The following is a 144179-nucleotide window of genomic DNA, read 5'->3' as shown; positions in this document are numbered from 1 at the left end:
TGATTTTATGATTCTTAAACAACCTCTCTTTCCAAGACCCAGCCAGCCAGGAGGTTTGCCCACCCTCCACCTGCTGCATTTTCATGGGGATATTTAAATGAAAAAGCAAAGATGATGATATTATAACTTGCTGTTTACTGAAAGGGATGGTCCCAATCCTGACACTGCCTCCCCTTTTCTTCTGGTTTCATGGTCCTGCATGTCTTCTTCCTTCCACTAAATCCTCACTGAATGGATTTAATTGTTAAGCCAGGAAAATATAGCCCAAGAAGAAGCATGGGTAGCTCTTTCTCTTTGAAGTGTGGGGCCTTGAACTTTAGTGCCAATACATCTGAAGAGAAGGCAGGCTGTAGCAGAGAGGTGGAAAGCAGTGGCCGTAGGGAGGGGGAAAAGGGAATTTGTTACAGCTTCATGGCTGCTAGTGCTTTTCTGTCATGAAGCTACAGTAAAACATGGATATAAATGGGTATAGATAATGGCGAGCTTTTCTTCCATAGTGGGACATTAAAAAAAAAAGACAAAATGTTTCACAAATGAAAAATATGTGAATCAGTTCTGTCTTGATTTGTGATGCTCAACAGCTAGGATTATGTTATAAGATGTTCTGAAATAAAAATCACCAAAAATAGTGCATAAAATATGAATTATGCAGGAGAAGAAATAATGGGAATTTTCCATTTATTAATATCAATATTAAAGCAAAGCGTATACATGTATGTATGTATACACAATGCAAAACTGTAGGCATGAAAATCTGTCTGTATATCTTTAAGGATGCAAAAGGAGACAGCATTAAAAAGTGTACATATATATTTATATGTATACATTCAGAACGATTTTGACTGAAGAGATACGTTTAATCCATAATTTCTACATAATCAAAATGAGAAAACAGAAATTATTTTTAAAGACTCTTTTCTACTGAAAGATGTTGAAAAATGAATTTGATATAGTGTCATATTTTGTTTTCATTCGTCAAGATCATTAGCTATGAAGGGAAAGTGATTCTGCCGAAAATGTTGCTATGCTTTTCATATTTATAACTAATCCAGCCTCACTCAAACTTCCAAGGTCTCACTTTTACACCATGATTTCCCGATGAATGTTCTTTTTATTGCTTATTTGCATCACAGCAATAATGTGTCTCTTGTGCTCCATGGCTAGTGTGTGAGATGGCAGTTAGCTTGGCTGATGATCTGAGAAGCTTATAGGGCTTATAGGGTCAGGGACCGAAGGCAGAGGCCACCACCACGTGTCGCAAGCTGAGAGGAGTTGGAACCTGGTGGGACCTTGTCCTCCAGGTGTCTCCTTTAATGCACACCTCCCTGTTGGCGACATAGCTCTGTGGCTTCTCCCCAGTCAGATGATCTCCTGCCTTCCTCTCCCTGCACTTTACCTGGTTCAGGTTCTTCAAACCCTGAGAGAGAAGAAATTTCAGAGGTATGCCTGAGGGTCTAAAGCAGGAAGCCACGTCAGACAGAGCAAGCTGTCTGACCTAGCTCTAATGTTGTGGATTGCTGCCTGCAGGATGCCTGTAGCGTGTCTACAGGTGTCCACATGGTTCTGCTAGCTCTCTGCACCTGAAATACGGTTTAGACCTAGTTAGTGGGAGCAGCACAAGAAGTGGACTGATTCAGAGAGCTGCTTTAGGGAGGCAACACATCACTTCGAAACTCTCTCTGAAGAGGCTTCACTTGACTCCCTGCTTGCCCCTCTGTCCTCATGATATTGATGGTTAACAGCTGTTTCCCAAAATACATTTCACTCCTAAAAAGAAGAAAAAGGGAAAAATAATTATTTTGCTTTAAACAATTTTCCTTGATAATTCTGTTCTCCTCAAAGAAAAAGCTTGTTTTCTAAGCAAAATTTCAAAATAAGTTTTGAAATTGTCATCAAAGCTTGTTCCAGAAAACAGGGTATTGGCTTTTCCCCAACACTCTGGATTGCTTCTCCTTCTAAGGGGTCATATATATTTACATTTTGGGAGGACTGAAATTAACCTAGCATATGTCGGTACACATGATATTCCTAACAGCACCTAGAAAATGAAGGAACTGAGAAACATAAAAGAAAGGGAAGACTTATTGTGACACTTATATGGTGCTTATATAGAGCTTAAAATACATTTCAGCTTGTGTACTTTCTACTTCTTAGTATTTAAGGACTTACTGATGGCACAAAGTCAGGCAGTGCTAAAAATGACAGAACTGGCTGGAATTTAACTCACTGAAACAAGTCTTAAAATCCTTGCATACAGTACAAAAAGGTAATGTACCGTTCTGCCCCAACACTGTTCCTCTGCCCCCCAAAACAGACCATGGATTCCTTTCGTGATTCATCTTTTCTTATGGAAAGAAACTAGCCCTTGACAGCCAGATACATCAGTCACGTCTCCTTCAGCAGAGATGAATGGCAGCTTGTTGCTGAAAGAAATTTTCACAATCCTTCCCTTACAATCTAAACACATTGTCACTGTGTGACTTGAGTAGAACAGGTTGTTTCTATGGATCTTCCTTTCTATTGCAACAACTGATGTGCTTGAGACATTTCTGTTTCTTTAAATTTTATTCTGTTAATCTCTATAGCATTCTGTGTATTATTCACTGTAGCAGAAACATTGAAAAAGTTAAGTCAGAAAGATGTGTGCTTATTTTTTCATTTAAAGTGGCTATTAAATATTGATACACTCTTGTGATACACTTCTGTATTTTTGAATCAATTTTTTTCTGGTATCAAATTATTCACATTTTCAAGTCTCTCTTCCTACACTACACAAGGAAAAGGCTGTGATCCTAGAGAAGGAAAACTAAACCCTCATAAACCACGTCAGCTCTCCCATTCAGACCCTAGATTTGTGTTCACTCTGTGTATAATAAATGTAATATTAAGCCCTGTCACCTATAGCCTGCTCTTTCAGTGATCCTAGCTGGAGGTTAACTCTCTTACTTACAGATGGTGGAAAGGACTGTGTGAATACTCCTCACCTGCTTCAGCGCAATGTAAGTTGTCCTCCGTATAAATAATGACAACACTTTTTAGCTCATTTGACTGACTTTGCTGTGACAGAGATTAGGATATATTGACATACTACCTTCCAACAGCAGGTCGGGGGGGGGGGGGGGGGGTCATGAATCTCCAGGTGATGGCAATAAACAACTGAAGAAACTAATGTCTTCGATGGGTATAGCTTAGATTGCTATACCAGCAAGCAGAGTTGGTGAGATAGGAGTAAGAGGTGGTAAGAGATCATTCCAGTCATCCAGACTGCACAATTTTATTGCCTTATCAAAAAAAATAGAATGACAAAATTATATCCAGTTTCAAGGATATTAATAGTTTTTTGTTCTCAATTTTTCTGATCAGGGTGTGAGCTAAAAGCCAAAGGGGATTCCTCTGTCTTTCTCAAAGGTTCATCAGTCCTCATTTTTCCACCTTTTTTGTTGACCTCAACCTTTGTTTTTATATAATTTTTGCTTCTATATTGAATATCATTACACAAATTGACAACTTTTAATTTTCCTTGTCATGGAAGAACACAAACTAAATTCGTTTCTGGCTACTGCTTGTCTATGATGCTTTGCCTTTCTTTTGTCACAATAAGTCTTCCCTTTCTTTTAAGTTTTTTCATAACTGTTTGCTCACAGTATCCCCAAATCAATAATCAACAGCCTGATTGCCTTTACATCATTGTATTGATCTGGGTCAAAAAACAAGAGAGAAAGTTACGTATGTTACCTGTTTAAGTCAAGTTAGATCTAAATATATATGAAATTGAGTTTTTCTGTCTATATTCAAGCCTAAATAAATATGTGTTCCCTTGCAAGAACTTCAGGAAATTCCATTTGTCCATGCCCTTTGCACATTAAGTGGTGTTTTGGCTGTACTGCACATAAAATACTGACCTTCTGCCACCTCACCCTTCACCACTCCTACCTGGACATCCTGGGCTTGTTTGGGTGCAGATTTAGACCACAAATATGCCATTTGTTTCAGTTAAATTGTTTATGTTATAAGACTATCATGTCTCTGTAAGAAATTTAAGGGCTGACCCAAATTTATCAAATCAATGGGAATTTCACTGACATCCTGAGTAATCAAGCCAGATTCTGAATTTACTGTTACAGCAGCGGCAGATACAGATACATCAGTTATGACTTGGTGAGTAACCAAACACTGTCAGCACTTGTGAACAGAACTGAAACTTGATGGCTCATACAAGATCTGTTAGCGCAGAACATGCTTTTGGCCAGGACCAAGTGGCATTGAGCAGAAAAATTTCCAAGAGTGCTGGGGTTTATAATGGATGAAGAGCTGTTCCCAGTTTAAAGCCAGTCACATTTTTTTATTTCAGTAGCAGGGACAGGGCCGGACCATACTGGGCACTCCTAGGGCCACAGAATGCTACTTCTATTAGAATAGATGTAGATTTATCAAAATAGATGTAGCTATATTCACCAAAATTAACAGTGGCAATTATTGACGGTACATTGAATGCCCAGACAAAGGAAACAAACTTTCTAACACAAGTTAGGCTGCACAACTGAGGTGGGTTTGGATTTTAGTCTTCCTTTTCCTCTTTTTTCTCTCCTTTCTCTCATTCCTTTTTTCATAAATAATTAGTTAACCTATGGCAAGGGGAATAACCTAAAGTTCATTTTCTATTCTTAAATAAAACATTAGCTGGTTTGGCATTTTCAGATTTCAAAAGCTTTTTTCAAGAGGTAAAAGAGAGTTCTTAGATATTAAAGACTAAAGCCAGTGATAATTGCCACTGGGTTAATTGGGAATGAGAGAAAGCAAGCTTGGAACCCACTCAAATTAGTTATAGATTAATGAAGCCAAGGAAAATAATAAGTTAGCATTGTAATTGATAAAGCTATATCAAAGGCTGTATGTTTTGCTTGGGTTTTTTCACTAGTTATGTGTACCCAGAATTCTCTGCTGATGCTTTCTCAGTTCACCACTGAGCAATTAATAGTTGAAAACCTCATGCTCTGCAAATCCAGAATAACTTCACTTCTCTCTTCCACGAGGGCAGGATTTCATCATGCAGACAGTCATTGCTGCTGCATGGGGAGAAAGATCATATAACATATCCTTAATCCTCTCAGAGAAATCTGTATTTCTCTGCTAGGCTAGAGGCAGTGCAGTGCATCTCATTTAGCTCTCAGGAACTATAATATGATTCTCTGAGATAACAGCTAATTTCTAGGGTTTCTCAGGAGGAAAGGGCAAAGAATTAAGGATTGTCTTTTGCCCAGGACAAGCATTTAAGTGGGAGAATAGCCCTACCTATTAATATTCTAACACACATGGATACAGATTAGTTAATCAGACATTTGCTATCTAAAAGTTAAGTTTCTTGTCAGAGGGATGAGCATTATCAGAAAAGAATTTGTCTCACCTTGATGTAGGTAAAATGAACTGCTTGTCTCACGTCTTTGGTTGGCCTAGGGGTGATATTAAATGTTTAGGTTAGATACTAAGTTAGGTATTTAACTTCCAAATGGGAAAGAATCCATGTTGTCCCACATATATATAAATTAGAACCTAAGTATTGGGAAGTTAGTAGTCACTGGATCTTGATAAATGGCTAGTAACTCAGCTGGACAGGGTTGTTTCTACCTAGGGCTTTTTTAAGAGTCCAACAAACTGCTAGAGCTGCAGATCTTGGATGACTGAAAGACACAGACAGCAAACTCTTACGTGATAGCTGGGAGAGTTCTACATTTGCAGATGAGTTCTGCAAAGGCTTTGGCTCCAAGGAAGAAATTTGTAATTCACTGTTATAAGAAGAAATGCTGCCAGGCTGAAGGTCTGTAAGGGTATCACAGTGGAGGTCCACCTCTCTTCAGTACATCTTACAGAGTAGACAGCTACATCTGACCCCATTACCTTAGGATCCCTTGATAGATAGACAGGCAGACAGAAAGTGAGCAAGCAGGACAAAGGAAGATAAATCTCTTAGGGATTGCTTATTCTGAGGTTATTTTTTCTTTTCTGCTTATACTCAGAATTTAGGGTCAATAGATCAGCTATAAATGTATAAGTTGTAGACATTTAAGCGGGTCAGACAAATGTTACTGTGTACCCTGTAAGGGCACACCCTTAGAGATATCCTGTCTTCATACATGATAATTTCCTTTAGATGGAATTTCAGGACCAAGGCCATTCATTAGAGGTTTCCACCCATCTGTTTTGCATTGAGCCTGGCTGAAATAGGTCTTTTGCTTTAATGATGCACTGGGCTTCCTGTCCATATACTCCACAGAAGTCAGTACATGTTCAAGGCATCTTCTTTCCCTTTCAGCGTACTGGACTGACTCAATACAGCACAGTAAACCAGTCATTTTTCTGGAAATCACAGAGAAAAATATGACAGTCTTATTTCAGTGGCCAGGAACACACATTTCCCAGGAGCACAAACAAAACTAAAATAACTCCCTGCTTGGAAGCCCAGATAATCCTCCTAAATAGGTGTAGGAACCCAGCTGTCAGGAACTGCATGGTGACTGCAGAAATCCTGGATGAAAGAAGGATATAAAACTGAGAACATCTCTCAGGTATGGGATCTGGATTGCATTTCTCCTAAAGTCTTCCTTGTACTTCCTGCTACTAAATGAAGCTGCTCCTGAAAAGGAGTGATAGGTAAGAGCCTGTCTTCTAGCCATACAGGACCAGTTAAGGTAGGGTACCTCTGCACCTCCAAAGCTCACTGAAAGGAGGGATATTGGCATTTCACTGGTGTGGAGACCATTGAACGTCATGTCTTCAACAGTCTTCCTTTACCAATTTCAAATATCCTGCCCTTTGCAGTATATTGCACTGAAGATAATGTATTGATGGCACTTTTTGTGAGGTACTACAGGTCCTGGTTGTTTTTTCTTGAATGACATACTTATACTAACTGAAAATTTCACTAAAACTGTCTATACTTCTACAGTGTTTGTAGTAAAATCAGGTTCTGGCACCTGGGCTTGCTCTGAGTAATAGCGGGGGGAGGTTTATCTGTAAGTAGGTTATTTGCAGAGCAGTCACCAATCACCAACATAAGCCCGGATGGCAGAATCTGACCCTGAAACAACACAATATAGTTGAACAGTTGACAACATTTAAAGACTATTGAAATCCTATTAATGGGGCTTCTGTTTAATTTGCACTTTCAAAGAAGACTGTAGTCTTGGAAAAATTATTATCCATCAAAAACTACCTTATTGAGACATCACAATGAATATTAGTCTGGGGTAATATGTAAATCTGGATGTCATTTGCATGACAATGCACTCTAACCCACCCCATGCTTCCAACTGACAACCCAGTAGCAACACGTAAACTGTAAACAATAAAATGGGACAGAATGCCTCAGCAGGGGTCCTGCAACATGCAATGTCAAGAGGAACAAAACATCTCCTGCAGACACAAAGCCGTATCCGTTAGTTTAATAGGAGTGAAACCAATTCAGGAGCTTTCTGGTCAAAGATCTGACACAATTTCCAAGCTAATCCTCAACACTCCTGTCATGATCTACTGTAACTTATATTTTGGTAAGACCCAAAGAAGTTTAATCAAGCAAAATTGCTGAAATAGAAATCTTTACTGGATCACTAAGAGCTGCTTTTTAAAGACTTGCCTTCTTTTTACTGGGAACTAACATTGCATGCTTCAAAAAGTACTCTCTTCAAAACAGTTTTGATAGAGGGATTAGGAACAGGACAGTAGAAACACATAAGCCTTTAATCAATAGGTCACCCGTTAAAATTTGGCTTACAATGGCAGTGCTTGCAAGCGACTGACATCTGTGAGCAGCTTGTGTAAACTGTCAAGGCTTCATTGGTATCAGAGAAACTAAGATAATTTACCGCAGTTTAATATCAGACCCCTGAAATCTGTCCCTTAGTCACTGAGGGGGAAGAAAATTCTCTGTATGATTCGTAATCCGTAAGTGGATGCATCCAAAAACTGTGACTGTATTTTGGCTCTACAGAATACTGATCTCACATGCCCTTCAAATCTAAAGAATGAAAGGGCTGATATACTCTCTTGTCCATTCTCTCATCTTCCAAATCCTTTCTCTAGCCTCACTTCTTCAAAGAGGCTTTAAACTCCTACAATGCAATGTAAATGAGGAGAGGAACTCTACTGAAGTTTCCAGCACCACAGAATATGAGCAGCATTGCTGGAGAAATAGCTTCACTGCCCTAAAGGTACCCACCAGGAAAAGCAATGCACTTTGAACCCACATTGAGGTTAAATTTGAGTCACACAACCAATCTGATGGAGTTTCCTCTATTACTACAGGTAGTGCAAGCAGAAGAGTCAGCAGCTGAAGGCACCTGGAGAATGGCTAGGTCCAGTATAGCACGGACACTTGCCTTGTTGGTACTGAGTGTGCATCACACTCCATAACTGTGTCCTAAATGCTAAAGTTCCCTGTATATCAAATAGGGAAGATTGTGCACCTCAGGAATGAAAACCTAAATATAAATATAATCTCTTGGTGATGAGCTGGTTGGCTGTGCAGGGGTATCTCTGAGATCCTGCTGGCCTGAAGAGCTTGGACAGAGCTGGAGTCAAGCATGTTTTTTTACAGCGCACAGCCTTCTCCAGACAGTTTCCTTTTTTCAGTGTCTCTTTGTTTTTAACTTGTAGAGATGCTTTCACCCACTTTTTGTACCGTGACCTATGATGTAGTCTTCCTATCAAAGTAGGAATCTTGGATTTTCTTCCCATCTTGGCTTGAGGTCAGTCATGCAGCTTACTAGTCTCCAATGAGAGGTCACTAAGAGATATTGATGTTTACATCAAACATGATTGCTAAAGTCATCATGTGAAATAAAAAATGAGCCCAGGCAGCAGCAGCTTGGACCCACCAGATGCTATGTCTTTTCTGACTGAAGGGCAGATGAATTCATGTCCTTGAGAAGGAAGATGGCTGTCTTTCCCACACATGTCTGTGCTCTAACTGTTGGATTATAACATGAAAGATGGATAATGTCGATCTTTTCAATAGAAAGTGTCTGTATCTCTACTTAATGAAGTGTGTGTCTGAACTGGTAAACTGGTAATCTGAAAACATCTGCCAGTTCAACCACCTCAGGGGGTTTTGCTGTGAGAGTCATATCAAAGCAGTCAAGTAGGAACATCTCCGAGCATGCACAAAAGTGGAACCCAAGGAACTTCAGAAATGTTTAAATAATCTGAGAAATACCATAATTATCTTCCAAAACTTGACAGCTGCTCACCTGAATATACAGGGTTTGAGTCTGAAGTCCCATTTTATACATCCAGAGTATAGATGTGAAGAACTTTATTAAGTTTTAGAAGCATTTCTCTAGCCTAACACTGAGAAAAGTGCCCATGACCTTCACAGCCACACTTTACCTCTGGAGAATTTCAGCCTAATGTATAGTTTCATCACTTTCTGGGGAAAAAAAAAATATTTTTTTATTGTGTGAGAAATTCTGAGATTCTGAAATTTGATGGTTTTTGAAACAAAACATATTTTTAAATATTTTGTTTAAAGAACTCAGCTTCTCATGCTGATCTTGTTGTTTGGCATTTATATTGCATTTTGTCTAAGTATATTTGCATGATATAACCTGCAATATGGGAAAAATAAGCAAAGGACCCTGTCTTTTTTTTTTTTTTTTCATGAAACCAGACATTCAAATAACTTTCCCTTGAAAATTTTGACAAAATTGTCATGTTCTTCAAGAAAGTTTCATTCTGTCCAGTCAGCATTCTCCCACGTTCTTTTGGAACACTTTTTTACCAGTTCTAACTAAATTCACATGAGGAAGGTAAAGGCAGCAATATGGCAAACAACGCCTATGATATTTCAGAGAACAACTGCTTGACATTTATATTAGATTTCTGGCCGACTATTACAATATCTTTGATGAGTGAGATCTTGATTTAACTCCACATGGAGGTACGAATGCACCTCCCAGAGCCTGTGAAGATACAGTGCCAAGGAGAAAGAGCAGATGGTGTTTGCCTTGTCCCTGCCCCCTGTGTATTACCCAAAGGGATGACAGCTTTACGCTGCACCTTGGCTCCACGGAAACCTGATGAGGGAAGATCCCATGTGGTTGAACTGAATGAACCCATCTCCTGCTGCTCCTTCCATAAAGGTGTAGAAAAAAGTCTGGGAGAGATCTCAAGAGGCCATGTAATCCGTTCCCTGCCCCCAGTCAGCGTCAGCAGGTTCATGGTTGACGCAACGTAGTTTTGGGGGCTATGTCAGCTGAGTGTGGTTTCGTGTGGAGTGAGCTGTGGGTTAAGGATTGAGAATCTTTGCAAGAGGGTGGGATGTTTGTAGCTTGCTTTCCCAAATTAGAGACTAAGCATTCTGGTAGACAATATAAAGAGTTTGAGAGCCACTGAGCCTTATAAAAGGCAAGTAATTGCCGAGCGACTGAGAAGTAGCACCACGACTGTAGGACAGGAGCTCCTCATGGCTTTGATCTAGGGAAGAAGTAGGACCCATTGCTTCATGAAGTTGTTTCAGCTCCTGGTTCTTAGAAGTGTATCTGGATACATGACTTTCAGATAGTTTCTACTTATGTGCACGCTTTGGCGAGCAGAAAAGCATTTATTCTTACAGGATAGGCAGGTGCCAAACACACTGTAGCCCCCAAACCAGTACTGTGGCTGCAGGTAAGGCAGCTTCTCTGTGCTTTGTCAGCTACTGACAGTCTTCCAAATAGATGAGTAAATTCTAAAGAGCAACGACTGTAGCAGTAGCCTCTATCATGAAGTCACCTGCTTGGAGGAAAGAATTTAAAGCCTCGCTGAAGAGGCGTCTTGCCAGAGAAAAATATTTGTTCTCCTATTTGTGCCCTGGACCTTCATTTGTGCCAACAAATGACAGTGCAAAGTTAAAATTAAATCAGTCCACTGCAGGTAGACCCTTCCTTTACCAGTGAATGCACAAATTGTTGGAAAACAATGATGCAGTTCTTAAAACCAGAGTATTTTCCTCTTAATACATCTGGAATGTCAGGAAAAAACATGCTGAAGTACTGTTTTCTTGATGCTTTTCTCATTCTCTACAGAGCAAATGAATGCAACTGTGCATAAGAAAATATATGAGGAAATCATAATCCACAAAAAATACAATCAACACAATAAATCTAATATTTTCTCTCATATTAAAAAAAAAGTTGTGTATGTAATATTTTAAGCATCCTCTTAAGATGTCTTTATCTTTTTCTTTCCTCTGCCTACTTGCTGATCAACTGACATAGGTTTCAAGGAGCTGAGGCTTTAGATTGTGAATGTGAGCCACTACCTAAGGCAGAGCCTATATCTCTATACAGGCAGGCAGGTAAGCTGATCCATGGTCCTGGCTGAGGATCATACTGCCACCTTTGTTGGTTCATAGGGTGATGAGTGCCTGATGTTGTTCACAGTATCTGCATTTCTTAAAAAATATATAGTCACTATCATGTCTAATACGTATTCATATGTATGTATATAAATTTTCTGGAAGTGGGAATAAACTTAAAATTGTTACAATAATCAGTATGGGCTATACCGTGCCTTAAGGCACTGCCCTAAGCAAGGGCTGGTGCATAAACTAAAAAGAACAGGTTGGATTTGATTTCCATCCCTTCATTTCCCCTCCCTCCTAGCAAAAACGGGGAAAAAAACTTAATTGTAAAATTCTCCAGCCCTTTCCAAGTGTTATCGTAGCTCTGAACAGAAGTAATGAGACATTTTGGCAACACTGGGCTCTCTTTCTCCCTAGTCACAAATCCTTTCTGGTCCCCAAGGGTTCCCAGGCTTCTCACCTCTTTCTAGCTCCCTCAGGTCACTTCCTTCTGCTGCTGCTTCAAATTGCTGTAGACATCTGGGTTCTCTTTCTGGGCAAGTGCAGCCTGACAAGTCCTTGGCATATTTGCCTATATATGTCACATCTTTATTACCTCAACCCTGTTGCAGCTCTTTGGGCCTCTCCACCTCATTGTTGTTGTTTTTTTCCTACCTTGTTTGGATTGGTATTTATACCTCTCTCCAAACTGCCATGAAATGGGGGACAGGTTGAAGTGTGAACTCTCCTGGCTCAGCCCGTTTGTTCATGGGACATCTGTGAGCTGAGGATTAAAGCCCCCAGTTATCGCCCATCAGTTTCTGCAAATTAAGATCTTACAATTATTTTTTGGCTGCCCAAGCACCACACAGGGAATTCACTTCACTTCTATTCCTTTGCTGTGGCATTTGGTATTTTTAGGCATGGGACTGAGGGATCTACGTTACAAGCCTGCTGACTCTGAGCTCCCCAAATAATCAGTGGAGAAAGAGAGACAAGTGCAGTGGAGGGAAATGTGTGTCTTGGGGGCGATGACTTACCCTCTGGAGTTGCCTGTATCTCCCTGTAGGGAGATGCTGGGAGAATAGACTCTTTTTGCCTCCAGTTACATGTTGTGGATGTGGGTACTTGTTTCAGACAACAAACTGACAGGCATGTTACATTGATTTGTTTACTCTTTTTTATGATAAAAATGATCGTGTATCATGAATCATTCAAAGTTACATGAATCGCTTTGCTGTTCTCACTGGCTGACCTTTTTCATTTGATCATTGTTGATTCTTCCATTTACAAGAAGGAATCAAAAAGTCATGCTAAGGTCAAATACAGTTTATTTTAAAATTTAAGATCTCATACTAAAGGAAGAAAAAAGTTCAACTATTCATCCGCCTTTGAGTACACTCAGCAGGTCACACTATTCCTACATCAAACTGAAATATTTTTATTATTATTAAAAAAATAAAAAGGAAAAAAAATATTAAGCCTGGAGACTTAGTTATTGCTGGTTCCCTAGTCACATCAGTCAGCAACATGGGATTTAAGGTGTCAGAATGACAAAGAACAGTTCAATTTGTTCTAACATTGCACCTATACTCATGTACATATTAGACAGCCATAAAATCTCAAAGAGGCACCATTTGAAACAATCTGTGTTAAAAGGGGGCAATTAGTGGGCAAGATGAAATGAAGGTACAGTTGTAATTATTTCATATCTTGAAACAAAAAGGAATGGCTAAGATGTAATTTCAGTGTTAAGGAAACGCAAGGCTTTTAGAGAGAAAAAAAAATTAGAAACTTTTTAGAACTAATTGCTTGGCTCTAATTAGAGAATGTAACCTTTGGAGGAATAGTGGCTGTTGAAACTCCAATTTTATTTGCATATATTAATATGTACATGACAATTACACCCCCAGAGAAAGTACAGCCTGTGCCCCAAAAGCCTAGTTTTAAATTTAGAAGCAAGGAAGAAATTCTAAACAACTTAAGTAGACTTAGGTTCCATTTTATGAAAACTTTGGAGTGCTGAAATGAAAAATCTAGTTCTCATTTTAGATGATGTGGAGGTCTACATGTTTATGATTAAATGTTTGTACACAACTAGCCATATTAAAAATTTATATACATATACCTAAATGTACCGGTACACATGAAAGTTCTCAATATTTATTCTGTATTTGCAGTAGATGTTGATAAAGGGATTTTCCCATCATACGCAGCAGTAATAGAGGGATGTGGAAAACAATGATTTTTACTACCAAATAGTTTATAAATGTGGGTCAGCATGAGAGAATTTAGGGAACTCGGTGTTGTGGCTGGGGCAATGCAGACATTAAAATGTCACTACAGCTTTGTCGAAATGCCTGCTAACGGTCTAGAATGTAACCTGGTAACTAAATTATTACCATTGAAACCTTGAGTACCTAGGTAGTGAGCATAATAGATTCAATTGTCTATAAAGGGAGGACCAGGTGTGTTGCAGGTAATCATACAGGATCCAAACACCACATTGATGACAAAGTCTTTCTGCTGTTTCTTACTCCTATTTTCCCTATAAAAGGTCACAGAAAAGATAGGAAACAGTGTGAATGACTCATGAAGAAGGCAAAAAAAAAATCAGGGTCATCACTGTCTTGCTTAATAGAGAGTAAGAACTGTAGAAAAGGAAGTATTTGTGAAACCTCTACTGGGGTGTAATTGGCAACTCCATTTGGATGGAACTCTAGAAAATTCATTGCATGGAACAATTCTGAGGTGACAAAGTAATGAACAGCGGTTTTCCCAATATATCGGCAAATTCTTTGATAATTTTATATTCTTACGTCCTTATGGCATTTCAAACTTTTTGACATATCTTCCTCTTTTTTTGGTTAAGTATTCTGGCTGCTATGGTGGAGAGGTGGGGCAGTTATTACTTCCAATAATCAGAGGTGGTGGTGCAGTTCACTAAGCATCTAGTCATACATACACAATAGGTTAGGAATATTCTTGTGTGTGTGTGTGGTTTACAAACCAAAATATATAAAACAACATATCAGAAAAATTCACAAGATTTTCAAAGAAGGAAACCTCAGAAAAGAATAATGATGGCAACAAACACTTCATATTCACAAATACTGACAAATCTGCAATTTCAAGTAAGTTTTATGTAATTGACAATCTATTATTTTGAAATATTGCTATTACATCAAATCATGTTATGGCATTGAAATAAAAAGCTGCAGAACAAAAGCAAACAAAATCCTTCACTATTTTTTCTGTAATTTTTGCCGTCTCAAGCATTAGATAAAAATTATTATTTATTTGCTGTAAAACAAAAGTCTATCTAAAAATCTGGACGGTTCTTGATTCAAAATTCAGCAGTTTCTGATGCAGATATTTTGAAAAGGCAGGAAGAAAGAAAGAAAAAAACCCACCAAATATAGTTGATTTAACTTAGGATAAATGTGTAAATTAACCTTCCAGAACAAAAACTCAGTTATGCCAAACTGTAAGTTTTCAGCAGAAACAGGCTAGATAAACTTCTTGAAGTATTTAATAACATTTTAGTTTTAAAAAATCTGTCATGTGTAGTTTACACATCTGTTATATTTTTTATCTTCAGGGTCAAAGATTCTAAACTCAAGATCTGCGATACCTGAGAAAAAATACTTTCGAGATCCTTAAGAAACCTCTATTTTTGAAAATCGGGGTGCTTTTTTCAATGCATGAAAGTGAAACCAAAATTTGGGCAACTGCATCCAAGAATTCTTTTAAGTGTTTTTAATTAATAAGGGCAAAATTCATTGACAAGCATTAAGACACCAAAGCAGTGGGCAGTCTGCATCTACACAGGACTTCAGAAGTATAATCAGGACACACATGCTACATCTATCTTAGAACATTAAATAATCCCCGAGCCATTGGCAGAGACACTGGAAACGAGTTTTCAGCTGCCAGCATGGTCCACAGCAAACTGGGCAAGCTCTCTTCCCTTTCGTGAAATGGTTTAGGAATTAAGACAACCCAGGGGTTAGTCCCAGCTTGGATATTGTGACCTTCCTTTGGGATGTAAAATTCATTAAGAGTTTAACTATGGGTAGATGATAGCTGTTCATCTCAGGGCTAGGGAACAGACTTGCACTCTTTAGCCAGAGTCTTAAATGGGCTTCACACTGGGAATTTCATCTTGAATCAGTGTGAAGGGCTTTAAAAATTCCTTTCCTAATGATATGGATTAATGGCAGGTATTTCTTTCATAATCTAGATGCCAAGCTTAGCACTGAAACATTTTATCTGGGTGTTGCTTTACAGCAGAAAGGAAAAGTTGTTTTCCATATGAGTGGGACACATGTTTCCAATGGCAGAATGCAGACAAGAAGAGGCAGACCAAAGTGTAGATTTCTAAGATGAAAAATAACATCCACAGTTTACATTCAAATAAATAGCTGCTTTTAGTGACAGCAAAGGCAGTTCAGCACATTTCAGGAGACATTTAGCACCACATCGATTCTCAGTTACACTGATGCCACAGAAAACATCTTAACTTAAGTTTCTATACCGGCCAAACTGACCGTTGCTAATTTTATTTGCACTGCACACCACTGAAGATCACAGCAAGCCATTGGTAATGCTCTTTTTTTTTGCCAGAATCTTGAGGCTTTCTACTGAATAACTTCTTTTCCTTAGGGGAAAAATAAAAATATGAATAAAACAACAAGTGAAATTTATGACAGTGCTGTTTCTGGGACATGAGTAATGTGTCTTCCTATGGAAGTGAATGCTTATTCATTTAGTAGTGTAAATGATAGCAAGATGTCAGAGTCAGTGGATGGCACAGGGATCATTCACATCTTGTTACAACCAGTGATTACAGATGAGTCATTTTGTAGTTCAACAGCATTATTGAGGCTTATTCTCTGTAACAAATGATATCTTTTATTTTATTTTGTGATTATCCAACAGATCACTGAACCATGAAGTGCTGCTGCTCCCAGCTAACAGAAAGAAATACCAGGGCCATATGTCTCTCATGGAACTGTTACTGTTCTGTATATAATTATCATTTTTCTATCTGCCACTCACAGTGTGCAGGTCAGGCTCCAGTTACTTCTGATATTTTTGAGACTCTGACAGAAACGGTGGGAGATGAAATTTTTGTAATAATAGATGTAATGACTAATCATTATTCTTTTCCCCAAGTCACTGTGAAAGATTGCTTTAAAATTCAATTAAAAATTTCTGCCTGACATCTGCTTGATTAGACCCATTTAGTATAACATCTGACTTGCATAAATACGAATAATATTATCTTTATAATAGCAATTTCTATTTTTTTATTCCATACTAAAAACAGTAAGATCAATGATCTTTATACTCAGCGACCATCTCAGGCAAGATGTCATATGGATTTTGAACCACAAAACAATTTTCATGTATATATATATATATTTACTATTATGACACATTATGCATTTGATTATACTCTTACTTCTTTCACCTTACAAAATTTATACTATCTAATCTGAAATTAGTCCTGTTGTTTGAGAACTACCCTGTAAACACTCTCCTAAGTAGCATGCTTAGAGGAAATATTCATTCATGTATGTTTCCACATTAACACATAAAAAAAAAAAATACAGCCGAGATAAAAGTGCACATACCAGTCATCCTTTTCCTTCTAGCATTTCCAAAGACAGAACAAGAGAAATTCTGGAGTTATTTTATTAACTATAGCATTTTGGATCATACCCACTGCAAAAACATCTGAATCACACAAACAATATAAATATTTCCTGTTTAGCTAGAAATACTTAAAAAAACTTCTGAAAAGCAACCCACAAAATGAAATTAAATTTCTGAATTAAGGAATAAGAAGTCATCTGAAATAGGAAGCCAGATTCAGCTAAAGTGATCTTCTCAGCCCCATACTAAGGTAGATTGCTCAAAAGGCTGCAGCGCAGACTATTCTGAATAGGAACTAAATGCACAATTTTTTGAGGAATCAGTGTATACAGCCTGTTGAAGGACCGGAAATCTTTAGGATATCTTTAGGCCAATGGTTTTGAGGACCATATGCTGGAATGCGTATAAAAGAACTGCTCACAGCTCTGAGCTATAGGAGACTGGCAATAGAAAGAAGATCTGAAATATTTGCGATACTTTAATTTGAAAGGAAGAGACACAGCAGACCTTATGATATAACCTGGGATAATTTATGAGGCATGTGTTTTTCAGGAGACCATGCTCAGAGCTCCCAAAGAACTGAGAGCAAGCTCAAACCAGAAGCACCTGCAGTCAAGAAGCATGTTTTAGCCTGGGAGAAAAAAGATAAAAACAAACCTACTTGGTTTTGCTATTCTTGAATATGTCCTAGGAGCAATTTGCTTCAGTTTGTCCAGAGGAGTAAAATCATAAGGCAGCAAGCCAGCTGGAGGGACAGCTTGAATGAAAATAGACATGACACACTGGAGATAAGTTGGAGGAAAAATCTGAAACATTTGAATAAAACAACATACAAAGATAAAATTCAATGTCTGAAAACTGGGGTACAGGAGAATTCCCTACTGCTCATTCTTGCTGCTCTGGTCATTAGACAGCTTCTTTTGTTTCTCAGCCTGTGTTTATAGTCATCACAATAAACAATGTCCATTAGCTTAACTAGGTTTTTCTCCCTGATGTATTTGCAGACAGAAGTCACCCCTGCATTACCTTCATTGCAAACAAGTCAAACTTTTCTGGGGAACTATTCCCCATACCTAATATTAACCATTTAATTAAAATTACTACGTTAGGAAGTTGTCCTGCTGTAGTCTCTATAACTAGATCTATACTAGCAAAGAGGGCCAGGGTATGACCAAGACAATGACTGTTAAGCTCATCGCTGACATGATTCTGCTTTAGCCAAACCCAAGGAGGATCGATTTACCAGTACAGGCTTAGCCAATATGGTCAATGGAGAAAACCCTGATTTTTCTGAATCATAGAACCACTTAGGTTGGAAAAGACCTTTGAGACCATCAAGTCCAACCACTAACCCAGGACTGCCAAGTCTATCACTAAACCATGTCACTAAAGGTGATTCAAGTAAATATAAACTAAATGCTTTGACTGTGGTCTGAGGGATCCTATCTCTTCTCACTGGCTAGTGACAACAGTAGCATAAAGATAAGGTGTGTGTATTTTCCAGTTAGATGCCTAAAGTCAGTGTGTGGAGGGAAGTCCTGCAGAGGCAGGATCTCATTCAAGCCCAAGACAGTTCACAATGTAAAGAACAAGTCCAAGAGAACTTTATTCTTTAAATGTTTCTTTTATTGTGAAAGAAGATAAGCATTTCAGATTTTTAAAAATGTCAGTCATCTAAAGGCTTAGTTAAATACAAATAGGAGGCAAAGTTTGAATCTTCAGATCATATAATTTATGATTATATTAGCTAAGCCACACTAATTCTAATGTTCAATTGACATTATCATCTTTGGCTAATAACGTGGCAAGCTGTGTTTGGAATGGCACCCTCCACAACTTGATTTAACAGAGTTCTGTTTGTAAAGGAAATAAAAGATCGCTCTGTAAATGCTACTGTTTACCTGAAAGTAACCCAAATAACAGGGAATGTGTCCCATAATTAAATTTGTTGCTATAATAATTAATTACAACACAAAACTTCTGATGCAGTAAAGGCTGTATATCTAGTAATCAAACTATAGATGATGCTTAAAGCTAACAGAATGTGTCCTGCAAATCAGACTTCCTGAAAAGTGCCTTAAAGTAGGAACAAAACCATGATACAGTGTTGGGGCTAAAAAGGTGAATCAAGTCTTTAGAGGAATAAACAGACCAGTTGTGAGCAGAGAAGGAATTTGCCTCCCAGACATGGTGTTGGTGTCGTCCACAGAGAAATATCCTTACCAGTTCTGGTGTCCATGTTTGAAAAAAGAGGGTTAAAAGTTGACAAGGATACGGTTAAGAACCATGGAAATTATATGAAGTCCTGAATAATGTTTTAAAGCATAGGTTGCTGATTTATCAGAAAGAACAGTATGATCACAGGAGAGGAAAGCATCAGATTATGAAGGGTTATCTTGTCTGGCAAGAGGAGGCATGGCATGAAATCATGTCTGGAGTTTGAAATAAAGAACTCCCAAATTTGCAATAAAGCCTAATTTTAATTTATTTATTTATTTTTACAGCATAGGTGCAGAAACCTTCCAAGAAACTGCCATGAGAATTTCTGTGCTCACTTGCTCCAAAGATCTTAACACAAAGACTATCCCTTGGGAAAGTTAGCCAAACACAATCTGTTATCAGTAGGTTTGGTAGTTAAATGAAATTCTGTACAGGTTTTGGAATGGAGAACAACTTGACCTCTTCAGTCTTAAGCTTTACCAAGAAAATAATATTTCAACTAGAGCACAGAATGTAGGTTTAAGGATCTTTGCTATGAAGCAAGAATTAATCTAGGCTTTACTATAAACTCCTGCTACAGATATGTCTAATCAGTCAATCAATCAACAGGGATTTCATCTTTCCAGTTGGGGAACCACAGGTGGCTGATGTGCTTGGCTTGAGATGGAAAGTCAAGTGCATGACTTTTGGGACAGACCTAGGAGTAGATTATTTAACAAATCCTGTGAAGGTTTCTCTAAATCAACAGGCAAATATGCTACATTTGTCACAGCATGACATATGCTACAAATGTCACAGCAGAAAAGTGCTTGCAGCATGTGGCTTACATTCCTGTTGCTGATGAATAAGCTACTAGACTTTCAACTTCAGAGAAAAGCCACTCTCTTAAATTGTTGAGCAGATGACCTGAGGAACCTGAACAAACATGTCTATGGGACCTGGTGAGATGCATGCCAAAGTCCTGAGGGAACTGACTGATGTAGCTGCCAAGCCACTCTCCATGATATTTGAAAAGTCGTGGCAGTCAGGTGATGTTCCTGGTGACTAGAAAAAGGGAAAGATTGCACTCATTTGAAAAAAAAGGTAGAAAGGAGGGCCCTGGGAACTACCAACCTGTCAGCCTCACCTCTGTGCCTGGGAAGATCATGGAACAGATCATCTTAGAAGCTATGCTAAGGCGCATGGAGGACAAGGAGTGATTCAACACAGCCAGCATGGATTCACCAAGGGCAAGTCCTGCCTGACCAAAGTAGTGGCCTTTTATGACTACAGCAGTGGACAAGGGAAGAACTACAGGTGTCACCTACCTAGAATTCTGTAAGGCCTTTGACATGGTCCCCTCAGCAATTTCTCTCTAAATTGGAGAGTGATGGATTTGATGAGTGGACAATTCAGTGGATGTGGAATCGGTTGGATTGTCACATCCAGAGGGTAGTGGTCAATGGCTCAATGTCCAGAAGGAGATCAGTGACAAGATGTGTCCCTCAGGGGTCTGTATTGGGACCAGTACTATTTAATATCTTCACAGTGACGTAGAGGGATTGAGTCCAGCCTCAGCAAGTTTGCAGATGACACCAAGCTGAATGGTGTGGCTGATGTGCCTGAGGGACAGGGTGCCATACAGAGGGACTTGGAGAAGCTTGAGGAGTGGGCCCATGTGAACTTGATGAGGTTCAACAAGACCAAGTGCAAGGTCCTTCACCTGGGTCAGGGCAACCCCTAATATCAGTACAGGCTGGGGAATGAAGGGATTGAGCGCAGCTGTGCTGAGAAGGATTTGGAGGTACTGGTGGATGAAAAGCTGGACATGAGCTGACAAAGTGTGCTTGCATCCCAAAAAGGCAACCAAATCCTGGGCTGGATCAAAAGCAGTGTGGCCAGCAGGTTGAGGGAGTTGATCCCCGTCCTCCACTCCACTCTGGTGAAACCCCCCCTGCAGTGCTGCATCCAGCTCTGGGGTCTTCAGCACAAGGAAGACATGGACTTGTTGGAGCAGGTCCAGAGGAGGGCCACAAAACTGATAAGTGGGATAGAACACGTCTGCTATGAAGAAAGGTTGGGAGAGTTGGAGTCATTCAGCCTGGAGAAGAGAAGGATCTGGGGACACCTTATTGTGGCCTTTCAGTACTTAAAGGGAGCTTATAAGAAAGATATAGACAGACATTTTAGGAAGCCCTGTAGCAATAGGACAAGGGGCAATGGTTTTAAATTAAAAGTGTAGATTCATACTTTATATAAGGAAGAAATTCTTTACTGTGAGAGTGATAAAACAGTGGAACAGGTTGCCCAGAGAGGTTATAGATGCCCCATCCCTAGAAATATTCAAGACCAGGCTGGACAGGGACTCTAAGCAACCTAAGCTATTAGAAGATGTCCCTGCTCATTGCAGGAGGGTTGGAATAGGTGACCTTTAAAGGTCCCTTCCAACCTTAACCATTCTATAATTCTATGACACTGTCTTCAGGAGACCAAGAGCAGTGGAACTTCCTTATCTCCTTATAATAAAGATGTGAAGTCTTTATTTCACTGAAGTTACACAAAGGCAATTTTCTGAACTGCCTTGGCAATCAATTAGGGGAGAAAAAAAACATTTTTAGAGGACAAATAATCTTGCTTAATCATAGAATCATAAAATGACCTATCTTTCAAAATACCGAGATTCCTTTATATCTTATCCTACAGTTTTAATTTGGTTCTGAAAATGGAAAAGATAAAAGACCAGTTTCTTGTGCTGATTTATATCCTGTGATGCTGCAGGGTTTGCAAATCAGAAAAAAAAATCTTGGGTCTAAATCCTTCAGGGTCAAATCGGCAGCCTTTTCTTTACCCTGCAAGCTGATACTTGAAAGAATAGTCTCTCAGCTCCACTATAGCAGGCAATACATAGTGGTTTTTTTCTGTTTAGCTGTGGAAATGTGTTTAAATTAATCTCTGGTGTGCCTCATTCATTCCTGTGGAGCTAAATCAGGCATACAATTGGCTCAAGGGACCATATTCTCAGCTTCTGTGGAATGACTTCTCTGGTTTTAGTGAATCTACAGATTTACACAACTTTTTTAGCCACTGCAGAGCTGCTGAGTATTTCCAGAATAGTTTAAGTGAATAACAGAATAACAGAACTCTTCTGAAGTCTTCCACAGTTAGGTGTTTCTGCTCCTATTAAACATCTACTTCATAGCTGAAATAAAGGCCAGTGCCAAATGTAACATCATAACAGATGAGGAATGGAAAGAATTATGCAGTCTACTGCAAAAATAGAGCCTGAAAAAACAATTGACTGAGAATCCATGTTACTAGTGCTGAAAACAGCATAGTAGCATATGAAAATCAAAATACTGAAAAGAAATTGCAGAAAAAAACAGATTTCTTCATCTGCAGTTCTGTCATCTGCCTTTATAATCTGGTTTAATTTGGTCTGCTAATGGGGAGTGAATTGGTTTCCTGAAAGAGGTAATGCAGTAGGTATGGGTTGTCAGAATGAGTAACAATTGCCCTTCCTTAGCATCAGATGTAGACATTGCAAATAGGTACCACGGAGTACGGATGTACCCTTTGAGGGTAAACTAAATGCAGTTTGTGAGACTTTCAGAAATGCTCCAAGGTGATTTAGCTCAATTCCTGCTAAAGTTAATCCCACCGTCAACAGTTACACTGGGACCAGAATAAAAGCATCTGAAAGGACTGCAATGCCAAAACTGTAATCATAAAGACCATTAATGGATTCCAATCCTGAGAAGAGAGTCAGTGATGTGTGCCTCAGTCAAATCATTCCTTTCCTCAACTGTATTTGAATGGAGAAAAATCTTCTGACTTGTTTTTTTATCTTTTTTTTTCTCTGAATGTTTTCTTGCAAAGTAGTTTACTTAGAAACTGATACCATTATTTTTGTGAGTAGCTGAGCATCCATGAAGGAGATCCGTTTTCTGCTTCTACAGTTTTTATACTTGCTTGATCACCACAATATGACCCTGATATTCAGGATGCAAACACAGCATAAAAACTAGAGATTTTGGGTCAAGTGCTTCCCAAGATGATGAAGACTGCCAGGTTTTGGCCTCAAAGTACTTTGTCTCATCAAGTCAGCAACTCTACTTTGATATAACTAGCAGCCTGCCTAGGAAGATGTCCAGAACTCACCTAGAAGATGACCTGAACAACAGCTGGCCCTTGGACTGCTGCTGTCTTTGTTCTGATTTTCTGTCCCTGGTGCAGAAATAGCAATTAAAACCAAGCCAGGGTATGTCAAGGCTGTTCTGCTGCTGCTCACCAGACAAGCAGAAGCATAACAGAAACCAGGGCATCCATGCGTAACAAAGGTTATTCTTTTATTTTTAAAATCATGTATAACCAACTAGTACTTGGATGCTCTCTTTCAGAGCATGCACTTCCTCCACTGGATATAAAAATGGAATATTATTAGCTATTTCTTCTTGAGAAATCATTTATATGTATAAATTACAGTAACACATGGACCAAACAACACCATTCAGTAAAAAAAATAAAAGCATATGCCAGAACATCCCACTATTATCAGTGCATTTAGCTCTCCCCTAATACTTTGAGTGTTGTCATTAAAACTGAAGCTACAGCAATATTTTAGCCATCTCTGTACCAAGAAGATTTCTCTATTACTTTGTCCATGAACGTTTTCCTTGCATGATTGGTTGACAATATCTAAAGGATAATTTTAGGTCCTGAAGAATTAAACACAGGTCTATTTTTATGAGGTGGGACAGATTGGAAACAGTTTTTTCCCCTTGTTCCAATGAAATTGGAAATGAAAAGAATGTGTGTCATATGAGGGACAAGTGTCATGAAGCCCATCTGAATTATACTTCATACCCCACTTTATAGCCTAATGTTCAACTATATCCATTTTTTCTGGCAGTATTTTGCCCATCAAAAACAAGTTATTGACACTTATGTCTAGGATATAAATCAGATCCGGCAGTAAAAGTAAAGAAGGTGGTTTCAGAGAGAGTCGATGATGGGGTAGAATAATGTATTTGGTTTTTTTCCTCTAGGATATCACTTTAATATCACCCAGAAACAATGGCAGAAAATCATTCCAATTAAATGGTCTTAAAAAATAAGATATAAAGCAAGTTCAGGTGTGCTTATTCTGTCGCATGTGTCAGAGTAGACACCACAAAACTGAACAGAAATAGTTTAAATTTAGCTGTCTTAGCATATGTGTACAAGGACTGAGAATGTGGAAATTGGATTTGCTTCACTGGAGTCAATTAAGAAGGACTCTCAACAAGGTAGGGTTGAAGTGCATTGACAGGGCACTGGGAATACTTCTGGTATTGATTGGCACTGGCTTGGGTACAAATAAAGCAAGGCATTCTGGTTTCTGACATTCATTTTCTATAACAGAGTAATTACACTAATGGATAAAATGATAATGAAAAAGGGAATGCAGAGAATAGGAGTTCTCCATGGAGAGATATTCCCTTCACATGTTAAGCTGTAGCTATGCCCTCATTATAAAAGATTTTGCTGCCTAATATACAGCTCCTAGGTGTGTTTTTTTTCCTCCTGTTACACTGACCTGTGCTCATTGCTCTGTCTCCTTAACCTCTCAGAAGTTCCTTGCTTATGAGGGCAGAGCTTAATGAGGTCAGCGGTTCCTGTCACTCTATGGAAAGGCAGCACCTCAAAGCTCTACCTTCTCCTGGTAGTCAGTGTCTTTGATGCTACTTAACAAGGGCAAAGGCTCATTCATGTCTGTTTTCCAGTTGGAGAGGATGAAACAGTTCTGCTTCCCATTAGATCACCCTTTTCCCTCTGAAGCGTGTGTGGAGATAGGAAGGACTAACAGCTACTCCTTTCCCATCCTCAAGAGTATTAGGTTGGAAAACAATGCAAATGCCTTCTTTTTTTCTGATCTCTTTGACATTTATTAGAAGTTGTTTGATGATACTAGTATTATCAGTGTGCATCTTATATTTCAGTTTTGGCCAACACAATGCACAATTTCTTCCATTAGGATTTTCCTTTAATGGTGCAACCAGTGAACCCAAGTGTTCATCTCCCTGCCTTTATGTGCAGGCAAATGTGTTACGAAGGAGGCTGTTGCAAGAAGCAAAATCAGAAGAATTTTCCCCAAAAATAATTTATCGTCTAACTTCATTAACTGTGGTGGTCTTATGTGCTGTAGCATGCCCTTTTCTATATGTCTTTCCCAGTCTTCTAATTAAAATCTTTACTACCATAATTATAAATGTGTTTTTTATTTGTCATGAAGTATTTATTTATGTAAGTGTCCAATCTATTAAAAAACATTTTGCATGATGCCCTCTGATCCCAAGTTCCAAAGACTAATAATTTTTTTTCCTTTTAACAGATTCATCCTTTTTTATACTGGGACATTTCATAACTTTTTACCCTATCTTATACATCCGTTATCTCTTGCTGTGAAAAGTCTTCCAGCATGCCCGTCATTCCTGTCACCAATCACTTAAAACCCTTCTTGCACTGAGAACCACAGCCTTTTCTCGCTCATATCAACTTTCGCACAGAAACGCTATTTGCTTCAGTGCCCTGGCTCTCTCTGTTCACCCCTGGAAACAGAAAGGCTCAGAGTGACTTTTGTGACTGCACATTCCCATGAATGACAATAGGATACGATGCCCTGAACAGAACACAAACTATCGTTTTCCAGAAGTAGTGGAGGGAAGGAGCAGGTGCAAAACTAAACCCGTGATAAGATCAAGTCTGCCGATTTTATATGACATGATTGAATTAATTAGCAGCAAATGAGATTTGATGAATTTGCCACTACTATGTCTGCCATCACTAATCTGCCACAGTGCTTGACAGATACCTCACAATTGTTTGTAGTTTTTTCTTAAAGCATGTGTCTAAGGTAAGGTGCTTTAGATATTCTTTAAATACTGCCAATTCCTGTTTTGAATTGAGGATCTGAGGGACATGTGCAGACTATCTGCTCAAAACATCCAGCTTGGCAATGGCAAGCTGTATTGACAAAACATGTGAGTACCTCCAGCAGCCCATGCCTGACTATCTATTCTGTTGCTCCAGATACTGACCTGACCCATAGGTTTCGCTTTCTGTCTTGATCTTGGACCTGCTTTGTTACCATGGCCTTGACTGGTTATTTGGACTCGGCTGAACCTGGTTATCACCATCACACATGTCTGCCCAGCTTACTCAAGTGCTGTGTGACTGTCACTTTTATTGGTAAGGCCACTTTCTCTGCCAGCCTTGCTGTCACCCTGGCTCCTCTTCCCTTAAGAAGCAATGCCTCCCTTGTTTTTCTCTGATATTTAAGCACCAAAGGAGTTACTTGCCCCAACATAGGCGCACTAGTTCATTTCAGGTGTTCCTAGGACTGAAAGGCCAAGAGCATGCATCTTTTACTGAGCCCCAGGCAGTACAAAATCTACTCTAATTGATATTTAGGAAGAAATAGAGTCTGATCTGGACCAAACATCACACAAGGCTTTGGAAGCTCCAAGACTGCCCTCCTCATTTCCCAAATCCAAGGTTAATGTCTGAATTGCTGGGGTGGCCTTTCCACCTGGTTACAGCAGCTTCAAAGAGTGATCAGTTTCTTAGTTTCCTCACCTGCTATTCTTCATGTACTTGCAGACATACAGAAGATGGTTAGATATTTGCAGTATTGAAGTATAAAGGTGAATGATACAATTAGGGAGAATGTTAAATCGCGCAAGTCATCTCTAAAGTATTAATTTGGATTGTTTTAAGGATATGGGTATTAATGGCTTACTGTCTTTGAAAGAATGATTTTCTTTCATCAAGCACAGGTGGGTCAACTATCTTTGATCAAGGAGTAATGACTTGTAAAAAGCCAAGCCCAACCTCTTGTCCAGGTATTTAATAATAGTTTGGATATTCACTGAGCTTTAAGATTGGAACTAATTATTTGAATTTATTTTCTTAGCTGTTTAATGGTTCAAGTTAGATTTTCAACAGAAGTCAGTACTGAGCTCTTTGAAGGAGTTAGCCAAGGTTAAAGTTATAAAAGTTAACCAACATTAAAGTTATAAAACCAATGAGTTAGAAAGCCAGTGATGCTGAAAGATCAAGTTTCAGCTCCAACACCTAAGGCATATCCAAAAGTTGTAAGATGATGGAAAGACATTTACTGACTGACTTAAGTGAGCTTCAGATCATGCACCAGCTAAAGACTATCCCATTTATTTCTGCAATTATTTTCTCTGCACACTGTGCAGTTGTGGAACACTTTCTTTCTGTTAGCATCTCCTACAAACATTCTTCTTATCAGCCTAATACCTGCCATCTTCTAGGCACAAGGAAAACAGACTTGTTTCCCTATATCCTCTTCTCAGTGCATTCCTACATTTGTCATGGTTAACCTTTTTCACAATTTTCCAAAGCATGGTAGTCAGGTATGTGAGCTGAAGAGCTCCTTTTGCATAGAGGCTTTATACTGGCCTTGCTGCTGGGCTTGAGCTGAAGCCAGTTGAAGTCAACACTCCAATGACACCAAGGAGTTTCAGATCAAAACCTGGAAAACAAGAATAAACAAACATCAGTGAGAATGCAACGGTGAAGGTGATAAGGCTGTGAATAAACAGTGGTATCTCTTTTCTTTTGTGTGTATTGTGGGAATAGCAAGAGATTGACCAGTTGGATACAGAGAAAATGAAAAGACAGTGAGGGTGGAGCAAGGGAGGACAGAAGTAAAAAGAAGGAGGGAAGAAAAACAGATATGGAAAGTAAGATAATAGCATGAGAATAGAATCTGGAAACTGAAAGAGCAGGAAAAGACTGGGGAAGGCCAAAGCAAAAAGATAATGATAGCTGGAGTACTAAAAATACCTTTATGTGACATAGTGGGTGGCTTCATCCGACCACTGTCACAGGTAGCATACATTTGAGGTACCAATACAGATTTCTTTTACAGAAAAAGAGACCAAAAAAAAATCTCCTTGATGTGATTTATTTCATGCTGGAGTAGGGATCTTCTATAGGTCAGGCATTTATGTCCTTTTCCAGTGGCTGTAAAGTGGCTTTGAGTTAGCCTTAAGGAGGACATTCATGCCACAAATCCCTAAAGTTAGGTGTCATATTGTTCATTTATCTACTTGTATTATTTATATTAAGCTTTTGAAATGTTGGAAACACAGGTAAAATATCAAGGATATTTTAATACCTTTTAATTTAATTTAATTAAAATAATTTTTTTTATTTATTTATTTATTTATTTATTTATTTATTTAATGATACCGGTAGCACCATCCTATGTGTTTTGAGCTGTGTAGATTTCTCTTCTCACTTTGGTCTAGGGGTGCTGTGTATGAAGTCCAGAGGCTCCAGTGATCACTGTGCTCAAGCAATCACACTGGAATGAAGAATCCTCATGGGTTTGGCTTTGGCTTGTGGATAAAGCAGGACGGGTGGCCAGAGGATAGATTTAAGGTCCCACTGCACCCCACATGAGCTACTGTGTGCTTTTCCCGCTCATCTATGAATACAGCAGGATGTGTACACCAGAGAAAGAAAATTACTATTCACATCAAAGAGCAGTTTTGGCCCAAGAACAATCGGGTGTAGAATGCCCATGAGTATATTTATCACAGAAATTTGAAGTAGGCTAAAAAAACATCAGAAGAGGAAGGTTTTGAACAGCCCTGCAGTACAAGTACTGGGAGCAGAAAAACACTCGCAAAGCCTAATTATTTTTCAGATGGAACTTGGTATATGTATTATAGGGATCATAACATGTTTCTGCAATAAATGGGGAAGAAGCTTGGAGAACCAGGATATGTCTTCCAGTTCGGTATTAGATTCATACCTATCTGTCTTTGGAGAGAAAGGTAAGACCTCTTTGGTTTCCAAGGGAGGCAGTGTAACTTCCAGGAGCAGGATGAGACCAATTGTGTGAATGTTATTTGCAATAATTTTTCCTCTCCTGTTTCCCCAGTGGAGATGTCTGCATTTCAGATCCCAGGGAAAAAAAAGGAAAAAAAAATAAAAAAGAAAAAAACACCCCTGTCTCTACCCAATGGGGAGCTCCCTCATTCTCTCTTCTGATGTTTGGTTGCTAATTTGCACTTTTCATACACCCAGAAGCAAATGCCTGTCTGACACAAAATAAAACAAGATGCTTCAAGTGCTCTTTGGTTCTTTAGGAAGAAAATAATTTCTGTAAATAAAATGTACTCACCAAACAACCCACCAATGCCCACTGACATTCTCCATGGTGTGTCTGACAGAGGCAAAATGTAGCACAATGCAGAACAAAGAGAAATTTTATATGCCTATCAGAAATTCTTAAAAGTCTTTTTTCTTTTCTTTTTTTTCTGGGAAATTATCATAGCTCTAATTTAAAAAAAAAAAAACAAAAAAACATGCAAATGCTGAACAACTATTAATTGTAAAGGCGGAGAAATGAAGGGCTGAAAATAAAATACCTTTTTCCCTTGTATTTCTTGAAATAAATAAAAATAGGTTTTCCTTTTGAATTAATTTGCGTTCTTACTCTTCATTCTTTCTTCCCAGTTACAGAATTATTCTTCATTTGACAGATAGTAGCCTGAGATAATATTGGATGTTGTTTTGGGGATTTTTTTAATAGCAGTTTGGAATCTTTGTTTTCAGAGAAGAGGCCCACTAGGCACAATTTGGGACTTGTTATTAAAGACAAACTAACATCCCCCAAAGATTTTCAAGCACTTCATGCCAGAATGTGATATTTTAAAGCATTTCCCATTTCACATAATTGGATGCACGTGGCTTAGCAAGAGAAAGACAGTTTCAGCAAATACAAGAATTAATGCAATTTATTCGAGATGGTCTCACAGGAGAAATATAGATTTTATGCATAAATCTGAGGAAGATAAAAAATGTTGAAATCAGTTAGGACTTCTGCATATTGCTTCAAGACCACTGACCTAAGCTAAGGTGGTTATTATAGACAAGGATGGAATTTAGAAAAAGTTGTCAAATTAGTATTCATCTTGGATCCCAAAATGAGCACAATTATCATCACTGGGAATATGAGTTCCATCCTTATACTTTCTTGGGATGCTTATTCAAATAATTAGTAAAACTATTTCTAATGTTTGCATAATAATGAAAAAATATTCATATTCCAGGGGAAAAAAAACCCACAACTGAAATGTCAAAATTCAGCCCTATAAAATAAATTACATCCATTTAAGGCATGTTATTGTGCTATTTGTTATATTCATTTCATATTTAAAACCTCTGTCTCACAACTATTTGACACATATGTTGAGGCCTCTAGAAAAAGAAAAGGAAGTTGCTTAGACGTGTAATAGTCATTCTCTGTATTTATACATCCCAATCACTACATCGAAGGAGCATTTCCTGCGTATTTTCTGTTCTCTCCCTTGAAAAATTCTGCAGGACAAAGAAGTAGGATTATCTTCTTTTTTAAACAGGGGAAAACAGAAGCATGAATTATATAGATATAGAATGCTGTTGTTAATGCCAGTAACAGTTTCACTATTTATTTCAAGAGAACCAGCACGCCTTTCTTTTTTACAATCAATTATAAAAGTCCAAGGATATACTAGCATTTTGACATTTTGAGTAAAAAGCAAGTATTTCAGCCACACAAACATTTCTCTTTTGATGCTGTGAGATATGGTTAGCCTATATTACATGACGGCCGTACCAGCTGAAAAGAATTAGGTTATTTCTTTTTCAAATATTGAACCTATTTCAAAAAGGGTTAATTGCCTATGAAAAACTATGCCTTCTATTGAGCTGTGTACAAAACTCTGAGGCACTGATGTGGACACGTTGTGGTGGTTTAAAACCTGACATTTTAACTCACTTCCAACTACAGGTTAGATAACAGAAGATTTTGTGATTTATTTTATATCTGTCATCATTTCCCTTAAGTTCTTTGGCTAATAAGATAGTGGTAACAAGGGATTTCTCACTAGTCCAGAGATAGTTTTAAACACTTTCTCCTGAGAGCTTTTTCTGTTCCTTGTGGCATATTTCTCATCTGGATTTTAATCCAAGTTACATGATTTTCAATCTACAGGGCTTGAATTTAGTCTTGTTCATTGTAAGGGGGAAGAGAGAAGCCATTCACTGAGGAAATTCAGAAAAGGAGAGGACCTCAGACAGTGAAGCAGAAGAGACACTGTTTTCATGTGGGTCTCCTAAGGATGTGCAGAACTGCAAACCAGAATCACTGAATAAACGTTTCTAATGTCTCCCCAACTCACATAAAGAGATATATTCCTCTTGTTTTGCATTTGAGGGGGGAGGATACCTGGAGTCTTTAGGTGTTATCAGGTTATATCTATACCAGCGTAAGCAAAAAGTTTTGTCAATGAAAAAGATCTCGAGAAAATAGCATACTTCCAGCAGACAGCTGTAACAAAATGCCCCAATAACATAGGAGCAAGAAAAACTGTTTCTACATACATACAAATATACATATAAAAATTTTAATGTATATCCCAGCACACTGTAAACTGTAAAAATGTACACACTGTAAAAGATCCTGTTCTCCTTCGACTCCTTCTCCCTACCATTTCTTCAGTTCCATGCTTGTTCCTCTCCTGCTCCCTCCCCAAAAAAACCCCGCCACCCTCCTCTGGCTGGCAATTACTGGGGTAGGTAAAAGGCAGCACATGCAATGATATTTTCCATTTCCAGTTAAAAGCATGCTAGCTGGGCAGGAACGAGTCTAAGCAGACTAGATAGCTGCTGAACTCCCATTAAAATGTTCTCTGTAAATGGACTGTTCATTTAGGTGTTTCTCCTTCAGCAAACAGCCAGTTTTCATGACATTTGTAATGACCATACATTTTTGAGAAGGATATGTTTCTGCCCTTCTGGTCAAAATTGGCTAATGAACTCAAACTATTGGGCAGAGAGAGGGGTTCAAGTGGGAGTGAGGTTTGGATAGGCAGACAAATAGGAAAGCGTGATCCTCTCAAACTCTTCTCTTTATAAAACACATAAAACCCGAAGATACCGTAAGAATCATAACATTAACAAAAAAAATAAGGAAAATTGGGATACTGCTTAACAAAATGGCTTTACAGTAATACAAAGATAATCTAATACAAATAATAATACAAATAATACAAAGTAATCTAAAAAGAGTACAACACATAACACTTGGTATTTTCATGTCTTTGTTTATGCTGGCAGGACTTTCAGATTTTGAAGTGTTCACTCAGCAGCCATATTTTTAATGTTTACTTATTATATACATATACAGAAACATACAGTTTCTTAATGTTCGCTTTTCTCCAACACAGACACAAATGTATTAAAAAGTACAGATAAAAAAAAAAAAATCACATTCATGTTTATTATGTAGAAACCTGCATGGACATGAATCCTCAGTCATTTCATAGCATTCCTGACACTTGACTCCCTACTTGGATTATGAGATTCTTCAGTAGACAGAAATAAATAACTGGTCTCTTTTAAGAACAAAGGGTGAAGTGAATATATTTAAAAGCTGCACTGTGTTTTGATGTTATTATAGCAATCAAAGTCAGAAAATCACAGTAACCAAGTAATAAAGAATGACTTCAAAGCCTAAACAGTCTAATGATGATATGACAACTGCAGCAGTTCATCTGTATTTATGCAATTTATATTATATACACATATATATTATACACAAAAATGTATAATCCATGGCTGTGTGATTAAAAATCAGAAGAAGACATCAAGACATAAACACTAACCTACATTTGGTGTTATGCTACATGAAAGATATGTGTGTGAGTGTATATAGAGACATATATATGTAATTATAGATCTGTAGGTCTATAATATCAGTGTGTTGTTGGGAATAGATCTTCTTCCCTCATCACGCCCCTTACTCTTCTGAGTTTTTATAGCCATGAGTCATTTCTTAGCCTTGCAATCTGCTACTGAAGGCCCTGGAAGTCCAGTCGGAATCTCATTCAAACATTGGCAAGATGTTTGAGATTTGTGCTGGGCTGGAAAAACAGGGATTCTGGAATCTTTAGCAGCTGGTTGCCAGCTTCACCTTCTTTGTAACTGACGGGATAAACCTCCTCAGCATTTCAGCTTTAAGATAAGCATGTATCACTTCAGTGTATTTGTTGACCTGCAGCCATAAAGCCTGACATTGGTAGTAGATTCATCCAATGTTAATATTACTGCTACCAAATGATTTCCCGTGGATAATGAATGATTATTTTATTTTTCTTTATTGTGAAAGACTGTGAATATTTATGAGTTTACATGAATTTACAACAATAAAAGGAAAATTTCCAAAACCTGGAAAGCAATAGAGTCTCTGTCATTAAAAGTGTTCCCTGATTACTGACGTCTCATTTCTGAATTGTGCCGTTTCCTGCAACCAGTTTCATTCCAGGATGCCGAGCCTTGAATTAGTTGGAAGATTTGCAGGTCACAATGACCCCAAAGGCAGAAGATGGATCATACATTGGCTCCATCAGCAAAGCCAGGTGGTGCTGTTCTCCCAGTGCATACCTACATCATAATCACTCATGCAGTTGTTCTTATCCAGAAGCTTGTGAGATTGCTCAGCAAACTTACCAATATCCATCTGATAAAACTGAGATACCAGCTTGAACTAATGTAAAGGTTAGGGTAGATGAAGTGGAGGAATGAATTGATGGACATGGTTTAAAAAGACTTGCATATCAAAGGGTCAAAATAATGTTTCTCAACACATCTGTGTCCCTCAGACTGAGATTCACATAACAAGACAAACCGTCTTTCTATCAGATATTCCACATAGAAAAGTTAAAAGCAATAAGAACTGTGCGAGAGTGTTCTCCTAGCAGACTGTACAAAAGTGGGGATGGCAGACCCGTGCTTTTTCCCAAGATGACATGTGACAGTGCAAGACAGGCATGGGGAAATGCAGAGTAAAATTGCCCCTGTATAAAAACCTGGTTTGATTGCTGATGTGTCACTCCAGATGTATTACTAATTTATTTTCCTATTAATTGAAGGCAAAGCACTGACAGCTTTTCACTATTAGTTCAATCATTGTTTTATTAAATTAATAGTAATTAAGTACTTTCCAGCTTCCTGATGACTGTTAGACCCAGATATCTCTGACAGGTCATTAGTTGTAGAGAAATATGGTCAGGCACTAATATTAAGCAATAAGATTGCTTATTCATACACTGCAGAGGTTAAAATTAATAATCATGCTAAATTGAATCTCATGAATCATTCATAGAGAAAAATCCAAAAAATTTTGCTATGGTTACCAGAAAAGATGTATTTTTAAGAAACAAGGGCCAAATTACCCTTTGCTTCACCTGGGTGTAATCATCAGGAGTAGCGCTATTTGCTGGCAGGCAGAAGCAGAGGCTTGGGAAAAAGTGAATGCTGAAAGAAATCTGGGATGAGAGTAAGCAGGAAAATTGTTACAGGTTTGCCATGTGCTAGAGCAGAAAATAAATAAATAGCGTAGACCAGTGTGATTTTGGGAGGCATTAAATCAAAGAGCCAGAGGAGATTAGTATGCTGCTATTAAGTACTCACAAGAACACACCTGAGACACCTGCTTGAGGCCTGCACTACTTAGAAAAAAAAAATAGCAAAGCCAAGAAAAATGAGAGTAGAAAGGATTATTAGGAACTGGAGAAAAAGCAGTTATTTGGAGATCATGTAATTATGGAGTAATGCAGAAGACAGAGGCATTTTTAAAGAGGTGTTATTTTCCTGAATAAAATCAGTTCTTGGTTTATCAGTACTGTCTACAACAGTGCGCACGTGGGCTGCACGTTGCCTCAGCTGTCTGCAAGGGAAGATGAGCCCTTAGAGAAAAGGAAAAGAAATAGCAGCATGGCACCACATCTACACAAAGAAGTTGCAATTCTATTCCAAAATCTTACTGGTGACTCCCTGAGCTTCTCTCTGCCGTATTTTTCCTCTATGTAAATTAGGCATAGTTGTAGTTTTCTTTCTACAGCATCCTGGGAGCTGTGGCCTAAACACAGCAACTGGGCTTGTGAACTGGATCAGTGGAGGCCAACCTGTTTTTCAGGTATCACTTCACTGCATCTATGGCATCCGACCATTCCTGGGCTCATGGTGGCACAAAGGCTGCCGACTCACATATTCCTTCCCCATGGAAGAAGGTGATCAAACAAGAATTATTGAAAGCCTCGTTGGGCCAGAGATTGCTCAGCCCAGCCCTGTTCTGCAACAGTGCTATGGCACTCTGGGGAATTCATCACCATCTCCTGCTTGCGAGGTCTCTCTTCCCATCTTATTGAGAAATTCTAGCTCTGAGCTGTACAAAGGTGTTGGTGGAAGGCTCTGAAGTTCAAAATACTGATGAATGGCTGAGTTAGGTGGAAACATGAATAAAATAACTACATACAATATTTAAGGGCCATCAGAAGAAAGGATATTTAGGAGGGAGAGGAAAAACAGATGACTAGGTTACCAAAGAAAATTTAAACATGGGTGAGTCATTTGGTGGAAAGTGCTTGGCTTAATAAAAAATTGATGCATTTTTAATTGGGGGGGGGGGGGGGCAGGGAACTTTTGAAAACACAACTGTCAGGGATTCCTTGTATTTTCAGTGGTACTAAGAAGAAAAATCTCACTTTGTCTTCTAGAAGAGCTCAGAAGTCAGACAGCTGTAGTCCTGCACCGGTGTCTACATGAAGCACCTGATGTTAAGGAGGTGACCTGAGCATTGCCTTGCCTTTCATGGGCAAGAAGGCTGATGCATGCTGTTCAGTATTTCAGAGACGGGCAATACCAGCCTATGCTTCTTTGTCCCCAGTGAAACCAATTGCAACACTTCCCCATTCAGAAACAAATGGCACAACACCTGGGTGGGTTGCAAAAGCATTTTCTAAATACTGCTGTCACATGCCTTCACTATTCATTTGTGTATTAAGCTCCTAATTTTGAGTGCTAGCAAGAGGTTTCTCAAAGTTCACATAGTGTAATTGTTACCTAAGGCTGGGAGATTCTGCTCTGCTTTCTAGGTTATTTAGTTGCAGATAATTTATGAGACTGCTGAGGAGGTTGAAAAATTATTTCACCTCTCAGTTGTTCAAGCTTGCACTGGTTTTACAACAGATGGAAGAGAATTTAGCAGTTACGAGTGTCTGCTTCATGCCGGCTGGCTGCCTCCCATCACTCAGTGAAGACAAAAGCCAGAAGGCTGGAGAGGAGCTTCGATGGTTTTTACAGTGTCAGAGCTGATTTGACAGATAGATGTATCAATAGTTTTAAAGCATAAAAGTGGTTCTTTGTTTCAGTGCTTTGTCGGCTTTTCTTATTAATATCAGGTAGCATTAGTGAAGCTGCATGGGGTATCACAGGTTTACAGAGACCTACAGTAAATGAGCTAAACAGGAAACATGTTTTTGGAGCTAACTGTGTAAGACAAATTGACATCAGTTCCTAGATGTGCCAGAGACTCCTTATCTCATTTTGGATATTTTTTCTTAGCACCTACCATTTTAATGGTGTAGGAATTCCAAGTAGATGGCCCATGAACAGGACTGCACAGAAGTACATACACTGTCATTAGAGAGTGTTGGGGGTCATAGCTGTAAGTCATAGTCAACTGGATCTGGGTTTTAGCCCCTTCTCTGGTGAATAACTTCTGACACCGGGCAAGTCACCTAGGACCCAACATGCTTTGGTCTACATTTCTGTGTGTTTGTCTCAAATCGATCCTCACTGTCCTTATGCACCACATGAATCATGATATGAATATGACTATGGTATGAAATCAAAGGGTTTCATGCTATAGCTGAACCCACCTAACAACTGATCCTGCTAAAGGGGGAGATCTGCCCTCAGCCTCCTGTTGCTGTCAGCCACATAGTTGTGCCATTTCTTTGTGTCATTTCTGGCATTTATCTGAGCCCTCATTCAATGTGAATACAATGATTACTGTTAGATTTTGGAATTTGGAGAGAGCTTCTTTTATTTTTTGTTAGGGTTAATTTTCTAAGCTTTAGCTTCTAGAGGTGATTCATGGAGGGAAGGAAGGGTATCAGGAGAGTGGCACACACAATGCAAGGGAAGCATTTAGCCAGAGGCAGGAGTTAAAGGAAGGAGAAGATGTGATTGGCACTATTGATATAACTGTCTTACCTACATGAAAACTCTCAATTATCTGATTCAGGATCTTAGTCAGCAAAATGAGGACATACCAGCACCTTCCGAAGAGGTGATCTGGATCTCAGATAGGCAAGATCTTCTTTTCCTCACTGACTTGAAGTCAGCCTGCTTGTTTAGCCAAGATTATTAGCTTCTGGAAAACTAAAATAAAATGAGTTGAACCCTAAACCGAGCACTTCATTTGAAAGCCTGAAATTTGGTAGGATCTGGGCTCTTGCCACCAATGGAAACTCACAAGGAGAGTGGAAGCTGATAACAAAAAGGCATTATTGTCTGCCTCCAGGAATTTTTGTGAAAGCAGTTGCATTATGAGTAGACAGTAAAACCTATTTTTGGAGTGAGACTCGTGTCTGTATCCTCAGTGATTATACACTAAACTGCTGATAAGATAAAAATTCCGCTTTACCTTGTGAGAGAAAAAAAAAATTAAAATAAAAGCTTAATTGACTCTAAGGAGCCTTTCAGGTAAGCTAGGCTAGGGAACACATTGGGAAGGCACTGGGTTTAGATATAATTAGGGTTTCTAATCGCTTGGTGGCATCAGACCCTAGGGAATGTTGTGCCAACACACATATTTAAAGGACTTCAGGCATCTTTAGAGCAAGGACAAAATTGGACAGGGCTCATGTAAATGTCAATAACATCAGAATATTGAATACAAGAGATTATAGAGGCACTTGAGTGTTCAAATTCCTTTTTGGAACTAACTTTTAGCCTTTCCGTGCCAGAGTTCACCATCTGCAAAATGGCTAAATGTTGTCTTCCCATGATGAAAGAGAGCTGAATACCACAATGACAGTAAATTCCAGACCCTTCTGTAATAAGGAGTGGGAGAGGAAGAAATGAAAAGCTTTTATCTACCAATTTACCTGTCTAACAGCTGCATTTTCATAAGTGGTCAGAATCTGCTCTTTCCTTTATGATATCTAAGAATCCCCTCTCTGTTGAGCTCTTGCAAAAGCTGTCTCCTTAATGTTTCCATATCCTATTCCCCCATTTGTAAAATACAGACTGTAAAACTTATTTTGTCTGGCTGAGCTGATCAGCTGGAAAGCACTTCAGGGCAGGGACCATCTTTTACCATAGAAAAGTATTGTATATGAAAGGTAATAAAAAAGTATCCATCCAAATTGTTTTTAACTGAAAATTGTGTTTTCAACAGAGGAGATGGGAATACAAATAAATTACTAGACATTGATAATGTAAAACTTGCCCAACATCCCCTTGAGGCTCAGTTCTATGGTTACTTGATGTGAGATAGGTTAAGTTATGTATTGTCGTTTCTGCTACTCAGTTTCTCCGTTGCATTTAACGAGTATGTAAAAAGCCTCCTCTTGGTGCCATTGTGAAGCTTCATTCCTGTATGCAAACCACCTTGAGCTCCTCTAAGAGTGGCTGAAAAACTTGATTATTCTGACATGCAAGCAATAAAAAGTTGGGGAGTAGGAATCTCCATCTCTCCCTTTAAACACATTTGACTTACAAGCTCTATAACTTTCAAACAAGATTAGCATTATCAATAAATCACTGGGTTCACAGATGAGAAGCACGACAGAATGCCTTGTTGCCGAGGCATGTATAATGACAATAGGTGCCTTAGCAACAGTTATAACTGCGCTGCAACAGATTGTGCCCTAGAGCAGAAAATATCCTGCACACAAGAGGTTATTCAGGTACAGAAAAAAATTAAAAACTTTAGTTATCACTGTTAACGTTTTCAGGGTAGAGAGATAAAGGGAGCAGGAGTGGGAAGGGTGGGACTGGGGGAAGGGGAAAAGGAGTGGGGAGAAATTGCAAAACTCTCAAGTTTTAAGACAGCTCAACCAGCTGTCGGGTAGCCAGGCAGAACAAAGAAGAGCACGTTTTGGGAGAAAAGTATCTCTGTTCATAACCACAAGGGTATCTGTGGGTTCAGTGCTCTCACACACCGCAGAGTCCTGATGACACGTATCTTGTCCTACGAGTCCCGAGCTCAATTTTCTGACAGCTCGCTCTCCTTTCCTCACACATCCTCCCTGTGTCCCAGGGCATACCTGGTTCTCTGGCTTGCCTCATCCAAAATCAGTAAGAACCTCATCATCTGTGTGCCAGGCATGCTCTGAAAGGCTGATTTGCCACCAGTTTTCCTGGTGTGGCTCCAGGGAGCGATACAGGAGGAAAAGAGGAGAGAAAAAGAGAAGAAAACGAAAACTTCAGAAACACTCAGGTAATTATTCATATATAACACTACCAGCTCACAAATAGACCTCAGAAGGTAGACAGACTCTTGAGAAACATTTAATAAAGGGAGATTAACATGTATCAACAAAAGATGATGGCATTTCAGTTCAAATTAGGAGCTGGTACCAGTGAATGGCCAGGGCTGGAATCAGTGGCCAGGGCTTCAGGAGGCTCTGGAGGATGAAGGAGGGCAACACAACATGGGCTGTGGGATGTCACAGAATCACAGAATCATCTAGGTTGGAAAAGACCTTTCAGACCAAGTCCAACCATTAACCTAGCACAGCCAAGTCCACCACTAAGCCATGTCCCTAAGGGCCACATCTACACATCTGTTAAATATCTGCAGGGATGGTGTCTCGATGACTTCCCAGCTGTCCTTTCTAGTTCGGCTGCCCAATTCACTTTTAAGGTAATTATGGTGCAGTAGGATGATAATTAGTACCTGTACATTCGAAGCAGATCTTCCTTCCCAGTCCTGTAGGTGTTCACTGGGTTCAGAGCTGGATCTCAAGTGACTTCTGTCTTATGGATCTCAAGTGACTTCTGTCTTAAGGACCATTTTCTTTCTATGTTTTGATGGAACCCAGACAACATACTTTTATACCCCTGTTAAAGCAGAATTAACAGCAGTTGCAGAAGGGTAAATCTCCTTGAAATGCATTGTTACTGTGTTCTAGCACATTGGGGTGGTGGGGGGGGGGGGGTGGGGGGGGGGGGTGTTTTTTTTCTTTTCCAGGAGAGGAAATAGAGCTATCTCTAATTAGCTACAAGGCATAGTTTGTCCAAGACTTTGCTTTACCTGAGATTTCTAGAGGTATCTACCTAGATACCAAACAAGAAACAAGGGGTTGCTTTGCACGGCCTAAATGTTGGGGTGCCCCACTGCTTGAATTACTGACCCACATGAGCTCAGCTTCTATGAATCAGGGCCCCATTCCTTGGTTTCTCCTTTTTTTACAGAAAGTTGCTTCACATGGATTATTCCTAGGCTTGTTCATCTGTTTCCTGCCTCTGTGACTTCAGTGAATATAATGTTCAAGCTCAGCATCAGTTTTGCAGACTATCATCAGGTTTATGTTTCATACTTTTTTCAGGGATTTAGCACCAAAATGGGGCAGGAGGAGATTGTCCCTACCTCAATTTAAGCCTGAGAAGAGGGAAAATGGTTCAAACAACCTCATCTTCTAAAATGTTTCTGGGGTGGTGCAATGGCACATGTCCTTCCTGTGTTTGCAGTTGTCTGTGAAGAGCCAAGTCCCAGCTTGCTGCTCCAGCCAGGCAGCATCACTGCTCAGGGATGAATTTCTTTTGTGAGGTGATGATACAGATCTGGGTATCATTGGCATCATAACAATAATAATAGCCTCCACCAGACTGCTGTATTAATTCTTCAAGTGGCATCACACAAATAAAGAGCAAAGCTAACACAGATAACTCCTCTGGGACACTGGACCCTCAGGGCAGATGAGAAATTGCCCTCATCTCTGCTTCGGCATCCTACGTGTCCTGCTGTCCGCAGCTCTGAACTGTTTCAAGCTGTTTTCTTATTACACGTCACAGCAGGAAGAGCAGCTGGAGTTGATGGAGATGGCTGAATGTACCAGGAGAGAATCAACCCAAATATGAGGTCTGTAGCTTGGTTTTGGATTGCAGCTTTTCCTGACTAATGCCTGGAACAGAAAGCAAATCCCAAAATACTGTCAGCACAAACGGTAACTGCTCCGCAAGCCATATCAGCCTTCAAAACCAGAATTGCTGCACTGCTCTTGTGGTGAATCGATGTGGTATTTTTCAAAGCCGGAGCAAATTGTGGGCAGCTTCCCTTAGGACTGCTATTACAAGTATTTTCATTTGGGAACAGGTTTTGGAGAAAACACTTCAAACTTGGAAACAGTCTTTCTCTTCATCCCCTCCAGCTAGCCCGAGCAGGGGCCACAGCTGGCCCCTTTGCCACCCTCTATCCCCCAGCCGCAGCTGCAGTGGGTTAAAGACCTACTGCAGAGCCCAGTGAAGACAACAGGTCTGCCACAGACCTTCATGGCTTTTAGAGCAGACTGAAGGCCCTGAATCACTCTTTAAAATAATTGGTAACATGTTGCATGGGCACCTTTTAAATGAGAAGAGTCTTTAGCTTGATCACATAAGAGAAGCCACGGGGACACTGCAGAAGTTGTAGGTCAGTATTTGCATGCACAGGTGGAGCAGGTACTTATTCTATACTGTGCAATGGGTACAAGACAAATACCCTGTTTTACTCCATCAACAAAGTGGCATTATGCGCGTTTGAGTAATATTTCTTTTCATCATGGAGGTATTTTCCAAAGATAAAGGCTTTCATCCGTCAAAAGGCTTTCCTACTAACAAGGATCAAAAGTTCCTACCTTAAGTAATTATGTGTATTTCTAGAGCAATAACACATCAAAAATTGTTCCAAAGCATTTTCAAACAGTTTTAAACAAAGTGACTGTGAAAAAATAAATTATTAGGTCAGTATTAACAGTCAAAGCTGTAACATTTAATTGAATAGCTGTACAGCGAAGATGGCTGGGGGCTAAAAGGGTGAAGCCCATTTGGAAATTGTCCCCACTGAAAAGACTTTTGGTTTTAGAATGAAAGCTGGCTTTAGATTTGACTGAGTTATAGCTTTAAAATAAGCAGAGAGGGTCAGATTCTGAATTTGCCTTGTTTTCCTCTAGTTATTTGCATTAAAAGTTCCACTTGCTTCCACCTGCTCATTTCACTGCCTTTTCATCAAGCTGAAATAGGAGCTCATAGACCCCTAATTACATGTAATAGTATCATAAGATTTTCATTTATATTTTTTTGTTGTTGTTGTTATTTGGTTCTTCGAGCTGTAAATCATTACCAAGTTAAACCAGCATCTGTTCCATTTACTGCTTTAAAAATAGACTATTTTTAAATTAGCAACATCTAAGTTTGCCTTTCTGGGAAGAATTATTTTTTTGTTTATTTGTTTGTAGGAAACCAAGATTCTTAAGTAATCACCTGATTTCAAGAGCTGAGTCTTTAAGGAAAAATATCAGCATTGTAAATTAATGGTAATACTAAGGCAATCGATTACCTTTGCTAAAAACAGCAATCTGAATCAAAACGTAAGGATAGGTGCATACAGAAAAATATAGACTGCAGACTCTGCTTATTTTTTTACACTTTTGGGCAACACCTGGCCATTGGACTAGCCCTGTAGACTACTCTAAAAGCAAAACACTAACCACTGAAAAGATGGGTTGATTAGGACATACAAGAAGAGCACTAGGTAGACTCTTCCCCAGGAAACTGGTGTTTATAAAATCCCAAAGTCCTTCTTTTTTCAGGCCAGATTATGCTCCTCTTGGATTATTTTTTTTTCTCCTGGTTTTAATAGTCCTACAGGAATTTACTGAGTTGACTGTTCTGAAGGGTTGTTGGTTGGTTTTTTTTCCCAGAAAACTTATAACTTAATCAAATCAAAACACATTTTCATTTGGTCCTTTAAAAAGGTTTCTTCAATGTATTTTCCATGCCAAATTCAGCCTCTAGCCACTTCTCTCTAGAACTGTTTAATTAAGCATTTCAGGGTTGGTGGTTTTGGGTGGTTTTTTAATTACATGAAAAAGTTTTTCTCTTCTATTTTTCTCTTCTATTTTTTTCCCTGAATCTACTCCACACCAAACCAGTAGAATATTTTCACAGTAAACTCTCCCGAAATTGGGCACATAGCAAGCAAAGTCACTGTCAGTTTACATCAACAGAGATTTATTTTTCCCTCCAAGAGGGAAACAGTGTTTAGTTATGAGGTTCTGCAAAATAAATTACTTAACAGTGATCCAGGTTATCCATTTGCGTAATCTGGCAGTACTCTATTAGCAGTGTGAAGCTGTGCCAATTTATAGTAATTAGTGAGTTAGACAGTATGGCATTGCATTAAGAAAAGTTACACAGTTCTCGGTAAGGTGCAGTAAAAATGCATCCCATAGAATAGTTGTTTACCATTTGATGTTTTCATCAGCTACTAGTGCTCTGAATTTCAAACTAGACCTGAAAAGAGTAACTTGAGTTGTTGTTTGTTATGTATTCATTTTCACTTCCCTAAGTTTAGACTTAAATATTAATGAAGGAAAGATTAAAAAAAATAAAAGCAAATCCCATAAACCCCCTCCAGCCATGCTGTGGGAATCCATCATTTTCTAGCTAGTGGCAATACAAATAATGTAATGTCTTTTTCCTCCTCATTCTTAAGGATAGTTAGAGATACCTGAACTACCTGGAAAATAAGTAAATAAAAACAATGCAATATTCAGCTGCTTGTGTATTCCTGGCACACGGATGGAACACATTTCCTCCTGATTAGAACAGCCAGGGTTGTCTGTCATCTCTGCCAAGCTCCAGCTCCAGTGCTCAGCTTCCCTTTTGATGCTTCTTTGGCCATAACTCAATCTTTCTAGTAGCAACAAGAGCTGGATAAAGGAATGTTTTTCAGTTTGCTGCTGAAATAACAAGCCTGAGGAAAAGTATTAGGCTGTGTTGAAGTGAAAAAGAAATTTCGCGTTGGATTTAAAATGATGATTTAACCCAAGTCTATTTTGGTTAGCTAGTTTTGTTTCTATCTTTCTTTTAGACTTAGTTTTCTTTTGTAGGTGGATGTTTTCAATGAAATACTGCTTCAATTTTATTTTGAAAATACTGAAGCATCTTTCTGCTTTTCCAAAATGAAGCATATCATTAAAAAGTCCATTGAATACTTCTCTTATATTTAGCATTCATCTCAATTTGTGGGGCAGGAGGTGGTCTTTTTTTATCTGTGTGTTAGATTTTGTCCCAAAATACACACTCAGTGGATGCTGAATTTGAAAACCTGATTCAGTCACAAACCAAGTCACAATTTTTATTGAATACACTCACAGTCTTGGCAGATAAATGTAGGGCTCAGGGCTGCAATTCAGCAGGTTTTAAAAGCAGCCATTAGAAAGTGTCAGAGGGCCTGGTTTCAGCTGCGATAAATTAATATGGGTAGCATGCCGGTTGAGATTAACTAATAACAGAGGTTGCTGAATAAATCCCAGCATATGGTTTAAAGGAAACAAAGAAAGAGAAGCACTTCCAAGGAAGACTTATCCCACCCTCAATAGCTGGGTTTGAATACTGTTTTGGTTGTCTTAGAATTTGACTTATCTTCACTGCCTGCGCTTAGGACAAATGAAGGAATTTAAGAACCTGCAGTGGTCTGGGAAAAAAACCCAGAAGGATGAAAGTCTGAAGCCTGGTGATTCCATATTACAAACCCCAGCTAAAACAGGTTATGACCAGACTTACTTCTGCTGAGTTTCTGGGTATGTGAAGGAAGTAAAAACAAAAACAGGTCAAAAAGCCCTGGGTTAGCCTATGGATCCCTTTCGATTAGCCATTTCATGTTGTTCTGGCTTTAATTCATCTTGCCTTTCAGATTAGATGAAGCTGCAGCAGGGCTCAGCTCTTTCAGACTGCAATGGATGAGCTGAGTACTGCAGCTGATGCCAGATTTATGGTCGCTAACAATGTTATTTCTTATCCAAAGTGGTCTCCATTTCACCTCTGTTAAGCCCTTTAAAGCTAAAAGCTAGATTAAACACTAAAGTGAGTACCTATTCTGCAGACACCAGGAGGAGGTCATCTCATGGTCATCTCATGATTCCCCCTGTTGTAAACTATGTGTTCACAAGTGGTGGGATGAATTACTCTGGAAATGTTTGTCTCTCTTCACTGACTATGGAGATTGCTTAGAAAGCTTGTACAGATTAACTTTGAGATAAGCAGCACTGAGTAAAATGACTCCCATCATGCTTTCTTCCTCATGCTAACTGGAATTTGAGGTACCCTGACACAAGAAAAAAAAGAACTCAGGCATGTTAGAAATTCATGAATTTGCTTCACATACCATTTCAGAAATCCTGAAGGGTTTTATTGTTTTTAAAGAGCAAATAGACTCATCCTTGAAAATTTGTCATATTTCCTATTTCATATCATTTAAAAATAAACACAACTTGTAAAAGACTACTGACAGTACTGTGGTTTAGTGTAAATACAACCCGTGATAAAAATGTTGAAGAACCTGAAAAGGTTTCACTGGATTACAGAAAATGTCTTTAATACTGCCAGTTTTTCAAGAAAAGTTTCATTTTTAAGAAAAGTCAATTTCTGATGCAGAAAAGTATTCATCAGCCAGGTTTATTTATAAAAAAACTTCATGAATAATTGATTTCTGAGTTTAGTGTTCAAATCTGAAAAAAAAAGAAAGATTGCTTCAGGAAAAACCTCAGCTGACAAAATTTAAGGTTTTCTGATGGAACTTTCAACTGTATATAACCTTTAATTATTATTCTATAATAAAATAACTTTAATAAAAACACATGTATTTTTAACAATTTTTTGACTTCTTGAAATATCTTTCCCACATTGAAGTCATACACTAAATTCAGTTTAAGCTGAAAAATACGTTGAGGCTGCAAAGATACATTTTGCACTAAGCAAAATATTTTGAGGAAGAAGCTCACATGATTTTACCTGCACCTAATAATTACAAAACCACTATGAGAAACACCATGACCTTAATAACATCTGTCTGGTCAGGTAAATGTTATTACCTTTAGATGTTATTAGCTTCCTAAGATAATAATTAAGGGTGAGAATCATTGGCAGAAGACAAGCTGACCACATCCATAACATAGCTCAGGTGTGGACTTCTGGTGTGTGATGTAAACCAGTTGTCTAAGATCTCTCTATACTAAATGAAAGAAAACAAAAAGTTCCTGAGATAATTTATTCTTTCCCAAGGTCTGTGAGACAGATATCCTCTGGAGATGCCTCTTTGTTTCAAATAATATTAAGGAGAATCATAACAGCTAGCTTAATTTAAGCACCATCTTTAGGCAGCTCAGTTGAAGTGATACAAATCCCACTTTTAGCATGGCCCACATATAGGAAAAAAAAAGGAAAAAAAACAAAAAAAACCCAACCTGTCTTAGAATAAAGCTTTCCTTGCATTTTCTTCTAATGAGCTCTTATTCGTCACGCCTTTTGGTATAGAATCATAGAATCATTTAGGTTGAAAAAAACCTTTAAGATCATTTAGCGCAACTGTTAACCCAGCACTGCCAAACCCACCACTAAATCATGTCCCTAAGTGCCACATCTACACATCTAAAGTACCTCCAGGATGGTGACTTCACCACTTCCCTGGGCAGCCTGTTCCAATGCTGGACAACCCTTTCAGTGAAGAAATTCTTCCTAACGTACAATCTAAACCTCCCCTGGCACAACATGAGGCTGTTTCCTCTTGTCCTAAATAACGCTTTCACTTTTATTTGGCTTTTTTTTCTCATTCCACCTTAATGATTTTATGTAGTCCATCCATACAAATAGATCTTTATTAGGTAATTGAGTTATGGGTTCATTTAAAAGTTTTCAAATAGTAAGAAAGAGAGAGGAGGGGAGAAAATTAGTACAATACAGAAGATCTATGCGAGGCAGAAGAGAAATTAATTGGTTGCTATACTTGGTTTAATCTATATGGGGATAAAATGGATAAACCCTGCATGTAAGAGGGCACCAGCAAGATTAAACACTTAATCATGGTGATTCTGACTTACATTGCCGAGGTTAAATTCAGGGTGAGAAATTTTCTACCACAACACACTGGTAGGGGAAATTTTCACCGTTTTTGGAAATAAAAGCCAAAGATCAGACATTAATGTCATGACAGTCCTGTCCCTCTTCTACAACTGTGGACTATCAGCTCTGTGTCACACTGCAAATTTTAATCAGCTGTGTTAAGAACCCTGATTTTCAAAGCAGCGTGTGAGAATGTACACAGAATTGCACCTATTGGGTTATTTTTCCTAACACATTTTACTTTAGTGTCTCTGTTCGTAAAACCACAGATTCATTTTGTCACTGAAGGGGGCTGTTGGAGGCAGTGTTTGATTTTAAAAGGCTTTGTGCTATCTTCACAACTTGTTCACTATCTCAGGCAATAAAGACAAGGGAGGGAAAGCATCCCCAGTGAATGGAAATTCAAGCACCAAGGAGCATCACCTGATGTCCTTTCCCAAGTCCATCCATCCCATCAGACTGCATCTATTTACATGAGCATTTATTCTTGTTTATCTTTACCTGTATATATGTTTACCTTCCTTTTTTTTATCAATTGTATCAGTCTTCTCGGAGAATGCCAGCTTGCAGCTCCTGTGTCGCAGCTACTTCTGTGTTATTTGCAAAATGCTGGGTGATAATTACTTTAATATTCTGTTCACATAGACAATACTATGACTTTTACATTAAAATAGATGCATGCATTAAGTGTACATATAAATACATATTTACACAAAGTCCCTAGGTGGCTTGGCTCCTATGAGAAAATCTAGATAGTTAGGAACTTTCTTAATCTCTTTTGTCTCAAGGAATGATACATGGTGATGGATAGAAAGAGGCAATAGACTGTGATTCAGTAGTAGTAGTGCTTATTTTCTCCAGTTCTTAAAATCACTGACCATCTGCAATAGATGTTCTTGCAGCAAAGAGATGTGCCTCTGAACTGCATGTGCTTCATTGCCTGTACAGGCTGAATTCAGCCACGCCACTGCAAACGGCACTTCATCTCTTGAAAGATGTGACTGTGGGGGAAGGATGGAATAATTTGCACCCAGATCACAAGGTGAGATTGTTAATTCCCTCTTTGACAGGAAATAAAGGCTTTTCCAACTCACTGCTGGACCTATGAAGGCCATAAGTTGTCAGATGTGTTCAGTTTCTGAGACTGCCAACTATGAAGCTCATGTGTAGTCCTCTATGGGTAAAGGCAGACCTCCTGTATATACTAAGTCCCTGTCCTAGTCCCCCCTGCTGTGATGAGAAGGCACCTTCCCTGGCTCTCCAGGACACTGTCCACATACTAAGTAGCAGCAGAACAAACTGTACTATACCAACAACCTCACATGCTGGACATGCCAGCTAGTGCTTTACTGGCTTCAAGCAGAGAAGACACTTTGTGCAGATGAGATTTAGGTTCAGTGTTGAGTAGAAGCACCATTCAATGGCCACATCTTCTCACAAGGTGTGATAGGAAGAAAAAGAGAACAGGGGAGTGGGTTAGAAGAAAAAAAAAAGTACAGATATGGGTAAAGCTGGGAGAGATCTGCCAGAACAGTAAAATCCAGGACACTGTGACCTCCTGCCTCCCACCTTGTAGCTAAAGGGATTCAGGGAAAGGATCATAACTCTCTCCATCACAGTCCCTTCCTTGGGCTGCTCCCAGGGAAGCATAATTACATGCCACCCCTTACTCAGGACTCAGCCTAAGGGCGCAACGTTGTCCACAGACACCAGCAATGGAAAAGACCTATTGGGTCCATTTAGCCAATTCCCCAGACACTGCAGGAGTCCAGCCTTGCTAGCCTTGGGCATGAAGCTGTCATATAGCTTATGGGTTTGCCACTTCACAGGCTTACATGTTGCTGGGACTTCTGACACTGGACTTCAGCAATTTCTCAGATGTATAAAATAGATGATGTTTATGTGATTGCAAAGTCCCCATGACCCTTGGCAAGTCGGTGTGGGTAACAGCACAGTCTTTAATGTTCTGTTCAGTTGATACTATGGCACCTGTAGCAGATCAGAATCAAAATAGTGTTTGTGAACAGAAGAGTTATCTGGTACAACCTGGCAGATGCACAGGAATGGTACAGAAGTCATTTTACTGGGTAAAGTGGTGGAAAATGGACAGCATCTGTGATAGGTGGGTGGCTATACTGCATAGCAGTAGCTGAAGGAGTTATTTAACTTCTGCAATGCTCTCTGAGGGTGTCTTCCCCATGTAAAGACACAAAGAGCATAGAAACTAGAGTTTGTGCTGACTCAGGTCTTCAAAGTCCTTATGCCACTTTGTCACAGGAGGCTCTTTGACCTCAAAACAAAAAAAGTGCTCAGCCTTTTCCATATCCTGAGCAATCAAGTCTACCTTTTCCTTCTGAAGAGGGCTCATGTTTTCCCTAGTCTTCCTTTTACCACCAAGGCACCTATAGAAGCCTTTCTTGTTGCCCTTGACATTCCTGGCCAGATATAATTCTATCAGGGCTTTAGCTTTCCTAACCTGATCCCTGGCTGCTCAGAAATTTTTTCTATATTCTTCCCATGCTACTTGTCCTTGCTTCCACTCTCTGTAGGCCTCTTTTTTGTGTTTGAGTTTGTCCAGGAGCTCCTTATTCATCCATACAGGCCTCCTGGTGTTTTTTTGCCTGACTTCTTATTACTGGGACACATTGTTCCTGAGCTTGGAGGAGGTCATCCTTGAATATTAACCAGCTTTCTTGGACGCCTCTTCCCTCCAGAACTTTACACCATGGATCCTTGAAGAGGCCAAAAGCTACTCTCTTGAAGTCCAGGGTAGTGATCTTGGTGTGCACCCTTCTTACTGCCCTAAGGATCTTGAACTTCACCATTTCATGGTCACTGCAGCCAAGGCTTCCCTTGAGCTTCATGTTCCACACCAGCACCTCCTTACTGATGACAAGGTCCAGCATAGCACATCTCTCCTCATTGGCTCCTCTAGCACTTTGGAAGTTATCATCACTGCTTATGTTGTGCTCTGTTGTCTCTCCAACAGGTGTCAAGGTGGTTGAAGTCCCCCATGAGAACCAGAGCTTGTGAACATGAGGCGGCTCCTCTCTGTCTATAGAGGGCCTCACCTGGTCAGTCTTTCTGGTCAGACAGCATGGAGAAGACTCCCAGTATAATGTCACCTGTCCCTGCCCCTGCCCCTGACCTACCTTTAATCTTGACCCATAACCTCTCTGGGGCTCCTCACACATCCCCAGGCAGAGCTCCATGCACTCCAACTGGTCATTGACAGAGGGCGACACCCCCTCCTTGTCTCCCCTGCCTGTCCTTCCTAAAGAGCCTGTATCCTTCCATTCCAACACACCAGTCATAACAGTCATCCCACACATCTCCATGATGCCTGTAAGATTATAGCACTGCAGGCGTATGCACGTCTTTAACTCCTCTTGTTTATTCCCCACGTTACGAGCAAATGTTTTTTATATAAAGGTGTTTAAATTGGGCCCCAATGAAGCTGGATGGAGCTGCTGGAATTCCCTTGTGATGCTCTTCAGATGCTCTCCTGCTGCCCTGCTGTCCCTCTCCGGGCTCTGGATGTCTGTTGCTGGCACTGGCATCAAACTGGTAGGAGTGGGATGGATTTGGCCTCCCTTCCCTTTCTTTTCTTTTAAAGAAAAATAAACCAAATTAAATAGGGAAAAAATATTTTTTTAAAACATGGGTGGGGGAGAGAGAGAGATCTGCAGAAGGAACAGCTAGCAATTTTGTGCTTTCTTAAGGATTTAAAGGCTGTAACCAAGATAAGCTGAAGCGCTGAGAAAAGTGGCACTTTTTAAAATTATTCTCCTCTGAGATCTAAGACACTAGATTTTTGCTGTAAGAAATTTAAGAATTCACACTGCTTAACTTTTTTCAGGATTCAGGTAGCCAGTGGTGCAGTATTAAGACCAATATCTAGGTTTAATGGGATTAATCAAACATTCTGTTAGTGGAGGACAGAGATGGAACCTAGACAGCATAGCGAGAAGCCAAATTGTTTAGATGGGTAAATATAGGTGGGGAGAATCCCATTTCTCAGTCCTGCCTCTCTCCTTCTTTAGAGTGCCTGAGTCCTTCCCTGCATGGATCTGAGAATGAACCACTTCCAACCTCACTTCCCCAGCATGAAAACAGAAAGAGTAGCTTCTCTTACCTTGGAGGGTTAGGGAGGCGATAAATTTCAAAAAGTTATACCTGCATAAACATGAGCACCAGGGCTCAATAAATATCTTTAAAAGTTACCATTGGGGTCTTTAAAAGATTGTCAAGCGTTTGCAAAGTTTCCTTGTATGCTCTTTTCCCTCACTGCTGTGAACTTGTCAGTTCCCGATTGTGGGCTACTTTTGGTGTGTGAGCTGTGCCTGCCCTCATGCCCTGCACTCTGGTTTTTACAGGCTCCAAACCCAATGAGGCCAGCACTTCAGTAGTGGTTAAAGACAACACATCTTAGAAGCCACGAAGTCTCTTCTCTGGAAGTCTTCCTTTCTCAGAACCTCACTTCATACTTCATCTTGGACCTGCCTGCTTTCAAAGATGAAGCACGGCTTCTCACAAATGGCTTTTGCATCCCACAGGTCTTACTTCTCCCTGCCTCAGAAATTTTCCATCACAGTGTCATGGCCTTCCTCTGCTGTGTAAGCCAGTGAATGAGGTACAGTTGGGTGGCCTCATTTGGCCCACCAAGGAGCCATGCCCGACTCAGTGTTACGGAGCAGGAGAAAGCATGTAGTGTGAATAAGCAGCTGAGGCAGAGACTTCCAGCTGGTGCCCATCCTTGAAGGAGGTCCAGAGGAAGCATATTTAACATGATTACTGTATGCCCCGATTTGCCTGAGATGATTATAAAATATAGGCATTATCCCAGGTTCCAACAAACACATTTAGAGCACTATATTATCTTAGGCTTTGGTCTGGGACACAGAACTCCCTTTATTTCATTTTCTTAAATTCTGGCTCAGCTGACTTATTGTTCCCAATACCCTATATGATGAATAGTACACGGGAGCCTGTGCTTTGGACTGTGTGACCCAGTGGTGAGCACAGGGAGTGGGATTATCCTCCATTGTCTGATCTGGTGGTGGACACCCATCCTCAGCCCTAACACTTTATACTTTATCCACAATGTGACCAGAAACATCAAATGCTTTCCTCTTATTACATGACCTGATGAAGTGTCAACCATATAAGAAGTTCTAGGACATCTCCTTGTCGTGCAAGAACATAGGAATATAGGGCTGGGTCATTGAGTCAACTGGGCTTTATCCCAGGGATTACCCCATCTTTATTCCATTAAATTATTGTGTGCCATCAATTGTCACTGTTTAGTTTCATCAATTTTCTCAAACTTTTTGAGGTTCAACTTCAAAACACTGGGATGCTTTTGCCCCCCCACTATCTTGTGTTTTCCCTTGGTGTCCCAAGGTATTGGTAGAAACAAGCCCTTTGTTCCAGAAAGCTAAAGGAGTCTTTTCCACTTGGTTTTACGTTGAAGACTCCTCATTCTGTGTTTGGGATCTACCCTTCCTTGATTAATTACCATTTAAATAATCTCTGTTGGAAGATGAGCAACTAAATTTTACAAATATTTACAACAGAGTCTCATCTGTATTTACAAAATCACCAGTATTTCTGTCTGGAAACTTTTCTCTTGTAGTCCCTGGGTACTACACCTGTCCTTTGTTCACAGTTGCATTATGATACTGGATCCTGGGTATCCTGTAAATAAATTTCATTCACAGGTCCTTTTCCTCCTTCCTGTCATGACTTTTCCCAAAAGTATAATCTTACATTTTGACTTTGTGGATGGAAACACACAGGCTACGTTGTGGAATGTGGTACAGTGAAGAGATTTTTGTGCTAGTACAAATCTGAAAGCATATAATAGCTAAAACCCCTTTAATTAGGTGCCATAACTTGCTGAGGCAGCTATGTAGTTATTAAAAGCTGCTGTCTTGGCCCAGTGCAGTGCAGACCCCCCAGCCAGTTCTGTCCCACTTTGAGATTCCCTGCCTTGCGCTATGCTGTATGTTGTTGCCTATGTGGAAGTCTTTGGGTGAAGGAAATCAGAAAATATGGTTTTCTTCGCTATGAAAAAAAAATCATAAATATTGAGGATGAGAATTAAACGACATGCACTTTTGAGGATGAGAGTTAAACCTCATTTTAGCAATACTGGGGTTTTGTTGTTGCCTGGACAGTTGTACCTGGAGTTGAAAAGTAAGCCAGGACTGATGAGGTTACAGGAGAGACATGCTCTCTCAGATAATCTAAGTGCTCATCTTCGGCAGTGCATGCCATTTTATTCACACGTAGCCATTTAACAATCAGACATTTCATGTAACTGCTGTTTGGACTTCCCCTGGGGGAAGCAGGTAGACAGGGAGGGATACCTCCAAATAGCAAGAGATCCACTCCACATAGTTTTCTAGGATAAAGGGATTAAATACCCTCTGGAGTTGCCCAGTTTCTTTAGGGGTTAGGTTAGACTTTAGATGATCAGTTTAGGCTAAACTAGGTGCTTCAGGACTTGTCTTAGAGCCAGCAAGTAAGCTTAAGTCTTAGCTTAACCTCCTGCTTAGTTGTTAGCCTTTTCCCCAATATTTTTTGTCCTGTCCCCACTGGAATTCTCTAGATCTTTGTTTGGAGAGTGGCAAACCTCGTGGATTTTTTCTAATATGGACAAAAATGGATCAGGTTGGCTCCTTTGAATTTACATAGCCCTCCAACACTATCCCAGCAGTATTTACAAATTCACAGGCCTCAATGTGCCCTCATGATAAAACACAGAGCACATAGCACATCTTCAGCTTCATGTTATGAATGCACCCCTTGGGGGGCTGCAACAGAATTGTCTCATAATTTAGGAATATTTTATTTTAAACACACACATGCACTTCTAAACATGTCTTACAATCACAGGGCACCACAGCAGACAAGGAAGAAATTCAAATCTAGGTGCCAGGCAAAGTGAACATGGCTTGTGTATACCACTTGGCTTAGAAGCCATTGAGTTGTCTCTATCTCTGTTTTATTTAGCAATTAAAACCGCAGAGTAATTTAGGTTGGAAGCAAATGCTGGGACTCATCTGGTCTAATCCCTTGCTTAAAGTGTGTTAGTTTCAAATTGGGTATATAGATGTAGCCCAGTTTTTTGAAGGCTAAATTAAGTGAGAGGTATGCTGCTCCTAAATATTAGCAGGAACTGCACACACCTTTTCTGGGCCACACTCATTCTGGTGTTTGTAATATAAATCCAGCTGTTCAATGCAAGAGAAAAACAGAATCACGTCTTCTGAATGCTTCCTGACTTACCTTCAGGACATGGTGAATACTTCTCTATTAAAAAGCAGGAGTCAGAGATGTTTCCCATTGCTGGAACTCATCTTTCTCTACCATTACGTTATTAAAAAAGCCCCCACACATGCTTTTGGGTCGACAACAATAGGGCTTCTCCTAAACGGTCCCCAGCATGGTTTGGAAAATAGTACAGGGATCTTTCCCAGTACTTAACTTAGATACAGGTATTTTAATTTAAGGGGAAGAAAGTTTAATTGTGTAGGTGCAGGCCATTCCATGTTGTTTAACCTCAATGACTTCCAGCCACATTTAATTCACTTGAACAGACACAGCCAGTCTCTCTCCCTTAGAACTAACATTTTTATTTCTTTTTTTCCATATGGTCTAAATGATCCTCTCCAAGGACAAGTGTCATCTCAACTCCCTTTCTATAGTGATAAAATCAAAATGCCTCATAGGCCATGTATGGTACTGGAAAGGTTTATCATGAGGTAGCAATCCAAGTTCTTTAGAAGAGGTTTTACCATATTCCTCTTGCAGCACTAAGTAAAACAGTACTTATGGTCATTCTGTCTTGCTATGCCACACTGCTTAATTACATTACGCAGTGCTTTCATTTGCTCTAATTCTTCTTCAGTTTGAAGGGTTTTTTTTCTCTGAGTAGAACATTTGCAATCTGCCTTTTTACTGTGCATGCAAAAAGTAGCATGTTTTTAACTTCTGAAAACTCATTCAAGGAGACAGCATCATTTTTGTACATGGTGTTCTCTGAGAGTGCTGCACATCCTGCATGCTTGGTTGGTAGCAGCTTAATGCTGTCACGGTCCTCCAGGGGCTTGTCCCATGTGGTTATAATTAACTTTTAATGTCTGCCTTCAGGGCAAAACACTTAAGGGGTTAACCAGTTTTCTCCAAAAGAATGAATAGTTAAATGCTAACATACGTTTATCAATATATTCCACAATGTGGAGAAAAATACCTAGATATCTTTTCTTATGCTTGTATCATATTTGTCTAATTCAGAGCCACTTGCCAACTTAAGAGTAGAGATTATCCTTTCAAGTCTTATAATATAAATGTGCTTGCTACATGCTTAACACAATCTTACTTAGTAGCTGAGTCAGTGTGAAGCTTTGTTGGACCAGATCTTGTTGCCATTTAACTATTGCAAGCACTTGTAGTCTTTCTTTCTCCCATAAGTACATGTTGCATCAGGCTGAGACCTAGGAGAGTGTCTTAGTACAAGGACATGTATGATTTTGCAAATAAACCAGACAGACTTTACCCATAATGTTGCCAGAGAGATGGGGAAAGTTATCATATAAGATTATAATTACTTCATCAGCTGGCTCTGTATTTTTAGACTGAGATTCAGCTCCTAAACGCAGTAGTATAATGTCACCTGAGACACCCCAGGGTATACAAGGCACCTATTCAGTGCTTAAAATGACACTAGACATCTATATTTGGACTCGATCCCACCTTAAATTTCAATGTTCATGAAGGACATAATGAGCAAGATCTGGCTCCTCAAACATAGATGTCTCGTGCCTTTTTAGGCACTATGGGCTATCCTGCCAATTCAGAAGAGTTTAGGGCTCCTGTAAATCCTTTAATACCTAGATGCATCTCCCATGACACCAGATCACTGTGTTCAGGAAACAAAATTCTTCTTATTGAATTGAAACGGTACAATCAGGCATCTTCCTGTGGATACCTGACTGATCTCCAAATGGACTGTTGCATATGCAGGTTGCAGTTTAGCACAAAAGCATCTGCCCCTGAAGCAAGAAGCTTAGCAGGAGAGTTGCATGGCTTCTTATTCCATAGCCAGCATGTATGCAGCGTGCCCTCAGCACTGCATGGTGTGGAGACACCTCAAAGGTCTGTTCTGAGGCTGAAGCTGGTGAAAGAAATGGCAGGGCTCTCCAAGCATGCTGAGTGAGGCCACAAAAGGAGAGTGAACTTGTCCAGAAGCTGAAAGATTGGAAAAAAAAATACATATTTACCCTGCTTTGCTCCTGTATGCTTGGCTGTGATTTTTTTTTTATTGATGTACAGTCCAGAAATCTTGAGAAAGACTTAAGGGAGCATAATATGGCATAAGATTATTTCCTCTGATGTCATGTCATTTCCTCTTCATGTCCTGAAGATCTTCAAACTAATTCATTGTGTTCTTAGAGAAGTTACAATAGATTGAATGGCTTTCATGACAGACACTACAGTGGGGATATACTTGGATAAAGCATTTATATTCTGTGGGAATTAATCTCCAGATTTTCTGAGGTATACTAAAATCAGGATATAGTAATCTGGGGATGTTCCATCCTCAACTACCTCATCCTCTCGTATGTCATTGGCTGTGGACCATCACATGTTTCAAGCCTCAGATTCAGCATCTCTGGTGAGTACAGCAACCTGCTGGTCCACTGTCACGCTCTTCATCAGGAGCTGCAGCAGCGAAAGCCCAGCCTTTCAGCTGTGATTTCTCCCAGCCTCAGCCTCACTGCTCATCAGTGCCTGAAGCTAATACCCGTCTCTGTGACCTACTGAGCCTGAAGAGTGGGCACATTTTGTCTTGCCTGCTATGGAAGTAAAAACCTTCAGCCATGAAAAGAAGAGGATCATCAGGTTGACAACAGTTCAAGCAACACAACTAAAATCCTCAAGAACTGGATAAAAGCTGTAGATAGAATTAAAAAATATGTGGCTTAGCCACTTCACATCCATGTGTCTATACAACAATAAACCCCAGGATGATGATCATCCCACTTTTAGAGATGGATGTGGATGAGGCACAAAGAAATAAACTGTTGGCCCTTTTATTGCTTGGCAAATTAGTAACGCGTGTAAGGTAAGAGCTGGGATTTTGTGAGTGATAGCCTTTCAGCTGACCACACTTTCAAGGCTGTACAATGTTGTAAAGCAACATTTCCTGGCTTCAGGCTGTTAATTCTCTGCATTGTCAGCCCATTCTATGGAGACACAACTGAGCAACATTAACTTTTATACACAGTCATTTCCTTATTGTTGACTTGATCTGATCTCAGTGGAGAGCTGCTGTCAGTATTCCTCAAAGAAAATGGGCTACATTAAACACCTTCAACTGGTGCTCAAGCAAAAGCTTGCAAGTTAAACATAACTGCCTTTGCAAAAGGGAAAAAGTGAAAAGGAAGAGCCTGATACATAGCCTATTAGGGATTTCAGAAAACACTTAATGCACTTGTATGTGTGTTCTCTGTGACTACAGAATAAGCCTTTGACTTTCAGTTTATAAAGTCTGATTTATTACCCAATTCTTCTGCATGTCAAAGAGCGCAACTATGAGGTAAAGCCTCATAAAACATATTGCAGTGTTTTCTTCAGTGTTTTTAAGGCTCATATATATATTTATGAGCAAAGAGTCAGCCTTAAACAGCAAATTTCATTGATGTTAGGAGGCATCTGGGGTAGCTCTCTGGCAATCACTCCAATGACAGGTGGTATACACGATTACACAGTATAGCTCTTGGTAACTTCCAGTTAAATCATCCACTTTTAAAGAACATCTCAACATTATGAAATCAAAAGAAAGTAATACACATCTTTTCCACATTCCTCTCCTCTCAGTATTGCAAGAAACTAAACCCATCTGTGTCAGCCTAGACAGTATGTTCTTCTAAATCAGTCTCCTTTTCCAATAGCATTGGAATAGGTGGACACTGTCAGAGTAAGGTCCCAGTCCACAGACAGAAATAACATTTTTTTTTCTTTTGAGTCAGTTATGTTCTTTTATAAGTCTGCAGCTATTAAACCTTTTTCATGCAAACATGTAATTCTTCAAACTCTTCCATAATAGATAAAAAGTTAGTGTTTTATGAAACTCGACATATGATAACAGATTGGAAGTTTTCTATATTGCTGGTAATAATTTACATTAATTATAATTAGCACACTTTTTTGAAAGTAGGCTTTGCTGAAACTATGTATATATAACTGAAACTGAATCAAAACTTTTTTTCCTAAAGGAACTGCTTGGAGTTGAAAAGAAGAAATGGGACCTTTTGATTATTTGATGTTGCTCAAATTACCATAGAATTGAAAACCTCAATTTTGCATCCAGTCAGATAGCACTCTTCCAAATCATTCACAAACTGAGTGTAAAGCAGAAACAATCCCAAATGAGAAAATTTATGTAGAAACTCTGATTTACATTGGAGGTAGGGAGGGGTGTAGCTAGTTTCACAGTATGGATATGACCAGACCTTCCCATAAGGCTTGAGAATGGACTTGGTACTGGTGTAAATGAAGAATATGTTCACAGGTGGATTGAAGTGGTCAAATACGGCTAACTACATCGTAGACGTATCTAGCTCAGCTAATGGTCTACAATGCCTTTTAGAGACAGGGGAGAAAAAATGACACGCCTCAGCCTTTCCTACCCCTTATGCTTTTCTTTGATCCTAATTTAGAGACAACTCTTCAATCCCTGAAATTGTTAGATGCAATTGAAACAGGATTCGTCTCTGGCACACCAACATCTTACCCAATATCAGCTGTACAGAAGATAAGAATTTAGTCTGAGCTAACCACCTATGGGGCTGATTTTCAGTGGAGAAAGAAGTGTTTCCACAGAACTGTGGAAAGCCAGTGCAAGACCAGTGCACTGAATGGCCTCCTTGTGATTATTCTCTCTCCTTCCTGTGTATAGAAAAACCACCGACAACTGGTTAATTAGACTTATACCTTCAGATGGTTGCTTTTAGGTGAGATGAATTTTTCCTCTCTGACATCCACATGGCACCCAGCCACCTCTGAAAATTCCAGAGTCAGGTGAGGCATATTACAAGTCAGATTACTGGGCTGAAATATCCAGTGATTTATAATAAATTTAAAAGGCTGATGAAAGCTTCACTGGTTCCCCACCAAAACACAAAAAAGAAAAAACTTCTTTAACTTCTGCTAATAAAACATGCTCATTTCTCACTGCCTCTCTTTAGCTATATTAACAACTCACCTGAATATGGGTCGATCTGAAGTAATAAAATCTTTTTTTGCACATTGTAATGGACTTTGAGTGGGTCCATAAAAAGAATGCTCCAAAATGTATTTTAAATAGGTCTATAATTTTAGACATATCTGCAGCTTCCCTAAATTATCATACTGTCCCAGAAATCAATCGTATTCTGTATTTCAACTAAATGAGGTGTTATCTCTTTATTTTTTCCATTTTAGGGAATATGAGAGCTTTTCTCTTTTTAATTTTAATATTATTTTTTGTTTTCAATCTTTTCACCGATCTGAACATCTGAGCTTAGTAAAATAGACACAAGAAACAGACTCATCAGTGAATGCTAATATGTCAGAATATAATGGTATCCAAAATATTATGGTTTTAGTTTCAAAATTGTTTATCTTCTTTTCTCTCCTTGGAAACATGGTATTAACTGCTAATTATTGTGCACACTCTTCAACATTTTTGTATCTTTTCTTCGGGGAATACCCAGGGGAAAAAAATAATGCAGAGTTTAAAAGATGTTTCAACTTTTAGTAATTAAGCTCTGGTGAGTGTTGCAGGAATATTTAATGCTCTGCTGCTATATCTGAAGAGGATCTGGAGACTTACAATGAATTACAAGAACATGATTTACAAAACATAAAGCTCACATTGTCAAAGCACCCTCTGAAATGCTTTCAGATGAGAAAGTTTTTCCAGCATTTCATAAAAAAAAAAAAAAAAAAAAAAAAAAAACAGGCAGCAGAGAAAGTCTCATGGCATTAAGGCATTTTTGTTTTGTGTTGTTTTGTTTTTCACTCCCATACTTAGGGGTAACTTGTTGGTTTTTTTCCACCTCGTGCTCGCTCTCGCAGACGAGCATTAGAGAGAATTTGGAAATGGAAGGTCTTTCCGTCTGCAGCTAGCAGGGTCAATTCAGTGTGGCAGCTGCGAGCGGGTGACATAGACTTATATTGACACAACCCACTTTTTCCTGCAGAATCACAAAGCGAAAGCACCCGGGGCTCTTCTGCCTTTTTCAATAAGATACGAATTTTTGTCTTCCTTGTATTAAGCAGAGATCTGTCATCTTGACTTGTACACTAAATGGTCCATTCTGACTGCCTTGTTTGTGTCCAATCCCAGCCAGGATCCAGAAACATGTGTTAACATTCGGCATGTTTGGGGGCGAGCGGGAAGGGCCTGAGGCTAGACTCCCTGATGTCTGCTGGAGGGTAGTCAATAATCATTAGCCCTTCAAGTGGTAGATGCCCAACATAAACTGTATTAATTTATTTAAAAAATCTTTACTTTAAGCCACAGGGAAAGGCATTTTAGAGAACGTGGCTCCCCTGAAGTAATGAAGCGGTAATAAAGATGTAGTGCTACGTAAGAGAAAACCTGGCTTATTGGGGGGGGGGGGGGGGGGACGACGGACACACAGTTTTTTAGCACCGTGTCATCAGCCAGAGCAATGGGAAACTATTAAAAATAATTAGCCCATGCATGTCTGTCACTTAAGTTTATCCCTGTGGTGATGAAGAAGCGTGATTTGCCCCAAGTCTTTTCTGCTTGCCAATGTCTCAGCATTAGCCACAGAGATAAACCTGCAGCAACAGGGGAAGTTCTAATGTTCATTACAGTCAACACAAGGTAAATGAAGCTGAGCTTTCTAATTTTGTTTTTGATGGAGTTCAAAGAAACCAAGTTTGTACTAATTAAATATTCAAAGAAACTGTGAAGCTTCTCATCTAACTGTGACTGTTTATGTGTGGATAGGTGTCAGTGGCAGGCCAAACATTGCTGTCATTTATATTTCCACCCATCTTGGCGTGAGTGGAGTGGAATGGTGTTGATGGAGAGACTTATTTAGCATACATATTTCTATTTTGACGGTTTTCTGCTGCACAAACATATCAGAAATATAAAGTGATAGAAAAAAAATTCCAGTAGAAGGAAGAGAACATGTAAGATCATGGCAAGTGCACCCAACATTTGAAGCCCAAAAGTGGGCGATTAGTCTTGCCCCTTGTAGATGATGTAAAGACTCTGGTACCTCCAGAGGGCAATTCAATACATCCTAAAGTAAATGGAATAGCTTGTCCCCTTGAGGTATCTACTGATGTCCTTTGGCTATACAGAGATCTTTGATCTCCATCTGAGATCAGTTACTCTATTTCACATAGCTGAAATCATGTGAGAAGAATCCCAGTGGAAAAATTGAAGGACTTCTATACTGGTCTATACTGATCAGGTCCAAATTAAATCATCAGCCAAATCAGCTTATCACCAGTATCAACTCTTCCAGAGAAAAAGAGCTCCAACAATAGGAATTAGGGATTCTTCTGTTTGTATTTTAACATTATTAACATTTATTATGTTTGCATTATTGACATTTAACCAGTGAAATACCTCGAAGGAATTAAGAGGTGTTCCTCTAAGAAGGTGGCACAGCCAACAGACCAGCTGATAGGCTTCCACACCAATGCACACAGCGCGGGCAACAAACAGGAGGAGTTGGAAGCCACCATTCTTCTAGAAAGCTATGACCTAGTTGTCATTACCAAGAATCGGTGGGATGAATCCCATGACTGGATTGCAGCTGTCAATGGCTATAGGCTCTTCAGCAGGGGTAGGTAAGGAAGGAGAGGCAGAGGCGTTGCCCTCTACAGCAAGGAAAGTATGAAGAGCTGTCTCTGAAGAATAGCCATGAGCAGGTTGAAAGCTTATGGGTAAGAATCAGAAACTGAGTCAACCAAGGGAATCTTGTAGCTGGTGCCTACTACAGGCTGCCCCGTCAAAGGGGATCTATCGATGAAGCCTTCTTCCTCCAGCTACAAGAGGCACTGTGCTTGCAGGCTCTTGTCTACAGGGGGACTCCAACCACCCCAGCATCTGCTGAAAGCAGCATGGTGAGCTGTAGGCAATCCAGGAGAACCCTGGAACGCATCGAGGATAGCTTCTTAAGCCAGGTAATAGACAGCCCTACCAGAGGCAATGCAATACTGGACCTGTTGGTCACCAATGCAAGTGAACTAATTGGTGACGACAAGATTGGAGGCATCCTGAGCTGCAGTGACCATGCACTGGTGGACTTCACAGTCCTGAGGGATATGGGTCAGGTGAAGCATAAAGTCAGGACCTTGAATTTTAGGAAAGCAAACTTCCAGCTCTTCAAGGAGTTAGTCAATAGGATCCCCTGGGAAACTGCCCTCAGGTACAAAGGAGCAGAACAGAGCTGGCAGATCTTTAAGGATGTTTCTGTAGAGCACAAGAGCTGTTGATCCCCAGGTCTAAGAAACGGGGAAAGGAAGGCAAGAGACTGGCGTGGGTGAGTCTTGACCTGCTGGTCAAACTAAAGGCAAAAAGGAAATGCACAGGCAGTGGAAGCAGGGACAGGTATCATGGGAAGAGTACAGGGACACTGCCCTGTTGTTGTGTAGGGATGAGGTCAGGAAGGCCAAGGTGCAGCTGGAGCTGAACTTGGCAAGGGATGTAAAGAATAATAAGATGGGCTTCTACAGGTCTGTCAGCTGGTAAAGAAAGGTCATAGAAAGCGTACCGCCCTGATGAGCAAGACTGGCAAACTGATTACAAAAGATGAGAAGGGTCTTCACTGGCAGACTCTCTTCCCCCATCACTTGAGGGGATGGATCACAAGATGGGGACTGTAGAAGCAATGTTTCTCCCACTGTAAGAGAAGATCAGGTTCATGATGGCCTGAGGAACCTGAACAAACATGTCGATGGGACCTGATAAGATGCAAGCCAAAGTCCTGAGGGAACTGGCTGACGTAGCTGCCAAGCTACCCTCCATGACATTTGAAAAGTCGTGGCAGTCAGGTGAAGTCCCTGGTAACTAGAAAAAGGGAAACATTGCACCCATTTTTAAAAAGGGTAGAAAGGAGGGCCCTGGGAACTACCAACCTGTCAGCCTCACCTCTGTGCCTGGGAAGATCATGGAACAGTTCATCCTAGAAGCTATGCTAAGGCACATGGAGGACAGGGAGGTGATTTGAAACAGCCAGCATGGCTTTATCAAGGGCAAGTCCTGCCTGACCAAAGTAGGACCTGTTGCAATAGGACAAGAGGTTATGGTTTTAAACTAAAAGAGGGTAGATTTAAGCTAGATATAAGGAAGAAATTTTTTACAATGAAGGTGGTGAAACACTGGGACAGGTTACTTAGAGAGGTGGGAGATGCCCCATCCCTGGCAACATTCAAGGTCAGCTTGGACAGGGCTCTGAGCAACCTGATCTATTGGAAGATGTCCCTGCTTATTGCAGGGGGTTGTACTACATGACCTTTGAAGGGCTATTCCAACCCAAACTATTCTATGTTTCTACGATTATGATATTCTCTACCAATATTTAGAGCTTTAAACTTTGAGTTGTCAAAGCCAGCAATCTTTTCAAATTTCTTGGACTTGTTTGCATGGCATCTGTGATGTGAATTCATCATTTTTAAGGTCCTGTTTCAGCATTATATTTAGTCCAACAAGCATGTCTGTAAATGTGTCTCCGTGAAGCCACAGGGATTATTCACATGCCCAGGGTATTTGCTGAACTGGGACATTAATCTTTAATATTATTGCTTTGGCTGTCCAGCTGGATGAACTGTCTGCAATTAGTTACCCTAAAATAACTGCATACGTACTGACAGATTCAATATCTTCTCTAACAAATTGGAAAGATAGGTCCTAGGTTGAGACCTACCAAGAAGCCACTGGTAAAATGACCTAGGAAAGGAAGGCAGGCGTATCTGACACAGTAGCTTTCATTATACCCTCACTTTAATGCCATAGCTCTTCTGAACAAGTCTCATGTTTAACAAGACTTTGTGTGTAGTGTAGCATTTTTTTCATTCATGGCAGATGGGCATTGACACATGTAGACCTGTGCATATATAGAGATGACAGATCTAATTTAGCTTTTAGTTGTATTGGAAGGACCAACTTTTAAATTGTCCTAAATATTTCCCAGCTTTCCATCTCACACTACACAGGTACAAGCTACACAGACAAGTTATTGTTAAACTGCTCATATTAATTCTTTAAAAAAATTAAAGCATCTGCCATGACCTAATTAAAAATGCTTTCCTTCATCTGTTTTGCAGTACAGTTTATTGAGGTGGTGCCTTGAGGAAAAGCATTGGAAAAAATGCTTGCTTTCCTCTAGGATTTTCCACCTAAATAGCCATTTTTTCAAACTGTGAGACAAAACATGGGAAGATCAAAATTATGCCTCCACTGGAACCTGAAAGGGAATTTATAGAGAGAAAAATAAAACCACTTCTCACTCTAACTCCATAGATGAGGTGCAATGGGCACCAGCTATGGCTTACAGGACTCGGGTCTGTGCCAGTGTGTCCAGTCCTGCACTGATACTCACACCTGGTGCTTTAAACCTCATTCACCTCTCTGCTCAGTCCTTTGAACTGCAGGGGATACACATTGTAAGAGTGTGAATCTGCTATTCTAACCTTAAAGTACTGGAACTTTAATGTCCATTCCAAGTTCAGCATTAAGGTTACCTCCACAGTCAAACACAAAAGTTACCTATGTTTAGAAGGTGACACAATGTATCCTAGAAAGGTCCTTCATACAGATAAGAGAGATCCAGAATAAATAATAATCACTTTAGAGTGCCATTATGTACCTATCTGGTTTTGTTTCCCATGGCCTTTTTTTATTGTTTCCCAATTATTTTGGTTTAGTTGGCTGGGTTTCCTTTAATAAATAGGTTAATATTAGTCTCCCTTTCCAAAACTTTAACAGTTTAATTATTTTCATTGCATAAAATAGTTTTCTTATTACTTTGGCCTAGTGTTTCTCCCTCCTGTTCACAGAGAAAAAAATCCATTCTTTCACAGACTTACGGCTCCAGCTGATCATGATTCTGCAACATTCTCTCTATCCCTCTCCTATTTTTTTCATTGATCCACTCTTACTAAGTAATTACTGTTACATTTCAAATTCATCCCGTTGTCAGTTCACTTCTTACATTATTCTGAATGCCTCCATCTCTGCCTTTCCTTACAAAAAAACATCTTAGACTGTCACATCCAACATTAGTTTTCTCTCTCTCTCTCTTTTTTTTTTCTTTTTTTTTTCCTGGCCTATTGGAATTCTTTCAGGAAAATCTAATGATGCTGATTATGCCATGATGAGATTTTCCCCCCTTCTTATTGTTCTTGTCCAGAACCAACCGTGCATTTCACCTACACCTAACTTCCATGTCACCTGGGAGGAAAGCTAACCACTTACAGAGACACCTCAAGAGCAGAAATATCATCTTACACATGTACTTGAAGACAGGATGCATTGCCTCTGAAAGTTTCTTTTTCCATGGACTGTAGATGAAACCTAGAGAATTCCCATACATATCTAAGTTTTAGATGGTTTAGATGAGCTGAATCTCATCTATGTTTACTTCTTTTATCTGGTCTGCAGACAATGGGATGTAAGAATAACTGGAAAAGAAAGGCGTGAAAGTCCTTGGGAACTTAACCACTAGAGAATGTCTGAAATGGATTTCAGCTACAAGGGAATTTGGATTTCTTTTCATTTATTGATTTAAGTTTTTTAATGTGTGACTTCCTATTTATGCTCAGTCAGTTGGGTTCCTTTCACCTGTCTGATGCAAAGAAGGAGGCTTTGTTTATTGATTAAGTGTTTTTGAAATTATTATTCTGAATTACTTCATTGTGACCAAGCTAATCCTCCATTGCATCATAACTGTTCTTGTCAGCCTTATCGGTGTCAGGCAAGGGGAGTAGTGAACATACTTTTTGCAAAACGTAACAGCGGCCACCTTTCAGAAAGTCCAGAATACTTATCTGCAGCAAGTTGGGTATTGCCAAAGTTGTTCAAAGTAACTCCTTGAACCACTAATAAGTTTTGAAAATGTGATTATAAATTTGAGTTAGCTTGAGTTAATTTGGATAATATCAGTGCAACTTTTAAATTTGTCTTTCAGGTATTCCCTTAACTGTCACTTTCATTTCATTGGAAAATACCTAGATAGACCAAAAGATAGATAGATGGACAGATTGACTAACCACATCCTCAGATGACCTATAAGGTTTCTAAACAGTACGTTATAGGACTTTAGGCAGGAATCAGCTGTTTCACTTCCACAACCTGCAAAAATTTAAATAGTATTTTTTCATCTAAGAAGCATGGGTTCTGACTATTCTACTTTGGCAAGTAATTTCAATAAATGCAGTAAAACTAATAGAAAAGAATGTAATTCAAAAATACAAATAAATTCAATTTTATTGAGCAGTCTTTCCTTTAAGTTGCTTAGGAATTGTATTTTGTGCATTTCCAGGGTGAAAGCAAAGCCTGACAAATGCTAATTTCCTAAGCAGGGTGCAGCTCAGAGGTCTCAGTCAGAAAGAAGCAAGAGCTCTGGAAATCACCAGATGTTGCCAAGGTTTGAATAATCTTGTTTGCTACATCCATTCAGTTTCCTACCCAGAGAATCCCTCCCTGTTTTCTAGCTATCCCCTCTGAACCCCTGAAGCAGATTCTGCTTTAAAGCTATCGGGATTAATTATAAGCAGCTAATACCAACTTTCTATTTACCCACACAGTTTCACAAAGGTTTATAGCACACCTAAACCAATCCCCAAATGTGAGCACATTTATTATTTAGGCACTCTTCCTCAAATTATAATTTTAGTTTTCCTACTCGCTTTACAAATGTCTGCAAAAAGTAAGGGGTGGGGGTGTAAGAAGACATGAGAAACATCCTAGAAGAAAAGTCCCACTGGCTCTAGGGCAGACTGAAAAAAAATCCTACTAGTACTTATTTTAAAATTTGGGGGGCAAAACTGTTTCTTATTCTTCTTGGTTTCATGGATTTTTATTTTATTTTTAATAAGACATCCTAAACTCCTGAATTTGTTAATTCAGTGTATTGAGTTTGAGTTTTTTTCAGAGCAATGGTCTAGGAGAAAAAAGAGAGCTGATCTTTATGAAAAACCTTTTTTTTTTTTCATGTAGAAAACAAGAAAAAGATCCATCTACTTTTTTTCTGCCTTGTGCTTCTCCTTTCCTGATTAACTAATTGTCCATTCTACATTTCCTGGCTCTCTACCAGGTTCTGTTTCTCAGCCATACCTCCCAGGGTGTGCTGCTACCAGCCTGAAGGCATCCCACAGGATCTAGGCTGGTGAGAGATGTGGTGGAAGACCAAGGGTCATCTGATGCCTGCTATCCCTTTAAAGAGAGAAGTAAGCATTTCCAAGGAGTAAGTTACCAGTGCTAAAGTCTAAACCAGATCAGATGTAGTGTGCAATTCAGGTCAGCTTCTCTGCTGATGAATCTGATCAGCATCTTCTCTGATGAAGAGAGGTGAGCAGCTAAGACATCTATAAGTCCATTTAGATGGCTAAACACAGGTGCTGGCTTGTTCCCAACTGCTCTCTGTGCTAAAGGATGACATGACAGGGTGTGTGACCCCATATTCAACTGCTTCTTCTAGAAAATTGGGCAACTGGAAATAGAGGTTGCATGTCACCAGTGCAACATCTGCCAAGGTCATCCACGAGACACACTGTTGTTTCATGGTGAATACAAAGCATTCTTGCCTTCAAAGTGGTCTGGCTGGCCCAGCACGTTTTCTGATCTGCCAGAACTGCTGCATCACATTCTGCTGGAAAACTGATTGATCCAGAAGCCATTCCAGAGCACAAATCACAGAATAACCTTTTTGAGAGGTAAACTTTATTACCAGCTCTTCCAGGAATTATGTTTTGGGGCAGGAGACTTTGTAATTTTTACTCACTGTTAGTTAAGACTTGTTATAGAAAAGATGATCATAGACCTTTCATAACAAATTTAAGACTACATTACTGTATTTATGTGTGAATCCATGTGACTGTGCCTTGAAAACTGGGATCATTTTATTGAACCCCTGAGTTACAACTAATTTATTCAAAAATAACCAGAAAACAACACACTTTTACTTTGGTTAGTGTAGAACAGACAATCCAATTACTTGATAATATAAGACAAACAAACTATATGTCAAGCATCAGAGGCCATAATCCACCTCCTTTTATAGCCTGAGTTTCTCTCCTACAGCAATAGTTGAATGTGAATTCACCCAGTGTAATTTTCCAGCCAAACTGTGGTTACATCCATATTATCGCATGCTGCCTATGCTCACATGCCCCCAGCTTTTCTGTTCTTCTTCCTAAATGCTTTGCCCTTGTACTTAAACAACTTAACAAGCCTGTATTTTCAGTTGATTCTGCACTGCAATAAAGGCTATACATTCAAGCTGTTCTAGCTGCTTTCTACTGTAAATGCATTCTTCCCCTTTATCTGTGTTATCTGTTCATTAAATATGTATCTTTCTACTGGAGTTTTTAATCACCACAGGGATCTATTCCATTTCCATGTGAATGATTTGTTCTTTTTTTGTGCAAAGAGGAAAACACACTTTTAATGTAGAGAGTACACTACATGTTGTACGACTGATTACATCTTTCCCCTATCTCACCCTCTTTGTACATAAATGTACTCACGTCACACATTTCAACTCCTGAAAGGACAAAAAGTTCAAAACAGCTAGGAGAAGACATGCTTAACAGATGCTTTTCCAGTATCTCAACCCTTGCTTCCCTCTCTACCATGAATTAAAATATTAATCATAGCAAGCTCTTTAAATCTGAGTGTCTGCATTTAAAAAGAAGTTAATTTTGCATACAAGAAAATAAGGCACTATCTGTTGTAGCACAAGTCAGGCATGTGTTATCCACAGCCTGGGATAGAGGAGAGCACCCACATGGCCCTGTCAGTGTACATGTGCCTTAGGTGCTCCCACCCAAATCCTTTTGGGCCAGTTTGTCCTGTGCTTAGGGACACCACCATATCCCTAAAGGGTTGAATAGCAAGCTGGACTGCTTTGGGTCACATAGATAAAGGTTGGGGCAAGTTTTTCTTGAGCTTAACCAATATAAAGATGCCATCTAGTCTAGATAACTGCTGTAGGCTCCCTGGGTAGGAACTAGGAGTGGCATAAGGCTCTCCAAAGAGTGATAGGCTTTGTCTTAAGATGGAATGAGTGGTCTTCTGGAGGTGCTTCATTCTCTCAATTGACTAAGATCTCAACCAGACAATTGGCTGAATGTTAATTTCTGTATAGCTGCAATTAAATGGGATGAATCTGACCTTTGTGTTTTCCTTTACCCCAGGGCCTAGTGACCCTTAGTAAGGGCAATAAGCCCTAGCAGCAAACAGACCAGTGTTTATGCTGGAGTAAATTCTTGTTAGCCTGAAGCTCTAGTCACCTCTGAGTTCTTGGTTATCTGTTCTCATGATATAAAATCAAAAAGTGCTACCCTATTTGGGATCAACAAACATGTCACAGTAGAGTATATGAAAAATAAAACTTTGTGTCCTCAGAGACTTGGAGAAATTTAGAATGTTTCTTGATGTGGTTTGTTTGTGGGTCACAGCTTTGCTACGGGCCTGAACCGCCAACTAATTATGCTCTGTGGCTCTAAGGCTTTCCAAAAGAAATAACCTCTTGGTGGGAAAGGAGAGGCTGTGTGAAGATAAATGAGATAGGATCTCTGTGGCATTTAGTCACTGGATAAAACTAATACTCCAGGGAAAGGATGTGAGGAAAAGAAGTTTCTTCCTTTAAGTATCTTAAGGTCTTTTTTATCTTTTCCTGGATGAAAAGTCAGAGAGCAATGTCCTGATACTGTCTCAGCTCTCACCTCTTCTTTACATCTGCATTAGAAGCTTGGTATGATGTTCATCTTACTAAACTGTAGCCTTCTGAAAGCTAGGCGTCTGACTGAAGTTTGGCAACTAGCTGCTTTTTGTACAGATAAATTTCCAAAGGGTTAACTGTTCCCCCTCAGGCTTCCTTTTAGTTCCGCAGTTTACAGAAACTCACTTGGAAATTGGGAACGTTTGCGTTTTAGAACAAATTCACCCCTTCAGCTGGATGCAGTTTTCTAATAGTGGGAAGATTTGAATACTAGGACAAAATCAGGGGATGCAATTGTTTTACTTTTTAAAATTAAATTAGATTTTTTTCTCTGGAAAATAAAAGTTTAAAAATTAATTCAGATTCCAGGATAAATTTCATTGCTCAAGTCAAATGAAGATGGGAGTCTCAGTAACCTTTTTGAGACATTCCATGACATTGCTTATCACACTGAAGTTCTCCACTTAATCCTCTTGAATTATGAGCTGTAACAAACACAAGAAGCTCAGCATTCTCTCTAACACACTCCAAACATTTGTAGTTGATTAACATGGTGACTGCCATGAAAGTCTGTTTGTTCATTTAACTGATTCGGAGAACCCTAAATTAAAAAGATGATTGACCAGAACAATTAACTTATTTTTATTTAGAGGCATTAATCAAAACAATGTTTTCTAGCTTTTATTCTGTAAAAGTCATCATCTATTGGCCTAATTAGTAATTAAGATAATATCTTATGACTACCCCTGATGCTTTAGCACTGATAGATTAGTTGCTGGGTAAAAAGAGCAGGGAGCATGAAGTTACCCAAAGTTACATCTGAAAAAATAATAATCTTAATTGCTTGATTTTGGTTTTATTTAACATTTGATTGAGGGCTTGATTTAACCTCTCTCTATCTGGCATTATTTAACCTTTCACTTTTATGAACAATTAAAGGCAAATGAAAATAAGCCCTTCCAAAAATAGAAGAATGTACTGAGGCCAAAGGGAACATCATCATTTTGCAAAAGCGAAAAAAAATATTTACCTTAAGGCTACTTAAACACTCAATTTACCAAATTACCCCTGTTTAGTGTAATGGAATAAATGGCGTGCATAGAGGATTGTTGTTGGCAGGATATCATTAGAGCTAAAAAGGTAATGGGCCCTGAATAATGCCCCGAGGAGCCCTGGATACTGCAAGCTGAACCTGAAGTGACCATCTATCAGAAGTTAGAGGAGAGAACAGACAGTAAAAGAAAGCCAAAAGCTGAGTTTAAAAATTTGTTGCTTTACAGTGGAGATCTTATCTGTGACTTGAAGTTAACCATGATATTTTGCTGCCTATTGAAGCCAACAGCAAACTCTGAGTAGCGTTAGAAGTACGGGATTTAGTGTTACGGGATGGCAGTATACACAGAAAAGCATTTATGAATGGAATTCTCTTCTTCAACTGTAAATGCTTAGGTGTGAGCCAGTAGTTCTAGGCTGTCTTTGTAGTCAATGGGAAGAAAGAAGTATTTTCATAGTGCAATTGATCTCATGTAGATACCTAAAATAGGTCAGATGATCATCTACCACCACCAAGTGCCTATTTAGGTATTGGTTTTAAAGTTAGGTGAGTGAATCATAATCAGTACGATTAAGGAGTGGGTGTCAGGGCAGAGGGTCTGAAAAAAATCTTTGAGCAATGTAATTCTTAGGAACTCGATATTGTGTGGGTCTTGGCTTGGACTTCTATGCAGAGATCAAATCTACAAATTATAATGCCTGAATTGGCTGGGTGGGAATGACGACAGGATTGCTTAAAAGAGAATTCTTCACCTTTGCCTGAAAGCCCTCCCTGCCCCCTCTCATCTTTTACAGTATGTGGAGTATTACTGTCCTGTTGTCACTGAGCTCAGGACTCAGGTGTCATGCCTGACAAAGACGGGTCTATAGAATATGCGAAAGACATGGTCTGTCCTATCCACCTACACAGCTGAAAGTCCCCACTGGAAATCCAACATTGCTTTTCTCAGTTGTTGCAGGATTTTTCTTTCCTCCTCACAAATATAATTTTGCGCTGCCAAAATCTAACCAGAAACAGCCTGCAAAGATCATTTTGCCAGCTTTCCATTGGATTATGTCACATCAGCTTTCATAGTCTTTAATGACTCTCCCTTTTCTTTTACACCTTGTGGGTTTGGGTTTTTGTTTGTTTGGGGGTTTATTCTATTTGTACTTTTTCATTTGGAAAGAGGAGTTTAATTACTGCTTCGAGTTTGACTGCAGTTATAATTGATTTGGGGTTTAGCAACAAGACCAGGAGAGAGGAGAAGAAGGTAAGGTTCAATTTCATTGAGGGTCTCATTGTATTTTAAGTAACATTGTATACAATTACATTAACTGTTCCATCTGATGCAAAATGCAATTTTAAGTAGTTCTAAAAAGAAAAAATCAACAAGTTTGAGTCACAACATTGCCATAGAAGTAGGCCATCCTTTTTTATTGAACAAGCAGGAAGGTAGGACTTTCACTTTAGATGTGAAAAATCATTTCAGTTCCTCTCACACACAGGGGTTTGAACCCTCATCTTTCACTCAGTAACAGAGTGCCTTCATCATCAGTGTGGAACATACCCTGGGGTGGAATGCTTTCAGTCATTCCTGTTGATGCTATTTCTCTTTGCATAAATAATGAAACATGCACTGGAGCATAGACTGAAACACAGCTGTCCCACCTCCCAAGTGATTGTCCAAGCACCAGGACAGAGAGTCTTGAATATTTAAATATTTTAAGCAAAGTGCAATCACTCCAAAAAGAGAGTATAAGGAGTTGTTACCCCAGAATATTATAGGATACTGTGATGAGTTTACATTTATATCCGTGCAGGTATCGTCAACAAATGAACTGGGTCCTAACTGTTGCTGTATGACATCAAAGACACTGCAAAGCCCTGCTGTTGGTTTTAAATCTGGAATTCCTTTTAGCCACAGCTGTTCTTGACAGTTTTGGAATAAGCAAAATTTTAGCACTTTTTTTTTTTTTTTTTTTGAGTAGTTAAGAACTTAGTTGTCAGTAAGTATTAAGCCAAAATAATAATATTCCAGATATATTTCTCATCCCAGGTATCACCACTCTCTTACTAATACTTAGATTCTCTGTCTACTATAAGATGGAAAGATCTGCTCTTCCTGTGATTTTTTTTGCAATTTTCCCTACGCTCAGAATTAAACTCACCTCTAGATCCAGGTGAAAGAGGAATTCTCTTCTGTTAATTTTCTTCTGTGCTCTGGGAAATTGCCCTCATTTTTAGGACTATTGTCTAAAAAAATTCCTCATTGCCAGAGAGGTACAGGACAAAGCCTTGGACTTCTGTTTTCCAGGAGCCTGTTATTGCTCTGGGGTTTTTACCACAACTGTTAAGTTTGCTGTAAGTTTTTTAGAGCATCCTTTGTGCTTTGAGATGTGTTTTTCCCTAAGGAGAGGAGGTTCTGTGGAGTTTTGGGAGATGGATTTGCTGGTCTTTTCCAAGTCTATGTTCTAACAGTCATATAAGGGACACTGTTTGCAGCCGGCTGGATTTAAAGATCAACCAGCTAAACCCCTCAGTAAGGGATGATGCCAAACACAGAGCAAACACCATGACAAATGACAAAGAGCCCGGCTCCATCATAGTGTCCATCTTTAGCTGACAGGAGCTAGGCCAGGAGTGTTGCAGGGAGGGAGAGAGTCAGGGCAAGGCCAGAAATGAGGCACCGTCAGAGTTCATTAGTGTCACAGCGATGATGAGAAGCAATACGCTATCTAGACAAGCCCTGAGGCTATCCTAATTGACACTGTTGAGCTCAAAGCCACCTTTGCTCCCTGTCCAGTGGTGTTCAGCATCATTCTAAAATTTATCTCTCTTGATGCACCCCTGTGAGGAAGGGACTGGCTACCCCATTTTAAAAACAGGTATAGATATAGCAAACCATTTGGCTTATGACACACAGGACATCTATATCCAAGCCAGCAACTGAATACAGATAACCTGTTTTTTTAGACTGGCATGTTTACACCCAAGACCATATTCTCCCCATGTTAGACAAGTTTTAGGAGTATTAAGCAAATTAATATTACGTGGGTTAGCAACAGATTAAGAGAATGATAAAAAAATCAAAAAGCAGTCCTGTAGTCTTCACATTCACATTGAGCCTACTTAAATAAGTGCTTTGATGATCATCTCAGAACATAAAAAGAATTCAGTTTGCATCCTAAAGATAGACATGCAAAATCTACCCTCCTTTCTCTCTTTCTTGCTTAATGTTAATAGGTTCTGTTTCTTAAACAGAAATTACTGATTTCAAATTCAGACTAAGTTGTCTTCTTTCTAGAGCTGTCCCAGATTTCCTATGGAGTGATTAACAAAAATTAGAAAGAAAAATATTAGTCAGGAAAGGGAAGAATCTGACCACCTTGCAAAAGAGTCATAGCTAGCCAATGTCTAGGACATACCTCATCCATCCTCCTTTAAATGGGATCGAAACCACTGCCAAAGACAAAATTCTAATAATTTAAAGAAATCATTGTTGCGTGGTGGTTTTCATAGTTTGTTTTTAAGCACACACTACTGTACCTGAGAGAGGATTTTATCTAAAAAAAAAGCCAAATCTCATCTAGTATTTTTCCGTCAGTAGCTCACAATGTGCTTATTGAATGCTGATCCAGCCAAAAAGGACAGCTTACTAGGAGAAAATCTATGTCTGTGTATATTAAAAGTGAAAGAAAGCAAAATCCTAACCTAAAACCATTCTTTCAAATTTGCAGTCATAAGTCATGAAAAAACAAAACAAAGCTGCTTCTATAGTTTAAGATGATGTAAAGCCAAATCAGTTTAAGTATTTGGATGGATTTTGAAAGCTGAGCGGTGAAGGCCATCCATGTTAGAAATTAAAGCATGCAAAGAAAAAGAACAATTAAGATCCAAAAGTTCACTTCGGGCTTCCTTAAGGTCAAAAATGCAGAGCTACTTTAAATACAGGTAAAAATATTTGCAATCTATAAAGGAGATCACAGTGATACTACATCTGATGGAACAGGTACAGACAGCAAACAGCCTCTGACGGGAAATGCAGAAAAAATTATAAAAGTCCCTTTTGATGTGAAAGCACCATGAAGTGGCACAAAGGCTGGCCCTGCAAGTAAAGAAATAAAACAAATATTGTGCTTTTCTTAACGCAAACACGCTGTACATAAATGCTATTGTGTAAGTATGAAAAAGAATGACCATGAAGAAGGTGAACTGAAGAAATAACCGTAGGGCAAATATTCTTATACAGACGGGTACCAGGTTGAAATATGTTATGGTCTACGTAACTGTGTGGTGGAAAGACAGGTTAGGTTGTTCTATATGAATTTCCATCAATTTGTCTATCTGTCTTATTTCTTAGCTTCTGTTATTACAAATAAAGGAAAAATTTGTCCAGTCTTAGAAAAGCTTTTGAGTCATTGGGCTCTTTCCATCCCAGACTGAAAGACTATATTTTCACATTATAAATTGAGACATCTGACCAAAATATGAAGCAAACTGCTTCATTGTAACATTTTTGAGCTATCTTTTTTACTTTACCTTTTTTTTTCATCGTTTCAAAGCAATGACCTACTTCAAACAAGCAAAAAAAATATAATGCCTTCCTTTTATACACATTAGAATGGACCATTTTGACATTTCAGAAATGTCTTTCAAAACTTAGGAACAGGAAATTAATAAAAATCAACCATTTATTATAAAGCAGTATTAATTTTATGACCTACCGGTATTTAAAAACTTTAGAAGAAACAGTCTTTGCAAACCTCCCAAGTACCTTATAACATTTTAGTTAAGAATAATATCTAGGGTCCTGAAATGACCCTCGGTATCCCTGCCTTCTCATGGCTTGTTGAGAAAGACCTCAAGACTGCAATCTCACTGCCCCTAAATGGATAGTGACTTCTAAACAGCAACCCATCTGGGGAGTTGTCTTTTTTTAGGGTAACATTAAAAGAACTGAGAGACAAATGACCTAAAACTGTGAGTTATTGTTGGTCAGGGGGATAGTTTCCTTTCAGCCAGTATCTCGGTGAGGTCAGATGTCATCGTACTGGTAAGCAGTTCAAATCCTCCCTCCGCCTAAAGATATGGACCTAGATCAAGAGTCGGACTTAATCTTAGCAATGCATTTATCGATGGGTAAGATCTTGACTGTGGAACAATCAAGCACACTTCTCCCGAGGGAGTAAAAAAAATCTTGATTTTAGACGTGCCAGGTTGAAAGACTTGCTTTATGTCAGTTCCAAAGACAATGTAACTCTCCTGATTTTTAGCTCATTATCATAACCATCATTTCACTGCAGATCAGGGACAACAAAGCCCCTGAACCCACACAGCAATCGTTGAACCTCCCTCTGAAGGTACAGTTATCTTTCTGGCAATAAAGTAAGCTTCACGTTGTAATGGTATTTTCTTTGGGTCCCTTGCCTTGCCCTCACTCACAAATGGAAAAAGTTGTTGCCTACAGATAATTGGCTATAACAAATACTGAGTCTTCTGTGCATATTCATTTGAAAATGACTCTTGGTTTCTCTTGCTTATTGCACTAAGAAGACTAAGGTAAAACGTGGACAACTGAATCGAGACAAAGAACAGGTTAGACTGTGCAAGATGTTGAGCTTTGTATTGCAACCTTGAGGAGATTAAAACTTTATCATCACCTACAACAACTCATATTGCCATTCCTTGGAGACTGGAAAAGAAGGGCACATTTTGATCTGTGTATATCACCCACTTCTGAAATAGCTGGAGCTGTGGGCTGTGTTGACAACCACAGCTATCCTGATGAACCTCTATCATGAACACCTACAGATGGAATGAACGCCCCTTCAGAGACCCAGGGAAGAAAAAAAGCACTCTGCCTTGACAGGGAGGTGGTTGTACGGGGATACAAACCTTGGTTTAAAACAACAGCAGTGCATCAGTGCTACACATTAACTTTTGGGAAGCCTGGGTAGCCAAAATGCCCCATCTACCCTCTGGCACGGTAGCCACCCCTGTTAAAGAGGTGTTTGTGGTTGCACTTTCTGCCGTTCAGTGCAGCTCTCTTTGTGAGCTTTCTAACGTTTAGTAAGAGATAACAGATTAAGCCAAGTGCAGAGATAATGAAATATAAATTAGTAGGTTTGCCAGCCTTTATCCACAGCACTGTCAGAGTGTATTATCTGGTATATCTAGTTCAGAGCAGTCAGTTAAATTTCCCCTTATCAGAAACTGAGTGTGAAGTGTGGTAATGTTGCTAAGTGCAGAACAAAAATCTCTCTTTTTTTGCATCCCATGACTGCTCCAGGCAACATTCTTGGAAACCTGAGTAGGAAGGAAAAGAAGACCCTGAGATATATACACTGTGACAAGCCAGGAGGCTAAGCTCCACCGGTAAACCGTCCTGTGAGCGGCAGTCGCCTGTGGCTGTGACATTACCACACTTTGCTCAGCTTCAGAAAGGGAAATTTAACTGACGACTGCTATGAACTGAAGCCACAGCCTAAACCAGATAATACACCCTGACAATACTGTCAGGCAAAAAAGGCTGTGTTCCCATTGATTTCATCGCATTGGAGACATATTACCCAGGGCTGTGTATGTTTGAGGGTATATGTGAACACTGTGGGAATATCAAAGGGAAAGACACACTGATTTGGGCAGAAACAGGCCTTGCAGAGATAAATCCCCAAAGTGCACTGACTGAAATATGTATTATTTAGCGAAGCTGGCATGGCAAAGATATTGATTGTAATTATAACATAATCCTCAATCTACATCTGATATACCCTGCTGGGTTTGTTTAAAGGAGTGCAAAGCAGGGAAAATAACGTTTCTTGCATCTCTGGGTTGTTTCTGAAGGATTGGAAGTCCAGTTTGTCTGCATTTCCAGCTGGATACAAACATCAATGACAGACAAAACTGGAAAGGTTCAGAGCTTGGGTTCAGCTCAGAAAGGATCCAAGCTTCACTTAATCTCTTGGGACTTGGACTACAGATGCTGCATAAACAGGTTTGTGATCATATGATAAAGGTAAATATCTAGTGTCACAATATAGATTTTAAAAAAGAAGAGTCTGAAACAAAAATGGTTCTCATACTTTAGAACATAGGCCAGCCTCTAATTATTTGGCTTACAAGAAATTTTCTCTGAAGTTGGAAAGAGAAGTTGGTACTCAGTTCCCATGTTTTCACTAACGTTTGTTAAGCTTTACCTAGCACCTGTCCCCTTGCAAGCTGTAGACCTCAAGGTCTGTAGTGAAATGCTAATTCTTAAATTTGTGTTACTCGATATCCACATTTTTTTCACTTAACAAACATAAGGAAATTTCTCACGATCCCTTTTCTCTCTACTCCTTGTTCTGACCAGACCTTTGTGGTATACCTGGGGAAGGAAAACTGAAAATGTGTGGGTTACAATCTCAAATAAACTATTTTGTCATAAAAGTATCAAGGGTTTCAGATTATCAAGACTTACTAATTGATGGAGTCTTGATCTGCGGGTTGGACTGTTGGTGCCAAATTTGGCTTGAGGAACTTAGCTGGGAACTTCTAGGTGGCAGGGTATGAAGCTTTCTCTGTTTACAGTGATAAGCACATTCAGTTCCCATCCTTCTGCAACAGTATGTATTGCAAAATTGGAATGAGCTTGTCATGAACAGCTGAGTTGCTTCTGAGACTATCAGAGGAAGGCAACCAAGTCTTACGGCTTTTAATTTGTGCCTAGCAATTTAGGGTATCCTTTGAAAACAGGAGGGGAGGGGTAAAGTCATTGGTCAAATAAATCATTATTTATTACACCTTTTATAATGGGAACATTTATTGCAAATATAAAGCAGGAAAAAACAGACCCCTGACTTCATGTAAAAGATTTATTTAGAACATCTACAATTAACTTGCTCTTCATTTCACTGGTGTACTATCTAGCTTTTTCTCATTCTTTTTCTCATTCTTAAGAATTCAACAGCTTCAACCCCAGCACTCTGCAAAAGCCATAAATTAGAATCCAAGACAAACTGATGTTTCATTTGAAATGTTTCATGCCGGTTTGCAGCTTCCAAATTAGCATGAAACAGCACCAGAGGAAACAGAGGGATTCTCCTACATTGTACAAAGAGTTATGTGAACTTTTGAAATGCTGAGATCTCATTACTGACAACACTTTGACCTCAGAATTTTCATGTGCTGACCTGGAGGCTGCCTTTGGAAGTAGAAATGCAGATTCCCCATTCAGCATGACTGCATGGGTTTATCAAGCCAGATGATTTTTTTTTTTCAAATGCAAAGCAACAGTATGTGGCTTCCAAAACTGAGAAAAAGTAATTAAAAATTATAGATATAAAAGCAGAATGAATAAGCAATCAGCTAGGAAAAAGGCAGACAGAATGCAGTCCTTTCTGGGGTGCTTTTGGTAAGCTTTTATGTTTTGTTGCTAAGCCTGTTGAATCCTATCCAGAGATCTGGGATTAAATGATCTATAGAGGCTTAAAGTACCAAACAGAAAGCAGAGAAAGAGCAAGAGTTACTCGTCTTCTGAAGCTACCTCTTGTTACTCCTGTGACCCAGTTTTATTGGGATTGCTACTCAGCAGCAAAAAGAAAAAAAAAAATATCTGAGATAATGTAATGAAGCAAATACTAAGGAAACATTTTTTGGTTAGCTGGGAAAGAAACCAAGTATAACATTCTGGTCCCACTGAAGCCAACAAGAGAGTCACTGATGATGTCAACAGAGCCCGAGGTTTACCACAGTAAAACACCTTTTTAAAATGTGGACTCGTTATTTCAGAAGAGACTTTAAGTCACCATTTGGGGAACAGCACTGCGTTCTTGCTGGTTTGGTCCAGAAAAGACTAAATAGTTTCAGTATGTTTCTTAGGGCTTCAGATAATTACATTTCTTCAAAAAGAAAGTCTTTGTTCATCCCACTATTAAGGGGTGACAGGTTACACCAGCTAAAAATCTGGTCACACTTTTCACCCAGTCTCTCTCCATTCATTTGAAAATCATGGAGTAAGTTCAGGAATTCTGGAGGGATTGAACAAGTGTAGAAACTCTCAGCTAAAGGGAGCAGCAAAGAACTTCCTTTGCAGAGCAAGGACAGAGTCCCTGTCAGCACAGCAACAGGTCATTTGTAATTCAGTGCAGACTTTTAGCTTCTTTGCACTATGTATAAGACCTGTGAGTTCAACACTTATCACTGATCCCCTTGTTCCTTTGTGGGATTGTTGTATTCCATTGCAACAAAATAATGCTGCAAGCAATTTCTTCTCTCAGTGTCATTTTCATTCCAGTTTGCTCCACACTGGAAATTAGCTGGATGGTGTTGTTTAAACTGTTTTTAAAATACATAGTGTAAAAACCTCACCTTCAGACTCCGCAAGACTTCCCTAACCTACTATGACTGAATGGAAAATTCTGCCGCTCTGATTAAACTTATATGTAGAGGTGAATAAAATATAAAAGAGGTCTTGAGCATCATCTTTTATTTAGTGTCTTGTCCGATAAGTATGATCATACTTTTAAGGATCACAGTATATTTTTAGACACCTTGTAAAGCACTCAAGCTTTTGCTTAGAGTACTAAGAGTGTATGGTTTAATAAGCCAGTTGACAGAACATTAGTGACATCAAAGCAACGGAAAAAACTCTGTTTGCTTGCTCTTCGTTTTATCTGACTTTAAAATACAGTGCAATTGACAGGATTAGGAGATAAAAACACACATATACATGCAAACCAAGTGCATATAATGAATACTATGTGATTAATTGTTCAAAATTAATGCTTATTTTCAGGAAATGAAGATATTTTTCTCCTTCTAAATGCACATAAGATTTTATGCAAGCCCACTGTTTCAATCTACTGGTATGTTGCAGTTTATCATGGGGTTTCTTAGAGATATCAGATTGATGCCATCTAGGTATCATGTAGACAGTAAAAGTACACGATGCTTCTCCTTCTTTCTGCTATTAATCCCCAGTTTGTCAGGGTTGCTCTTGAAGAGAAAGAATATTCAAGTTTCTAAGTCTAATATCAGGATGTAACCCCAGGAGAGATGGTAGGTGGTTATATCCATCAGGTCACATCTTACATAGACACCATACATGGGACACATCTCGCCCAACTTAAAATATCTGTAGAGCTGGTCTCGTGCAGAATCCAGCAAAGCCAACACAGAAATGGGCATGTTTAGCAACCAATTCATCTGACTTCTCTGAGATATTTATTTGGAATAAGCTGCACTTAATAGTAAAATTGCTTTTTTTCCCTCTATTTTTGTCTTTCTCCTTCCTTTCTACATGGAGTTTAAAGCATGTGGTTATAGGTGTCCACGTTTTACATGATGAAAGTTAAGTTATACAAGTTCAGTTGCATTTCTACATATGCTGCCCTTGAAGTCTCAGAACTTTTCACATAACTGATTGTCCTCAGAACCATCTTGTGTCAGATGACACCATGGTACTCTCTTGGTTGGACTTTTTACTCATCAGATAAGATCTCATAATACAAGGAGACCTCCAAGCTGATGGCAACCAGCAAGTCTCAAACCCCATCTGGGTGCAGAGAAATGGAAATACCATCCACTTTGCACATTGCCACCTACCGGCTGACTAAAATGATTCATTAGAGGAACGTTTGCTCTCAGAACATCGGTGGGAATATGATTTAGCAAAAAGATTAAGTTTTAGTTAATTTTGTTAGTCACTTCAATGATAATCTAGTTATGCAAAACCTTTCAAAGCCTGCAATCTTCTGTTTTCTCCTTTTAGTTCTGCAATGGATGAGGAAAGCAATCTTCTCTCTTACACCATCAGGATTCATGTATTACTGTTCTCTAAGTTATATCACGGGAATAATACATGAACAGCCCCATAAATGCCTAAATTCCAGACACCTCTGTTTCCATTTAGTGTTATTCTCAACAGCAGCACTGTTAACACTGTTTGACTTCACCGTGGACTGGTAAAGAGTTGTTATAACTTGAGTTATTTATAAACTACTATCTGGTCATTAGCATATGATCATTAGGGCTTCATGTGCAGGTCTTGAGGCCTGTTGTTAATGGGAGAACAGCATCTTTGAAGAAGAGAGCCTTTTTTGCTTACATATTGTGTATCAACTTTGCTTTTCCAATACTTTGCATGAAGTGGTAGAACAGTAGGATTTCCTAATTCACTGGAAAGCCAAGTGCTCATATCTATGTTACTTTCCATATAAAACACTTAGAATACACTCAGTTGCAAATGTGAAGCCAAAGCTGAACAGTGAATTCTCCTTAAGGCCTGATTTTCCAGGCAGTTTTTTGCCTATGGAGATGTTTCAGCATTAATCTTGATCATATTCTCTTTCACACCCTCTATCTAAGGTACTAAAAAGGGAATTCACAGGAATTCGTAAGGTGCCATAAGCAATGTTCTCAGAAGTGTAAAAGAAATGAATACGATAATAGCTTTCAAACTAAGTTCTCCTCAATGTGTTTAGTTCACTGGGTGTTAAAGAACATTTAGTAACAGTTTAAACGAGTCAAATGAGGATGCAATCAGAATTCATCAGGTAAGGCACTACCCAAACTGAACGTTATACCCTCTTTGTGGTGCTGTAAAGGTTTCTCTTCCCTCTTGACCTGTTCAGATAAAAGCTGGCTGATTTCTTTAAAGCACGTTTTTCAGGGACATTTATCAGAGTGCTAGAAAAAAATGGGATTGATGCTTTTTCTTCTCCCCCCTCAACCCCCTTTTTTTCTTTTTAAGCCTACTGTTTAATATCTCAGCCCACTCTGCATAATGGGAGCTGTCAGGTTTTTGCTGGAAGTTTCTTTCTTAGCAAGGGCAGCACATTGGGCATGTCTACTACTGGAAGTACATTTCAAATCAGGTAAATCCTATTCTTTCTGATATTAGGAGGTTAGTCCCATTCAGAGGTCAATTGCAGCATGTTACACATTCTCCTAGTTCTAGGTATGTAAGGTCAGGGTCTGTAGGAAATGTCATGAGCTTGCTGCAAAATTTGCACTTGTTTCATTACTCATCCTTGATATATCAGCCCCATATGGAAAATTGCCATAGTTTTTGTTGGGTTTTTTTTTAAAAAAAAAAAAAAGACCTTTCCTCAGAAGTTTTTAAGTGCTTCAAATTGAACAATGAATTTTCTTTCCTCCATGGGATTTAATATAATCTTCCACAAGAGGTTGTTCTCTGTGATGATGCATATGTTTTCAGAGGGACTTCTATTAAATTTGTAGATGGAACATTTCCAGGTGTAGGGTTTTTTTGTTTCACTCCTACTTAATGACTTAAGACTGTTGCAGATAGAAACAGTTAGTGTCTAGACTGTCTTACAAAGACGTAGGTATCTCAAGAACATAGTAATTTAAGGCTAGAGCCATTATTGTATTAGAACATACTATATTATTGATAAGCACCTCCCTTCAATAATAGCTAACATGACAGATTTACTGATTAGTCTAATTTACTTGAATATGTTGTGCAACTGTATTTTATAAACATATTTATTTGAATACATTGCCCACAAACAGGGCATGAAAGGAGAGAGAAGGATAACAAAATGTGGGATAAGAACTGGAATTTTTAAGTAGAAGGAATGGATGATGATGCAGCCCTTTTGGTTTTGTGGGGTTTTTTTCCAACACATGGATACATCACCACTTCATAACATGTGTTGAGGTTTCACCTGGCACACATGCTCAGATAGGGCACTCCTTGGCTGGACAAAGCCTTCCGGAGCTATATGAGGTAGCCTGTTCCCCACTGTTGTTACGGTGGCACAGTCCCTCTTCTAACCTGTGACCTCATGCACAGACATGCCCAGTCTGATCAACAATCTGCAGACAGAGTCAACAGGACACATGAGGTCTTTGAGCATGGTAGCTTTTGAGGTCCTGTGTCACTGTTGCATATGATACTGAAAAAACTATGGAGCATGAGATGGGACCTTCAGGTGTGACCTTCTTATTTAAGGAATATGTTCCAAGAATGAGACTTAATACATATGAAAATATCTCAAACTGGTGGGATGCATAAAAGCTCATTATCACTACAAGAAAACTGACAAGCAATAAATAAAACTGTCAGATGAAATTTGTTTTGATTATTTAAGGTAAGCAATAATACTGAACTTCAAGAAGGCTGATGACATGGGTAGGTGGCATTAATTCTTGACACATGCAGTCTGAGAAGAAATAATGTGAAATATTCATATATTAGCTACTAAGTCTGTTGTGAAGGGAACACGCCTGCACACTGCAGGATAAAAAATTATGCAAACCTGCAATGTGCAAAACCCAGGAAGCACAAGGAATGAGACAGAAAATATTACGGGAAGAAATGTAATGCCCTCACTTAGGAACATGTTCTTAAAACTGACCATCTCCATCACCAAGCGTAGTGTTTCACTGGTTTGGGCAATCACACTATACCACAATGTGTGAGAGCATAAACTGATCAAATTTCATCTTAAAACCTCAGCATCAATGTGCTTCTGGGACCAGGATTCTTCAGCTGCATCTATTTAAATTGAATAGCTGAAAGGCACTCTCTGATTCTATGATCAGCTGGCACAATCTGGCCTCATTCATGTCATGAAACTCTCTTGCTTCCTTATACAGGTTGGCCATAGACAAACTGTCCATTGAGAACGGTCCATGAACCATTCTAGCTCCATGAACAGAAATTTCATGGGACTGTGTCGACCACAAAAGTGCATTGTTCTAACAATATTGTTAATTCAACACGCTGATCTGACACAGATGAGTTTGCTAGTATTGTATCCCTGATATCCTGGACGATCCTTCTCCTTAACAGCTCAGCAATTAAACCATTCACTTAAACCAGTCTTCTGCCCAAAGAGGACCATGGGTTTTTCTGACTGGTGAGTTATTATGAATAAGTGACCAATATCAGCTCCTCTGGTCCTTCATGTATGCATCCAAATAAGGAGACTATTATGAGTATTTCTGGGGGGATGAAGGTGCATGAGGTACACATCCAAACCAGGAGCCAGGTGGTCTAGTATAATAGCTTTGCTCAACTTCCATCTCTGTAGGCTTTCAGATTTAACCAGTCTTTTCACAGAAGCTTACAGGTATTTATTAAATATGAGGAACTTATTCTCTTAACCTTGATAGGCTTAATTGCTGAGCTTAATATTTTGGCTGTGAAATTTCCTAAGACATACTGTGGAAATCAGTCCAAGATTTAGAAAGAACCTCTGAACCATGATACTAAAATATGAGCAAACCCATCCATATTTTTGCTCTTCTGAGTTTCAGAGCCACCCAACAAAGCAAATTTCAGAGCCACCAATGAAACATTTACTCTTCACTTAGGAAAGACAAACCAAAGAAGCCTTAAATACTTTCCCTGAGTTGTACTTACAACAGACAAGGAACACATAAGACCATACACCAAACATCTGCACATTGTCTGGGTGTGAAAATAACACAAACACCTTTGAACATGTAACAGTTAATGGAGGCATACAGATGGATAAATACTAAGGCACATCTTGATAATCTTATAGGTCTTCAGGCTTTACTCATTCCCCTTGCAACCTATTAGTGATCTGTCAGCTAATATTAAATAAGCTCCTTTAAGGAATTTTCCCTAGAATGGTTTGAATCAGGAACTCTGAGATTTTAAACAGGTACTTCTTCATTCCAGTTAAAATAAAATAGTATTTCTGATGAAAACTCAGTTCAAGAAAACCTCTATATGTATTCCTAAATAGCGGTTAGGCTGGGCACTCCAGTAAACAAGATGAGTTTTTTTGACCTAGGATACAGTAGTCTTAATCTGGAGGAGAAAAAAACTAAACAAGCCATAGACTGCTATTCAACTTTTGGGCAAATGTTAACAATTTTGCATCAGTTTTAATCACAGACACCTCCTAATGTTCACAATAATGTTCCTCTTGGAGCAAAGATGCAGGATGCTGTCTTATACTGTGGACAATTCTGTTGAACTCAAATGAGAAACAAACATGTTTTGGTAGATCAGAACTTCAGTGGTTTGAAATAGATCGCTGTGGTTTAAAATTCCTATTTTAATCGTGATTTTAAAATGCAAGCAAAAGTCCTTGGTTCAATTATCATTTTGAGTGTTCTTCCCCAATTACTCTGATTTTCCAAAGAAAAGAACTCTGAATTTATTGGTGAGGCTTGGCTACCACAACAAGGAATTTAAGACAATTTAGTCCTTGGTACTTTCTGGTAAGCCAGGGGATATATTAAAATGTTATTAATTTATTTAAATACATTTAACTTCACATACATATATTCAGCCTTTTCATTACCTTGGAAAAGGGTGGATAAAGTCTTACTTACTAGATAGTGACTAACATTCTACTCCCAATTTGTATCAAGTGTCCTTGCATGGGTTTGGGGATTCAGATGAAAATACACGACACCAACAGTATAGAATTGTTCCTGTTCGTTAAATACCTCACTCTCTTCCTCCTGCTTCCAGCTGTTTAAATCAACACTGAAAACTGCACTTGGAACAATTCCAGATGATTCTGATGAACAAACTGCAGAATTAAAGTGAAAAATATTTCTTATAAGCAGAAGGGAGAGGTAATTAAGCAAAAAGCTTTCCAAACCACAGAAAGGAAAAATATTTACCTTTGGCAATTTAATAAGTAATTCTACACATGTAATTATAAAGTCTGAAATTTATTTAAACCCTGACCAGACAAATATTTATGTTCTTGTTCAGATATAGTTAATTTTGATAGTGAAGTCAATGGTGTGTGTTCTTACTTTCTCTATCAGTCACTAGCAAAGTGAATATATTAAGTAATCTATCAAGCTTTATATATATACTTTATAATGTGTAATTTAAAACACTTTAAAAATGTTTTAACAATTCCCAATTCTGCTCCTGTGTTAGAAGACTGACTTCTTAGCTCCAATTTATGAGATTAATCTGATTCCTCGTATTATTTTTAGTTTATTGCAATTATACCATTACATAATGACAAATGGTTCCCCTAAAACATTTTTTCTTAATCCTAGTATTATCTTAAACAGGAGTTAAATCAGTTTTTATAAATAATTTATTTAAAGTAAAATTCTCATTTAATTTAAACTTAAATGAAATTTAAAACACTACGGCACAAAGTGATGTTTGTTCAAAGTATTTCTTATTTCTTTCATAGAACGGGATCCTATAGCAGAGGCATTTAAAAAGATGCTCTTGGGGTTTGGTTTGGTTGGGTTTTTTACATTGTTTAATTACTTTTAGGACTGCATTTGATTTTGAGAGGCTGTAATACTCTAGTACGTATCTTCTTTTCTGATGCTGAACCAGGCACCCAGCCAAGAGTGGGAGCAAGGACTGGTCTGGAGAAACCCTGAGCCTTGCTTCAGCAGCTCCTGGGACTCAGGTGACACCTGATGCACTGTGGGATCCCTTATGGGCCACAGATGACTTTTGTTCCCTTTCCAGAACAAAGCTGTCCCTTCTCCACTATTCCTTCTACTTTTTTTCTCTGTCTTTCTTCATTCCCCATCCTTTTTCACTTGTAAAGACTGTCTTTTCCAGTTGCCAGTATGATGGGTTTCTGTGACTAAGCAATCATAAACAGAAAATAACCAAGTCCATACCACACTCTGCATGTATGGATATTGCATACAGGTACTATACAGTCTGACTGATTTATTTATATAGGGCTATTGATTTTCTCCTTCTCTCCACGAACCAGAAGGTGGCATCTGATTACTGGCTTGTAAATTTGCATGTTTTCTATCTTCACTGCATCAGCCAACTTTAATGATTTCTTTTCATATATATCTACATGAACACACACACAAAAAAATGCCCAGCCATCTATAACCTTCAGCCAAAACCACATCCTTATACATACCTTATTGTTAACCAGTTCCATTTATGATAGTGATATTTAACCTTGTATTGAACTGGTTTGTTTTAGGGATTTGAACTCACTGTGCATTTATTGATAGGTTCAGCAACACAATCTAGGAGCTTGACATTATTATTCCTATTCTCCAGACTGGAAAATGAAAGCAAAAGAGATGCAAAGGCCTCCTTCAGAGGCAGACAGAAAAGTGAGAGTGTGAAATACTTAGATTTCCTTGCTCTCACTCACAGACCTTCAGCTACAAGATCATTCAAGCCAGGTAGCCTATTTCATAAAATCATGCAATTTGTAGACTCCTCTGGGTCACTTCATTAAGTGTCTGACACGAGTTTGGATGGTATTCAGACTGCAGTGAGCAATTAGTATTTGGGATTCGATTCATTGTGATCAAGATGTGTGAGCATCCTGTGTCCCCAGTGTAGCTGATCCACAAATGAGTTGTTTCTGTCAACCTGAAAATGTTTGGATCTTTTGGTCATGCTTTTAACCCCAAGGGTGTCTGGTTCAATGACATTTGTACTGAGTAAAAGTTCTTATGCATGATTGTCATAATATCAGAAAGGGGATTTTTGTGGGAGCAAAACCAGTAAATGTTGGCTTTCCTTATGAGGAAGAGCTGGGCAGAGGTGTAAAGTGAGCTCCCAGCATAGCCTGTTGGATTGATAGTGCAATGGCTGAAAAGACCCACATTTTAATTAGTTTTGGAGGAGCTGTATCTTATACCGAGTGGCTGAGAGAACTGGGGGTGTTTAACCTGGAGCGGAAACTCAGGGGGGACCTTATTGCTCTCTACAACTACTTGAAAGGTTGTGTAGACAAGTGGGTGTCGGTCTCTTCTTCCAGATAACAAGTGACAGGACAAAAGGAAACCCCTCAAGTTGCACCAGGGGAGGTTTAGATTGGGTATTAGGAAAAATTTCTTCACTGAAAGGGTGGTCAAGCATTGGAACAGGCTGCCCAGGGAGGTGGTGGAATCATCATCCCTGGAAGTGTTAAAAAAACATGTAGATGGGGTGCTTAGGGACATGGTTTAGTGGTAGGCTTGGCAGTGCTGGGTTAACAGTTGGACCTGATGATCTCAAAGGTCTTTTTCAACCCAAGTGATTCTGTGTTGATTGCTAATTGTCAGGATTCAGATGCTTGGAAGTTTCAGGCCTCAATCATTAGAGGCTGTTTGCTGCCAAATCGTCCTTTCCCTGACAGGAATGTTACTGTAGTTTTTATAGGCCACAGGCAAGATCTGCTTGCACAATTGAAGAGGACATGCTGTACTCTGGACAGTGGAAATACTAATAGATGGCACACAGATAATCCTGTTTCTCCTTAATCCTGTAAGCAGAGAGCTTGAGCCATGAAAGATCATTTAGAAAACACATGGAAAACTGGACAAAGACACACAGATTCCTGAGCCTCATGGGCAAGCCAAAAGACCAACCTTCATCTCCAGGGAAGGAGCAGGAATTACAGGTGCAGGCTGAGAATCAAGTGTTGCAAGGTGACAGGAACATGGTGAAACAGCAGCCAGGACTGGAAGATGGGAACTGACAGGAGTGAGCTGTTCAAAATCAAAAAGAATATAGTTAAAGGTGATGGGATACTGAGTTATTTAATGCAACAGTAAAGAAACAAGAAGGAATATCTCGGGTGAAAGGGAAGCTGTCTGGGTCAAAGTCACACAGGGGAAGAAAGATGAAAGAGTTACCAGCATAGTAATTCTCAAAGTCCCTTATAGATTGTCAAGAGGACCTACATGAACACAGAGGGAGATTTTTTGTGATGATTTCATAAACATGGTGTTTTATATAAACATACATGCACATATACTTACAGGCATAAATAAATGTATTTTACATTGCAGTATGGTTATAAATTACACAATCTATACATTTCCAAGATAAAAATGTTATGAACTAAATCATTATGAAGAGGCTCTAACTCGCAGATGAAAGCTGAAGAACAGAAAAACTTACCAATAACATTCCATTACTCCTTTTAGAGCTGGCACATTTCTCTGGCAAATTCAATGAGCAAACGTAGCAGATCAGGTTTTGCCAAATAACAAGGATGCTATAGGAAGTGGATCCATTAGGAAGGGTATGTACATCTGAGCAAGGAGGACTCACAGAACCTGGGTGGTGGTTGAGGTAAACGATCTGTTCACCTTCTTGCCTTTGTGGTCATCCCGTCTTCACAACTTAATCCACCTTTTTCCTCACTTCATATGAATCTTTTTACATCGCTTTCATTTCTTTTCTACTCCTCACCTGGTGTGATTTTGCAAATCTGATTTTACTTTCTGCAAGGCATGCTTTTACATTGGTAAACATCTTTTACATAAATCTATATTTGTGATCTTGTCTCCGATTCTGACTAATACTTGGGAATGGGGGAGAGAGAAATGAAATATGCCATGAAACATAAGATCTAACTGCTTTTCTAGGCAAACAAGGTTCAGTGGATAGAAAGAGTCAATTAGAAATTTAGGAAAATAGAAGGGGTTTACTCATCAAAACAGTAAATAATAGCCTTCCAATAGGAGTAGCAATTGCTCTCAGGTTGCAGGATGGAGTTTGTTGTGCTTATCAAAATTATTTTCTGATATCAGAGTTTACAGTAATAAAGAGGTAGTCATTCAGAAAGACTTTTCTGTTCTGAATTTTGCAGAAAGAAAGAGATTCATCTTGCATCAGGCTAAATGTCTACAAAACAGACAACCGCAGATAAAACCGTACCAGACTTCCTTCAAAGTCAATGGGGAGACAAATGGCCACTTTGGGGTCTGGTGTCATCTCTCTCAGAAATCTAATTTTAGAAGGCATTTACTATTTAGGAAGGGAAGCTCTACAACTAGTTTACACATAGGTATCTAAGTTTGGGTTTAGTATTCAAAGATACCACATCATAAACCAGAGAAATGGGTCTGCTTATGGATTACAAGATAGTTGCCACCACTTTGCAGTTTAAAAACACGAGTATGTGCATGTGTGTATGTATAGACATACCTGTATGCATAGGTATGTGTGTATAGATTCCACAAATGAATCCAAAGGGGAAAAATATATATGAGCATGCAACCACTTTGTTACATCCCTTCCACCTTCTGCTACTGCAGTTATACAAAGCTTTTATTTATAAAAGGTAGTAATTTTGTTCTAACATGCAGAACACCTGGCTCCCCAGAATACCATTATGGAGGAGGAATGCTTTTATTGTTTTATGATTGTTGCTATCAAAAAACAATAAGAACAGTAAATGTGTTAACTGATATCTAATTGTCTTTCTGTGGCTGGTTTGACAGAATAAAACACCAGAACCTTCTGGAAGCAATTAAAAGGTATTAATAAAATGGATTTGCTGTGCACATTTATTGCTGATCATAGCACAGAGCACACAAGCACAAAGCATACATGAAAATTACATTATTAAACTGCATGAGGTGCCCTTCCATTTCACCTGGACTTCACTGCTGTTATGATCTAGGAAACAAAAACAGAGAGAAAATGGAAAAAGTGGTTCAACCATATAAATTAATAAAGAATGGAATCATTAGATTCTCTTTTCTCAGTGGTTTGCAGACTTTGGGCCCAGCTTACCCCTGACGTCAGTTTAGTAAGGCAAAGCACAGTAGGGAATCTGGGGTCCATGCTTTCATCTTTGGCCCTGTCATTAAGTGTTTTACATCGGCAGATGGAGCTTAGCCACAGTATCAGGAAATAAACACAAATTCTCATTGTTTTATGATAAGTACAAACACATTTCATTTTTAGTGAAGATTAACAAGTTATCTGAATTGTCTGAAGCACTGAAATGCACTTACTGGAATAGACATACAAATTCCTACAGCCCTTACCCAGTCCCTTGCCATCCAGCAATATCCACCTTTGATAGATGAGCTTCGACATTTTCTCAGAACACAGAAATGTGTGCGTTTGGATGCATACACCGTTGTGCAAGTTGAAGCAAGAGGTAGAGCTTTTCTATCCAGAAAAAATCCAGCTTAATTGTGGAAGTTAAACCTACTCCTTTAAAACATTTCCATACTGTGAGCCTTTTACAGCTGCAAATAGATTAAAGGGGTGTTTAAAGGTATAGCTTTAAATGAGTACAAATAACTGTTTTACGTAAGTTGCCTGGGGTACATCAGTAGCCTTCTAAATGATCAAAAGGTATAGCTGGAGGCAAGGTCCAAAACCACCTGCTTATATAAAAGACTTTTATATGAGGTAGCTGATATCATACATTTACATTGATCTTCCTTTAAACACTGTAATGAAATCAGCATCAAAATTATGTTAAAGTAATGTTATATCTACCTTAAAGAGACAGGAGCAGGAAAAGTACAGCTCCTTCCTTGAATTGCCCCATGTGCAACTGCACTGGGACCATGTATGACACCTGTACAACTGTGGGTCAGCAGGGCTAAGCCATCTTAAGCTTTTTCAAACTGATTTTGACATTGATTCAACAAAGCTCTGAGGAACATGCTTCACTTTAAACACACAAGCAGTTACACCCAGCTCCACAGAGGACTTCAGCTCACCCTCAGCACTTTGCTGAATTGGTTTAAATCTAGGTGTGAGTAAAGGTGTTTTGCTGAATACAACCCAGTCCCAAAGTCACAGCACTCTCCAAAGTAGTCAGCTGCAACAAGGTCCTTTACCATCTCATACCAACATACTCTTCAGGCCAGTCCTTCTGCTGCCTTCTCCTTGCCTCTCCTCACCCAGGGTGTGTGTTTTCTCTGCTTCTTCCAGCTCTCTCTTCCTTAGCTGCCCAGCCTCTTAACAGAACAGCCACAGCTGCACCTTATCTCCATCAGCCACCCACCACCCCTGAAGCCAGCCCACAGTTGTGTATTATCAATGCTAATTAACCCGGCTTCATTCCTCTACATCCTGACAGAGACACATTGTCATCATTGCTTTGCTGGACTAGGGTATTTTCAAGCAGAATTAAGGGCAAAATTTCACTTAGAAACAAGTAACATTTTTTCCTCTAAGTGTGGCACTTCCAAAAATTTCACACTCAATCATATAAAATATTTCAGACTTCTGCACATCTTAACAGTGCGAGAAGCTTCACTTTTCTTAGGAAAGATGAATCACGCTGACATCTGCAGCATTATTATTCTCTGTGTATTGGTCACATTATTTCCTCAAGTTTTACCTTTTGAATCAGTTCAGCATATCTTGTTATTTGTAATGTACACACTCCTAAGAAAAGGTGGTCCTTGAAAGAATAGTCAGTATTTCTGCAATCAGTACCATAAAATACTTCTTATGCAAAGTAAATATTGTGATATAGCAATAACTGTCTATTAGTCTGCCTATTTGTACCCACTCCTGCTGTAATAAGCAGATAAAAACAGTATAGCACAAATAGAAAGAACTATGAGGTTATGAATAAAGGTGAGAAAGAAAAAAGTAGGAAATAAAATCTGAAGTTGGAATAATTTATTTTCATTGACTCCTATGGGATTTGAGGATGGCTGACTAACATAGAAGCATCCACACTACAGACCAAGCTAGGAGAGATTAGGTCCATCTCATGAGGCCACCTTTGGCAAAACCAGAACTGCCTTTCTGTTGCTTGTCTATCAAGAGAAGTTTTAAACCAACAGTTGGCTGTAAGTCCTCATGATATGGCTTCTCTAAGTCATACTTCAATAAAACTGAAGCCCTATCTCATAGTTTGAAGGACTGGGGGCCAGTCTGTGCCTGCAAAGCCAGTAGCCTCATACTTCTTTCTTACAATATTGCTGAGATGTTTCTTAGGTATGGCAAGTAAACAATAAAAACCTAACCTCAGACCTAGACCAGATTGAATTTCCTTGCTGAAATATACCAATGTAACTGATGTTTTATTTCCTCCTTACAAAATAAAATATTTAGTTCACTTTTAACAGGGAAAAAAAAAAAAAAACCCAAAGAAAAAGAAAGAAAGAAAAAAAAAGAACCCAAGGAAGAGTCCTAAAAAGAAACCTGAAAACCTGAAAGGACATTGATCAGGTCCTTCTCCCCCATGAACACATGCACAATAGAAAGCTTTTAAAGTGCCCTTATTGTCAGGATACTGACCTTGTTAAGAAAGAAAATGACATCTTTGTGTTCTGCATTTATTCCCTAACTGGGTAACTTCGATTCAAAAAACAGGGGAAAAAAGCAGGAAAAAAAAAGGGAAAAAAAAGCTTTTTTTTTTTTTTTTTAAGAGTTACAATACTTAGGCCATAATGCTTATAAAAAGATGGAAGATCCCACAATTATGTGTATTACTTTTACAAAGAAATGTGGTTACAAAGTCTAGGGAAAAGAAAAAAAAAACCAAACCACAGTCATCCTCGGGGTTTAAAAGCCTTTTTCAAGATATCATTTTTCTCTCCAAGGTGCTGAGCTGGCGTCGATAAAGACCTCTCTTTGAGAATAAAATGCAAAAAGTCAAAACAGTTTTTCATTTTAGAGGAAGCTTTTCAGTGTGTTTGCCACCATTTCAATGAGTTCTCTCCCTCTCCAGGTGTCAATATAGGAATGTTAACCATTTTTTTTAAATTATAAAAACCAAAAAAATTGTATTGTTTGAGCTATTGTATAAAAGATTGTAAAATTCTTGATAAAGTTAAGCTAAAAGATGCTAAGATAAAGTCTGTGAGGCAATGGCAGGAGGATAACTTGGAGAGGGAGAAACCAAAGGCAAAATGGAGAAGCCCTGTAGAAAGCAATGTGGGCTGAACATGGTGTGGGAAGACATGACCCTGGCTTGCCATTTTTTCTTCCAAGTTCATAGCTCAGTGGGGCTGAGCTGGTGCAAAGTGTAACACAACCTGCAGAGGAAGGCCTGAACAGGTCATTTGCTAACAAAACTATGAGGGGAACCCATGCATGTCTACCTGGTCAGGTTCAAGCCTCTTTTGAAGCTCAGCTCAGCTCCAGGCTCTGCATTAATAGTGGAACAGGCACCAAACACAGACACAGCCTGAGCTGTGGAGCAGCCTGGTTTCTTAGGTAAGGCTACGGGCACATTCAAATAGTTGACACACCATGCCACAACACCGCATCTAGTTGGATTAGATGATCATTGTACATCCCCTACAAATGTTGTCTTCTATCTTATCCTACCCTACCCTACCCTACCCTACCCTACCCTACCCTACCCTACCCTACCCTACCCTATCCCATCCTATCCTATCCTATCCTATCCTATCCTATCCCACCCTACCCTACCCTACCCTACTCTATTGTTCCATTCTAGTACAATAAGATCAAGGAGAGGAAGAGGAGGAGGAGGAGGAGGGGGAAACACCCTGTAGCTCTGTCATCCAGCACCTATACTAAGAGCTTTGTAAGTCAACATAGAGGCTTTGGCTACCTCTATATTAATAAAATAAACAATTTTAAGGCACAGAGTCAAGTTCTGGCACGTATTTTGTGATAACTTTATCATGGGCTCTGGGACAGTTGCAGCACTGGCCAGTTAGCACTCACCCAACAGCTCCCAGTCATGGACTGAGGGTCTACTATGGCCACACTACCCAACAGTCAGTTTGGATGCTACCCTCTGAAGCAGAGATTTACTTGTGTCTCAGGGAGGAGCAGCAGGTTCACTAGTACAGATGTGGATCACCTGCCTACACCTGCTCTCCAGCAGTCTAGAGATGTAGTTCTTGGAGTCACGATGCTTGCTCAGAACATTGCAATTACACATTGTCCTATCGCCCAGGCAAGGATGAAGCGTTTCATTCCCTTAACATGAACAAAGTTCAGTATTGGCAGTTTTGAGGCTGACTACAGAAAAGAAATTGAGTCCAGAGGATTATTTTATGTTTTTAATATTTACTTTCTTCTTTTTATTATAGGTCCTGTTTGGATGGGATCATGGAAAGCAGTCCTCTCATTTATTCATTTTTCTCTAATTCTCTAGTTTCACCACCTAGCAGCACTTTTTCTTCTTTTGCCTTTTTCCCTTGGGAAGGCTTCTTCCAAAAACCAGGATGTGAATAGTCAGCTTCTTAGGGAATTTTGGGTTTACTTTTAGTGGTTTACCAAGTTGTCCATAGCACTTAATTAATAAAACTGCTTTGGAATGTATGAAGCAGAGGACTGTGTTCGCATTGCTTATGTTGCCTGATGGTGCTTCCTCAATAGCAAAAAAAACACTAAAAACAATAACCCACAATACATTAATAAATAAATAGATATAAGTTAAATAAATGCAACTTATCTCCAAACCAGCAGTTATCGGAACAGGCACGTTTTAAGCATTGTTCTGATTGCTAAAACCTTAATTCAAAGGTTTGGCTAGAAACATGTGGCATACATAACGTGGCATAAAAAAAGCAAACAGAAAAATAAAAAGATCAGGCACTGAGCTAATTACATGCTCTCAGATAATTAATTTAATTTAATAAAGGTATACAAATATATATCAATCCCCAATGGCCCTTTCCTAGACACTAGCAAGCAGATTCTTTCTAAGCATCTTGTAGTTTTTAGGAAATGTCTGCAAGGGATGCATCTGTTTCTAATTCACCATCAGATTTCTATAAAAATGACTAAGATTAAAATAGAATGCAACTCATTAAAACTCAGGGATAAATTAAAAGACCCTGAATGAAAAGCTCCCTTATAACTAAATACAAAGAACCAGGGAGCACAGCATTTCTTTGAAGTATTCATGTTGGTGGAGAAACTACTCTGCGTAGGATGATGAATTTTCAAGTCCTGAATCTGCAGTTATTCCTTACCAAGAGGCACACAAACTGGAATAACAGCTATTGGAGATGGTCACATGAAGAATGTTGAGCCAGCAAATGTCATCTATCATCTTTCTGCCAACAAATGTTGAATTCACCATCTCCCTTTGTGATACAGGATATAGGAGACCAAAGTAAATACCTGTTGTCAACACCTGGAACTAAAAAGACCACTTGCCAGGACTGATTGGCATGACTTGCCTTTAACAAAAGCTGCCTCAAAAAGACTACAGGACAGAGACAGGCAGGCAGAGTTCAGAAGGAACTTAAATAGCACCACATGCTCCCCCCAACAGCTTTATCTGAATCCTGCTCAAAGCCACCTCCCCTTGCTTTTTAATTCACAAGTTACTGGTGTCTTCAGAAGTGGAAGAAGAAAGGACGAGAAGAAAGGAAATAGTTTCCCCCCTGCTTTCTCCAAGAATAACACACTGTATATTTGGCTTTATTTATGGGTAATGATATCTGTAATTTCAGAATCATGATTTAGTTCTATAGTCTGGCTAAACGCTGTTGGACATTTCACACAAACATGGGCTTGGGTTGAAGAGTACATTGTCTAGAAAAATGTGTTATATTTAGCAGCCTGACAGTCTTGACTAGATTTTTTTTCCCAAAACTTGAAGTGGTTTCTGCCAAAAGAAACACGCTGCCTTTCAACAGCAGAGCAGCTACCAGTTCCCTTGTCCCGTATCTAGTTGCCTGCGAGAGAGAAAGGTAACAAGGCAGCTTGCAGCCTGACATTGCCTGCCTCCCACTGAGGCCTTGCTCAGAGTACTGCACTCCCAGCTCCTCACCCTCCTGCAAGCCATTTGAAACCTGCTCTCAGAATATCTTTGACACTCTATGCCGCAGCTTGCTGAACACTGAAATGCCATTAAATCCATGTATGGCAGCAAGTGCAGCAAGTACATCATATTCAGTTTCCTACTGCCTGCAACCTGGCTTTACCTGTATTTCTGAAAAATACTGCCATGTAAGAATAGTAGCTATTTTTACATTCTTAGCCCTAATGAAAATAATGAAGTAAAGGGATGGTGCCTCTGTATTAGGATTGCTGAAATGGAAAAGAACAGAAGCTACTGATGAAGTAAAATGGTTCTGATAAATGTTCTCCTAAGGTCAAGTTGTTAGGTAACTAATGTGGAAAGACGCATCTGCAGATGGCCATCATACTGTCTACTGACTGCCAAAAACCATAGTGATGAGATACTGGAGTCTTTACCCATCTATGACAAAATAAGAGTGGGGGTCCCAGTAAACAAGTCCAGGAGGTAACAAATAGGCATTGGAGCTCTAGAACTTCCTCATGATAGTTTCACAAGAGAGTACAGCTACCAGCCAGCCTAAAGTGTGCTATGCCCTTCCTTCCTTCAGTGGAAAGGGAAATGAGACAAGCTGAGAAGGAGATAGAATCACAGGAAAAGGACAAGGACATCTCTTTTTGAAGGAGTGTGGTGTTGTCCTGTTTGGTTTGTTAAGACTGGAACAGTTAAAAATGAATCTGTAACTTGCTGGGCCCAGCTTTGTTAATTTTTGTCACAGGGTGAGATCTCGTGAATTGTTATAGTCAAAAGCTACAGAAGTGTGGCTGAGCAAACACTACTATTAAAGTTATTTTTAATAAGACTTCAGAGAAGACATTTCTCAGTTTCCTTAATTTACTGATTCAGTGCTTCTTTCAATGTTTATCCTTCCAAGATAGTGTAACAGACTTCTGCAGAATCTGACCCAGAGCTCACTGACATCAATGCAAAGCTCCCACTGAAAGAAGCAGGACTGCACTATATCTCTTTTGTTAAATACTTTATGTAGGAAGATGATCACTGTATAGATATATTGGTTTAGCTGGATTGCACGTGCTTGGGGAAAAAAATTAAAACAAAGCAAAAAAAAAGTTAAACATTGGGTGGAGAGAATTTCCCAATGAACATTGATGTCCCCCATTGAGAGGCAGAGGTCTAGTAATCATTGTGACATCTAGTACCTGGGTTTTATGTTATCTGGAGCATGTCGTGTAATCTTACATGTCAGGTAGATACAGTCAGAGCCTTACTTCAGTGGTGCAACCTGAGGCAAGGGGCTACTGAAGCTTACATTTCACATAATAAGCTTCATTGTGTAATCAAGCTGCAAGAAATGCCTGGTAGGGCCTTGGCTTTGACTAATTTTCCAAAAAAAGCTCAGGTTCAAGATGAAGATCTCCATTCCACTCACTCACTTGCTCAGAATTCAGCATCTTAATAAGACTGCAATAAATTCAATTAAAAAAAAAAAAAAAAAAAAAAGAAAACCCAAACCTCAGTGTAAAGATATTTGGTATAACAGCCCAATGGTTAGATTAGTTATGTGGAAAGCAAAAGACCTTGTTTGTAGGCTGTCCTTGAGTTGTGGGGTAGTTATCACAACGGTTTCTACATCCAACTATAGAATTATCTCATATCCTGGTTTCAGCTGGGATAGAGTTAATTTTCTTCTTAGTAGTTAGTACAGTGCTGTGTTTTGGATTTGGTGTGAGAACAATGTTGATAGCACACTGATGGTTTTAGTTGTTGCTGGGTGATGTTTATACTAAAATAAGGACTTTTCAGCCCTTCCAAGCAAGAGGGCTGGAGGGGCAGGGGAAACTGGGAGGGGACACAGCCAGGACAGGTGACCCAAGCTAGTCAAAGAGGTATTCCATACCATATGACATCATGCTAGGTATATAAACTGGGGGAAGAAGAAGGAAGGGGAGGGCGTTTGGCATTATGGTGTTTGTCTTCACAAGTAACCATTAATGCGTGATGGAGCCCTGCTTCCCCGGGGATGGCCGAGCACCTGCCTGCCCGTGGGAAGTGGGGAATGAATTCCCTGCTTTGCTTTGCTTGTGTGCGCAGCTTTTGCTTTACCTATTAAATTGTTCTTATCTCAACCCTTGAGTTTTACATTCCTTTCCGACCCTCCTCCCCATCCATCAGGGAGCAGGGGGAATGAGCAAGCAGCAGCGTGGTGCTTGGTTGCCAGACGGGGTTAAACCACAACATCTCATTATTGTGATATTCTATAGATAGAACTCAGCATGTTTTCTACAGCACCACTGCTCCATACTGGCAAGATTCATGGGACCATAAGGAGAGAAGGCAGAGGTGTGTAGTCCAGGCATTCGGCTGGAAGTAGGAAGCTTTGGTTTCTTCCTTTTGCAATGTTTATGGTTTGTAGAAAATAACTAATGATAAAGAAACATCATTTTTTTTAATAACTTCCACCTGGCTCAGAAATCTTACATCATAAGTATGGACACTTGCTTCTGCCTCCTTCTACCTAACTGAAATATGAAATTAAAAAATCAGGATTTTAGCTGCTTACTTCAACACCCTAATCCCTGTGTCAAACAGCTTAGTTCACAGGTGAAAAGCTAGGAATGAATTTCCTTCCCTGCAGCCTTTGCATCCCAAAGCTGTCTGGCCTACAAAGTTTTTGGGAACACATATTCCCTTGTTAGGTGCTTTCAGAGCCTAATACATGCAGTAAATAAGTGGACTATAATATTCTGAGGGAAATGTTATTAATATAACCAGGGCAGATAACTAATCTCCATATAAGCTATTATTCCTTTTTAAGTGCAATTCAGGGCTTTTTTTTTTGTCCCAATCTATGGGTTTTTTTCCTTTTTAAAACATTTAAAATTTCCAAGCAAACACTTCCAGTGTTTCTGAGTAGGGATTTTTTTTTCAAACCCTAAGATTATATTGGCAAGCTTACAGTATCTAGCAACCATTTTTGTTATTATTCTTTTTTTCTACTTACATCCAGAACCAAGAAATACACTGAACACCTACAGGTATGTTTCATGGATCTCCACAAAAGAAAAAAAAAAACATAAGCTAGACCCCCAGCAAAAGCAATGAAAACATTTTCCTTTCAAAGCTTTTATTTGGTTGTTAGGAAAATATTTATGAAATGTAGTTTAATGCATTTGCTAAAAATTAACACAGAGATGCATTTGCAGCTAATTAACCTATTCTCAAAGAAAGCAATTGGGAAATGCTTGATTAATGTTTAAGGCATAAGATACACACAAAAAATGTAGGCAAAACTTCATCATGGCACCCAGGAGACCACTGTGTGACACAATCCAGAGTCTGTCTGTAGCTCACTCTCCACAGGAACTAATTTTGAAGCGCCAGAATGCTGTGAATTGTCTGTAAAACACTGTAGAAGAAACTCAGCGTAGAACAGAAGGCATGCTTTCCTTAGGAAGAATGCTGATAAAATTTTAATGAAGTAACATGTTGTCATGGGGATTTGTTGCTATTCATTAATTCATTGTGCTTTTCCCCTATAGTTTTGCTGAAGTTGAGTGACAAATTGTCAAGTAGCAGTCTTAGAGGTTTAAAGTTTCTCATTGATAATCTAACTTTCCTGCAAATTGTTTTAAAGGATCCAATGTTTATGGAATAAGCCTTCTAAGGTATTAGAGAGTTAGACTCATAGGTGTGGAAAGAGTCAGAGGATGGGTTGTGTTTATCGTCTTCCCTCGCCCACCTCACTAGCAGTGTGACTGTAATATCCACATCCCAGGCACAAGTCCTAACATCTCCGAGTATCTTGAGACGTGCTTATATTATCAGCACACCCATCTTTTAAAAAAGAAAACAACTGACCTGAAAAATGTATGTTCTTTCCCACTGGGGGCAGGGTGAAGAAACTGTCCTGAAGCCTGGGGTGGGTATTGCTGCTCCCCAAGTCACCAGTATAAAACAAGTTTATCCTGTTGTCTGGGAACTTGGGTATGAGTTCTGTGGTCATTCTGCTGCTGTTTGCATAGGGGAACGACCAAACCCACTCCCAGCAGGTTGGTAAGTGCCTATGGGAATCTACATTTATAAGAAGGCAAGTACATAAACCAGCCAAAAAATGTTTTCTTGAACAACATTTCAATAACAGCAGGGATCATATTCAGACCAGAGAATGGTGAGATAGGTGGAGAAAAAAAGTTTAGTGGCCTTCTTTTGGGGAGACAATTGACTCATTCATGGCTTTGGCTCTCAGGAGCTGAGTGTTATTTCCTTACGCGTCGTATGTTGCCACATCAGAGATGCCTTCTGTCTTAAGCTTTGTGAATATTCATCCCCAGCACAGACTTTTATAGTGTCTGATGGCAAGATCATGTTTCTGTACGTAAGAAGTTACCCTAACCTACCTGAATGCTACGGAGAATGACAAGAACCAGCTGTTTCAGACGGTTTCAGTTCCATCAGTTGTTTCTCATTTGGGCTATTCCAACAGTTTGGGGTTTTCTTCCGTGTAAGGCAAACACTTTCAAGGTTTTCAGGAATAAGATGGTTTAAATTTTGCACGATGAAGTAATATTCACATAGCAATGCATTGCTAAAGTAAAATATTTTTCTGGGTTGGCTTCCAGATATTTTCCAGACTTGATGACAATACTGCAACCAAAATATCTAGCGTATAATAACAGGCATGATCATGAAAAGTCCTGGACTCCATATTTTAATTCCCCACTAATATAGCTAAGAATGAAGGTAGTGAATTTAAACAGTCACTTATGAGGCATCTCTGTTTTCCCAGACTTCCCTAAATGTCAGCGGTGGATATGTGTACTTTAGTCACATAGTAGATATGTGGGAAAAAAAATTATTTAATGAATAGCATGATCTACATTCAATTGTTCTAATGCTAGCATGTGTGGTTTTGAAACAACACCTACAAGTAGAAGAACTTTTCCTTCCAAGGATCACCATAAATTTCTCCTTTCCATTTCTGTGCTAGGATCCAAAATAAATCTTCCTAACTACCACAAACTCCAACTTGTTCAGTCTACTAGAAGAAGCCTTAAAACAATGTCTTAAAATTTTACATTTCATATCGGCTATGTTTTATCAAAGTTAATCCCAACACTGTGTTGGCTGGCCTACTCCCACACCATTTTGCTGGAAGTGAGAAAACTGAGGCAGATCAGTTTAAAAGAAGTCAGCTCAACAGCGACAAATCTCACACCCCATGCTTTTCTAAAGAGCTGTCAGGTGGTAGAAAATCTGAAGCAGTTACTGCTGAGGCTGTACCACATCTGAGATAAGATACTAAAGGTGTAAGAGACTGTCAATGGTACCCATGCCATCATACAGTCTTGCTGGTCATGATGTGGCTTGCTTGGAAAGAGCATGACTCCCGAGGTTTAGTTTGTCTCAATTACTTCATTTCTTCTGGTACATTTTCTCACTTCAACATGGTTAGAGTAAACCTGTGATTGAGAAACAATACTAAAAAACAGAATTATAGCTCTAAATATAAGGACTTTAAGAGCCAAAAATTTGGACTCTTGGTTTAATTGGTGCAATCATAGATTAGTGTAACTTTACACCAAGTGAGAATCCAGGGCAAGCCCTGCTTTGTTAGCATTAAGTGGGGAGTTAAGCCAAATTATCCTGATACACATTGGATCAGAATCAAGCCTGCTGTGATCCTCCACCTAGATTTTCTTTGCTGTCTAGCCTTCTGCATCTAAATCCCCTTTTAAACACACTTGCCTTTCATTTTGGTAGGACCTTAGCATAATTTGCACTTTAATTCTACTTTTTGCTAAATGATCTTAATGTCCTTTACAGGCATTAATTGATTAAGGCTCTGTCTGCTCTTAAGAGTAGATGCTTTTATCCTCAGTTTATCCAGGGGGATACTGAAACATATCCAAGTCAAGTAACAAGCTCAAGGTCACAGGAGGGGAGTGAAAGAAACCGGGAATTAAACCTCCATGCCTGGATCTGCCGTGCCGCAATCTCTGCATTCAATCACACTCATCATCCTGTGTGCATGCAGGTCTGGATCCAGCAAGTTTTGCAGTGAGATATAATTAATTTGTTACGAATGCCTATAAATAAAATAAATGCTGAAATGATCCACATTTCTCTGTTGTCAAAAGCATCCCCATCTCTCACAATCCCTGCTCACTGGCTGCTGACATTATTTCTTGGTTATTAGATGACAGTTCAGTGCCTTGAGTGTTCCTCTCGCTGTAGGGTTAGTAGGATAATTGACAAACCACAGGGACCAGATCCCTGGATTAGGATGACCGGACTGTCAAAACAGCCATGACAAACTCTCACATCAACTTCTACTGCAAGTCAAGTCTATGAGGAAAAAATGCACCTTGGCAGGGCCAGAAGGGAAGTCTTTAGTTTAAATCTTTTCCCACTACACAAAAAGCTACAGCAGGGGGAGGAGAGAGCATGGATCTTTCTGTTTAATTCATGGAGAACTCTGTTACAGCAAGTCACAATTAATTAGAGTATTCGAGTAAACATTTTGGGGTCTTATTGTGTTTGCTTAATGTGTTTACTGGAATGCATGACAGATGTCACTTCTGTTTCTGATTAGAGGCTGACAAATGACTGTATAGCCTGGACATGTGAATACATAGCAGGAATGTAGCCCTCATGAACACACACACACACACACAAATGGACTTACTTTTGCAAGGTTAATATTAGCATCTAAGAGGCTTTGGTATTATTTGAAATAATTAATGTTTACATATGAACTTTAGCAACTTAAAGCATTACAGAAAGATCATTATTACTATTACTGAACAATACCTTCGGGGGGGGGGGTTAAATTTTTTAAAAAAACCCACCACTTAAAACAACAGTCAAATCATTTGCTTTACTTCATGTCACTTTTAACATTTGTCTTAGACTTTCAGAAATTCAGTCACACATCTTTGAAATGACAGCTAGAGTGTCATCTGTTTATAAAAAGAGACGTGTTCTCTATGAAAATCTATATTGCAAAATGTTAAAAGAAAATTAAAATGCAAATACAGAAGAAGGTTATTTACTTAGTTCTGCAACTAACACATGGGATTGGGACACCTAGGATTCGAAATATTCAATTATTTTTAAAATATAAAACTTAAAAATTGTTCTTCATGCACCACTTGGGGCTTGGAGTACGATCAAATGGTTTTAGCATAGTTAATCTGTTTGCTTGGTTTTTTTTTTTATTGAGAGTCACATTTAAGAAAGAAAAGTGAAATTAGAAAAGAAGATTCCACACACACTTCTTTGCTTAACATCACAGAATGGAAAAGAGCAACTATAGAAATAAGGATGAGAAACCAAATCTAAACATAGAAGGAAATGACATTTTCTGCATGGCAAATAAAAATGCAATTTTGGTTTGCATGTCCCTGATTTTTTTGTTTTGTTTTGTGTTTTTCTTTGTGAGGTAACAAAGATTTCTGGTAGGGGAAAAGAATTACCACCTGAAGCTGACTGTTCATTCAGATGTGCAATGCTCTCAGATTTCTGGAGACATATATTTTTAATTTCAGACCTCTAATATTTTTTTTTTTTTTTTGGGGGGGGTGGGTTCAGCTGCACAGTATTGTCCAATTATAGGAGTCTTTAATATGGTTCCTGTTCTATTCTTTGATTAAAGGAGGTACATAGGCATATGCACAATCAGGTTTATTCATGTGGTTACAGAAAGATCTGGAAATTAAAAATAGAACTGGAATTTTTTGGTGGGTTTTTTTTTCTCATGATGCATAAAGTAAGCATCAAATCTATCTAGATCTTTTTAAAAATGTCCTGATATACAGCCAAATGGCTCTTTAGCTGCTGATAGGACTTTGGAAAGAAAACCACTGTGAAGAACCTGAGTTACAGCATCTTCTAGAATCACTTTTAACAGACCTGAGCTGAATGAAATTTCATTAGCTTCAGGGAAATATTGCTGAAGTCCTGTGTTGTAGGAGTGGAGTCTCTTTTGCTGAGAGAGCCAAATAAAAAGTTTATTTTTGGCCTTAGGCCAGTCCTGCTTATTATTATGTGAAACTCAGTATCAGTAGGAGGTTTGAACAAAACTTCCTTTCTTTGCCCAGCCTGCTGGTTCCTTTGCTGACATTGTTCTTCTCGGTGTGGTAAAGCAAATTCAGCAGTAGGGGAGAGAAGTCAGCAAACTGTAGTCATGGCTTTATTTTATGCCAGCTGGATCCTTGCTTATGGCAGGCATTAAGAGATGTTTTCACAATATGTCTTGATCATCTTCAAGACTAGAATTATTTCAGAATTAAGATTCAAATGGTTAAAGCAAGCTGGAAGTATTCAGGACTTTTCAGGTTTGCACATATCAGTCTTTAAAGGGTTTGAAATGGGAAGCAACCCAAAGCAAGGAAAAGGCAAGACAGGAGAGCAGGTTTTGTGAAGGCTGAAGCAAAGATATTGCTACAATATGACGTGGAATGAAACACCAACGTAAAGCAAAACCTGACCTCACACTGTGACAGTCGGCCCAGATTTATTTTTCAAATTTCCAGGAAAAAAAATATATAATCACCTGGAAACCTACTTTTCTTGCTTATTTTTATGTGTCTTCACAATTTCTGATGTCAACAACACCCTCAATGGGCACATCTCAATGTTGCAAGTAAGATTTTAGCCTGATAATATAAAAAAATGTCTTGAAATTTTTAAGAAAATCTATTCTTATTACATTTTTGGCCATAATTGGAGAGAAGGGAAATTAGAGGCATCCTCCTCGTCCAAAAAAAATCATAGATATTTTGGTTGCCTGATACCTTCAAAATGCACTATATCAAAATTAAAATGTTAAGCAGATTTTGTTTAAAACAAAGTCATTCCAAGCAAAGAATCTGGAAGTTTCCTTTTGGAGATGATGACTTGGAATATGTGATTGGTTTTCCAAACACTTGTTTTATCTTTCTGCACAGAATAAATCTGTGAAACTGAATTTAATTCATAAGATCTTTTGGTAATCACAACTCTGCTGTAATATGAGAGATTCAAAACTATTTACAGCAGAAAACTTAAAATATCAGAAAGCATGTGGCAAAGGTATAATTTGAGCTTTGTAGCTAACTTCTATATTCTGATTCAACATTTCTGATTTAAGTAAATGTATATGATTGGAAAAATGATAGTGCTGCCAAATTTGAGTGGGATACAAGCAAATTTGCCACATAAAAGAATGACATTATTCAACATGGCAGAAGCTGAAGAGCTAGTTTGAATAATTTTTATGTTAAATGCTACAAGCTTGTCCTCGTTAAGGCTTTCTCCGATGTAGTAGAATTGAAAAATATCATGCTAGAAGAATTTTTTGCCAGTTTTATTTCTTGTCTATATTTTCACAGCAGTGTTCTTCAGTACGGAGTTCCTAATATAACTTTCTATTGACAACCAAATTATAGCTGTCCAAGTTGGACTTCATACGATACCACATATTACCGATTCTTCTTGTGTTTCATGCAATTAGCAGCACATTTAGAAATTTACCTGGTAACTGTCAAGGAACATCAGGCTGGTGGAATTGCAGACACCCTTATTTCAGGAACTGCTGAACCTGCTGTTAATAACAGGCAACAGCAACAGCCCACCTCAGCATTGCTTCACTTACCAATGCAGTCATCAAAAAGAAGCCATCAAAGCAACACCAGAATTTTCTCCTTCACCAAAGACCTTCTAAAGCTTACAGCATTGAAAGGAAGCAGCTTTCCTCAACTTCTTTGGTGAGACAAAATGACTGAGACCTCTGAAAGCAGAGGTCAAGTCAGTGGAGTGCTAAGAATGCTGGATAATCTCCTGAACAAGGTCTAAGTAAGAATAAATATTTAATACGTTAAAAACATAAACACACCAAAAAGAGACTGAAGTCCCTTATCCATTTCTATGTAAGAAACAGGGCTGAGCTCTCATATGGTATAAATCAGGACAGCATTAATTAGTTTTGTATTTCTGGATAGAAGGAAAGAAAGAAGAAACATTTTGTGTGAAAATTATTTTCCATTTATAAAAGCAGTCTTGTGTTTTTGGAAGTTTACCATCAAATTAAGATCACATTTTCATGGTATGACTTGGATTTTTAATCAAGAGCAGACACTGAAGGAAAGTTAGTCAAAAAAGCATGTGACCCAACTTCAATTTCCCTCCTTGTCCCATTTGAGCTGAAAAATACATTAACTGAATGACTTTGAAGGTGGCTCAAGGTGCAGCATGTAACCCACGAGTAACCTGTCCTTATCCACTGGCTGATTCAAAGAGGTGTGCTACCTGTGGCTAAAGGATCTTTTAGGTCAGACAAAGAAAAAAATCCCATTTTTATTCGGTAGTGGTTTGGGATATATTTGTGAGGTCAGCAGTGTTTCTGCATCTGGTCTTCATTTGTCAAGGCCAAATCCATAAACTTGAACTGTTAAAATCAGAAATCGTATTTGCTTTTCATTTTTCACTTCAACATCTTAGAAGTAGGATCAGAATTATGCAGGAAAAAATTAATAATTGCACACACAAATTACATTTATTATAAACCAATAATTTATGTGGTTTTAAAAGGAATTAAAAAAAAAAAAACCATGAACCCCAGCTCCAGATTCAAGCCTGAATATAGTGATGTTTCTGACTCTAGTTCCCGCAAGACATGGATTTGTTGAGACCTGTCAAGAAGTCAAAATGGGGTGAATGAAGAGGTCCCCCATTAAGTTCCCACTGGCAGCCCATAAGGTTTTGTCTTCAGCCTGGGTATGGCAGCCTGCACCCTGGCAGCATTGCAGAGGATCTCAGGGACATTGTCTAGCAGAAGTCAGTATAAATTTTCCATTAGAAGTCAATTATTTCTAATAGAAGTAATTATGCTGGATATGTAAACTGCCAACCCAACAGGGAGTCGAAGCAAATGCTTACCTTCCTGCAGAGTACAGGTCAGTTGAAGTAATTTGCTGGCTACCTTACGTTTAAAACCATGTGGCTTCAAGGTCAGATGTGGACATTTGCCTGAATCTGCTTCTGTTACTTGATTGCATTTATTAAGTATATCAATCACAAGTTTTCTGGATCACTTGTGATTCTTCCTCTCAGTATGTACCTGATACAAATCATACCTGGTGTGATACTAGAAGACAGGTTGTAAATGTGCATGTGTTTCTTCATGCTCACATTTTTGCTGTCTCAGCCACACACACTCTGGTGTTTTTCACTCTTTACTGAGCCTGGTGAGAAGTCAAAGAAAGTGTTTACCTTTTTGAGCATGTTTGTAGGGATGCTACAATTTCTCCTCCCTCAAAAGAGCTCAACTTGGCTCAAAACACGAGGACTCACTGAACAAACTGGGAAGAAAAACCCATGGTTGGAAGGGATCACACTCCAAGTGCTCTCTTTGCTGTACTGTTGAGTTTTGTTCCCTTTTCCACACCTGCAAATTGTGTACACTCAACAAACTACCAAAGTCTATGATGGCCTGTAAAGAAACGTGTCCCCACCTAGCCCAAGAACACATCTTTTTGCACAAAGGCATGTTATCACCTTGCTTTTTAACTTGTCACTTATGCTATGTTTACTGTTGAGATTGGCTTGTTTATTACAAGGCTGAGGAATCAAATTTGGAAACACCCGGCAATGAAGAAGTAATATTCACTGTTAAAAATGGTGCAGTAAATTAAAAAGGTAGCTACCATTTAGGATAGCACCAACACGGGCATTTTCCTTTTCTGAAAGTTTTTCTTCTCTACTGTTTCTCCTGCTAGGTGCCTGCGATGTGTCTTAGTGCAGGAGTCCATGAATGCCCAGGTTATCTTACTGCTCTCAGCAGAATTATTTTTATTCAGAAGAATCGTTTGCAGCATTAAACTCTGAGTATCACTTACAAGGAAACTCAGTCATAATTGAAAGGGTATATGAAATTAAAACTTAAGTTGGCAAGTGCCACCCAAAAAAAAAAATCTAGCTATGTTTGTGCAATTTATATCTATTTATGTCCAGCTAAGTTCTACACATTTTTATATCATCAAGCAGTAATAATTAAGTAATAATTAAGACACTTGCAGACACCTTGATACAAACAATTTCTGCTTGTTATTGTTTGTGTTCTACACTCATGAGCTTTAGTTATATTTTGAACAATGAGTGGGTTAAAATTGCAAATACCTACAGATCTGAGTCTGCCTTGAGCAGCCTTTTTGGTTCTTATTCCTGACCTACTTTGGAGGCTTTATTTATTTTTTTTGCTGAAGGTAGCACCCAGCTTTTCAAAACAAGAAATGCTGAGCTAGAGAAATATTTCTAAACAATAACTTAGTTTGAGAGCAGTCAGTTTCTGTATACTATGTAAGTTCTGGAAATGAAGGATTATATCAAACCAAGGACCAACAATTTTGTTTCTCTAGGTAAATATATACAGTAATTTGAAATGGATTGTATGGGGAGAAAGGAAGGCAATGGAGGGGGAAAGGGAGGGTGAGAACAGGAGAGCAGTAGCTCACCCACCGTTATGGCACATTGCCATATGTATGTCCTGACGTGTGTGATGCTGACACGCCACAGGACTGTTTCCACAACAGCCACTGCAGCTAACCAGAGACAATGGGTGGATGATGAGGCCATGTCGTGGGATAACCCCGGCTGGTAATGAAGCACCACGCAGCTGCTCGCTCACTCCCCCTCACCCAGAGGGACGGGGAGGAGAGTTGGAAGGGAATGTAAAACTCGAGGGTGGAGATAAGAACAATTTAATAATTGAAATAGAATAAGAATGAAAGAACAATAATAACAGCTGTGATAGTAACAGTTCTAATGAAAAGGGGAAGGGAAAGAACAACATCCAGAGGGAAAGGAAGAAAGGAACATGGGTGCACAACGCAACTGCTCACCCCGCACCGGCCGATGCCCAGCCAGTCCCTGAGCAACACCCTGCCCGCCCCAGCCAGCCCCCGGGTGTCTATACCAGGCACGACGCCCCATGGTATGGAATACCACTTCGGCTAGTGCGGGTCAGCTGCCCTGGCTGCATCCCCTCCCCATTCCTTGTGCCCCCCCAGCCTTTGCACTGACAAGGCCCGAGGAACTGAAAAGCCTCACCTCAAAGCCAAAATACAGCACTGCCCTAGCTCCTAAGAAAATAATTAACTCCATCCCAGCTGAAACCAGGACATGGCACTAGAAGGAGAAGCATGAAATCCAAATCTATGTCCCAAGACCATTAACTTGCTTCGCAGTCTTAACCAATGCTGGGTGCTTTTATTACCTCCCATCCTTTTGGTCAAATAACGATGTCTAAAGTTTGTAGGTATTGTATATAGCACAAAAGAAACTTATTCTCTGAGTGTACTATAATAAAAAAAAGACTTTTTTTGTACATGATGCAGATGCTGTCATTGTGTGTCGAGAGAAATCACTTTATGTGACATTATGTAAAGCAGCTCCTCATCAATGACTTTCTCTTTCACTGAACTTTCTCCCATCGCCTGTCATTTTAAAGTAGGGTGTGCAATATTCAGGAGCCAGAATCAATAGAAACAAGGAAAATATATGTCCTTTAGGCCCACTTGCTGTTAATTTCAACGGCAATCCAACATCTGAATGGTACAGTGACAGGGTTTCAGACAGATGATTAGACAGAGCTTCTGCAGTAGTAATGTAAAATAAAATGCTATTGTAGTTACTATATGATTTTCTGGAGATCAGGGCTCTGCATACAAAACATCAATATGAATATGTGTTATTTAATTTAATATTTATCATATTATATAGGGAAAAGACACCATCTCCACTAAAAGTGAAATGCCTGCAGTTCTATAAAGGGGAAAAAATCTAGCAGATTTCCAAATAAAAATTCAAATAGGCTTTAACTTTTACAGCTTTGAGTACCAATAGGTAGATTAAAAGTTAGCTTGCAAAAATGCCCGAGGGAGCAAACAGTTGCTTAATGAGGATACATGGAATGAAATTAAAATGCAGCCTTAATAAAGATAAATTCAAAATGTAATGTTAGCAAAGTCATATTATTTAAATCACATTCCAATCTATAAAGTGACTACATTTGGTCTATCTAGAAAAACAGAATGAAGAAAACATACACAAACCCTCTAATGATCTCCCAAATCTCAAAGGTTGACTTCAAAATTATGGAATAGGATCTAGCCCACAGAGAATATCAATGGTTACATGAAGTGCAGAAAACCTCATTTCAACTTAGTGAATCTTCAGAGCTGTCTTCCCAAAAGGGCTGAATGTGCATGTTTTGGCTAGAGAGAAACAGATTAGTTTTGCTAAATATTAATAAGCCTTTCCTATATGCTTTAATACTTGCTATATTCTCATGCTGTTTTCTTTAGCAGTTAAGATGTCTTATTGATCTGACACAGGTATTTCACTGTACAGTCACAGTGACACTGAACACACAGATGTTAAAAATAAGACCTGCCAGGCTCAGAACTAAGTTGACAGACATATACTTCAGCAGCGGCGTATACTTCATTAGGCACAGCTCTCATTCAGCTCAGCCCTATGACCCTATCATTCAATATTACACTGAGATGCATTAAGATATTGTCCATTATCTACTCCAGCCTCAACATGAGTGAAGACACTGCCTGTCTATGGACTTTGATGAAGCAGGATTAGGCCCTTGCTGCCCTTGTTTGAAAGCTCTGATGGAATAGGTGAAACCTGCCCCCTCCTGTCCTTTCTCTCTCCAAATCCCCATCATGTCAACAGTTACCCGAGAACAAATTTCCTGCTGGGTTAATTGTGATACCCTTACCAGCCTTCTCATGGTCTGATATGAATGCAGACAATAATTTTGATGGAACTAGAGACATATTAAATATTGCAGACCTTCTTCTGCTTCCAGTAAAATCTGTAATGAAGTTCTCATTGCCTTCAACAAGAAGTGTGTAATGAGTGATGAATTTTTTACTTTGTGTTCATTAAACTTTGCTTTGTAATATTTGCATAGTTTGGGGTGTGGTCCCAGTTTTCTTTCTTTTCATAATTTCCTTCGTTTTGTACTCCAAGAACTTATCTGGTTAAATATTTAACATATTTAGTTATTCTATTGAGATGAGCAGGACTTACACACCCGAAGCTGTCACTGATTTCTTAAGAACATAAGCTGAATATCTCATATCAGAGAAATTATCCACCTACCAGTCCTCAGCAGTGTCCAGTTGGAAATGTTTGCCAAGGAATATAAGAAAGAAAATATAAGAGCAATCCTTCCCATGACACATTCTTGCAGCCTCCAGCCATTACTGGTATAGAGGAATTTTTAACTCAGGTTTTCAACTAAAGTATCATTAGTTTACCTCATTCTTCTTTGAACATATTTACAATAGCCCATGACAGTGAATTGCTCAGTTTAACCGTGCTGGATGAAAAAGGTGTTATTTATTTGTTTTAAATATACTGCCTACTAATCACATTGTGTGTCCCTTCCTTTATTTATTACAGCAATTAATAAACTTTCTCTGTTCACCTTCTCTTTGCTATCAGTTTATTTATTGCATGCCCTCTATCTTTTTTTCTACACTGAGAAATCCTTATCAAGGAAAACTGAAGCTTTTCTCTATCTCTGATCATCTTTGAGCACCGTTCTTTGTACCACTTCTAGGGGTGACAGATTTTAACTGAAAGACCTTTATTCAGAGTAGAGGTTTATACAATCATATGCTGTCTTTAATTTTGCTTTCCCAAATAATTCCTAAATTTTTGAAGGAGCTGAGCATGACCATGCAAGGAGTGTAATAAGAAAAAGGAAACCTAACTCTCATTAGGTTCGCAATTAACCTTCGCAAGTGCTCTCATTCCTCAACTGCCTCCTCAGGTGTCAAATATAATTCCAGAAATAATTTTGGGACTGTGTAAGATGGAAGTTCAGTGCAGGGTATCACACTCAGTCCTAATAAGAACACAGTCAGGGTATATACAAACCTGCCACACCCTGACAAATATCTCATTACATGATACAGCAAAACGTGTTCAGTGTACACGGAAAGAGATGTGCTGAAGCAAGTCTTCATCCTGTATTTAAAGTGATATTTCTTACATAAGCAGCTGGTTGTAAGATCGAGAAAAATCACAGAGAACAGTTCTCTGCCTAGTAAAACACTTCTCACATAGCTGAGACAGCCCTTAGCACAGCAGCATACAGCACGTACTGCTCCCAGTCTTATTAGAATTCTGGTGAACAAGCTTCTACAATTACGATTTGATTTTAATTAGTTTAGATATTAGCAGACTAGGCCTCAGCAGTCTTTAAATGTCACTGAGTTTCCCAGAAGGCCAAGGGTGTCTCAGCCATCTTTCTTGCTTTGTCCAAAGGGCCTCCGGGAAACCAAGAAAAAGCCAAGAAATATCAAAGACTCCAGTATACTGTGGTCACCCACACTAATCAGCATTGGGTCTGTTAAGTGTCTCTTTGACTTACATTACCAAACCTTTTAAAAGAAGCACATTTCAATAATTTCCTGAAATTACTCACTAAGGGCATATGTAACATTTAGCACATTATTATATACACTGCAATGAGGTTCATCAATCAATCAAAACAGAGTGCAACGTGTATGTTTTAAACTACTTCACAGAAGAGACTGTTGTTGAGAACTTTTCAAAACACACGGGTGCAAGTCTATTGGGGTGGTAATTAATTAGGAAGAAGGTGACCGGTGCCATTGTGCACTGGGAAAATATTACCAGGTTGACTCTGACTGTGGAGCAGCTTTTTTGTTAGCTGAAGCAGTTGATTTGCTTTTGTGAAGCTCAGAGATTGAAGGGTCCTTAAGGAATCTGAAGGCCTTGACTGTTGTTCAAGTCAGTCTTTTAGCTTTGAGAAGAAGAAGAAAGAAATGTAGAGCTAAAAAAGTTAGAGTATAACTCTGTGGAGGGAATTTAGTAGACAAAACATTATGCCAAATGTTATTTTTTATTATTATAAAACTTCAATTAGTTGCTAGACTTAAAAATGGCCCCAGTAGATTATTAAGATAAGGTTTAAAAAACTGACACTCACCTCCAACTTAGCCATCTGAGAGTGAGGGTCAAAACTCTTATTATTATACCAGATTCTGGCTCATATTTGTTGGCTAAACACAAGTAGTTGTGCCCTTTGAGCTACATATAATATTGAAAACTTCTGCTCAGAGCTGGCAGGTGTAACACAAGAGATGCATAAAACCTACTCCCTTCTGCAGGAACATCTCAAGGTTAGGCAAGACACCGTATAGCATTGCAAATGACTGTGCTAAACGAATTTAGGTGATACCATAATACTCAGCCTCTTCTCCACTACTCTGTACATAACATAATCTTGGAGATACTGTCTATGGTGTCTAGGACTCAAGCTCCCCAAGCACTCAGCTTCTAGAATAGTCACTCACTCTACCTATTGGTTAAGAGGTTGCAAGTCAGTGGACTGAGGATGAGCAGCCTGTCAAATCAAGATTACTGACATCCTAAATCCTGTAGATAATAACATGCCAAGGAATAAGACACGAATATAATCTCTGGCCATCAAAATGATCAAGTAGAAAAAAGAGCTGACTTGACATGAGTTTGAGAGAGAGCTCTGAGCACCAGCTCCTTACCCGAATTGTTAGCAGGAGCGAAGCTGTAAGATCACATACATAAATGCTTGTAAGGTACCACCCGTGTTGTGATAAGAGGAACTCTGTAACTACCGTGAGGAAAAAGGTGGTGGGGGGTGAAATGTTCTCTAGGGTGGCAAAACTGTTCCTGTGTAGAGTACCACATGTTCACATGAACTTGCACTTCCTCTATATCTCTGTGGGGCTCTGTGTGGAACACCAAATGGCTCTGAGATGTACCATTATCTCCTGTAGTAATTTTTCAAAAGTGTTCGCCACCAGAATGGTGGGGTTTTGGCATGAAACTAAGAAGTGCTTTGTGTGTACAACCGAAAGGCATGCAGCAATCTTTGAGGCTGCAAAGCCTACTGTGATGTATGTACCATGAGTACTATGTAAGGATGGAAGTCAAACCTGAAGCATTTCAATCTAAGTGCCCCATGAGGCATGTGATGCCATGTGCTATCTCCAAGCCATCCTTAGGCTCTGTCTGGAAGGTTTCCTATTGGTACAGACAACAGCTACCACAGAGAACATGCCAGCAGTAAAGCAGGAGGGGTGAGAAGCAGTTGGGTATGTGGGATCACTCTCTGTCCTATTTTATTTAGCATCAGTGGTAAGTATGAAAATCTGCCCACTGGTTTCAAAGAAAAAAGCATTGCTAGCTTGCCAGCTACCAAACACCTAGGAATTTTTAATTGGGGCAGGAGAGGATTGGTTTTCTGAAATTACAACAGTCTCACTTAGGAGGTGGATAGAGGAGAAAGCTATCACAGGCCAAACAGTCTCAACATGGGGAATTTTAATTCATTTAACTTATTGCCAGTTGATACAAACTTTTGATTACTGTCGAAAAAATTAGGGAAATATCTTCCCTCCGCCTTACTCAGACTGAACTTCAATCAACACCTCTTCTCCCCTCTTTCTAGTTTCATAGCTCCCTTTTTATTTATTTGTGTTACACTTGGCCCATCTCAGTTCTTCTTGCGATGTGCTGGGTGGTGCAGGAGGTTGGGATCATGTTTATACTGGAGTCTAGTTCTTTGATTCTTGTTAATTATTCTCTGCTTCAGCATGGGTCCTTCGTAGATCACTGTCCCTCTGGGTTCTTTCTGCCTCTGGGTACAATAAAACAGGAGCTCTGTGTGCTGTTCTTTTTGCCCTGAAGCAGTTTCTGGACCTTAAGCCACCAGTACTCCAAGCCTGGTTCCTATAAGGATCTGTGGTTTATGCAGTTTAGCTGAGACTGTGCATGTGTGTATGCTTTCACATGTATATCAGTTTTTCCCTAATGACTTTTTAACATATTTGTCATTGTCAACATAATTTGAGAGATCGGCAGCTATTTCAATGACATCAAATTCCCAGAAATATCACTGGCTAGTTCAGCAAAGGGGGAAAACCTTTTTTTGTGATTCCATTGAGAGATAACTGCAGTACGAACTCAGCATACAATTATTAAGAGAATCAGTAGAAAAGGGGCACCACGTACCTTGGCAGTGGGAAAATCTCGGTGCTTGCAGTTTACCAGAGATCAGAAACTCCAGAGTCATCTTAGAAAACCATAAGAAACCAAACTTCATTATTTTCACTGTTCTTGAAAGTAGTAATATGGGAATACCTTCTCCTGTTGAGGACCTACTCCAGTTCATATTATGTAGTAGAGTTGCTCTGAGTCAACTAAGAATAGAATTTTTTTTCCTTCTAACTCTATTTCTTCTGGTATTTTAGATGAAAGTTTGTTTCTATTTTATATAGAAATACCTTTATATAGAAATATAGAAAAACTGCTATACTACCCCAAAACTGATGGATTACTTACACTGTGTTTATATATCTATGCTTACCTCAATGGTGTAGATTTTTACTTGATCTTATAGCATTAACCTTATAGCAGGGTAGCAGCTCAGATTCTGAAGTACTTTCCTTTGATTTGCAAGTAGAAAATTATGCAAAAGAATTAACCTACACCGTGCGAGAACTGTGGTTCTTTAAGCCAAATCCTCTGGCCTATTTTCTAGTACTTGCTCGGGGCTTCCTCTTTGTTTACATATAGAGGCTGGATTCTGGTTTAAGGCATCACACAGCTGATCAAGGACTGTGCAGAAGTTGTGTCTCCTTTTGATTAGCTCACACAGGTGTTGCGTGAGAGTTGCCTCTGCCTTCCAGTACTCCTTTTACTTTGTTCTCATTTGTGTGTGTTCATGAAGTACTGTACTTCGGACCTCTGGCTTTGGGAGAATGCTGCCTTCCATAGAGCATCCACATACCTGTGTTATAAAACAACCCGAAAATACAAGGGTAAAGAAGTTCCAGCTCTTCACCAGTTTTTCCCGTGTCATTTCCCCTCTTACTCCTTGCCTAGTCTGAGGTCAGGGAAAAGACAGTCCAAGGTCTGAACAGAGCAGGTAGCAGTTGCAGAGGCTGCTTGGATAGATCTGCCTTTTCCCGGTGTTAAGCTGAAGCCTACGTTCCTCTACGAACTGTCTTCATATGGCACTACTTAGTTGGACAGACACCACAAAAATTATGTAATTAGCTATGATGTGACTACTAGTCAGGAATATTTGTCTCCTGAAGCTACAGTACTGGTGTGTCATAAGCATCAAGAAATCAGTCTTCAACACAAGTCTTTCTTCTCTTTTTCTTTTCAGTCACTCTCAGCTTCTGTCTAAGTGGAGAGAGTTGATAGAGGAAAAGCAACTGAGATATATTACATTAAAGAGCCTATTGTTGACAGTGTTTTATATTTAATTACAGCTTTGATTCCTGTTTGAGAATAGCTATAAGGCATCTATTTTTTACAGTCACCTCTGTCTCATTAACAGCAGGAAAACTTTCCCTTTTTTTATTTTTTTTCCATTGGCACTGTTTGCTACTGTGAAACAAACAGTGGATCAAGTATGACAATTCTGAAAGTTTGGTGTAAAGCAGATGCGCTTTTTTGGTGGGTTTTTTTTAAGGTATTATTCAGATATATCTTCAACCAGATTTTACTTTCTAAAAGAATAATTTCTTATCAAGAAATTATCAAAAAATATCTACTCTTCTGGACAGAAGCTAACAATACCATTACCACTCATCCAGGCAGTTTAACAACCAGAAATCTTGCCCCCTATATAAAAAATACTTTATTTATTAAACAGAGAACACATCAATTATGCATAACAGTTTTACTTATGGCAATTATTTTATTGCACAGGAAGATTTATACAAGGATGGGAAGACCACATGTAAGTGTGAAAGTTGGGAAAATAAATTAAATTACCAGAAAAGGTTAAAAGATATTCATTCAATAAAAAATTGTGATACATATAGGTACCATAAAAAATCATACAAACAGATTAAGGGCTAATGCGAATGTGAGAAAGAGACACGTTTAAGAGGACAGTAACAAACAGCTGCAGAAATACAATCACTGATAATGAAGCATCTGAAAATGCCCCTGTTAATATTTTCTGTGTAAAATGAGTACTTTTTTTTTCATTTTAAGAAAGCGATACAGTCAGCTATAAGCATACATAATTGTAAACACATAATTAGAGACTGTATCAATGAGTTAAATGTTAAGAAACCACATCTGCTCCCCAAGTTATTGTTTGCTGCTAGAATTCTCCCCTTCTGTATATTGCTAAAAAAAAAAAGGCCAGGGCTCATTCTCTGTCCTTGAGACCAGCTGGGAGGAGACAGCTTGCACCCATATGCTTAGACACTCTTCCTCCTGAAAACAGAGTGGCTGCATCCCACCTGCTGCTTGGAAATGGTGCCTGTATTTTATTAACCCCTGAACAGTGTTCAGACAATGTTGGTGTGGGTGCTATCTAACAAGGACCAAACTGGGAGCATTTAGAAAATTTGGGATAATCACAGGATGGTACCCAAGCCTCTTTCCTTGTTCCTTCTGGTGGGAGGGACTGTTGGATAAATAGAGCTTGAGAAGTAAGAATAGGATGGAAGTATCAGTTCAGAAGGAGCTGTTTATAACTACAGGTAACTGAGAAAGTCACTGTAGAAACATGAATCTCAGCAATATGCAGAGAAGAGAGAGAAGAGAGAGAAGACAGGGTCACCAGAGATCCCAGAGAAAAGATTAGAGCCCTGAAATACGTTCCAGCCCACAGACATCTCCTTCAGTATCCTGTTGTGTCGAAACTTTTAGAACTGGGATATGTAATTTTGTCTTGTCCCCTCTTTCAAGCCAACATGTAAAGAAATATACTTTGTATACATGCCAACATCATGGCAGAAGAATTAGAGATGAACCATGGCATCAACTCTTATTCAAGACTATAAAACTCAGTGCAGAAAATAGGTTCTCTCAAGTGATCTCTGCCACATCACATGGGTGGTGGTTGGTAATGTTTCCTCCAGCCTGTTCCCCTTTCCTGACCCCAAAAAACTCAACTGAAAATTTTCATTCTTTCGTCTTCACCTGCCTTTTCCTATAATGACATTCTTCTATTCTCAGCCCCATCTTTCAGCATGCTGTACTATGAATTATTATATTGTATTGAGTCAAATAGTGTGTTTAGGCAAGTTATAAAGATTCCTGCTCATCCCAAGGAGCGGGCATGGGAACCTCATAGTGATTTTGCTTCTTTTCTCACACAGAAGTAGGAGTTTGACTGACTTATACCTTTATCAGAACTCAGCCACAACGTGTCTCTGTGTTTTCTTAAGGGAGTGTTATCTATCCCTTCTCTTTGGATGTCTATTAAGAGTGTTCTTCCTGGGTCTCTCTTTGTGGAGATTGCATCTGTGGGTTACTTTGCCCTACTTTGCAGCTACAAGAGAAGCAATCCCAGTTACCCATAAATAAAAGGAAACCCAAGAAATATTAAACTGCTGTTCTCTGTGCCTCAGCTAGACCTTTCCTTGCACTTATTTTTCCAGTGTTACACTGTCAGAAGGAGCTCTCAGGCAGAATGCAATGCTATGCTGCTTATAAAAGCCTTTATTCACAGATAAGCGTTGTGGGTTTTTTTCTTTTCTTCTTTTCTTTTAATTTCTTTTTTTTTTCTTTTCCTTTTTTTTTTCTTTAATTTGTATTTAAGGTCTTATTACGTCCTGTTACGATGCAGTAAAGCCCCACAAAGAATTAGTCATAATCACCTGAAGCAGTCTAAGTATCCAGATAGTATGTGCTAAGTAAGGCAGGATAAATACAGCAGGGTTCAGTTAGCAAAGGGCTCAGTGGATTAGGTTCAATGCTTCGTTCACAGGGGTTGGAAAGCAAACAAACACCTGGCACTTTCTTTGGAAACTCAAAAAAAAAAAAAAAAACCCACCAACAACAACAAAAAAGTAACCTGCTCTCTAAATGTTCCCTTCTCCATATCACCCCTTTCCCTCTGCAGACTAACTGCTTTTCCCGAATACTCTCTTAAAGAAGTTCCTCTTTGTATAGCTTCACCCCACACAGCCACTTATTTTTTTTGCTTTCAGGATGGAATGGGAGGAAGGTGACATGATGCAGAACCCATAAAAGCAATGAAGTGAGTACATGGAAGATGGTCCTCCAGCTACTCAGCCATGCAGGCAACTTCACTTTGTCTTTATTGGCCTTTCATGTCATGGTAGTATCAATAAAAATGAGGAAAACAAGACTTCTAACCTTTGTTCTGTTAGGTTTGAACTCAGGGACTAGTGAGCTTTCCAGTGGTATGTCAACAAAGCCATCAAATACTACAATAAAAAATATTAAACTGATAAGTCTGTGGGGAATTAAGAAGGCGCTGTCTATTGGTATTGCTTGGTGAAAAAACTTGAGAAGGGGCAGGAGCAGGGAGGTTCTGTTTATATTTGTCATTACATCATTCTGAGATATTTTTGGACTTTTTGGTTAAATTGTATTACATTTCTTGGATGGGGATTAGGAATTCTTATTATTTCAAAATCTGAGAAGGGACATCCAAACACTTTTTACCATGCTTTTAACATGGGGATGGCTAGGTAGTGAAGCTGGCCCCACAGAAAAGTTTTTCTTCCTTTGTTGATAGAAGTAACTCCTTTGTGACTGAATATGTCCTTTCTGCAGTGACAAACCTGAACTGTGCAGCAAGGGAAAGAACGTAACAGAGTGGTCAGCTGTAGCTGAAGGATCTGGTGATACATGAGTCCATGGGCTCTGGCACACCCCTTTTCTTCTTCTGGATGGGACCTCTCTCATAACTTTCATATCGCTCATCAGAGCTGTAGAGGAAGTATCATTTTTTATGAAACTTTTAACCCATTTTAAGCATTTCAACATATTTTTCTATTTATTCCAATTAAAAAAAAAGCAACCCCTCCTTTGCTATAAGAATCATTAAGTGTGTGAGAACAAATAAGGGAGCCCAAAGAAGTAGTGTTTCAAAAAAACCCATAAAAAACAAACAAAAAAAAAAATAGCCTGCTTGCTTTTCCCTAGGAGCATACATGAAAAGCAAGGATTTCTCCATCCAGACAGACATACTCTATTTTCTTCTGCTCTTTGAGGCAGTTCACTGTGGGCTTGGAAGCACACATTCCCAGAGCTTCAAATACTCTTTCACTGATAAGAGTCTCCAAGCTCACAGATCTACTTAATAGTGCTGCCACTAAAGATCTGGAAGATTAACCCAATTCTGAAGTTGAAGACTGCCTATTACAAATCCCTCTCAAAGAATATAGGAGATATTTGAGACAAAATTTTTGTTAGTGGGAAGAGCAGAGAAACTGAAATGAACAAAGCCAGACAGTAATTCCACCTTTAATTCAACTACTACTTATAAATCTCCTCTGATTAAAGATAATTCCAGCATTTTAAAGATCAAAGTCTTGCTGGCTGCTTGATTGGTTTTTAAATTCTGATTTTATATTCTACTAAACTATACACCATGAAAAAAAGGAAGAAATCAGCATCTGCCACACTGAGGGATACCATTTCATTTAACAGTTGGGGATAAGAATTGCCTTTTGATTTCTTCTGTTACAAGAAACCAATGACAGAAGACATAATTGTTAATCAAGGACTTGCCACAATAAATATTTTCAAGGGAGGCTTACTGGGAAGGGTATTTTGGGGTGCTTTGTATGAGGCATTTTAAAGATGTTCCCAAGATGGGGTGCTTACAATGCTGTGAGAATCAGGACCTGTTGAGATGTCACAACTTGAAACATCTGAAATCTCCAGCTATATTTGAAAATCTCATCTGTGTCTGTAACACCCTGTCACACTGATATGTGCACTATTTGGAGGGGGGTGGTTGTGGAAAAGAGAAACTAATTCCAGAACTTTGCTATACCATTTTCATTACCCTGCTGTACAATATTGTGAACATTTTCAAGCTTTTGCCTTTTTCTTTATAGCAAAAGTTTTAGGAAGTTTATATAAATTAATAAAATCCTAGGCTCTATGAAGCCAATCTTGCTTTGAACATGCTTTTATTGATCTTTCAGGTAAATCTACTGTGAAAGTTATGAGCCAAACCCAGATCACCAACTTCAAACAGAATTGGCGGTACCTGTAGAGAGTTTTCCCTGGCAGACAAGCTTTCACTAAAGCCAGCAGAGCAGAGGTGAGAATAAAAAACTTGCTTAATTAACATTTCAGATGTATTGCAGGTTGAGCGATTTAAGGTAGCTTAAACTATCCCTGTTGTATTGTGGAGAATGTCATTTTTATAGGATATAGATCTCAGTCATACACTAATAATTAAGTATGTTAAAATGAGAAGAACAATTTAACTTACCTAAGCATCTTTTGTTTTTCTTTGCCTCGTTAGGAGACTACAGCTTCTTTTCCCCAGTTTCCCAAAGCAAGAATAGTTGGAAAGTTGTAGGAAGTTTTTATAATTTGCCAGGACAAATTTTCATTATTGTGAGAGAGGGAAAGAAAGACTCCTGCCTGCTGTTTTGTGAAACACTGCTCCCTAAAGTTTTCATCCCAAACCCACTGAAGTTAATTGAAAGTATCCTAATGCTTCCAAAGGCTTTCATACGAAACCTTGGAAGGACAAACTGGAAAATCAAGTTCTTGAGTGGTTCCTCATTTTCTACACACACACACACACAGTGATTTTGGCAACGAGGATTCAAAGGGACAGATTCAGGACACAGTCCCACAATGAGGGTGGCAAGTCTTGAGAAAGACTACTGAAAGCTGATTTATTAGATGTACAGCTGAGACATCTACAAGTATTCATTTCTTCCATTCAGTTACCGAGTCTTAAGAAAAAGACTTTTAGTGTGTTAAGCTGAAATTAAATCAATCTCATTATGTATTTCATGAACATGTATTGGTGGCAGGGTCCACAGTATCTCAGCATTCTCTCTGTAAAAGGTAGCAAAATAATCAAGTCAAAATGGACTTCATGGACGGGGCTTTTGCAGTTCTGGGCTCAAAACTCCAGAAAATGAAAGGCTTAGTTAGAATGTGGACAACTGACAGAGATTTGTGGGGTATCACAATATTATTAGGATTCATGGAGGTTCACCTGAATGCTCAGCAAATTTTCCAAATCCAATTAACCAAAGGGACCATTTCCTATGTAATAAAAATGATGAGTGTGATAACAACTCTTTCACAGCTTGAACTATCACTTAAACTAAGGATGAGTGAGCCAGCTTGGCTATAAAGAAAAATAAATGGCTATGCTTGCCATTTACACTATACTCACTTCATCCCATGCTGGAAGCATAGTTGAGTAAATTCTATTAATGTTCAACAATTGCAGTGTAGCAATTGGCACCTGAAAATAATTTATGTTCACAGTGACAGTGTGATATGAACTATCCATAGTGTAAATGAGAATTAAAATAGTCTGAAATAAATACAGATCTGAATATGTGTAACAATTTTTTTAATGATCAGAGCTGTATCTGTTTATACAAAGTCTAACTTATTTCTCTGTGGTATGTATGTCTGCGCATATGCACACATAAAGGTACTCATTATTATACAGCACCGACAATGATCATTCAAGACCAGATTCCTGTTATAGTAAAGGAGGTGAGAGCTTCAAATTATTGCAACGTGAAACATCAAAAAGGGTGGGAAGGGAAGGAATAGCAAAGAAGCACAAGGGTAGCCATAGTGTTTATCTAGTTTCATTTTAGGGTGAATAGGGTGAACTGGAAAGCACTGAATAAGCAAAAAGACCAGAGAAAAGCTAGAGAAGGATGGAAGATGTGGTAAGCACCCAGCAAAGAAGAAAGAGAAGTGAAAGGGACATTGCTTCCTACCTGCATGTGATGCTAAAAGAGGCAGTTTCCATCTCTCCAAAGGGAAAAACAGACACTAAAGGGAAACTCTTTTACTGTGTTTAGAAATAACACAGAGCCTTCTAAAGCAATACATTATCTCCTTCCCATTCCATATGAGCAAGGTAGATAATATCCTTGATGGCAAACTTACAGAGTGTCTCAGGGACCACTTCAGAGCAGGAGACCAAATGTAAAGCAGGAAAAAAAATTGTCCTTGTGTATCTTAGGAAATCCTTGAAATAAAGGGTGGGGAGACCTAGAATAAAAAGCTGTTTTAGTTCAAGGCAACAAGCAACCAGGAATCCTCAACATCTCTCACTGTATGACAGAAACCTTGACAGCAAAAATGAGGTTTCTAGACAAATTCTGAGAGAGAAGTTAAATGACAGGAAATGGCTGGTTCTGTAAAGTCTGACACTCTTGAGTCTGAATGTTGGAAATTACGACAAAGATGCAAAGAAATAAAATGACGTTCCTGCAGTAAACTTGACTGTCAGCTGTGTATCAGCAATGAGAAAGATGGTTTTGAACACTAGGAATGACTGCACGTGGCATGGGTAAGAGTGAAGATCTAACACGTTTAGTGTTATTTCCCATGGTGGTTTTCCTCAGTGAAAATACTGAGGAGCCACTGACCAAGGGGAGTCATCTTGGATTCACTTGTACATTAATGCATAGAAATTTAATTGGGACTGAAGCAGGATATAGCCCAGATTATATGTGGAAAAAGTTTCAGCTAAAGGCTGAGATAGTTTACCAAATTGAGATTTCATAAAGATGTCGGTCTTCCCTTGACTCATACAGTGTCCTGTTTTAGAGAACAGAATTGTTGTAATCAAATTTGCAATGGAAATATGACTGGTAACGTGATTTGGAGGACGACACAGGTGTTAACTTGATCAAGGAAGTATCAGTCACACAAAAATTAAAACACCTGGGTTAAAAAAAGGTTAAATAAACTAAACTAAGCTAAGCTAAAATAAAATAAAAATTTAAAAACAAAATAACAAAGACACCTTAACAAGCTGGAGACAAGTAAACCAAATAAAATGAAAGAGAAAAGGTCCAATTTCTGAAGTAAGCACCGGCTTTATTAGGTGTCATAAGCCACAGGCTGTTGTAAACAACATCCCCTTTTCTATAAGAGTCATGGTCTAAAAGACCACAGGTTCAAAATATGTCACTTGCAGAAATCACTAGCAGGATCAGGGCCTGGTCTCATAACCTTTAGAAAACTAGCTTCTTCTATGGAGACACTGTGAATGTGACAAAAGAAAGGATCTCTTGATGCCATTTTAACAGTAAATGACACTATTATACTTCAAGATAGACATGAGGCCCCAAGTCAACATGATTTCAGAGATGAATTACTGAGAAGTGCGCTACAAACCTGTCTCACTCCAAACAGAAATTAAGGTGACAGGGTACTCGCGGGACTAAGGCAAGTTAAAAGGAACTGTGTTGCAACGCTGAAGTTAAAGCTGACTCTTTTAATTTCACATTCTTTGCGTTACAAAGAAAAAGAGGGGGGAAAAAAACCAACAAAAACCCTGCAGCCCATTTTAGATTGTACCGTTCATGTTGAACTGAGTATGTTTAAACAAGTGCGCACGTGAAAATCCCTCTCCAAACCAGACTAGTGCAAAATATGATACACTCGAAAAGGAGATTCAATCATTAGCCCATGCTCTAAGTGGTGTGTCAACATCTCATGAGAAAAAGATGTAAAGCCCCAAAATCACATATTCAGTAGAGAAGCTTTTGAAAAGCAACCATTTGAAACTGCCAACAAACTGAAGGCAAAATGAGACTTGATAGAGGTGACAGAGCCTACAGCATCAGATTAGCTCTTTATTTGTCACAGCAAGCAAAAGCTGTGGTGTTCAGTCTGACAGACTCACTCATGACCTTTATTCTGCCAAGCCAAATGAAAGGGAGGACATTGAATGCAATTTTGCAACCTGGAACTGTTGCTCAGGAAGCTTGTAAACAGTGATTTGAATAGAAAATGAAAAATCTGAGCACTGAGAATTCTTACGGAGCTGTCACTTCTCTACTTCACCATTTGCAATGTGTTGTGTTTAGACAGAGGTTCAGTCGTCAGCTCATAGAGGAGCATTCAGAAAACAGAAAGCCCACCACATCCAGACAGCTCTTCAGGATGATGTTGCAGTTAGGTAACACCCGCATCATTTCTCTTTCCTCCCCACTCTTTCCTTCCTACTCTCTCAAACTCCAGTGGAAAGTGGTTTATTGAAAATTATACCATTCAATCCATGCAAGGCTGTCATGGTAAGAGGAGGGAGGGAATACTGGGTAGGTGGAAAAGCCCTGTTTCATGATGGCTATCAAGATCCCCTGTTATTTGCACCAGCCATAGTGCCTATAGTAATTCCCTCTTAATTTTTCTGTTTTCCTACAAAATGTGATGGTTTCTTCTGAAATGTTATGCTGCAACCCACAAAAGCTCAGCATTTGGGCAGTGTGGGTAAGGAGAATAGCTTGGGACAACTTCATGAGCAGTCATCCTTAAGTAGGCCAGTTTCACTCCAGAAAAAGGTCCTGGCCATAATTGCTCTTTATTTTAATTAGCCACTGACCAAGCACCACAAGGCAATTTGCACAATTTCTGTGGTTGATATTTACACAGAAGAGAACAGTGACTGACAAAGGCAAGGATTAAGAAAATCTGGCTGTGATTCTACTGCTTGATCACTCCTACTGCTGAAGTGATATCACAGTTTTTGGTGTAGTTTTTGTTCCAGCTAGTACATCTATCTTTCTAAATTAAAAACAGGGTGCAGACACGTTTTTTTACTGGCTCCTTCACATCCTCCCAAAAACTCCTGGCCACTGATCAAAAATAATTCAAAACACTCAGAACTATTTACAGCTGCAATTTTGTTAAATTAAATTTTCAAACTTTTGTTCTGCTCTCAGCTTTGCCATTTTTACTTCTCTGCTGTGTTATTACCTAGTGCCTGTCTTTACTTGGGCTTTGGGTTTCCCTTCTTTCTCACTTACAAACATTATAGAGCCAATCCAATTCAGCTCAATAGGATCAGAAGATAAAGAAGGTCAAGCTGTAGTGAGTTTTGCTCCACATATTTCTGCTCAGTTCACTTTTATATATATACATATATATAAAAAAATACTTATGACCTGCATGCATTCTCTTATTCAGATTTTTACCCGTAACACTTATCACTTGAGTAATTTATTTTCTGCTGTTTGTTTTCTTGTCTGTATCTTCCTCCCAGTGAGGACAGACCAAGCCATTCTGAGGCCAGACCTTGCCTTTGGAGTAGCCTCTGAAATATGCCTCTGTCTGTTACACAGGGACTTAGGTTTTTCCATTTGATTCCAAATGATTTAGACAAATCTCAAGATTCTCACATCTTTACCAAAAGCTTACAGGCCAAATATGCTTTGGGTTAGATGTTTCTTTTCTTTGTACTGTTAAGAAAGAAAAGTGAAGCTTTTTGATATCAATCAGATGCAAATTCTGTCAACTCACTGAAAATATTTTGAACATATTTATATGTATGTATAAACTACTAAGATTTTCAAATGCTTTAAGGCCAGTTTTCTTTGTTGCTATTTAAGACATGAAAACCATACTATTAAAACTTCCTCCCATTTCCTATACTGTTGCCTGACTGGGAGTTTGTTATTTGTAGAATTTCCTTTGTAAGGTTACTTAGTTCTACCCGGTTTTACTCTGTTACTCACCCTGTGTCCTGGGTTCAGCTGGGATAGAGGCAACTTTCTTCTGAGTAGCTGGTGCAATGCTGTGGTTTGGATTTGGCATGAGAACAGTGTTAATAAGTGGTAACACTGATGTTTTTGCTTTTTTGCTGGGTAGTGTTTGTGCTAAATCAAGCACTTTTTAGTTTCTCAGACCTTGCCAGTGAGAGGGCTGGAGGGGCACAAGAAACTGGGAGGGGACACAGCCAGGACAGCTGACCTGAACCAGCCAAAGAGGTATTCCATACCATATGATGTCACGCTGGGTATACATATAAGCTGTGGTAAGCAGAAGGAAGGCAGGACGTTTGGCATTATGGCGTTCATCTTCCCAAATAACCATTTTGCATGATGAAGCCCAGCTTTCCTGGAGATGACTGAACACCTGCCTGCCCATGGGAAGTAGTGAATGAATTCCTTGTTTTGCTTTGCTTGCTTACACAGCTTTTGTTTTACTTATTAAATTATTCTTATCTCAAGCCTCGAGCTTTACGTGCTCTTCTGATTCTCCTCCCCATCTCTCTGTGAGGGGGGAATGAGTGAGCAGCTGTGTGGTACTTAGTTACCAGCTGGGGTTAAACAATGACACCCCGATAAATATATTACTATATGTGAGTACAGTGGGTATGTTTTTTTCACTGAATTCTATGAGGTTTTTGACTGATGTGAGTATGGAAAAAGACTAGTTGCATTCACCTGCATTACAGTAAACTATTCACTGTTGATCTAATTGAGCTAACAATGTCTGCTAGGATGGAGAACAATAGCATTATAATCCTGGCAGTAGAAGAGAAAGCACAGTCTGAAAAATCTACCCAGAATTAAATATTTGGGTGGTTAACCTGTACAACACTGTTTTGATGCAATGGTACTACTAGCAATATGCAAACTACCTTGGCAATATTAACTTGGGTTTTAATCACATTAGGATGTACCTCTTTGCCAAACCCTGCTTTAGCTTCCTGAAGTCAATACTCAGGTTAGGAATGTCACAGATTAAACCCGGGGATCCAAACATGCTTTAATTTTTATTGTTTTGGCCCAATGACAACCACGTAACAGATCCCCATCTCAAAATTTGTTACCTGTCTAGGTTCAGACCAATAACCTGGGGGCAAAAGTCTTCAACTGTCTTGATTCATTATTTGACAGAGTAGAAGTTTTGAGATGCTGCCTGGTTGAATATGAACCAGAAAAGCCAACAGTGCTATGGAGACATTTCTTTTGATGTCATCATTCTGCTTGCATCCTTTCTGCCCAAAGATCCTGCCCATGCAGGGACTAAGAGAAACTTTGTGGGGTGTTCAATGCCCTCTCATCTCCTAGAATTTGCAGCTGGGATCCACTTCACCAGACAGTACACATTTATTGACAGATAGCCTGACAGCTTTTTAAAGCTGCTTGGCAGCTTGTTTTTACCAACATGTTGTCATGTTCAGTATTATCACATTTCTTCTAGATTTGTGTGATACTAAAAGGCCAAACCTCCAAGGCATCAATATGGGGTGCAAAGCAGGACTAGCCCCAAGGCACCCAGGAAAATATACCTTAGGGGTTCCTTGATTTTTCTTCTAAGAATTTGTAGCTACTAACTTTCCAGCCCTGTCAAGGACAAGCATCTTAACAGTTGTTTCCCAAGCAATTGCTTTAAGTTGGATTTCTTTTTTTTCTTTTACTTTGAGCTTGCAGGTGTCTAAGGCAACTAAGCTGAACAGTATTCACAAAACTCTTCAAACATCTGTGAAATGCTATTCAGCCCACTTTCCAGGAGACTTAAGAAAGCGTAAGGCACCTTTGTTGGAGTGTGATGTGTTCGTCAAACTATCTACTCTTCAGGAATAGAGTTGATCACAGTCAGTGGGGAGCCGTTGCAGTGCTTAAGTTCAGCACCTGCGGTAGGTTATAGATGCAGCTCTTCTCTGTTGACAGGGAGGGATTCAGAGCCTGTCAGTAATCCAAATTGAGACGCTGTAAGAGGCAGTAAAATATTTTGTGGTGTTTAAATGGGTGAGTGGAACTAGTTTTGTTTGGTTCTTGCTGGTTTTACATTGGGGTCAAGCAATTTGCTCTATAGTGAGGACTAATACCTAGAGTACACAGGTTCTTATTAATTCTTCTGCAGATTAAACGTGCTAGTTTTGGCGAGGGATTTGTAGGCCTTTAGAGACTGTCTTTCAGGGAATTAAATATAAAATTTAAATTCTATCGTATATATCCTCCAAAACAGCACTTGGTAATGCCTGAAACATTAAATACAACTGTCAGTGAAGACATTCCCATATTGGCAGCAACAGAGAGGCTGTATTCAGCATGGGCTTTCAGAAATTGTACCCTCCAGTAACCTCAGCTGTAAGCAGCTAATACAGGACAAAATAAATTTGGTCCAGTTCAAAACAAACGAACAACAAATCTGCCTGTATTCCCATCTTATGTGCCTGTCCTTCAGAGTTATATCAGCAGCAATAACTGCTCCCACTATATGTTGTGTCCAGAAGAGGAGAAACAACTGGAAGGTCCCAGTAGCAGCTGGCAAGTAGCAATGGTTGAATTCCAGATGGATCTAAAAAACTAGTGATCTCTCCTGGGAAACTTTGAAAAACATCTTACTTTACAATGATACTGTTCACATCACACTCATTTTAAATATTTCTTTTCCTTTGTTCTTTAGCACAGAAGGAACAGATGAGCTCCTGAGAAATAATTCTATTTTGAGAGATCAGCCCCTGCTGATAAAGGCAGAGAGAAGAAATAGGACAGGGAAAACTGCCACTCTGTTATGATTTCAGACATCAGCTGTTCATTTGTGCTGTTTGCTTGTGCAGTTTTTGAAGGTAAATATTTTTTAAAGGATTTTACTAGAGCCATAGGATAAAATGGGCTAGAAACGAACTTTGCAGCAACTCGCCTGCTCTAACTCCATCATCAGAGCATGGCCAAATTAGATCAGGTAGTTCAGGTCCTTGGCCAGTCTTCAAGGATGAAGATTTCACAGTCTCTCTGGGCCCTCGTTCCAGTGTTTGACCACCTGCATAGCAGAAAAAAATTCCTAACTCCTAGCTGCAGTTTCTCTTGCTGCAACTCCTGCCTGTTGCCTTTTACCCTACCAAACGTGCATGTCAAAAAAATCTAGATGATCTTCTCCATGCCCTTTGGAGGAAACAAGATCTCCCCTTACCTCTTTCTTCTTGTTGCTGAACAAACCTTGTCTTTGTATATTGTGTGCTCTAATCCCCTATCAATCCTTGTGGATTTCTCTTGCACTTGCTCCAGTATGTCAATGCCCGTATTGTACCAGGGAACACAGAGCTGAACAGTTTCTCTGTGAGTCCACACCTGAAGTATTTTCAGCTTTCTCAACCTGCTCTCTTCACTCAAGCTGATACAGCCCCCCATGCAGGTCACTGAAAGAACATACTCATATCAACTCATACTCGACTAGCAAGGACCAGCTGTGGCATGATGGAGAACAAGCCAGGAGTCAAGAGTGACCCCAACACAGCCCATACCTCCACTCATAGGATGTGATTCTGAACATGCCAGTTAGCACTCTGTACTTGAAATGGGGTCTGCAAACAGGCCCAGATACAGCAGAGGGATGAACCAGGTCCATGGCCCTTCCAGGGGACCCAGTCAGGAACCAAATGGGAAAAGGTAAGAGGCAGAATTGAAGAGAAAGTTGCAATAGAGGTCCAAAATTCATCCAGGAGCCAGGGTCAGAGACAGGACTAGAGACCAGCATACCTACAACTCAAACAGACAGTAAGACACAAGTCTGAGTTTAAATAGAGCTGCTAGGTCCAAAGGCAAAAGTATAAGGGGTCCCAGTGAGGCTGGTCTGGGCTGTTAAGGCCTATCAGTGCTCCACCCTGACACTGAGATCTTTCTGAAAAGAAGCCCTGCAACCAATATATTGCCCATTTTTCTTTTCCTAACCTCTGAAAAGCAAAGCTCCTATCCATCTGGAAGCAAACTTGGTCCTGTGGGTTTAAGCCCAGTCTCTCCTCACTGTGTCTTGCAAACTGAAAGTCAGCAGTGACCTGGAAGGATCTTGGAGAAGCGTGGGAAGGATAGTTCATACCCTATTCGTGTGTACTCTCAGGCTTCTTTTTCACAGCCAGACTCATCTCTTGCTAAACAGATAAAATGTTCCTGACATGTTCAAAATGTTTTCATTAAGAAAGATAACAATTCTATGTCATGCCTCAGTTGCCTGAACAGCTCAAGGAGTGGTCTTTTCCTGAGTACACCATTAACCAGATATATTTGGGGTTCACTAGTTTCTTTTTCTCAGCCTTCCTTAGAGACATCAGTGATGATGTTGCTCAGTACTCAAAGGTGGCGCAGAAAATTTGTGTTCTTTCAAAATCAAAGGACTCACTGGAATCAGGCAATAATTTTCCTCTTGGGTTCAATGTGCAAAGATCAGGATTCAGCGGGTGTAGTAAGTCACCTTTCATTGTTAGGGTGCAACTAGGTTGTAATTTATCTTCAAATGTTAGGTAAGAAAATCCCATCCAATTGATTTCCATGCTTAGCAGCCTCAGGTTTTGGTCACACCTTGACTTCTTTTTTTCTCTGCCAATGACACACAACTGAAAAACCCTGAATTTTAAATGCTTTGACTGACTTAAATCTGGGGTATGATATTGGGTAACACTGAGTGCCCAATGATAGACAGAAGGTCAAAATTTAGCAGGATCCCTTGTGGTTTTATAGTCTATGCAATGAAAGCCATTAACTCATTTTGCAATATTGAAAGGTGATGGCCTCTGGCATATTAATCCTTCAAATAACTCTGACTTATAGCCCCTTTGGCTATAAAGCCTTATACTTTTCCTCCAATACCATAGGATTGGAAAATGCACTTAGCCTGAAAGTTTCTAGACTAACTATGAAGGAGAAAAAGACTCTACCTGTAGGATTGTTCATGCTGAAGTACCACAGCACTAGAAATGCTCCTGCCAAACGAGAATAAAATTTGTCAAAGTGTCATTTTTAATTAATTTTATTTGAAAAAGCTCATGAGGTATAATTACAGAATGGCTGAGGGCTTATCAAAGCAAAGCCAGTCAGCTAATTAAAATCAGTTTGGGGGAGGCCACTGAGTTTAAAAAACTGCTTGTTAAACAGCCCTCCATAGATCCCATGCTGTTTATATCTCAGAAATTAATTTGCTAGTCACAGAAATAGATAGAGAAGACAACATATTTAATAATTGGACAGTTAAACTTGGGTGAAATGTCATAACTGTGTCCTTTAAATCACATGCAGATAGAAGCTGTAAAACAGTGGTTAATTATTTCAAAGGAGGACTGATAACATCTTCCTTGAAAAAATATACTTGACAGTTTTGTGATGGAAGCATTAACAGTAGATTTTCTGTCAATTAGAAAAGGTTACTGCTGTTCATCTAGTTTGGATAGCATTGAGTATCTCTGCTCAAACTAACTCTCCTCTTTCAGAAAAATAAAATTTAAAACCTTTGTCTAAATTTTCCTGAGATAAAATATCTATCAAAATCCTCGCTGCAAAGGTTAATTCCTCTCACTATTAAAATATGTCAGTCTTTTGCTCAGCCTGAATTTGTCCAGCTTAAATTGTGTTTTGTATTGCTTGCATTGAGACTGATTTTGTGAAGATCGAGCAACACTGTTGCATGACAATCAAGGCCAGCACATGTCAAGGCCTGTCATAATTATGTCATGTTACACCATAATACAATAGTAATTCTATCTTGCTGTATCATTTCTGAAATTATTAACTACAGCTATGACTGAACTATTCTATTTTTTGTAAACACGTGTCTCCTGTTTGAGCTGTAAAGAAGCAATCTGACACTTTGACATTTAAAATAAGAACAGAAAGCATGTATTCACCACATTAATTGGAGAAAAATTCAATCTCAGTGTTCATAGAAATGAAACTAAATATTTAAAGTAGCAGCTTCTCTGTTAACTGTTGATATAATTTGGGACTTCTAGTAAACAGTACACTGAAGTTACAGCACTCATGAGAAGACAGACTCACAGTTTTGATTATTGTTTTTTGGAAAGGCTTTGTGCTGTGTTTATATTTTGGGAGTCACAGTGAAAGAAGAGTATTTATTTTGAGTCAGAGAAAGAGCTGCTGAGCTCTGATGAAATATGCATTACAGTATATACTTGATATTCACTTGTATTTTTTGCTATTGTTGCTGTCAGGTTTTCCTGGAGCAAGGACACATCTAACAGAACCACAAAACAATAGACTGCTTCAGCAGTCAGAGAGCAGATGCCTTTGAAGAAAAGTCTATGGTAAGGTCTAAGTAATTTCACAAGATCACCTCTGTTTCCCTCTGCTACATCAAGTATGAAGATGTAGAGATCACTACTGGTAGCATGCCAGTGGCTCATGACCTGGCCTAACGTCCACTGTGGGTGCGGAAAAGGAGAGTAAGGAATTGATGACTTTTGGATTCCACATCTGAGGGTCCATGTGAATAAGGAAACCCTTCATAAGTTTTTCTCCAATGTCTGTTTTGAGAATATGAAGAGCTAACAAACATTTCTAATGCATGTTCATTCCTTGGCTAATGAAGTCCCATCAACAAATATGCAATATAAGCTCTGGAGTTTGACCAGTCTGTAATTCCTAGGGAACTGTAGTGCCCACAGAAATAGCTCACCCAACTGTATGTAAAAGCTGGTGGACTGTGGTCACCGCTGGAGGGTTTGCATAGAAATAGGGGACTGAGAATAAGATGGTCCAGTGTCAGCTTCATGTCGCAACCTAGGGCAGAAGCCTGCCAGGGGCAGCAAAATGGAGGTGAAGGGAGTGAATACAGATTTTCTGACACTTTTTCGTTTTCCAGAACAGGTAGGCACCAACAGTTTAGGATGTAAAAGCTACACAGTCAGGGATCTTTTCTTCTGCTCTGCACAGAAATAATGTGGTTCTTCCTGGTCCTGCTGTGGAGAACATTTCTGTATAGAGGCTGCTTATACAGAAGACAAAACCCCTGAGAAACAATTGTTACCACTTTTATCTCACAGTGGCAGGATTGGGAAGTCCAGCTCAGGAGGGGTTTTGTATCATTCATCTTCCCAGGAATGTTGTTTCGGCTCATCCTTGCGGTTCCAAAATTTCGGGTTTTATACATCACTGCCAGGGAACCCCGAATTTATTCTGAAATGGTTGTTAGGACTATGAGTGCTTCCATCCTGGCACATGGAAAACTATTTGGGCTGCTGGGTGCTCCTAAAATATATATGTGAATGGGCTTCTCAGAACTAGATATTGTCTGCAGCTGCTCAGTCAAGATCCTTAATGCTGGCATCATGTTCACCAGATAGAGGCACCCTATACATCCCACAGAATTTTCAAATCCTCTCTTTGTATGACTAACTCGCAGTGTAAGAAAGGTGGATGCTGTCCATGCTAGTGTTGTATCCTCCATACCTGGTGCACTGGCCTCGGTGTTACTTTTTGAGTTAAATGTCCCAAGACATTCTTCTTGCATCCCATTTTGATCAAAGAACTGGCTTCATTTTACTGCAATGCAAATGATTTGATGATTGAGAATGAAAAACTTGATTACCTGGGAAGGTTGCCTACCTTTTTTTGTCAACAGAAATATAACTCGAAGACTTGGTTGTACAGTCTTCTGTAACATACTGGCATGGAGCACCAGACACCTTGGATGCTTGAACAGTTGGAATAAATGTCTCCTCTGCCATGAAATACAGTGTCTTTTTTGCCTCACAAAAAAAAAAAAAATTATAAATTCTTCTGTACCAATGTTGACCAAGCTTGTGAACACTGATGATAATTCTTAACACCACCAACTCACCTTTATCACCTGAAATAAATTTGCTTTGGAATTAAAGCAATGTAAATATCTTTTTTCTTGGATGTAGAGTTTAATTGTGGCTGCAGATACATGGAATCTGTCATAATCAGATGTGCTAGCAGATTTGATCATGTTAATGTCTACCAAACTAGTAATGATTCCTCTGCTATTTTTGAACCTCTATTATAATTTGTTTTCTAAATTCAGTTCTTTTCTTGACCTAGAGGATCAGAAGCTGAAATGAGATGCAGGTAGCAACCACAGAATACTTCTGACAGCCTTACAGCTCTTGCTTGTTTCAGGAAACAAACTTAAGCTAGGAAAATATTCCCATTCTCTTTGAACTTCACTGCCTTTTTAATTTAGGGGTTGAAGCAAGGATGTCAGAAAGCCTTAAGGAAACTTGTTTTCCTGTTCAGGTTCTGGACAACAAAGGGCCACTTCTGGATTTAGTTTCAGAGAGAATTTAAATGGGGACAAGTGTTCTTCCCATACAACTTTGGAACTCCCCTTAACATTCTAATTTATTATTCAGTACTCTGAGTCATGCGCTGCTTGCTCTCTCACCCCATTTACTAAAGAACTTAAAGACCATAGCAGCATTCAAATCTTCATGTTATAACAAAGACAAAGTCTATTATTTATAACTCCAGAATTAGATGTTGGATCCCACTGTGTAACAGAAAATTTACCCCACAGAGTGAGGCAAAGTTCCTATTTCTAATTCCCCAGTGACTCTAATGCATTTGAAAAGTGTGATATGTCTGATGCAGAAAAGCTTTCATTTGCTGAAGGACTGAATCTTGCCTTTGGAGCAAACTTTACCTTCCAGGAAGGAGAAGACTTTATTGTGGCTGGTTGAATTAAAAGAAAAACAAAGGCATCAGAAAGCTGAAGCTCTAGATTGAGTCCTGTGGAAATGGATCATGAATTTTTTGTGAAGAAGTCATAGGTATGTGATAAATTGATTGTTTAACAGTTCCATCATTCATTACATAGGCAACACTTCTGCATTAATATGTACCTGGCTTTCTGAACTAACAGAAAGTGTTAAAGGACTCAGTAGCATGTTTTACTGGGTCTTATGGACAACAAAGTTTGACCACATCTATCTTTCTTTTTCAATGCTTTGTGTTGTTTTCTGCATGTTTTCAGTTCAAACAGGAAACAATTTCTTTGAGCCAGAGACTTTCTGCTCTGGTATGTCAAATCTGTTCAGTCTTGTTACGGCTTTAAATGAAACTAAAGGTTTCTTGTGTGATTATTTAACACACAAGAGATAGTATCTAATCGTAACACTGATGCTTCCAATCTTTTTTTACATTTTTTTTTCCCTTGGCTGAAGTTTTTGTGCCCTCCAATAAACCTCTAGGAAAATTTCATTTATAGGGAAAAACTGGAGTATTTTGACTGCATGTTCTGTGGCAAAAGAAATGAATGTTAGTTTTTCAAATAAAAAATATTTTATCTTCTTTTTCCAGAAGATGACACCAGGCATGGCAGGGAGCTCTCATTAAGTGCAAAGGTATTAAAGGTTTTAAAGTGCTTCATCATTTTAAAATTATTAAACCACTTTTTTAATTATTTTTTTATATATATACTCTGGAAAACAAGGATACTTATACTAGCCCATGAGGATCTGTCAAGCTACCTGACCTAAAACTATCATCTCAGCCATTTCTGTTGGACCATATTTTAGAAAGGCATCCAAGTCTGCATAATGTGATGTGGACAGATGGTATTAGGATGGGGCAGAGGCCTTAATGCATGACACCTCAAGGAGTTTCTCCTGACTTTACAGTGGCTTCTCTGCTATGCAGGCAGCAAAGCCTGAAAGGCTGCTTCTCACAGTCCTAGGGAAGGCAAGTGAGGCTTTTCCCAATTAATTGTGATCATTGTTGAAACTTTTTAAAGGAGCACTGAATGGGCTTGCAACGTTTAAAAAAAAAAAAAAAAAGAAAGAAAGAAAAAGAAGAGGGTGGGGGGAGAGCAAAGAAGGGGGGGGGGGGGGAAACCCTGCTGCCAAATTGTGATTTAAACTGAGATTGGCATCAGCAGACATTTCCACATCAGCCTTTAGCACATCTGGTCCAGACCAAACAAATAGAAGATTTATTCTGTCAGAGAGATCATTTAGCATTCCTTTTTATGCTTCAGAAAGAGCCTGTACCTGTCAGTCACCAAAGCACTAGGCTTTTGGTGGCTGGGCTCTGTTGCTCTTTCTGACTAGCCTTGATCTGAGACTTCTAAGAAGGCTTGTGTTCACCCGCTCCACCTGGGAGACCGGTACCCATGCCAAGTTCATTTCCATAGTCTTATAAAAATCTCCTGGAGGATTTCAAACATCTGCTCATAAGTAAAGAAACATTGTCTTGAGATATAACAATAATATAAAGGGCAACTGAACCTTCCTTGCAAATAAAACTGAGCTAATAAATTATTTTGTTTCAACAGTTTTATACAATTCAAACAAAAAAAAAAAGAATAGAGCTAAACAGGCACGCATGCACATGAAAAATCGGGTATGAAGGGTTTTCTAATACCTTCAGATACTGTTTTTTTTCTTTTGGTCAAGAGGCTTGTTTTGTTTTCTGAACGCTTGATGCTAATTATTGAAAGGAAGAGCCACAGGGAGCAGCTCTGGTGCCCACAGGATCCAGAGCGGAGCACTCCAGTGCAGTGCGCGAGGGGGTTTCCCAAACCAGGGGAAGTGCAGGGGGAGCCAAGAGACCTGCTGGGAGCCCACAGCTCACACCACAGTAGCTGACAAGACCTGGACAAGGCTAGGAGCAATGATGGCCAAGCCCTCACACCTATAAAAGCAGCCCTTAGGGAGCGCGAGCACCCGGGGTGTGGTGGCAGTTGGCACAGTGGTTTGCACAGCAGGGCATGCAGGAATGGCGCTGAAGTCTTGCCAGCCTGACCAGGGAGCAACGGCATTCCCCTGGCAGAAAGCCACAGACTCCCGAAGCTGTGCAGCCCCCATAACAGAAGCAGCTGCCCAGGCAGAGCTCCAGTGGGAACATGCAGCCACCCCAGTGCCAGGCTGCAGGCTGTGCCCTGCTCTTACACCAGTGTGGGATGGGGAGAGGGACCCCTCCGCTTGGTGACAGAGCTCAGGGAGGAGGTGAGGCTGTTAAGGAGTATCAGGGAGAGCGCGAGAGAGAGACTGCTGGAATGGCACCCTACCTTCCCTGGGATGGCCCGGCAGGCAGCCAGGATGCATCATACAGAGAATTCTCTGCCCTCTCTCTGCCTGGCTGAACACAGTGACTTCAGGGACAGGGGCAATGGTGACTTTTTTTGAGGGAGAAGCCCTAATTCCTGCATAACCATTCTCAGGCACTTCTATAGTTTATAACACACAGGGTCTCCTCTGTGATGGCCCCACCTGCCCAGGTGCCCGCACGTGACAGGTACGGGGCTCGGCAAGGGGAACCCAACAATAAGGACAGTGGTTCATCTAGCTTGGAGATGTCCCCGAGGTTAGGTCGGCCTATGCCCTGCATCACAACTGCCTCCATAAAACCCGCAACGGGTCACTGTCATAGCAGACTCCCTTCTGAAGGGAGCGGAAGGCCCGATGTGCAGGCCGGCCCCACATCTCAGGGAAGCCTGCTGCCTCCCTCGGGCCCGGGTTAACGGTGTGAAGATAAAGCTGCCCGCCTGGTACCGCCCTCAGATTATGAACCACTACTGATTTCCAGGCAGGCAGCGATGAAGTTGGAACAAGAAGTCTGAGGGCAATCGAGAGAGACTTCAGGACTGTGGGATGACTGGTTAAGGGATCAGGAGACAGCTGTTCTCCTCTGCCCTTCCAGCTGCAGGGAATGATGAGGGGAGAGACGGGAAGAGCCAGCAGGTCAATGCTTGGATCCAAGCCTGGTGTTGCCAGCAGAATTTTGGGTTTTCCAATCATGGCTTGGTTTACATGCAAGCAGCCTGCTGGCAACAGATGGGGTACACCTGTCTCAAAGGAGGAAAGGATCTGTGCACAGGAGTTAGCAGGGCTCATTGAAAGAGCTTTAAACTCTGTTGATAGTTGATTTGAAGGGGGAAGGGATAAAACCAGGCTGGCTAGAGATAAGCCTGTGGATGCCATATCAATGTTTGAGGGACGGCATGCTAACAAGGTCCTTTGGTGTGCTGTCTTAGTGAAGCTGGGAATGGAGATCCATGCGGCAGCAAAGACACAAGGGTTATTGGTGTGTTATAAACTATAGAAGTGCCTGAGAATGGTCATGTAGGAATTAGGGCTTCTCCCTCAAAAAAGTGGCAGGATCAATAGCCAAATTGAAGTGCCTCTACACCAAGGCACACAGCATGGGTAGCAACAGGAGGAGCTGGACAACCTTGTGCACAAGACAATTATAACACAGTTGCCATAATGGGAACACGGTGGGATGACTTGCACAACTGGAGTACTGCAATGGATGTCTATAAATGCTTCAGAATGGATAAGCAAGGAAGGAGAGGTGGTGTAGTAGCCCGCTATGTTAAGGACTGTTTTGATTGTCTAGAGCTTATGGTGACAATAGGGTTGAATGTTTATGGGTAAGAATGAGCAGCAGATATCATTGTGGGAGTCTGTTATAGGATAGAGAGGCAGATGGAATATTCTATAAGCAGCTGGGAAGACACAATTGCTAGCTCTTTCTCTCGTGGGGGATTTCAACTTGTCAGATGTCTGCTGCAAATACAATGCAGCAGAGAGGAAATAGTCTAGGAAGTTCCTGGAGTGTGTAGAAGAGACCTCCCTGACACAGCTGGTGAGGGAGCCAGCTACGAAAGGTGGCCCGCTGGACCTGTTGTCTGTGGACAGAGAAGGACTTGTGGGTGATGAGATGGTTGGAGGTCATCTTGGGCATAGCAATCACAAAATGATAGTTTTCAGTTCTCAGAGAAGTAAGTAAAGGAGTCAGCAGAACTGCTTTGGACTTTGGGAGGGCAGACTTTGGCCTGTTCAGGTTGACAGAGTCCCTCGGGAGGCAGTCCTGAAGGGCCAAGGAGTCCAGGAAGGCTGGACATTCTTCAGAAGGGAATCTTAAAGGCCCTGGAGCAGGCCATGCTCATGTGCTGAAAGACGATCCAGTAGGGAAGACGACCAGCCTGGCTGAACAGAGCTTTGGCTGGAACTCAGGGGAAAAAGGAGAGTTTATGACCTTTGAAGAAGGGGCGGGCACTCAGGAGGGCTGCAAAGATGTCATGATATTATGTATGGAGAAAATTAGAAGGGCCAAAGCCCAACTAGAACTTAATCTGTCTGCTGCCATAAGACAAAAAAAATAATGTTTCTATAAATACATCACCAACAAAAGGAAGGCTAAGGAGAATCTCCATACTTTATGGGATGCAGAGGGAAACATAGTGACAAGGGATGAGGAAAAACCTGAGGTACTTAATGTTCTCTTTGCCTCAGTCTTTAAAGGTAAGATCAGTTGTCCTTTGGGTACCCAGCCCCCTGAGTTGGACTTGGCTATAAGCATGTGAATGCACCGATGATGCTTTATCTACTTGAAGTCTATTGTAATGATTATCCTTTAGGAGCCACTAGCTTGCCCCCATTAAGAGGCATGGGGATGTTACTGTTTAATGAGTAATTCCAAGGGATAACATTCACTCTTTTAATAGTTTTTCTCAGTTATGTCGTTGTTATAGACAACACTAATATTTTAATGTGAAAATGATGCCCTCACTCAAAAATGTTTCAGCTCTTCTCTTGAAAAAGTAGCTGCTTGAAAAAAAATATGAAAGGATTAATTTCCAAATGAATTCTCCATCATTTGGACACAGAGGGTGTCATTCAAACAGGCTGACTTCTTTCTAGAAATGCTTGCCTCCACAAACTCCCTGAGTAGTCAGTAACAGGAAGAGAACTTAGGGTTAAGATTGCTGACAAGGGCCAGGCTTAGTGGCCTGACTAGCCTGCTGGAAGAGCCAGTATTTCTTTCTACTGATTATGGAGAAACACTAAAAAGATTCTCTTTCTTAAGCTAAAAACAACACTAGCCTAGACATGTTCCCAAAAGGCGTGGAATAAACTTGCTTTATTATTTTTTACATTTTGTTATGAAGCATTGTCAGAGAAGAAGCTGAGGTGCACAGACCAGTACTGACGCTGTTAGGATCTCATACAAGCTCAACCCAAGTTATGGGCATGCTGTGGAGATCAATTTGCTCAGTTCAGTGGCCCGTATAATGCAAGAGGTCAGAGGAGACAATCACAATGCTCCCTGCAGCCCTGAACAGTCTATGTGTGAAGCCATTAAAGCAAAAATTATTGAAACTGAATTCCGCTTTTCATTGCTTTCTGATAGGCAGGTTCCCAGCTCTCACTCCACCACTTCTCTCATGCATTATGAAATTGAGCCATGTCATATATTTTATACTTGTCTAAGCTGGAGAATCAGTCTTAGCTAGGAAGAGCAGCAGTATTAGTCTGTTCAGGTAATGAACAATGATATAACATAATAGATTTTTTTTCCAGCTCAGCCTTCCTAATGTCAGGATGCAGCGTCAAAGCCACAAAGGAAGGCAGTTGTTCTTCTTATTGACTAACTCTTGCAGTGCAAAGTTGATAGCTACTTGAGCTCACTGGATGATGGTGGCTAAAAAAATGAGAGTCAAGGGAAAAGGAAATTATGAGAAGAGAGGGAAAAAAAGAACAGATCTTGGCAAAAAAAAGAGGGATGTAAAGATAAAAGGAAGAAGGGGAATGAAGGGGAGAGAGAAATGGAAAGTTTAATACATGGGATGATTGCACAAACCCATTGCAATTGTATTAGGAACAAAAACCGTGGTAAAATGGCTTTGTGGAAGTTAAAGATGATGTTAATCCTCTGCTGGTTCCAGCAGTGTATTGTCACTCCCTGAAAATCACATAAACATCAACAGTTGTAAAATGTGTCTTGAGATTATGTATTATACCAGTCAAATAAGCACAGAACCAACCTATATATATTCACAGTGCTTAGTCACCCCAGTAGCTGAGCTAAACTTCTTATAGATCTCCTTGGACTTTGTTTTGTAAACATGACTGGGGAAGAGACTAGGCCAGACCAGACTAGAACTAAAGAGGTGGCTAAGAGATTCTTGTCTGTCATGGGAACTAAAAAACTAAAACAGTATTTTGCCTGCCTTGCAGTAACTGAGATAGATAAAGGAAATCCTCTGAGGACAACAACCATTTGGAGTAGAGGATTTCTTTCTTTTTTATTTTTTTTTTATGTTCTGCACAACCAAGAAATTGACCCCTCAAGTAAGGTCCCATCATGGATTCCTCCCCAGGGCGGCAGAATAGCCCATCAGTTTTCAGCAATACTTCTTGCCTTGATCTGAAGTAAGGAAAGGAGATATTCTATGCCAGCCTTGACCCAGGAGCCTTGACATAAGGAAATGAACAAAATTTGAATTGTGGACCAGTCACCTGTCTGCGAGTTCAGCCTCATGACTGGCTCTCATTCCAGTCATGTGCACCTTCCCACCTGGAGTGACATGGAGAAAAACATCACAGCCAAACTGTGATCACTTGGCCTTCCTGCAAGAACAGTCAAGCCAGTAAGACCATAACATGGCTCTCAATATTCCTATTGTACCAGGCTGCCTCTTCTACAGAGGGACCTTTGCAGTACCTTCTTTTCATTTTGCAGTACTGAGTGGACACAAAGATTGTAACCCTGTGACACTTGTTCAAGATGTCCCTGGAGGTCAAAATACCCAGGCTATGTACCCAAGACCTAAATCAAAGTCACCTGATCTTCAAAAGCACTGACCTCTGAATACTTTAAGAAGAGGTCAACTTCTCTGAAAACTAGTTTTCTTTGATATAAGGGCCTAATTATGGATCTAGAGCCAATAGTAAGCATCTATGTGAAAACGTTCAAAACTAGCTAGGGGATTTAACCACTGAGATTACATTAATCTCCACAATTTTAAAAATATCTGCCCCAGGTTTGAAAAAGTACATTCATAATTTGATTTATTTTTTCCTTTTCCTTTTTTTCTGCTAATTATTCATACTTCAATCCCTTTTTTAAATTCATACAGCATTTTGGAAGCCACGTTAATTCGTACAGTACCTCTACATAAAGTTCTTTATCATTTCTTTCTTGTAGGTTTCACTGTGACATCTGATTATTAATGTTATTGCTTTAGTCTCCACTTTT

The sequence above is a fragment of the Falco cherrug genome, chromosome 6, assembly GCF_023634085.1.
Source record: "Falco cherrug isolate bFalChe1 chromosome 6, bFalChe1.pri, whole genome shotgun sequence".
Lineage (NCBI taxonomy): Eukaryota > Metazoa > Chordata > Aves > Falconiformes > Falconidae > Falco > Falco cherrug.
This window is presented reverse-complemented; position numbering follows the sequence as displayed.